Source organism: Juglans regia, chromosome 7 (genome assembly GCF_001411555.2).
Source record: "Juglans regia cultivar Chandler chromosome 7, Walnut 2.0, whole genome shotgun sequence".
Taxonomy (NCBI): Eukaryota; Viridiplantae; Streptophyta; class Magnoliopsida; order Fagales; family Juglandaceae; genus Juglans; species Juglans regia.
The window spans coordinates 5,147,155-5,291,333 of record NC_049907.1 but is presented as its reverse complement, the minus strand read 5'-3'; the positions used below and the strand labels follow the sequence as shown (position 1 = coordinate 5,291,333).

The 144,179-nt window shown below is 35.8% G+C and overlaps 12 protein-coding genes and 3 non-coding genes across 18 annotated transcripts in view; 8 read left to right on the top strand and 7 right to left on the bottom strand.

Annotated features, from left to right (window-relative positions):
* Positions 1-8,073: 8,073 nt before the first annotated feature.
* LOC108991267 (zinc-finger homeodomain protein 1-like) lies at positions 8,074-10,049 on the top strand. 2 transcript variants are annotated; one of them, XM_018965443.2, is made up of 2 exons: positions 8,074-9,397; positions 9,584-10,049. In XM_018965443.2, exons 1-2 carry the CDS (start codon positions 8,708-8,710, stop codon positions 9,617-9,619), a joined length of 726 nt encoding a protein of 241 aa, XP_018820988.1. In that variant the 5' UTR covers positions 8,074-8,707; the 3' UTR covers positions 9,620-10,049. The 2 variants fall into 2 exon arrangements, with proteins under 2 accessions (XP_018820988.1, XP_018820987.1); XM_018965442.2 differs by having other exon boundaries at positions 8,089-9,428.
* Positions 10,050-14,501: 4,452 nt separating this feature from the next.
* On the bottom strand, positions 14,502-15,597 carry LOC108991240. The gene is made up of 3 exons (XM_035692607.1): positions 15,556-15,597; positions 15,365-15,438; positions 14,502-15,277 (listed from the first exon to the last, which is right to left on the bottom strand). Exons 1-3 carry the CDS (start codon positions 15,593-15,595, stop codon positions 14,612-14,614), a joined length of 780 nt encoding a protein of 259 aa, XP_035548500.1. The 5' UTR covers positions 15,596-15,597; the 3' UTR covers positions 14,502-14,611.
* An 11,139-nt stretch (positions 15,598-26,736) lies between these two features.
* On the top strand, positions 26,737-36,246 carry LOC108991233 (ATP-dependent 6-phosphofructokinase 5, chloroplastic-like). Of its 2 annotated transcripts, XM_018965412.2 has the most exons (13): positions 26,737-27,289; positions 27,606-27,696; positions 28,905-28,978; positions 30,602-30,713; positions 31,125-31,220; positions 31,367-31,468; positions 31,585-31,659; positions 32,010-32,150; positions 32,300-32,416; positions 32,492-32,596; positions 32,818-32,898; positions 34,334-34,462; positions 35,696-36,246. In XM_018965412.2, the coding sequence occupies exons 1-13, from the start codon at positions 26,988-26,990 to the stop codon at positions 35,861-35,863; spliced, it is 1,593 nt and encodes a 530-aa protein (XP_018820957.1). In that variant the 5' UTR covers positions 26,737-26,987; the 3' UTR covers positions 35,864-36,246. The 2 variants fall into 2 exon arrangements, with proteins under 2 accessions (XP_018820957.1, XP_018820958.1); XM_018965413.2 differs by lacking the exons at positions 34,334-34,462; positions 35,696-36,246 and adding an exon at positions 33,059-33,386 and having other exon boundaries at positions 26,756-27,289.
* Positions 36,247-40,017: 3,771 nt separating this feature from the next.
* On the bottom strand, positions 40,018-43,108 carry LOC108991232 (cyclin-D4-2-like). 2 transcript variants are annotated; one of them, XM_018965411.2, is made up of 6 exons: positions 42,476-43,108; positions 41,816-41,902; positions 41,599-41,697; positions 41,313-41,502; positions 41,085-41,206; positions 40,018-40,930 (listed from the first exon to the last, which is right to left on the bottom strand). In XM_018965411.2, the coding sequence occupies exons 1-6, from the start codon at positions 42,806-42,808 to the stop codon at positions 40,688-40,690; spliced, it is 1,074 nt and encodes a 357-aa protein (XP_018820956.1). In that variant the 5' UTR covers positions 42,809-43,108; the 3' UTR covers positions 40,018-40,687. The 2 variants fall into 2 exon arrangements, with proteins under 2 accessions (XP_018820956.1, XP_018820955.1); XM_018965410.2 differs by having other exon boundaries at positions 40,020-40,930; positions 41,301-41,502.
* Positions 43,109-52,311: 9,203 nt separating this feature from the next.
* On the bottom strand, positions 52,312-57,625 carry LOC108991257 (14-3-3-like protein GF14 kappa). Its single transcript, XM_018965432.2, has 4 exons — positions 57,055-57,625; positions 55,932-56,054; positions 53,810-53,926; positions 52,312-52,620 (listed from the first exon to the last, which is right to left on the bottom strand). The coding sequence occupies exons 1-4, from the start codon at positions 57,538-57,540 to the stop codon at positions 52,600-52,602; spliced, it is 747 nt and encodes a 248-aa protein (XP_018820977.1). The 5' UTR covers positions 57,541-57,625; the 3' UTR covers positions 52,312-52,599.
* A 13,419-nt stretch (positions 57,626-71,044) lies between these two features.
* LOC118349119 lies at positions 71,045-71,138 on the top strand. The gene has a single exon (XR_004802110.1). It is a non-coding gene; the product is annotated as a small nucleolar RNA snoR128 (small nucleolar RNA).
* Positions 71,139-71,416: 278 nt separating this feature from the next.
* On the top strand, positions 71,417-71,500 carry LOC118349120. Its single transcript, XR_004802111.1, has one exon. It is a non-coding gene; the product is annotated as a small nucleolar RNA snoR128 (small nucleolar RNA).
* A 3,965-nt stretch (positions 71,501-75,465) lies between these two features.
* LOC108991263 (mitochondrial uncoupling protein 5-like) lies at positions 75,466-77,105 on the bottom strand. The gene has a single exon (XM_018965437.2). It carries the CDS (start codon positions 76,705-76,707, stop codon positions 75,721-75,723), a length of 987 nt encoding a protein of 328 aa, XP_018820982.1. The 5' UTR covers positions 76,708-77,105; the 3' UTR covers positions 75,466-75,720.
* A 4,717-nt stretch (positions 77,106-81,822) lies between these two features.
* On the bottom strand, positions 81,823-81,904 carry TRNAS-GCU. Its single transcript has one exon. It is a non-coding gene; the product is annotated as a tRNA-Ser (tRNA).
* Positions 81,905-85,533: 3,629 nt separating this feature from the next.
* On the top strand, positions 85,534-95,043 carry LOC108991259 (ubiquitin carboxyl-terminal hydrolase 17-like). Its single transcript, XM_018965434.2, has 12 exons — positions 85,534-86,073; positions 89,530-89,666; positions 89,754-90,556; positions 90,660-90,748; positions 91,451-91,536; positions 91,644-91,806; positions 91,919-92,033; positions 92,142-92,299; positions 93,316-93,400; positions 93,489-93,701; positions 94,150-94,211; positions 94,304-95,043. Exons 1-12 carry the CDS (start codon positions 85,802-85,804, stop codon positions 94,962-94,964), a joined length of 2,844 nt encoding a protein of 947 aa, XP_018820979.1. The 5' UTR covers positions 85,534-85,801; the 3' UTR covers positions 94,965-95,043.
* Positions 95,044-95,562: 519 nt separating this feature from the next.
* On the top strand, positions 95,563-99,941 carry LOC108991270 (IMPACT family member in pol 5'region). The gene is made up of 6 exons (XM_018965447.2): positions 95,563-95,909; positions 96,384-96,425; positions 97,244-97,359; positions 98,553-98,658; positions 98,798-98,851; positions 99,449-99,941. The coding sequence occupies exons 1-6, from the start codon at positions 95,622-95,624 to the stop codon at positions 99,605-99,607; spliced, it is 765 nt and encodes a 254-aa protein (XP_018820992.1). The 5' UTR covers positions 95,563-95,621; the 3' UTR covers positions 99,608-99,941.
* Positions 99,942-102,779: 2,838 nt separating this feature from the next.
* LOC108991235 (anthocyanidin 3-O-glucosyltransferase 5-like) lies at positions 102,780-104,478 on the bottom strand. Its single transcript, XM_018965414.2, has one exon. It carries the CDS (start codon positions 104,409-104,411, stop codon positions 102,933-102,935), a length of 1,479 nt encoding a protein of 492 aa, XP_018820959.1. The 5' UTR covers positions 104,412-104,478; the 3' UTR covers positions 102,780-102,932.
* Positions 104,479-105,566: 1,088 nt separating this feature from the next.
* Positions 105,567-107,234, top strand: LOC108991242. The gene is made up of 2 exons (XM_035691383.1): positions 105,567-105,842; positions 105,984-107,234. Exons 1-2 carry the CDS (start codon positions 105,567-105,569, stop codon positions 107,232-107,234), a joined length of 1,527 nt encoding a protein of 508 aa, XP_035547276.1.
* Positions 107,235-112,384: 5,150 nt separating this feature from the next.
* On the bottom strand, positions 112,385-114,104 carry LOC108991273 (anthocyanidin 3-O-glucosyltransferase 5-like). Its single transcript, XM_018965450.2, has one exon. It carries the CDS (start codon positions 113,973-113,975, stop codon positions 112,557-112,559), a length of 1,419 nt encoding a protein of 472 aa, XP_018820995.1. The 5' UTR covers positions 113,976-114,104; the 3' UTR covers positions 112,385-112,556.
* Positions 114,105-143,407: 29,303 nt separating this feature from the next.
* Positions 143,408-144,179, top strand: part of LOC108991243 (PE-PGRS family protein PE_PGRS30-like) — a 6,166-nt gene continuing 5,394 nt past the window's right edge. The window contains exon 1 of the mRNA XM_035691382.1: positions 143,408-143,627. Coding sequence (XP_035547275.1) covers positions 143,408-143,627 — 220 coding nt within the window. The remainder of the gene's footprint in view (positions 143,628-144,179) is intronic.

Here is a 144,179-nt window from a genome sequence, read left to right as displayed (position 1 = left end):
GATAAAAGAGAGTCACCTTTATCCTTTCACAGCAAATGTCAACCAAACCAGTGGTTGTGGGGGGTGGAGATGTCAGGCACACACACTATCTCTCTGCCAGTGGATATGTACCATACAACTGTGTGAAAAACACCCATGTAATCTTTTATTATCCCATCCCAGTGGTCCTCATTATAACTGCCGGATATTTTCCTTCAGAACCATAATGATTCTGGGTTTAGCACAGTAGTTTTACATTTATCTAGCTCTTTCACTGCAGGCAGGTTACTTGAAATCCTAACTCAGTCCAAGAAGAGAAGAACAAGAAATCTCATTTCAGAGAAAAGAAAAGTATAACATGAATGGAAGTATAAATTAATCAGTACTACTTTAAACAACGAGAATATATAGTACTGCTTTTCCTTTTTTATTTTGCTGCACTATGTAAAACCCGAAGCATGAATGAATGACAGAAGAGGAATTACGAACATGTAATACTGGGGGATATAACAAGCAAAAGAAAACAAAGGAGATGGGTTTTGTTCATCTGTTGGTGGATGATGGTGTTGCGAGAAGCATGCTGATGGCCAGTACTGTTCTAGCTAGTACCTGTGCATGTATGAGAGAGAGAGAGAGAGAGAGCAAAGAAAGGCTGCCAAGGAATATCGAAATGGAAATCACGGTCGTCCCACTCTTTTTCTCGTCCTGTCACCATCCACTTCCCTTTTCTCCGCAATTCTCTCTCTGTGTTAGATAGTAATACTGCACGGTGCAGCCTGAACGGAGACCTTTTAGTACTGATCATCTTTAGGTCGCCGTTCCGTTCTTGCACTCGATTTATATATCAACCCCGTTCCGTTATGGAGAAGCACTTTTACAGTTTACTGTTGAACAAAAGTGGCATTCAGGTAGTGGTCAAGAGACGCGTGTGAGACAGGAGGAAGATATAACATATATATATATATATATTTATAGATTTTTTTTATATTTATATACATAGCAGAGGGGATGACATGCACAATGGCAGTGTCGTTTCTCGTTCTGTCTTCTTGTAACAGCGGTTTCCCGCCAACTGACAGCCAAGAAATTCAGCATCTCTCTCTCTCTCTCTCTGAATGCATGTCAGCATGTCCCGTCAGACGTCTCAGCTCTACCCGGATGGTTGTCTTCTGCAATCACATGTAACCCTTCATCACGCACGGAACTTGGGTTTAAAAATCTTTTTCTTTTCTTTTCAATTATCTAAACCATTCCAGCAAAATAAATTGTACACTTACTCCATAGTCATGCAATCTATACCGGCAGTACTCGTCATTTGTTGCAGAAAAAGGGCCAGGATAATTACAATCTTTACATCTTTATTGTCCACTTTTCTTCAAGCTTTCTTTTAATGGTTCTAGCTTGTAGTTTATTTTGCAACAAACTGTCAAACACTGTACACCTTGACCACGATAACTCCTATTCTAACCATGTAATCTTTTCCTTTCTATACTATTCTGCGTACAACTTTTTAGAATATTAGTTCATGTTCCTTTCATTTACTTAATAATTTGTAAATAAAAAAAAAAGAATAATTTGGTTTATTAAAATGAATTCATAAACTAACATAATTTATTACGATGCATCTATTACAAATTATCTTTTAATATAAAATAAATTTTTAACGTCTAATTATATCAAGAATAATGTTATATATAATCGTAGAGTACGTGTCATATAATTATTTTAAAAAATAAGTAAAGTCTATTATTAAAAAATTTATTTATTTTTATGTGAATCTCGTATTTATTTATTTATTTTTAAATAATTATACGACACTTACATATTCACGACTATCATTCCTCTTATATAAATTTGTGAATTGAATTATGTGAGTTTTCTGCGAGTCTAGCTTCTAATAAATCGGATTTATAATGAATATACAAACATAACAAAATATTGGCGAGGTGAAAGCGGAAAATTCCAAAGCAATGGGGGCATTGTGGGGAGAGAAATGGAACTCTTGAAAGCAGAGGAGCCAGATTAAGATCTTTAAAATGGATAAGCACAAAGCAACACAACTCATCAGCATATATGTCCAAGTCAATGTCTTCTATTCATGACAAGACGTAAGTGTGTGTATATATATATATGTTAATTAGTAATAAAAACACAACGATTAAGATGTTTAATGCATGTCTAAGTCTTTAGTAGTACCGTTTGCCATTAGAACACATCCATTTTTTTGGAACTATATGAAAGACAATCGACACTTTATTGAAATGACGATGCTCCCCCGTCAAGGCTGTAAACTTCTTGGCCTATTCCTTCCCCAAGATCATGAATCCATTAATTTCTTATTAATTTATGAGTAGTTTGCAACTGATTTCATTAATTGATGATCAATTACTTAGGTAAGAAAAAGCTCAATCCATATATAACAAATTGTGTCTTGTCCTGTGGGAATTAGTTAACACGTGAGAGAACCCCAGAGGTTGTCAGGAGTGGGAGAGGTTGGGTTTAAAGTCTACTGCAATTATTAGGGCATTTCTGATTTTGATTAGACTGCCACAAACAAACCTGTGTACATAGGGGAATGAGTCTAGTGGAGTTTTGTCTAGTACCTTTGTTTACGAGGACTACTTATAAATTGAACTTTTATAATGTTTGTGTTGATTTATAAGAAGGAAAATGATTCTTTATTTTTATTTTTATTTTTATTTTTACAGTACTTGTAGGAGGACAAGATGATGAAGAAATTACACTAGTCCTAGTGCACATTATACTCTTGGTGGTCTTGCATGGAAACCAATTATCTGGGGTACTATGTCTTGGGTCAAGGGCATAGACATGCTGATTCCTTGTCTTTTTTGGCATCCAATAACAAGAATATTGTAAGCAAGTTACAGGAGTCAGGAAAGGAGATAGAAGGGATCGATGTCTCATAGAGAGAATATGATCCTTTCTATTTCACTTAAAATTTAAGTGAAATTGCTTTTTGAACCGATGAATTGGACTGCCCCATTTTTTTTTCTTTATTTTTTTTTTCTTTTTGGTTAAGGAAATATATATTATTGAGTTTATGTATTTTTTTAAAAAAAATGTTTAATAAAAAAAAACTGCAATTGCAGTGATCGGTTGGACGCATTGGTTTGGAAATCAGTAGCAGTATCCAAAAATTAATACTTGAATGGATGGAGAGGATGATTGTTTAGAGATGAGGCTTTAAGAGTAGTACTACTTGTAAGAAAGAAACCATGAGATAGAATGAGAGGTAACAAGTGATGTAACAAAACCGCTTTGGAACGGTCTGTCTGTTACTTAGGCTTTAACAGCCCCCAATAAAAATCCACCTCGTTAGCAATTCTACACAAATATCATAAGACTCATCACACATGTGGTGTGCTCATATTGGAAATGAGATGGGAAGCCTAGCTCTCACTCATTGGAGGGCTGTTATTTAAAAGAAAACAGACTGACCGGCCAGAAGTTTATCTTGAAATGTAATTGTAAGATGAATTAAGGTACCAAAAGTCATATGATAGCGCATGCAACTTGTAATAGCCCTTATGTTGTCTTTTATGTTTAAGAATAGTTGACAATTATGCTTATATATGACTGGAACTTTTAATTAAACAATGTGACAATCTTTATATAAATATTAATTATAATGTTTGATAGATTGAACTACATATGAAAATGCCACTTGGGGTTCCAAAAAGATATCGTACGTGCTCCTAGATCAGTAAGAACTTTGCTCATTAACATGAGCTGATCAATGTACTTCCAATTGGAATTAACTCATGACGAAATGGTTCGATCGTCACAAATATAAGAATTAAGATTGTGTCGACATGATGAATTTGTCGTTGATAAAAAGTTTGAACGGTACTTGATTTTCATGACGATGAAACAATATTCTAATTTGTTGTTGGTAATTGTTCGAACCAAGAACATCATTAGTTTGAACTACATTACTGATCTCGAAAATGATTTACAATGAAACTAATTTCATCCTAGAAAAAACATATATTTAGCGACAATTAACGTTGTTCTTTGCATATATATATTTAAATCAATATTCAAATTTTAAAATGTGTAATTCTTGCAACATGACCTCACATGCATGCATCTATTGGATGGTGGTTATTAGGGGAGGAGATATTATAATTCATAATGATTCCAATTAAGAAAGCTATATATATTAATATAAAAGGGGTTGCAGGTTTTGATTATGATCTAAACGAAAAAAGCCAGCTCGGTCCCTAGGCTGCTCATGATAAATATAAATTTTATCATCATTTTATTATTATTCTTTTAATATCTCTTAATGCGACATCAAATAATTAGTTCACAAGTAAAATATAATAAATAATCTTTAATCATTAAATACCACATCATATTTTTTAAGTTTAGTATAAATTAATGATGATTTTCTTCTCATAAAATAAAAATTCAGTTCCAATGATATATCCAAATCACTTCTAAAATTGAATTGTTTAAGTGAAAGAATAATAATTTGTACAATACGTTGCTTTTAAAAAAAATGACAAATTTGAAAATTACGTGAAAAAATTTACTTCTTAATAATGAATCATACTTTTTTTTAAAGTACGTGCATGAGACTTGCATATCTCTAGCTAAATTATCTAAAATATAAAGAAGTGTATGAAATTTATACATCTTTATTCGTATTAAAGACGTTGGAAATGGAAACTAGCAGAGTCAAGTTGATCCCTGCTTGATTATTGCTTATTAAAGTGGCCGGATATATAGGTCAAAGGTCATTATACAAGGCTTAAGATTTGTATAATAACCATGATTTTTCAAATAACGGCAACTTCTCGAAGCTGAGCCGCCTATTAATTTGAACATCATCTTGGTTTTCAAATATGGACAAAGAAAAAAAGCCTGATTTTAAGTTGATTTGTTCAATCAATTCATGCATGACTATATATCAATTAATGGCTAGCTAGGTCCATCAAGTACTTAATTCAGGCTATTGGGTCTTACTTTAATTAATTATATATATGACTACTTTTTTTTTCTTGAAAGTATTAAAGATTAGCTGAATCTAATTAACATATGTGCAAATCGATCGAGCAGAGTACTTGAATTGAAAAGATCAAAAGATCAGAAGATGATCATGTACGTCGTGATTAAAGGTTAGGGAATGATCTACTCATAATTAACCTAATACCTAACTTGTAGTAATTAATTGCTGAAAGATATATTTATGAGCCTTGTAAACCCAACTCTACTCCCACTCAGACGTAAAGTTCGGTTTCCTTTTTCATTTTCTATGGAAAGATTGAATCCTAATCATTCCCTTTTGTATTATATATATTCTTCCTCTTAACAATCTAAATGGATTAAAATATAATTTTATCACTGTTCATAACTAAAAATAAAAATACATTGTCATACTCTAGCTAATGTTTATTGTCTAATGTGCATATATATAATAACCTATATATTGAGTTATCACCTGACAAATATTTTTCAAGATTTTTTAGACTATATGGCATAAGACATAATCTTCAAATGAGAGAATCAGGTTCGAATCTCTCGTCCTGTAAGTAAATAAATAAATAAATAAAAATCTCTGACATATATTTAATGCATCATTAGATGCCTGTCGTGTAAGATTTTTTGATGCCGAGAAATTTAGATTAACTATATATATAAACGCAGTACGTCTTTTATCTAATATTTGAACTTAATTAAAACATATGTAATGCGCCCACGTCACACAAATAAGATGAATGATCTAACTTTTTCATCAATGGAAAGTAGCTCCTAAACTAAAAATTATTTACATCCCAAGTTAAAAAAAATAAAAAAATAAAAAAATTTGTGTTGAAAACCCGAATCTTAGAATAAGTAAGTAAGTATACCTCCAAGATTAAGTTAAGTTTCGGTAACCGACATACCTCAACACTTTTTAAGTATTCTCGTACTATTGAAAATATTCCACATACCAAACGTAATGATCCATTTTCATATCAAAGTCTTTTCAAAAATCACTATAATATTTATCATTATTAAATATAAATAAAAAATAAAATCAATATAATATTTATCACTATTATATATAAATAAAAAATAAAATCACTATAATATTTATCACTATTATATATAAATAAAAAATAAAATCACTATTATATATAAATTAAAAATAAAATAAAATCACTACAATATTTATTAATATTAAAAAATCACTATAATAAAATCACTATAATATTTATTACTAAAAATAAAATCACTATAATATAATATTTATGGGATCCACACATTTTTTAACTACCTATCCAAAAGTCAACGACTCAACATAGTTCACACATCCAAACAACTCAAAATACTCTCAATGGGACCCACAAAATCATTACAATCTGTATTCATAACTATTCACAAACATTCTCAACACTTCTCAAATATTCTCACTACCCAAACGTAGCAGGTTTTATTTAAATGTTGAATTGAGTTAAGATGAATTGAATTCTTTATGAATAATAGTAAGTTGAGATGATGAAGTGAGTTTTGTGGGGCTCACTTAAAATGAGTTTAAATGTGTTTGGATGTTAAGATGACTAGTTTAAATGTATTTATGGGAAGTTGAAAAAAATTGTAGGTCCCGTATGTAAAGAGATGTTGAGTTGAAAAAAGTTGTAGGTAGGGCTACAAATGGTCCGGTCCGGCGATGGACCGAATATTTTCGGTCCATCATTTTTCTGGACCGGACCGATAGTTATCGGTTCAGTCTGGTCCAGTCGGTTCGGCCTATTTTTTATATTTTTTTAAATAATTAATAAAAAAATTATTTAAAATACTAAATTAAATTAAGTGACTTATTAATTTGGATTATGTAACAAACTCAATAAAAAAATATTTTATATGGTCAATGATAATAAATTAAATGAAAATTATATTATTAATTTATATAAGTACTATATAATTAACTAATTGATATTATATATTTATTAATTCATAGAATATTAACAAGTGTTAATAGCATATTTAAAATTTTATATTATTAATAGTGATAGGTTAGATGAAGATATATATAAAATATTGTTAATTTATAGAATATTAACAAGTATTAATAATATATTTAAAAATTTATATTGTTAATTGTACAATTATTATATATAAAAAATATATTTTTTTGATTTTTCATTCGGTCTGCTCCTGTCCGGTCTGGTCCGAAAAAATCATGGACCGTGGACCGGACCGAATGTTTTCGATCCTCTAAAATGTGGATCAGACCGGACCGGTCTAAATCTCGATCGGACCGTTTATCACCTCTAATTGTAGGTCTCACATGTAAAAAGATGTTTTGAACTGAAATGAATTTAATGATTTGAGAGTTAGGTGTTTAGATGTTAGACTTAACTTAAAATTAAATTAAATTAAATTGATCTCAATTCAATTCAACTTACAGACAGGGCCTAAGATACTTTGTCACTTGGACTAATCTTATAAGTTAGTCGTCTTGTAAAGATCTATTAAAAAAACATTTATAAGATGGTTTTCGAGTACTTTGAAGAATTTGAAGAAAGCCTATGGACATTAAAGCATATTCTAATTATAAATAAATAAAAAAATCACAATAAAAATATAACGTGTAAATTAAAAATTATAGAATTATAATGTTGAATACATTAATTTCGATCTCCCGCGTACAGAACAGAGGAAAAAAGAAGCCAAGTACGACGATGTTTTCCAAGCGCGTTACTTACGCTCTTTATAAAGAAAGACAGAGCAATATTAAATGCATGTTGACGCCAAGAGCGCGTCAGCCATGTCTGAGACGAGCGCACGTATGCAGTCGCAGCCTTAAATGCCGACAATTTATTTTTTCGTAAGTAATTCCGTGTCCGTGTCCCATCGTCCACCTCCATGTCCATGTCCCCCACCGTACCCTGACCCCCACCATCCTCAAAACACACAACAAATATCTCCACGCGCAACCCCACGCGCAACCTCTTTCCCACATTCTCCGCCGGTCCCACCTTGATCAGTTCGTTCCGTCCAGTATAGAAATGCGCGGGAGCACACATATGACCCAGAGATGGTTTCAGCTACCATATACATAAAAACGATTCAGCTAAAAAGCAGAGAGGTGTGGGTTTTTGTTTAGTTTTACTGTCTGGTCCTGGTCCTGATCCTGGTCCATGGGCGCTGAGCAGCGCGTGGGGTTACAGAAAGAAAAAGAAGGAAGAGACGATATATATATTTCGGATTCTCTTTTGCCCTCCAGTCGAGTCCAGTCCCTTATGCTGCAGACTGTACCACAAACCACAATTTTACCGTCCCTGCCACCTCCCCACACCCAATTATCTGATTCTTCACTTTTTTTTACCTTAGTTGAAAATTAAAAGATAGAATGACAGATTTACTTCCATCACCAAGAAGGTGAAACTCACCGGTTTACCGGGAATAGCGGGTGGAAAAGGGAGGTGGGGTGGGAAAGAGACCCCAATTAGCTGGGTTTCAGAAACCGGAAAAGTATATGAGCGACTTTGAAGGGAGACAGCTCTTTCTGCAGAGTGGGAAATTCATGGCCACATTCTCTCGCCTCCTCTTATCTTCTCTCTACAGCTTCGCCTTTCCTCTGGGGGTTTAAGAATATAGTCAAAACCCGGAAAGAAAAAAAAGAAAGTTCTCGTCTTTGGTGGCGGTGGTGGTGATTCTGCTTTCTTCTTGTTTTTACCTGTTATATAAACAACACATCAATTATTTTAGTGGGATGGAGTTCGAGGATCAAGAGGAGCACGAGGAAGAGATGGAGCTGGCCGGCGCGAGCTACGACTCGCTGGGAAACTCGGGTCGCGTAAAAATGCAGAGTTCGGGCGGTGGAGGAGTAGGCGGACCCGAATTAGCCGTTGCACAGCAGCAGAAGGGGAGGCCGAGGTACCGGGAGTGCCTGAAGAATCATGCCGTTGGCATAGGAGGGCACGCGCTCGACGGCTGCGGCGAATTTATGCCCGCCGGAGTGGAAGGAACGCTCGATGCCCTCAAATGCGCCGCCTGCAACTGCCACCGCAACTTCCACCGCAAGGAGACCGATGGACACCCCGGTGCCGCTATCGGTTCTGCTGACCCGTACCTGCAGCTACCACACCACCCTCAATTCTCTCCATTCTATCGGACCCCGTCGGGGTACCTCCACGTAGCTCCGCAGCAGCACAGGCCGCTGGCGCTGCCGTCGACTTCAGGGGGTCATAGCAGGGAAGAACAGGAGGAGGACGTGTCAAATCCAAGTGGGGGATTAGGTGGGTCGTTGTCGAAGAAGAGGTTTAGGACCAAGTTCACACAGGAGCAAAAGGACAAGATGCTGGGGCTGGCGGAGAGTCTGGGGTGGAGGATTCAGAAGCACGACGAGGCCGTGGTGCAGCAGTTCTGTAACGAGACCGGGGTCAAGCGTCACGTTCTCAAGGTGTGGATGCACAATAACAAGCACACACTTGGTAAGAAGCCCTAGCAAGAACCGAAAAAAAAAACCAAAGGAAAAAAAAATCTCTTTTGTAGCTAAGCCTAGCATTGAAGGATTTTTACAAAGAAGGGCCTCGTTTTGTTCTTCTGTCTATTATTAATCTCTTTCTCTCTCTCTCTCTCTCTCTAGCTGTGCACTGAAAGAAAGAATGGTGGTACGGGATGATTTGAAGGAAACGGAAGTGGGAAATTGTGTTGCTGGCTTTGCTGAGAAATTCTGCTACTTTCTCGGGATTTTAGTTGGTTCTTAGGGTTTCGGTTCTCCTTGTCATGTTTCCTCTCTTTTCGTGGTTACTTTTGTGGGGTGATTATCGATTATGGCGGTGCTGGTGTTTGAATGGATGTCGTCAACTTCGATCAGAGTAGACTATTATTGATGGCTAGCTAATTTCTTTTTCATTTCATGAGTGAATGAAAAATCTTTGGTTTATCTACATGATCTGCTACACGCTGTAATGGCGCTAGTGGTATGAGCTACGGATGTTATAGTAAGATACATTTGGTTTCAATTCAAGTTTCTTTTATTTCCATGCATCTGTACATGAGACTGTAAGGTTTTGTTCATCTTGAGGAATGAGGACTTGCATTGGAGCTAATGTCTGTTTCGTTTATCTTTGAAGTTGAACTTTCATTTGTAAGTTTGTGTGATCTCAGACAGTTGGAAGCCAGCTCTCTCTCTGCCACAAACGTGTGCCAACCTGCATTTTCCGTTACACATTCCGTTCTACGTGTACTCGAGTATGTGCGTAGCATTTACTAACCCAACTTTTCGTTTCAGTTCTGGAAGAGGGAGAGAGGGAAAGAGAGAAATAAAGGGTATGGGGATGTTTGTTAGAAGCATTATTGATGGTATTGAATGAGTGTCTGGCCTTTTCCTTTTTCTTATGCTTTTCAACATAGATCCAGCTTCGACTTCCATTCAATGTGGATGCATATGCTTTGGGCTTTTTACATCGATGAGTTTCCAGAACCTTTGCTTCCTTTCATTTCGTCTTCTCTTTCTTCTCCTTTTATGCATCTTTTCTTCTGAAGGTACTTTGGCCAACTTTAAATGATCATGGAAGAAGCAAAGGTTGATCACTGTCTCTCAGAGACCTCCCTACCTGGTCTGTCCCTGTTGCCCAAGTCTCCACTCTTTCTTGCAAATAATGCATTAACTTTTGCAGTCGTCACTGCACACACTGATCATTCATTTTCCTGTTTTCCATTTAAGTCTTTAAACATATTACATGGAATCGTGTAGTTTTTATAAATTTTTAATATTTTACATCTGCTTCATCATATGATCTGCCCTTCCTGCATGTGGTGATGGTCGAACCCAGATGTTTGATCATTGATGGGGTCACCTTGGGAAGGAAGAGCTGATAGGTTTGTTTTATTTTATGTTATTTTATTTTATTTATTTTTTAATGGTTAATATTACTTGTTCTTCTTTTTTCATCTTGGGAAAGAAAATCATGGTATTAGCAACTTTTAATATTATATCATCTAGCTCTCAAGGAGACTCAACTCCAAGTTCATGATCGAGAAATTCGATAGATCTAATCATCCAAAGCTTCTCAAATTTACTCTTCTTTTTCTTTTTCAATATAGTCTGTTTCAAAGGGAACATGTGGGCACTTCAGCAGCAGGAAAAGTTCTTATAAAAAAATACCAGAGGGGCACACATGCAGACACAGCTTTTATGATCTGTAACTCTTCAAACACTACCATACTCGAAGGTTCAGCGTACGTTTGGTGTAGGATCCACTAAAATCCCAAGATTCTCTTACTAATCTAGTTTATCTTCTTCCATAAGGCATGGGTTTATTTCATGCTCATCAGCACCCATTTAATTAATTTGATCATTTTGGTAATTCGGTTTCCCCAACTTTTTCCTTCACTCAGAACTAAGTTTTTCTAATTAAGTTATTTATTCAACAATTGTACTGATTAAGGGGGGGTAACCAAGGTCACTCTCCTCGAGAGTCACGGTTCAACTTGATATTGAAGGATTCACCTGCAGCCTGCTTCCTTATTTGCGGTACAATAGAGAGAGATATTGTGCCTGGCTTGGGTTCTCTTACTAGCTAGTTCTATATGCATGGGTTCTGATATTTCATTCTCATAGCAAGATATACTTTTTTATTGATTGTTTGCTTCCGGAGTCCAAGCTCATCTGCAAGGAACGCTCTTCAGAAGTTGCTTTGCTTCTTTGGGGGCCGGGAATCCCATGCGGTATCATGAGTTAAAGCTGCCAATAAGAGATATATAGGGTACTCCAGATTTTTAAATCTTGGTCAAAGGCGGCAGCTTGCTGCATCAGACAGCTAATTTGTATAAACCCATCCTGTTTCTAGCATCTATATGCTTAACCTGATAGACTGACTTCCATACTTAATTTGGCCATTTGAAAAGAGTTCAGAGTAAGGTTTGAAGTTGAAAAGTAATCCAAAATGACCAATGATCAGTGAAAGGAGAGGATCAAATACCAGGGAGAGAGAGAGAATAAAGAGTTGAATAATTCTAGGGTTTAATACTAATTCGATGCATAATCCTCTAAGCATCATGATCCCATGGCTATACACGGCCGATCGATCTATATGTATATATGGGATAGATATTTTCTTCTTAATTTCCGATCTGATCTATTTATTGATCTTAATAACTAATTCCATTCTTCTCCGCGAAAAGCTCTGTAAAATTAATTCGTTTGGTTTCTGGGAAACCACTGCATATAATATGTCTAGGGACATTTGATTAACATTAATCAACTTGAATCAATGTCTCTGATAGCCCCTCATCATAACAAAAACAAAAACATGAGATCATCATGATTTATGAAATGCGTCAATTTCAGTGACTGGACGCATTTTCCATTGTTGAGCATGAGTGATATTTGAGTGTCTCACTTTCGGTCTACTCATCATGATCATGTATGCATGGATTCCTGATTTGGACACTGAATGCTGGCTGTACGCCAAATCCCAAACACTTGGAGATAGCACTGTTTATTACCATTAATACTATATATATATAATATGCTGAAACTGAAATGAAAACTTAGCTGGTCATGATGTTTCTAGCTCATGATAGACAAGAAAAACGACATGCTTGTACGACCAGTCACCATGGCTGCTTCACAAAACCATGGCTAGATTTTAGTCGACTGGATTCCAATTAATCCTGCAATCAATATTTTCCGCAAAATAGCAAATATTGCTTATTTCGGACATGAAAATGAGCTTTTCTTTTTGCGGCTGATCAATCTTCTCCAAGCTGGTATCCTTCTTAATAACATGATATATACATAAGCATACGGCCTATAGATGTATCAAAATACAGAAGATTTTTCATTTCTCGATCATTAATTATATGCAAATTCTTAATATCTTGCTGTATAATTGTCTCAAATACTAAAAAAGTCTCATAAACTGGCAATATTCCTAGATGAGTCAGGGAGCACACATGTATATGACAATATGTGGGAGAAGCCGAAAGAGGAAGGGTGGGGTGGGGTGGGGGGCCCGATGATGAGATTCGTTTGGATTATCCTCCTTTTTGAAAGCAAAAATTTGAGGATTGGAAGGAAAAAGTTGGAAAAGGAGATGGCTTTGGGCACCATAGAGAGATTATACCCTTTTTGAGAGTTGAAAGACTATGACTCTTCAATGGCACGCCAATATTTTGTGAATCCGGCCGGATGGAGCTGACTATAACAGACATCGTTGTCGTCCCTACTCAATTTAAGGTCTAAAGGGGAGGGGGGAGCGATGCAATTAGCTAGTGAGCTTTTTGTGTGATTCCAATATATATTTGCAATGCATGGCAGGCTGTGTGCATGATGCCACGCACAGGCCCACGTACACATGGCGCCTTCATGCTGCCTCTACTCATCATCAACATCAATTCTTGTCTAACAATTCGACATGTTTTAATTTGTTTGGTGACCAAACTGATCCCCATATGTTTTGAATCCCCCCCTTGGTCGTTCTAAATTCCAGCATACCTAAACGTAGATATCTCGGAAAGTACTACTGTGCGCCTGGTGTGTTTTGTGGCAAAAGTTGGTGGATATCTATATAAATAAAACATTTATATAAGACCACGTACTGCTTCTGCCTTGAGTTTAATTTTTGCATTAATGGACATGATTAATCTTCTAAAATTAATCATTAAATTAATTTTACATAAATATTTTGCGTACTGTTAAAGTTAAACCCAACAATTCTCTTCATGTAGGCCGGGTGATCATCACTGATGATCAGTTGTAGAATACGTTGAACATGCAAAACCTTATAAACCTGATCAGCATCATGAAAACCTCCATTTTCCCATATGAATTTGTCAGTGGTCGAAGTGGCCGGGACGTTTAATTCCCACCCATCATAAGTATGGACCAAAGACCGTATATATAAGGCACGAGATCCTCAAGCTCTTTGGCAGACAAGGTTAGATCCAAAGCAAAAATACCCAGGCGTAGGTCCACTAGTTTCAAATGTTTCCCCGATCGAGCGCCCAGGCAATGGTGAGCCAGCAATGGCCGGCCAATAATAGCTTCTCCAGCTCATCTTTTTGTCTCCCAAACTTTGTATTCACCCCCTCACATGATTATTAGATCATGTTGGTCAGACTCCAACAACTGCAATCTCTCATTCTTGTCTGTTTTTTTGGTTTCCCCTCAAGCAGCCTTTTGTTTTCTTCAAACTTCTAGAAATTCCTTCACGCCAACTTGCAGGTTATAATCAATTAGTGTTGGGAAAACAATACAAAGTTGGGTTATTTATAAATTCCATGGGGATTGCCATGCTTCATGATTGAAATTCTCAGACCCCATGTATTTTCAATGTTCTTTTAATATTTTCTCCCATCTTCAAGGCCGCCGTTACTTTTATATCTTAAGGAGCTAGAGCTCTTCTGCCTAATGTGCTAAGATCACATGAAATTATATATATATATATATATATATATATATATATATATTTATATGGCCCCACTTCTTAACAATGTATCATGATAAATAAAACTCAGCTGGAACGCCCAAAAGAACATTTTTTGTTAATCACCAATATGCTTATTACAATTAATACCAGAATAACAACATCATGCCTTACAATCACACGTAACAATATTTGTATTTTGTTATTATAATTTTCAAATCAGAAAAGCAAAAAATATGTCAATTTTTCCATCCCAATTCAAGTATTTTGTTATCAACACTTCCACGGACCTTGGGCGGCCCCAAGGCAGAAGTAGCGCAAATTCTCCTGCCATTTTTAAGGTCAAGATTCATGAGATCATAGCAGCAACGGTTTTTGCTTGGTGTTTTAGGCTGATGTAAGCTGCCATGTTTTGATGATCTATCAATGGCAACCGGACCTGCATTATTGAATCGGAGACTCCTCACCCAATCGAGCTTCTTCCCATTAGAAACCGGCCGCAGAAATGGTTGCATGTTTTCTGATCTAGAAGTCCGAGGCCGACCCTTCTCCTGATGATGATCATGAGCTTCTTTCTTGGTCTCTTTTATTTCAATTTTGGTCCCTCCTTCCATTCTTATGCTTATGTTCACTTCAAGAAGTGTTTGATTATTCTTTCTTTGTTGACCAGCTTGAAAGGTTTCAAATCCAGGTCCTTCTTTTGCAATTCTTTCATTTTGCTGCTGATACAGTCGGTGCAATCTGAGAGCATGACGGTATATTCCATCTTTGATTTCTTCTTCCAAATCTCTTTCTATCTCCATCTCTAGTTCACTGCGAATCTTTAGCTCCTCTTCTGACATGGCAGCCCTCAGGCCTTTCAGGACATTAATCGTCCTTGAATGGCTATTTCCTTTAACATCAATCTGTATACCTCAGTCAACACTAGGAATGTTAAAGTTATCATATATCAATCAGTAATTTAAGACAAAAAAAACTAATCTTTAATTTACCAATGGTTCATCATGCCATGCATTGCTATGAGAAGTCAAATCTGATTCCTCCCCTAATGACAGAACAGACAAATCTGCAAAACCCATAAAGGAAATTATTGTTGCCAGTAAAAATCTTGAACAGAGCTGAAACTAAAATTAATTAAGAATTTAGAAGGAAAATAAACTGATAAATAGCCATGAAAATAAACTTATAAAACCAAGTATATCTGCTTTGTTGTACTCGGCCATGTTCTTGCATATGCTTTCAGCTGTGAAGGAAATGCAACTCCCTTAAATCCTAGTAGAATGATTTGGACTGCTGGGAATGGCACCTGTGGCAGGGTTGGAACGAAGGGGACATAAGAGGATGTTTTAGGGAAACAATGACCGTTAGAGACGTTATTTCAGTTGGCTTATTCAAATTTAGGAGCTAAATGTCTCTGCCCGACATAGGAGTTAATTAATTTTGATATTATTATTTATAAATAAATAAATAAATAGTGCTTTACGTGGAAGGAAACAGGGGTACGTTTGGGTTGCCCTTAAAGCACAATCAAAATAGGGTACCATACCCACATGTTTGATGTGTGTGTATGGATAGTTACACTTCCATTAATGGGCTAACAAGGTAATTTGTTGAAGGTTTCTATTCTTTTGGGCTTTTCTTGGCCCATGCTCAGCTAATGTTTAGAACTTTAGAACATCAAACTTGTTTTGAGAATGTCATGCTTTAAATAGAATGTCATGTTTAGATATAGTTTTAAAATGATTAAACTTTGAGACCCATCATTTAAATGTGGAGTTTTTCATGGTGGTCCTAGGTATGCCTATTTTTCTTTTTCAAATAGACCGTGCGGAGCTTGCACACATTAAAACTATACAAATCATTTTTCGAAAAAGTCTAACATATAAAATTTAATTTACATTGTTTAGTAACCTTCAATTAAATCAATGAATAAATTGGTTCAACTGATGAACATTCACTTTCATATGATTTACATAACAAAGTGGTTTAAACTTTAAGGTGGATCAAAACCCATTAAAATCTATCGAATTTTAAGGTTTAAAGTAGGAAAGAGATAAATATATCAAATAATTCTTACAATATTTATTGATTATTAATATTGTTCAAGATATTCACAAGGCTATAAATATTATAGTACTGCACACTTCATGTGTTTATATATCTATCCTAATTTTAGATCTTGATCTTAGATCTTGATCCTTTTAAGAAGGTGTATATATAAAATGTAAAGATCGAGAGAAAAACTCACCCTTCAACTGATGGATAGATCAAATTGATTTGATTATTAAATTTTCAATTTGCAATGTGTGATTATAGCAACCATAATTGAAAATACTGAGGAAAAAGTTAGAAACTTTTAATTGTTAATTAGTAGAGCGATATTATATATTATTCTTCATCATGAATTTTTTTTATTATTATCTTTAACCACATCAATTAATATATATGACATATTTTAAATAATTTCTTCTATTTTAATAACATAATGGACTTATTAATTAATGATAATATTGATTAAAACATGATTAATAATGGACTTATTAATTTCTTCTATTTTAAAACAGACGTTATTAATTAATTTCTTTCAAACATGATATATATAAGCTGGATCACTTTGGCGATGTCAATGATAATATTGACAGTGTATTGTTATTTTCATTGGCCTAAAATTATTCGTTTTTTTTTTGTCCTGAGAACCTTTTTTTAGCTAAATAAAAGGAATAAAGTGGATGAGTTGAATGCAGTTCTACTTCACATGTTAAGATGAAATTGAGTTATAAGGAGTTAATTAGCAGTACTACCACTCCGTTTACATCTCATGTGCATATGAGTCAGATATTCTTTGTATATAAATGATAGGTATCAGTCTGTACATTTTAATTCATTCTATCGAGAAATACAAAACTTTCTCCCAATTCTTATTTAGCTTCTTGATTTCTTTTAGTATCTTGGTTGATAGCTTGGAGCTATCATCTTTAAGGTGATTTGTTCAACTGTTCTTTATCTTTTTCATATGGTATCAGAGCAATCTGATCACCATTGATGGTGTTTTCCTCCCTGCGTCTTTTCTTAGTCCCACGATGATTCATTGAGTCCATATCATCTCAACAATGCGGATAATCCTGGAATTGTGTTGGTTATGCAATCAATAACTTGAGATAATTACCACGCTTAGTGCCGATTGATGCGAATTTCTTTAAGATCTAAGAATAAACTCTGTTGCATTGATGGAAGTCTGGCTTTACCATCTGTATTGCTGATCTTGCATATAATGCTTGGTTACAGTGCAACGATATGGTTTTCTCATGGATACTTAACTCAGTATCGAAAGAAATAACGGCCAGTTGCATCTATATAGAGACAACAAGAGAGCTTTGGTGTGATTTGCAGCAACGTTACTTACAAACTAATGCCCCACGAATTTTTCATATTCAGAAGGAAATTGGAGATTTGGTACAAGAAGATCTCACTATAAGTGCCTATTTCATTCGATTAAAGACTCTTAGGGATGAATCGATGAACTATATGACTTAGCCTTGTTGTGGTTGTGCAACAAATTGTACTTGTGAAGTCTTAAAAGCAGTTCTTGAACACCGACAATGAGAGTAGGTGATGCATTTTTTTATGGGACTTAATGACACATTTACACATGTTCGAGATCAGATTATGTTGATAGATCCATTTCCTGATATAAATAAGATATTTTCTTTAATCTTGCAAGAAGAAAGACAATGTGGTATTCATCTTAATGGAAAAATTACGAGTCTTGAATCTACTGCTTTGATTTCTACTGCTCAATAACAAAGTTTTTAGAAAATTATTCCAAAAAATAAAATTTTCTTCAAAACCAAAGCCAATGTGTAGTCACTGTGGTATGACAGGGCATACCAAGGAGAGATGCTATAAGTTTCATGAGCATCCTCCAGGTTACATGCCTACAAGATCTAGACTTAATTTTGTCAATAAAAATTTTTCTGACATTATTTCACATGAGTCACAAACTTGTGAAGGACCCTCATTACCATTTACTCAAAAATAGTGTCAACAACTTCTTTCAATGCTTGAATTACATAAATCTTAGAATAAACATGTTATGGTTCACCAAGTAGGTATCCAGCAAAATCCTTAATCAAATTCCCAATCATTTCTTAACCAATCAGGTATATTCTTCTCTTCTCAGCATAGCATTTTTACTGCTATCAATTTTGATCAATTTTTGTCATCAGTCAATAAAGTTGATACAAAACATTTCAATGTACATTGGATCATTGATACTGGTGCAACTAATCATATGGTCAATCTTGTTTCTTTCTTAAACTCTTTTTCAACTGTTCATTCTACCTTTGTGACACTTTCTAATAGTCACTTAGTAAGCGTTATACACATAGGCATGGTTAAAAATTTTGATTCTTTAATTTTGACTAATGTTCTATATGTTCCATCTTTTCCATTCAATCTATTATCAATTAGTAAACTTGTTCATTCTACTAATTGTGTTATCATTTTTCTAAATAAATCTTGCTTCATTCAGGACCTATGTGTATGGAGACCGATTGGTCTGGGTGAAGAATGAAATAGACTTTATTACTTGCTGACATATAAGACATCAACATCTGATGTAATTGATGCTACTATTTCTAGTGTTTCTTCTACTTCCAAAAGTGTATTTTCTGCTTCCAATATTCTTAATATAGTTGTTTCAAATTCTATAATCTTAGACATATGGCATTATCGCCTAGGACATCCATAACTTGCTAGACAATGTTTGTTGAATAAACAAGACTCTGTTATCAATTCTCATTGTCTAAATGTTTGTGATATATGTCATTATGCAAAGCAAACTTGTTTATCTTTTCCTATAAGTAATTCTCTATTATTGAACCTTTTGAAATCATTCATTATGATATATAGGGTTCCTTCTCTACTTTCACTTTGGGAGATTTTCATTACTTCCTTACAATTGTAGATAATTTTACATGAGCATCTTGGGTCTATATGATGAAGAATAAATATGAAACTCGACCTAAGTTACTCTCATTTTTTGCTCTTGTTAAAACACAATTCAATCATAAAATTAAAACCCTTTGAAGTGATAATGGTCTAGAATTCAATATAACCCAGTTATTATGCTTCTAAAGGAATTATCCATCAAAGGAGTTGTAATGCAACTCCTCAGCAAAATGAAATTGTGGTAGACATTTATTAAAAGTAGCTAGAGCCCTTAGATTTCAAGCAAACATGCCTTTATGTTTTCGGGATGATTGTATCTTAACAACAACTTATATTATCAATAGATAGCCCACTCCTCTTCTTTGTAATAAGTCTCCTTTTGAATTACTTTTCTCTAAAAGGCTTTCCTATTCTCATTTCAAAGTCTTTGGATGTCTTTGCTTCGCTAATACACTTTCTGCTCATAGAAGAAAATTTGATTCCTGAGCACGAAAGTGCTTGTTTCTTGGTTATCCTTTTGGTGTAAAAGGATACAAAATTTATGATTTACAATTTCATACTATTTTTCTTTCTCGAGATGTCATTTTTCATGAACAGGTGTTTCCCTACAAAAGTACTCCTCTCACTTCCTCATCCTCACTTGTTGTTCCTTTGGAATCTTTTGTTCTTCCAATTCCAATTTCAGATCATACAACAGATTTTGCTTCACCATCTTCTACAAATACACAACACGATCATAATTCCCTAGATATTGTTTCTACAAATGATACTGTTCAACCTCTTCGAAGATCCACTAGACACTAACATCCACCAAATTATTTGCAGCAATATCACTGCAACCTCAAAAGTTCTTCATCAGATCATAGTCCTCTTGCTGCAGCTTCTTCCAAGGCAAGTACTTCTTACCCTTTGTCTACTTATCTTTCTTATTCCAAATTATCTCCTTCATATCGAGCCTATACAGTTGCTTTATTCTCAGATTTTGAAACAAAATCTTATCATCAAGCTATCAAATTCCCACACTGGCATGATGCCATGTCAGTTGAGTTCGTTGCTCTTGAAGAAAGTCATACATGGGTTCTCACTCATTTACTTCTTGATATGCATCACATTGGTTGTAAATGGGTGTACAAAATTAAACATAAGTCAAATGATACTATTGAAATATATAAAACTAGGCTTGTAGCTAAAGGGTACACACAACAAGAAGGGTTGGATTTTATTGACACATTTTTTCCAATTGCTAATCTCACTAGTGTACGTTGTTTGCTTGCTATTGTTGCTGCAAAAAGATGGTATCTATATCAATTAGATGTAAATAACACCTTCTTAAATAGAGATTTACATGAAGAATACATATGACATTTTCTCAAGGTTATGGCAGTGAGGGAAAGACATGGGGTATGTAGACTGTCTAAGTCCTTATATGGACTCAAGAAAGTCTCTCATCAATGGTTACAAGACATCAAGAATGTTCTTCACACTGAGTTCAAGATTAAAGATCTTGGAGAATTGAAATACTTCCTTGGATTGGAAGGAGCTCGAACATCTAAAGGCATTTCTATTTGTCAAAGGTATTATGCTCTTGAAGTACTAACAGATTATGGTTTTATTGACTGTAAACCAACTAAAATTCCTATAAATTCCAACTTGCTTCTCACTAAGATAGATTCTGGTGTATTAGATGATCCAATTGCTTATCGAAGATTAATAGGAATGTTACTTTACCTAACTATTACAAGACCAGATCTGGCATTCTTTGTTCATGTTCTAACTCAGTTTATGGATAAACCTGCTCAAGCTCATTTGGATGCTAAACATCAAGTATTAAGATATATAAAGGCACTCCAGGATAGGGTATATTTTTTCCTACCTCTTACTCTTTACAGCGGAAAGCATTTACAAATTCTGATTGGGCAACATGTCTTGAAACAAGAAAATCGGTTACTGACTTTTGTGTCTTCTTGGATGAATCTCTTATATTCTGGAAGTCCAAGAAACAAAACAATGTGTCGAGATCATCAACTAAAACTGAGTACAGAGCTCTTGGTTCTACAACTTATAAATCAACTTGGTTGATTGCATTGCTTAAGGATTTTGGTATTAATCACACTTCACCAGCCTTGATTTTATGTGATAGCAAAGCAACTCTACACACAGCAACTAACCCAATGTTTTGTGAGAAAATAAAACACATTGAAATTGATTGTCATTTAGTTAGGGAGAGAATTCAATCTAACATCCTGCGTACTCTCCATGTTAACTCAAAACATTAGTTTGCAGATTTCTTTACAAAGGCTTTGTCTTCACCACAGTTTACATATCTCCTTTTCAAGATGGGTGTGATTAATATACACACTCCATCTTAGGGGGAGTGTTGACATCTGTACATATGAGTCAACAAGTTAGCTCGCAAGATTAGTTATTATTACAACACGTATATATTAGCAATATTCTTTGTATATAAAGGATAGGTATTAGTCTGTACATTTTAATTCATTCTATCGTGAAATACAAAACTTTCTCCCGATTCTTGTTTCCTGCTTCTTGATTTCTTTTAGTTTCTTGGTTGATAGCTTGAAGGCTATTATTTTTAAGGTGATTTGTTATCCTGTTCTTCATCTTTTCCACACACTCTCTTCACCTACATATGAATACTAAATCTTTGATTCAAATTTGAATATGGATTCACTTAAAAGTAGAACTGAGGTCTAAGTTATGGCTTACACAAGGCTGACCCAAAGTTGAGTCATTGCCTAAAGTTCCACCCTATACCAGACGCCCAAAAATAAAAGTAGGATGCTTTTATTTTAAATTTTAATGTGTGTCATGCCCCTGAACTAAATTTTATATTTAATACAATGAATAATTTATATTTTTAAATAATTTTTTTTAAGATCTTGCTAATTAATTGATGTACAATATTTATAATGAGCTTCATCTTAAATTGTGTATTATATATAAATTCAAAAACTTTTATTTAAGAATTTTAAATAAAACCTAATTTTATTGAGATTTTTGAAAAATATTCAATATAATAACTTATATTTTATTATATTATTATTATGAATGACTTATTTAAATTTTGCCTTATACTCTAATTTGTATTAAGTCGTCCTAGTGAATCAAACCCAACTTGATATGACTTTGCGTCATTTAGGTGCAGTTTGGATAGTGAGTTGAAATAAGATGAGTTGAGATGTTGAGAATTGAATAAAATATTATTATAATCTTATTTTTTAATATTACTATTGTTTTGGAATTTGAAAAAGTTAAATTATTTATTATATTTTGTATGAAAATTTAGGAAAGTTATAATAATGAGATGAGATAAAATGCTTCTTATATCTAAACAGGATGTAATTAGTAGGCCTGCAACCCGACCTAGTACAACTGGGTTTGTACCCGACCCAACCCGAGGTATCTTGTTTGTGGCACCAAACCGACCAGACCCGAATACAATAAAATTGGGTCGAACCCGTACTACCCAACCAAAATAATAATAATAATATGCTTTCTTACATCGATTTACAAAATATCTATGATCTGAATCTCAGATCTACAATCATCCTCAAACTCAAGTACAGACCCAAAAAAATGAATGGAAGAGCAGAAGAAAAACGAATCTCAAATCTACAATCATCCTCAAATTCAAGAAAAGACCCAAAAAATAATTGCAAAATGGAAGAGCAACTTGTAGAAGAAAAACGAAAGAAAAAATAAAAATAAAGAGAGAAAAAGGGAAACAAAAACATCACCATCGCCATCATCAACGTGTTGTGTCTGTAGTTTCTCAAAACTCAACCATAACCTTCACTTCGTAGCTTCAAAAGAACCTCTCCCCACTCTTCTCTGCAATGTCCAGTGATCCACTCCCATCTCCCATTCCTCAAGTGGCCATAACAAACGTCAAACAAACTCAGTAACCTCTATCTCTCTCTCTCTCTCTCTCTCTCTCTCTCTCTCTCTGTGCTAGCTGTTACTGAGTGGAAGCTAGCTGGGAATTGAATCTAAGCACATGCACCTCTACCCATCCTTGTGGAGAACGAAGACGAAGAGCTTCAACTTGGTCAGCAAAATGGCTTTTGATATTTAGAAAATTCATATCTTCTCCAAAACTCGTTGCTTCTCCTTCTTATGCGGTTGTTCATCATGAAAACAGTCACCATTTTTAGAAAGAGTCCACTCCCTCAAAAGAAGAAGAAGAAGAACCACCCGATAGCTCTATGTATTCCTAAGTCTTTGGCTTTTTGTGAAATTTCTTGCAACAATGGACCTAGTGGTACTAGACGACATTATCAACAGGTTGTTGGGGTATAAGTAGGTGCGGGCAGGGAGGCAAGTCCAGCTCATGGAGACCAAAATCCGCCAGCTCTGCACTTTTTCCAAGGAAATATTCCTCCAGCAACCCAATCTTCTATCCAATGAAGGCAGGTGCGTATGAATTGATCAGTGAGTTGGAGATGGGAGGTAGGGTTCTCATTCGGATTTGGGTGGCTAGGATTTGAGAACTTAAGAGTGAAGATAAGCATGCTTTATAGTCGGACGGGTTGACACCCAAAACATAGACTCGCTACATGTCGGGTTGGAGATCCGAAAAGAAGGAACCCGATAAAAGTCGAGTCGGGTTGAGTTATTTTAATCGGACTCAACGGGTTATCGGATTATATGCACAGCCCTAGTAATTAGCTCCTCATATCTGATTTCTAGCGAATAAGTCGATATTGTAACCTAACCACGTCCCAAAACACTTTACATAAGCTAACAAAATGAAATAAGAAAGAGTATTCAGGGCCATTGTTTTCTCTTGACTAATAACCGAACGAATTGTCTTGAAATATATTGTGTATTCAGTAGAGAGAATGGTAGTCATAGGGTTACTACTCTATTATTACCTATCTACTATCCAAGTACATTTCATTTTTTTTTATCATTTTTCAAGTATTGTTTTTAATATCTTTAACCTTTAAGAAAAAATTAAAAAATATATATAATTTTATTAATATACACTTCCTTAATCATTAAATAAAATTAAATACAAAAAAATAATAAATAGATAATAATAGAATAGTAACCTTATCATCATTCGTCCTTATATATTATGTATGCAGGCGGGTAGTGATAGGACCCTATTACTACTCAAGTATATTTTAAGTTTTTTATTTTTTTATCTTTATTTTTTAAATATTTTTTTAATATTCTTAATTATTAAAAAAATTAAAAATATATATAATTTTATTAATAATTACTTTCTTAATTATTAAATTAAAAAATTAAAAAAAATTAATATAAATTAGATAATAGATAAATAATAATCTAATCATTATTTCCATGCAAAAATGATAAGCAGGCGAGGCGATGATTTCAACTTTTGTCGAACTCTTACAAAGGTCAAAGGATTAAAATAAGAGTAATCACTTATATAATTTTAGAATACGTATATTTATTTTAAAAAGAATATCATTTATTATTAAAAAATTAATTTTTTTTATATAAATTTTATATTTATTTATTTATTTTAAATAATTATATAATATTTAGATATTTTACGATTATATATAATATTACTTTTAAAATAAATAATTCTCACTTTCGCTGATTCAAAGCGTGCACCCACGAGCATCGTTTTTATCCCATGTTCATGTCTTGTCTATTGTGTGCCTGATGCCACTTCATTCATTTCTTTTAATATAGTTACCCAATTATTGTTTGACTTTCAATTACTATTTTAATACTCTCTCATGACATCACTTTTGTCCCTTCCTTTTAAACTTGTCTTCTAGTCACACTGTTACTGACTTGTCCCTTCAATTATATAATTATTTGATTTTTTTTCAGAATGAAGGGTAATTGAAATTATTTTTTTTAAGAGAATTGTGACATATATAAAAAATTATATAAAAATAAAATTATAAACTGCATTAATTTCATTAGATTTATTAGATTTATTTTATAATAAAAAATAATTTTACAATTCAACGTATTACCTAAATATTATAATTACATTGATTGATTTAAAATGAATTTTCTGAATGATAAAACATTTTTGCTTCTTTCTCACTTCGTTAAAACAACAAAAATTTAAAATAAAATATTGTGCCCAGTTTTCACCGGAAGTACCTCAACATTACTCAACCATACATTCTTATTTTGAGTGGGGACTCGCTCGACAGTTGTGGACTGTGGAAATTGGACCACACAACCAGACATGTTTTTGTCGCCAGTGCTGTGATTTTAATAGTTTCGGTCGAGTGTGTGTGAGAGAGAGAGACTTTTGGAATGAAACTACTTTCTTTCTCCCAAGGAAAAAAGACTTTGAATTGTAAATGCGAATACGGTGGTTGTGAATCCGTAGTAGGTATAAGCGTCAAATCTTTCCTTCCAAGTTCCAACTTTATTAGTCAGCTGCTGCTGTTACCGCTTGTGTTTGAGAAACAGAAATGCTTGGGTCCCGAGACTGTCTTCTTCTTCTTCCTCCTTCTTCTTCTTCTCTTCCTTTTTTTTTTTTTTAGTAATTAAATAAATCATTTAATGATGTTGTGAAATTTTAAAAAAAATATTTAAGGATGTAAAAAAATTATGAAAAAAAAAATATTTAACCTTTTCAACGAATATGTCAGGCTACCCTCTCGATTTTTGAAAAATGATTAATCAGAATCTCTGGCAATAACTTTTTTTTTTTTTTTTGGGTTATTTTCTGCATGGAAGGTTCACATATTTATGTATAAATCCTTAGCTACATAATTGAATAAAAAATAATAATAAATAGAAATTTAGAACGTGAAAGCCGTTTTAAACAAAATTTAATTTTTAAAATAGATCTTAATTTTATTTTCAAGTTTTTTTAATTGAAGTTATATTATAAAAAGAATTGTTATAATCAAATAAATTTTACAAAAATAAATTCACAAATTGACATAACTTCAAGTCATATATTAGATATATTTTAAAATAAAAATAATTTTACAATCTGTTTAATTATATTAAGACATATTAATTTATAATTTTATTTTTATAAAATTATTTTGTTTCAAAGCATTTATCCGCTATAAATTAGATGTTACACTCGCCCCATATAGGCCAATTGAGATAGGAATATATAATAAATTAGATGTTAAATTCGTATTATCTTCTCAAACCAATTTCAAATATATAATAAAAGAATTTAAATAGTAATAATATTAATAAATTATCATATCAAAAATAGAAGTATTGTAGTTATAAATTAAATTTATAAATTAATATAATTTTATATGGTATATTAAATCTAATCTAAAATAAAAATAATTTTACATACGAATTAATTTTTATAGAATATTTGTGAGGAAACTATTTCTCTAAATGAATAATGTCACAAATATGAAATATCTTCTAAAATTTATTTTAAATTGGAAAAAAGCACGGCACTTTGGTCACAAAAAGTTTGAAAAAAAACAAGTCCCTCGCCATTGCCGTTCACCCGTCTCTCACTGCGTTCCCTCACAGCTCACGCAGACGCAAACTCTCTCTCTCGCGTCTTCCTCGCTCCCTCAAATAGTCAAATTCTATCCCCGAAGCTTTTTCTCACATTCTCTACTGTTCGATCAGCTACCCTGCGAGCCGAAGATACACGTTCTTCGAGGGGCTGATAGTCCCGTTGCCTCGTAATCTCCGAGATTCCGTTTCATGGGCACTATCTCGCATGCGATCACCACCTCCAAAGTGACTCTCCCTCGCATCGATTCTAACCGCTCTTATGGACTTCAGCACTTGAATTCTCGTTTCTGCCAACTGAAGTCGAGCAGGGTGGCCAAGAAGCTGTGCGCGTCTGCAGAGACCAGGAAGCGGAGCCCCGCCGTCGATTTCAATGATCCTGATTGGAAGTCCAAGTTCCAGAAGGACTTCGAGAGGCGCTTCAACATCCCTCACCTTACTGAGATTTTCGACGATGCCGTTCCTATTCCCTCTACTTTTTGCCTCAAAATGAGGTCCGCCTCCGTTTGCCTCCACGTCTCTCTCCGTGCATTTTCGGAAGAAAGTTGTGAATTGCATATTTAATTTTGTTTTTATTTTTTCTCCCATTTCGTACTTTACGATTGTTTTTACTTCATACATTGAAGAATTTTGTGTGATCTCGCTTATCAAAGCAATTGCTCAAGACTATTTTTTCCCGCGAATTTTTGGCGCACTGTGTTATTAACTCAACTAGAAAATTAGAAATACCACATACTCCATATGCATTTTGTATTTTTTAATCTGCTTGAATCTTGTTATTTAATTTTTATTTGTCTTTTATGGGTGCAGGACACCAGTATCAGAAGAATTTGCGGCAGGTTACCCATCCGACGAGGAGTGGCATGGCTACATAAACAATAACGACAGGGTGCTTCTTAAGGTACATTACCTTTCGATGAAATAGTTATGTTGTTTTAGAACTTCTAGTGATTTAAATTTGATTAGCTTTCTCGTAAAACATATACAAACCTGCCAACCACATTAGAAGTGCTACTTTTCATTTTCTTTTTTGTCTTTTGGCTCATTTGGGTGTGTTTCTTTTCATTTCGCCTGTATAAGGTTGTCTCTGTTTAAGTATGTATGACGCCGAAGTTGTAATTGTGTAAGATGGTCTACGACTAGAAAGTCTTTGTTTTTGGTTTTTTGGCTTTTTGTTTTTCCCATTAGCTTCAAGATACCCATAAAAGCTTGAATTGTTTCAAGTAATCATCCATGAGACATTGTTGGTAGAAAGATGCTATGATGTCGTGTGACTTCGTATATTATGCTTATATTTTTATTTTATTTAACTTGGCTGTCCCAAGATTGTCTTATTTCTATTAAAAAATCAGATGACTTGACTCATTCGATATAAGGTGTTAACTTCAAAGAGGCATAGGAACAATGTCGTGGAAGTGAAGATGAGACTAATAGCTGCCATACAAGAAGAAAAGTTCTTAATTTTTCACAATCAAAATGGGTAATTTTTCCTAACTAAAAATTAACTAGCTATCAGCAAACGAAGATTGTGTTCTGGTATAAAAGTTTCAGTTGAATATCGTTATATCCGTTCCTAAATTAATTTATCTCGTGTTCTTATGGAAGAAAGAAGCTTCTTTCAGATGGTTGATTTTATTTTTTATTCTATTTCTCCAGGGAGTGGTAAGAACTTGAATGATTTGTGATAGCCTATAGCTTGCAGTCCGTGGAATCCACAAAATAATTCATTTTTTTGTTTGTTTGTTTGCTGATTAGCTAGTTAATTTTTAGTTAGGAACGCCTACCCATTTTGATTGTGAAAAATTAAGAACTTTTCTTCTGAATATAAACTCATAAACTGGCTTTTTTGGATGAAATTTATAGAAATGGCTTGTTATCTATTCGGATTTGCTTCATGTGAGATGAGAAACTTGTGTGTGTGTGTGTGTGTGTGTTTTATATTGGCTTTGTTGTTGAGATACATGAGGTCTATCTTTTCCTTAGGCATGAGTATTTTAATTGCCTTGAACATGATTTGTATGAAATCCAGTTTGATGCCTTGTAATATATTTTTTTCAGGCTATTAACTGTCATTTCCAATACAATCTTCATTTTTATTCAATATTCCAGGTCATAAACTACTCGTCACCTACATCTGCTGGTGCTGAGTGCATTGATCCTGATTGTACATGGGTAGAACAATGGTAAATATTGATCTTTTACTCTCTTATAAGCAATCCTAGAGTATGCAACTGTCTGAAAGGAGTAAAAAAATTTTAAGCATGTATCACTAAACTAGCATGCATAGGTGATGCTCTTATATATGTCCCGTATATTTGGGCTCTTGCTTATTCTCATGATCAATAAAATTTTGTTTACTGATAAAAAAAATTAAGCACAATTAATGTTGCATTCAGAAAAAGTGGGGGATATTTTTGTTATAATGGTAGAGCCTAAAGTGGATGGAGATCCATAGGGGTTAGAGATAAATGAGATATTATGGTGTGGAAATATGGAAGTAGTGATGGTGGTTGATGCTGGTGGGTTTATGCCTGTACGGTTTAGGTATTTGCAAAATGCAAAGCCATGATGAGAGTGATCTTGCGATAGGGAGGTTTTGGGTGGTATCGGGTTTAGGGTAGAATTTCATGAGGGTTCTTTTTATTTTCCTTGACTCGTGCAGTAGTTACATGTCATTGCCCTCAAGAGGCAATTGTGAAGGACTAACATGTGCTGGAAAGGTGTGCAAAAAGTACAAATTTTCCGAGAATATTCTAGGATTTGGGATGTAGAGTTCCATGAGGATTTTCAAGAAAAGAAAAAAGAGAAGTTTCTTAACTAGTTGATTTTGTTTTACCAACTGGCTCTGGTTATTTGCACAAGGAATTTTACTCTGACACGTGGAGATATGTAGAATCCATAAGTATCTCCTGATGAATGGTTATTACCTTTATAATTTTAGAGTTGGTCTTTGACGGAGCTTCAACATATGGACTTGCCCCAAATTGTTTTATGCTACTAGGCTGGAAATCCTCAATTTCAACTGTCCGTTTTTTTGAAATGATACCCAAGAGGTTTGCTTTGAGGCTTCTCACAAATTTTCCTTTAGCGTGGAAATCCTGAAACACCTTAACATCTCTAGCAACTTCCCAACAAACCTGGAAAAGAGCCAGGGAGAACCGTTAGTCCCCGGGGCCTCGTCACCATTCAATGCTTTTACCACCTCGTAAACCTCACTTTCACCAAAGTCTCTCCAACCAAGATGCCTCGACCTACTGGACTCAAAAGAAAGACCATCCACAGTAGGCCTCCAACTAAATTCCTCAGTATACATATTCTTGAAACAATTGGTTCTGCGATTCAGCTTTATCATGTTTGAAAGAAGTGCAACTTCACATTTTTCCATATCTTAACAGTAAAAAAATTTTCCATTAATCATATACGTATGTATGTCTAGAACAGAGTTTTTCTCCAAACAAGGAAGGAGGAAACCCAGTCTATAAATTTACCACATGTTCCTTGAGCATGTGAGAAGCACATGTTTTTTTTACAATCATTAACAACCCGTTCCTTGATCATTAAAAAAACTCGTACTTCTCATATGCTCAAGGGACATGTGGCAATTTTTAAATTATACTTAAAAAAAAGTGCTTTTCACATGCACAGTGGACACTTGTGAACTTTATAGAGTAGGTTGGAGGCACTTTCTTTAACTCAATTTGGAGGAGAACTGCCCCTATGGATGAATTTTTCCGTGGTTTTTGTAATAATAGATGTCAATTTGACTATTAGCTCATGATATGGTGGTGTGTAATTGGGACTTTCAGGGTTCATCGTGCTGGGCCACGGGAGAAAATATACTTCAGACCAGAAGAAGTGAAAGCAGCAATTGTAACTTGTGGAGGGCTCTGCCCTGGTCTCAATGACGTTATCAGACAGGTCAGTGTCATGACTCAATATGTTGAACAACACAGAACCCAACCTGTGATAATTATGTTAGTAAATAATATTTCTTACATAATTACACTACTACATATTAAGCACAAAATTCCCTTGGTCATAACATTCTACTGAAAGTAAACTCAAGTTGAGATAAGTTCATAATTCTGCATTCTTAGAATCTTCTTAAATATACCTATCTTTTTACCACACATTGTTTGAAGTCTATGTATTTTGTGACCTTCAAGTAATATGTGTGTGACATTTCACTATGGAGTCACAGGACGAGAAAAAATCTCAATTTAAAATTTGATTTGAGTATAGAAATTTTAAAATGTACTTTGTTTAAAGCCCCATATCTAGCAACAATGCCTCTTTTATCATTATAATTATTTCATCCACCTTCTGCAGATTGTCATCACGCTTGAGATATATGGTGTGAAAAAGATTGTGGGTATTCCCTTTGGTTATCGTGGATTTTCTGACGTAGAATTAAGTGAAATGCCGGTACATTCCTATGCCTTTACAATTATTTTAAAATTAATTGATTCATCAAACAATGTTGAATTGTACTCAGTATAAATGCATGTTTCTATCTTTTGTATGGTAAGAGTTGTAGATTAACTTTGTTTAGGTTTCGACTTTGATTTCAGCTGTCTAGAAAAGTGGTTCAGAATGTCCACCTTTCTGGTGGAAGCTTGTTAGGAGTTTCACGTGGGGGACCTGACGTTAGTGAAATTGTGGACAGTATGGAGGTGCCCAGTTCATCTTTCTTGTTGACCGATTAGTCAACTATTCCGAAAATGCAACCTGATTCCAGGCAATAAGAGTTATCTGATTTATTTATTTATTCATTGCGTGTTGATGTCAGGAAAGAGGAATCAACATGCTCTTTGTGTTGGGTGGGAACGGCACACATGCTGGGGCTGAGGCAATACACAATGAGGTTTAAACAGAGATATATTTTAAATAATGAAATTTGTTTCTGAAGTTGTTTATCTGATTGCATTTATAATTTATGCAATGAAAGTAAACTAAATGAATGAATGAATAAACAAACATATAAATAATGGCAGACATGCATTTGAATTCCCAATGCTATAAAGACTAGTGTCGTCCTCATTTTCAAGGTAATGAAACTGAGATAATGATAATAACATCAAGAATCTTACAGCGTCTACACTTGTTGCTCTATTCTAACTTTGTTTTTGCATATTGCTAATGCATGCTCCATTTCTTTCATGGGTCTGCCTTTTTCCGTACTGAGGTCTAGTTTCATAAATTTTCTGCTTTCAGTGCCGTAAAAGACAGATAAGGGTGGCTGTAGTTGGCGTGCCAAAAACTATAGACAACGATATTTTGCTGATGGACAAAACTTTTGGTTTTGATACCGCTGTTGAAGAAGCACAAAGAGCAATAAACTCTGCATACATAGAGGTACATTATGTGCATTTTAGTTTCCCACGCATTGGTTTTATATTTCTAACATAAGGTCTCTGAAGAATTATTACATGCTGTTTGTTCCTTCATGGTGTGCTGACTTTTCATATATTTATTTATTTATTTTTGCCTCAATCTTGTTATAGGCGCACAGTGCTTATCATGGTGTTGGCATTGTGAAATTGATGGGTCGTAGCAGTGGATTTATAGCTATGCATGCATCCCTAGCTAGCGGTCAAATTGACATATGCTTGATCCCTGAGGTACATATTTACTGAAATGAATTAGATAGTTATTTTTGTGAAACCTTACTGATACTCCTGATATACACATCTAAGGTACGCTTTAATTTGCATGGGCCTCATGGCATTCTACAACATCTGAAATACCTGATTGAGACAAAGGGCTCAGCTGTTGTATGTGTTGCAGAGGGAGCTGGGCAGGTCAGTTACACAAGGAATTTACAGTTTATACTTCCGCTTGAAGTTTGAATACTATTAACTGACTAGGTGATTAATGTAGTGCACTCCTTTTTTGGCTTCATCGGATACAATTAATGACTGTTTCTTTTCATTACACTACATTACATAGATCTTATAATTTCTCTCTGGTGTTTTTTCCACCAAGAGACAGAAATGATGTGTGCTGTTGTTCTCTGATGCAGGATTTTCTTCAGAAAACTAATGCTAAAGATGCATCTGGAAACACTGTATTTGGAGATATCGGTGTACACATTCAACAAGAGGTTGGTGGTTGAGTTTTGAGTAATTTCACATGGTCTTGATCTCCATGACACTTGAGACAACCTACATCGGTTTAAGAAATGACGACTTGATTAAAAGATGGATATTTTTTTAAGTTGATATGTTGCATAGATAAAAATGAACTGCTGTTTGGCCTTGTAGCTCTCACTTGTCGGAGTGACAAAAAATTAAGCCGTCAAGATCTAACCGCAGTTGGTGGTTCTTCTGCTAAGACTAGATTTTGTCAGTTGCTGCTGTGATGTAATGTGCAGTGAATACTTATAAAAAAAAAATGTAATGTGCAGTGAACAAAACCAAGTGGTTCTGCTCTTGAACTGGAAATCATGGGCTATGCTTTCTTCTTTTTTCTTTTCTGGTTGGGAGTCAGAATTGGAATTGATTTTAATACTTATTATTTTTCTTTAAAAATTTGGCATGCCTTGAATGTGTAAAGCTTACTGCATCATTATTTCCCATTTTTCTCATATTTACTTCAGGGTTTTTATTACTCGGTGCATCATCAAACATTGGGAAAAATTTCAACAATAACAGAGCTATGATGTATTATGTGTATACTTCCAATAATCTCAATGGCATATTCGTTCATTTTATATTGAGCTTCATGTTAACCAGTTTTGTTTTTTTTTTTTTTATGTCATATTTAACAAAATTTCAACAAGGACAGGTGCTCTTGAATCTTAACGCAATATTTTATTTTGATATTGTGAATTATCTTGATACTAAAGAAAGGCTAGCATTCTATTTAAAGTAACTTATAAGTTATTGATTTTTTATTTTCTATTTTTGGTGAATCCTTCTTTGCCTAATCTTAATGTAATGCCCCAATGGAAGACCTAAACCACATGGTTTATACTCCAAAAGGACTAGTCAATGATACAATTGGAGCCCCATTAGAACCTTATAAAGAGCAAGAACTTCTCCTTCCTAAGCAATGTGAGATCTCATACACCACCTACCCTTATCTATATCATATGGCATATCACAATCTACCCTCCTTAAATTCCCGACGTCCTCGTCGGGCCTGTCCATTGTTGGTGGCACGGCTTAAGTCCCACATTTTTTGTTGTGATAGGCTCTGATACCATTTGTAACGCCCCAATGGAAGACCTAAATTACATGGTCTATACTCCAAAAGGACTAGTCAATGATACAATTGGAGCCCCATTAGAACCTTATAAAGAGCAAGAACTTCTCCTTTCCAAGCAATGTGGGATCTCATACACCACTTACCCTTATTTATATCATATGGGGTATCACACTTAATTTTTTTATTTGTGCCTCATTGCCGAGGGCCTGTGCACCAGTCGGGACTTTGTTTTCGGACGCCTGGTGTCAATAAAAAAAATGTTTTCATTTGTAAATCTCCTGTTTACCTATCCCATATGATACCGAAATCTAATAACCATTGCTTTTCAGACAAAAAAACATTTTAAGGAGATTGGTGTTCCAGTTGATGTGAAGTATATTGATCCCACGTACATGATCCGTGCTTGCCGTGCAAATGCATCAGATGGAATTCTATGCGCTGTACTAGGACAAAACGCTGTGAGACTCTCTCCTCTCTCTCTCTCTCTCTCTCTCTCTCTCTCTCTCTCTCTCGCCCCCACCCCCAAAAAAAAAAAGCACAGCCCCACGTAGAGCAATAGAGTCTATCTGCTACCTCAGTATGCTGCATTTCGTAAGTAGGGATTTCAAAATGATTGCTAATGAGCAAGAAGCAGTATGGATTTTTTCTGACATAATATATCAAGCTTGTATGTCATTAAACCGGATTTCATTTCTCAACATCCTTACTATCAACCGACCCATTGGCTTGGACTGCTATGGCATTGAAACAGGGACAGTAGATCAGCTAAGCAAAAATAAACATCTATGCTCAGGTTATTTACCATGTGATGAGCCAAGGTCAGAGGCTTTGATCACTAAATGGAATAATTTATCAAAAAACAGGATGGGAATGGTTTTGTTGGGTTTGGTTTAATGATAGTTGGAGGCACTAGAAGAGTGATATTTAATATGCTTGTTTAAAGCAAGTTATGGCACATGTTTTTCCTTCTAACTTTGATATGGATTATCACGTAAGGGTTTAGTGACTATATAGTATGTTGAAGAGTGATATGGTCAGAAATGTAATATTATGCTTATATAACTTCTCCATATTTAAAAGGGCTGGTTTCACAAGATTTGTATCGAAGCCTACAGATGGTCCCTTCAGAAAAGAATTGAGACTTCCTAGTTTCCTATTAGGACATTTTGTCCCTTAATGATGTCTACTGACCTAGCTGGATCCACTTGCAAACCTTGACCCGTCCCTGAAATTGCAGTTGGTTTTGGTTCAGCAAATCAGTTGATTCCAGTGTGGATAAAAAAATTGCCTTCAATAGGGTTAGGCTCGTGAATATATTTGGTTAGGCTGATCAACTGACTGAGTTATTTAAGATTGCCTGTGAACCAGCTTGATCATAGGTCTATTTGAGTTGATGTCAAACTTGCCTCATTTTTCAGTAGGCGAGCTAGCAAGCTCAGGCGTGACAATTTCAATTATTGGTCAAACTTGGATAATTTTGAGCTTGGCCTAGGTCCAAGCAAACCTTGTTCAAACTGCTTAGGGTTTGCAAGTTATGGTACTGGCATATATTAGGTTGTTCTCCAAGTACCCCTCACTGAAGCAGGTTTCAACTTGTTTGCAATTGTCCTTTTTCTTTTCTCTTAGTATTTTTTCCCTCAACAGTTCAGTCGTTCTAATATCTGTTCAATATGGATGTGTGGCTTTGGCAGGTTCATGGTGCATTTGCTGGATATAGCGGCATTACAGTAGGCATATGCAACACTCACTATGTCTACCTTCCAATTCCTGAAGTCATTTCTCATCCCAGACTGGTGGACCCCAACAGTAGAATGTGGCATCGTTGCTTGACTTCGACAGGCCAGCCTGACTTTATCTGATAAAATTAAGCTCTTATTAAATAATGCTTATAGGCTAGAAAAATATAAGCTCCCAAAGAGTAGAATAATCAAGGACAGTAGCTGCCTTCAACCACTTGCTTTAGATGCAATAATACCGAAGGATGGGGTTCCCGGCAACGTTGAATATTTGTTGAGCATAGGGCATTACTCTTCTCTGATTGCTTTCATAATAAAGTTTCAAAAAGAACCACCAAGCATTATGTGCTTAGTTTTGATGTTGTGTATAACATTTATTGTAACTGTGAAATATGTCGACCATAATTAACGATGATACAAACTAGACCAATTGTACTATAACCATAATGGTCTAGCAATAAAATTTACTTGCAATTTTTGGATATGCAATTGTATTTACAAGAGTTTACATGATTGTTCATAATACTAATCGTGCAGAGTTCTGAATTTTAAGAACTTCTAAATTGTAAGAATACTTCCTGGAGAAAATCTGGGATTCATATTAGGCCACAGCACGTCTAATCAGAAGTCCAGAAACACATGTACAATGAGGATTCAAAATTCAACAACAGGATCATTTAATCCACCGAGGTATGTCTTGGTCTCTGCCAGCTTTCTATCGTTCTGTAGCGTACAACTTATATTATTTGTTGATCGACCCCATCAAACATCGATCATATTTTGTATAAGCATTGACGCCCACATGCTGTTAATTATAGCTCTGTCTGATTATGCTCGTGCCTCCCTTTTCTTTAACGTTTTTCTTTCTTTTTTCTCCCTGGGTGGGGTTTTGTGTAAAAATTAGCAGTAGGCAATCACTATGTTTGTGACAATAAGATAGCAGTAATCTTGAGCATGACAATGAATACTTTGTTCTGTTCCTTTCTTTACTAGATATGCTCTATGTGTTCGTGCAAAGCGATGACTGCGTTATTCTCAATAAAATAGCTGTGTTTTCTTATGTCCTGAAGCAGCCTAATGCACATGTCAAACATGAGTAACTCGTTAAACTAGGTTCAATGAATAATAACAACTCCAACTGGTCAAATAATTAATAAGTGCGAATTCCTTACAGCCACTACTGTCTTATATGGATGTGATGTGATGTGATGTGATGCCAGTACACATCTGTGTACTCCTTTTTCAATCACTCGAGGTGAGGATTCTTTTCATATACACATTAGATCATTTGAGTGGGTTACTTTTTATGATTCAGATTCATTAGCATTACTTCTAAACCGGTTCTAGAAAGAGTGTTGATGACAAAAAGGGGGAGGTGGGATGATCTGAAGTTGATAATGATAATCATATTTATCACCTTGAACACAAAGTATCTAGACATCTAGGACAGGTCTCTCCTTGTAGAAGGATTCATTCACCCATGTGGGGTTCGAATCATTCGGATTTATTCATCCATACTGGCGAAAGGTATTTCAAGGCTTATTTTGAAAGCATTTGGTTTACATCAAGTAAACAAGTCACTGAATAATGCAAATAAACGGGTTAAATCAATTGAGGTGAATGAATGGGTAGGTTTTCTTTCTTTCTTAACATGTTATATCCGATAATTCTTTTCATTAGATTAGACCTAAAAATGAGTATTCCTAATATTGCTCTTTAGCCAGTGAGAAGATCAGACCCATACACAAACAAGACACGTACATCTCTTTCCTAGTATTTCTCTCCCACTGAGCCCCATGATATATACTAAAATTGGCAACAGGAAATGAGCGACCAAGGCTGTCATGGCTCCAGAAAAACTTGCATACTTGTACTTTTCTTTTTGGCTTCCCCATGAGTCAATTTGTTTTGGTGACTGAATCATTTTCCTACCATTAACATCCCACTGTGGTTGCTATTCAGTAGTTTTCTATTATCCAAAGGTGTAGACAAATGAAAGGGATCTGATTCTGCATTCTGCTAAAGATTCTGACTAACCATAACCACCCCTTTTTCGCCCATTTTCCATTTCTTTCAATGGTGCTCTCTCTTTCACCACCACGCACACTTCTTTTTTAGGATTTCTTATACCCCAACACGCACACTTAGAAAAAAGCTATCTTGTTGAGATTAAAAAAGCACCCTCTTGGGTCTCGTGCTGGCCTGTTGTAATTTAATTTCTAGTCCGTTTGTTTTTGCGACAGAGCATATATATATTTTGGATTCCTAGTCCTTGTCAACATTCAATTTCTTTGCAACAGGCCTCCCCACTTTTCTCTCTGTACTATTTAACAGTGTGGAAGTGAATTATATTGTAATAAGAATATATGATACCCTCATTCTTATCCTTAAAATTAACTCTTTTGTTAGCAATTATAATGCCATTGCATTATCTGATATAATTGGAATAGTAAGTCATTATTACTGTGAGAGTACTTAATAATTTTTCAGAGTTGAAATGGATGGATTCTTATAGGCTAGAAGAAACAACTTATGCCATAGCAAGAACTTCATAATTAGAGACTTCTGATTTTGAGTTACTACAAGTTACAACAATAATCTATACATAAATAAATTGAATTGCTATGATTTTTAGCACGATCCATGTAATAGAATAGCTTCAAAATTTAATTGAATAGGTGTACATAGGGTGAATTCGAGAAGTCATGTATCTACAAAGAGATCTTACAAAAAATTAATTTATAAACTGATTTGACTCGATACGAGACTTTAAATTTAAATTTTGAAAAACTGAAAGGATTTTACAATATAATGTTTGTAGACCAAGTATTTTTCTTTGGTCTATTTCGTTCTATCTAAATTTTCAATCTGAGATAGTTATACTATTTTAAATTTAAATTTTGAAAAACTGAAAAAATATGTTTTTTATATTCTAATTTTACTTTTGAGATGTGATGAAATATTAAGACCTTTTTATGTCAAGTTTGTTTTGCTAATTTGAATTCTTTTAATTTTTGTTCATTAACTTTGTAAATATGATATACATATATATAATTATATGGTAACAATATCTAGGAACCAGATTTAAATAACTTTATTCGTGCCTCCTGGGTTTCTCTACATAAATACACATGGAAAGAGAGACAGAGACTGAATAATAAGCTGACAAAAATGCAAATATAAAATGGGGCACACAAACGAGGCTAATCTGGTGATATTGGTTTTAATATATGGAGTAGCTTTCTTTTACAGTTTCAAGGCAATTGTCTTGTGTTACTTTCTCTGTTGGTTCCTCTCATATGCCTGCCATGCATGTATGTGAATATGCCATTGGGATCCTTAATAGTACTTTAAATCTGTTCTAATTGACTTGTTTTTAGAAACATAATTGCTCATGATTTACTCTAATTAATCAACTAAGTTTTTTTACTGCTGATTTCAATTGCATGCTTGGGCATTACTTGCTCATAGCTGCAACCATGGTAAAAGACCATATTCAGTGGATTGATGCTTAGATCTATGAAAATTAGTGTTTTGTGTGTGTGTGAGAGAGAGAGAGAGAGAGAGAGAACCGAGTGTGCATTTATCGTGCAAGTTTTAGGAGGGGAAAGTTCATTTCTTGTACAAACATTCATGATTCATGATTCATTTTGTTTAAATGAGCAAACGAGCAAGAAAATAATTTAAGATAAACATTTAGGAAAATCTTCTTGATAGGGTTAAAGTATCGAGAAACCGATCCTATTAGCAAGTACAACATAATAAATTGAGTAATTATTAGATAATAATGGAGTACATATTTAATTTTTAATACATGTTATATGTAAGATAAGAATAGTACATCATCTCTATTCGAAAGTAGTTGATTTTCTAATAAATTGAGCCCCTCCATCCATTCTCCATTTAAGTCATTTGTGAAAATTTTTGAAATAACACCTAGCTGTCAAGACTAATTAAGCAAGACACGTGTAAAAAATATATATAATAAGTAATTTTTGTATATTTTTTATACATTTAACTTTGATCAAAATAATAATTTTATATTAAAAAATGATATAAAAATAATTGCATATAAAATCCCATAAATTCATCTTTTAAAAAAAACCAAAAAAAAAAAAAATTGTCATCAGGCCTCATTCGAAAACCCAAATGACGTTTCTGTGCAACAATCAATCTCCGAAGCACAGCACATTCTCAGAACGTCTTTTCACCATTATTTCGGGTTGCAGGGCAGAGCCCAGATGTTGACCGGTCGTAGGGTCGAGAGTCGAGACAAAAGGATTGTGAGCCTGGAGGATCCAGCCCTTTCCAAAACCCCCCTTATAATAAACAAAAGAAAACACTAGATAGCACTTAAGTTACAATAAGCAAACACGACATCGTTTCATTAAGCCAATCACATCATACGAGTCTTCCACCTTCCACCATGGTAAAGGGACAAAACTAGTTTTGTGTTTTCAAAATTTTAGTGGACATTGTCAAGATCTCTTCGGAAGAAAGGAATCGACAATATCTATAGAAATATAATGACATTTCTAACCCCCCCCTCTCTCTCTCTCTCTGTATTTTTTCCTCACTTCCTCTTCTCTCATTTGAAATGGAAGCTACAACAACAACCAAAAAAATAGCTGTGTTTTCTCAAGCAGCAACAGACTAATCCACCTTGACAGCCACCATTTTTAATATATATTTTTTATATGGATAGCTTGAGAATTCCTGATTATAAACAGGCTACCCAAATGTTTCCTCTTTCTCTCTCTCATGCTGCAAGCATGACAACAAAACACCAAAACTTGAGAATTGCTTTCCATCTTAATTTATTTATTCAAAACTATTTCTATCTTCCTTTGTAACTGAGGGGCCCCTCCAAAACCACACACCAAAACTCCCATTCAACCAAACTGATTGGGACTTGGGGTGTGATTGTGAAGGAGAAAAATTCACATCTCATGACTTGAACTCCACTTCGGATGGTTTTGCCTGGTTACTTCCCCTTGCATCTGGACTATTGTGTGAAGAGTTTGCACATGAACCAACTGTTAATTCATCACTTTTATAGCTCAAGCATGCAGCATCTAAAACCCCAATGGGGCTTTGGGGCACAGATGGAGCTGAGGCATTTGCCACATTAGCTGACCCATGAATCAATGAAAGATCTTTGATCAGTTCAAGACACTTCAACACTCGTCCCTGCAAATCCCACAGTCGTAAAAAAAAAAAATACCAAAACTCATCAAATTGAAAACACGGTGAAAAGGCATATCTTTTTTGAAGAGCAAAAGTAGATTTCTCCTGCCCATGGTTTATTTCTGTGGGCACCACCATTTTTTTTTTTTTTTTTTACCTTTTCAACATATATGAAACAAGTCATGGCCCTGTCAATGTCCATTGCTTGCATTTGCCTTGAAACAGAAATAGCCACTGCTGCAGCAACTTCAGAAGGCCTGAATTCCAAGAAGTCAATACCTGCATTCAATTCCCACCAAGCTCTGCATCAACCCCATTAATCCTCAAGAACATCCGAGTACGAAATATAATGCAAACACAGTTAGGGACAGACCTTTGACCGTACTTAATATTATTTGTACAGATCTAGAGAGGGACAATCTTAATTGATGCTTAACAATGTTGGTCTTGCTGAGGAAGTAGTCAATGAAAGAGAAAGGGGTAAAAGCTTGCATTCTCCAACCCAGTGTGCTCAGCACCAGAAGCTCCATTCTTTGTATTGTATTAGCTTCAAACACAACCTTTGGTTCTCCCACCTTCCCACAAACAAACATCACAAAGACAACGGCATCGAATCAATACCAAAGTCAGAATATGTCGGAATTTTAAATCATTGTGCATTGATTTCATACCTGTAAATCTACCGACTGAGGCACTCTAGTCTCCTCCATTTTGGCTGCTAGTGACAAACAAGCTACAGCTAACAATTGCACAGCCCAACTTTTACCTCTCTAACACCCAAGAAAATTGACAAACAAATATGGATGATACAGACAATTAATAAGCAAAGACAATAAGAAAATTAATATAGAAAAAGGAAGTATACTTGGTTTCAAAATCGGAACTTACTGGCAATTCATAAATTGATAGGAAGCGATCCAAGTAGTTCATTGATAGACAAACACTTAGTGGTCCAAAACTGTAGTGGGCATGAGCCTGTTGATCACAATGCACCAAACTCTGTCATCTTGAGAAGTGACCCTCTCGATAATCAAGAAAGAGATCAGAAAGAGACTACACTTGTTCATCAAACTATTAATCAGAAACGAAGAAAACAGAGCAATATCTCATTGAAACGAATAAGAAGATCAAAGGGGCAAATATGGAAGGAAAACTCAAATCCAAGATACGAATCCGATCGAGTTGCCAGAAGAACTTGTTAATGAATAAACATTAATAACAGTAAGCCACCAACATTTTGGAAGAAATGATGAAACCAAGTAAAGCACAGGACATCGATTCCATAAACTAAATGAAATGAAACCCGATTAAAAGATCAACACCAATCAGAACCTTTACACATTATTTACCCAACAAAAAATAAAAATAAAAAGCTTTTGTGCAAGCCACAAAAATGGTGTTGCAGTCAAACACCAGTTAAGAACACATTATAAACCCAAGAAAAAGAAAAATCCACAAGAGTCAGAGCCATTATGAGTTAAACTTATGATCAGGGATCAAACAAACAGAACACAACGCCATGTGAGAGAGAGAACCGATTAGACCAACCTTACAAATCCAATCAAGGGCCTCTCTCCTAATACTCAAGTCTAAATCCCCACTGCGCAATCTCTTGAGGTAATCATCCCTAGGCAAATGCTCTCTCTCCCTCTCAACCATTTCTCTGACCCTCTCTTCGCTTTGCAGTGGAAAACCCACCGAGGATTCGGATCTAATTATATCAAAAATCGGGTCTTGACTGTGTGTGTGATTGTTTTGCTTGTTCCGAGAGGGGGAAATCCCAATCCCATTAGTGGCATTGCAATCAAAGCCATCAAAACAAGTATTACTGTTCTCTGAACATAGAAGGTTTGAGGTGACACAGTCAAAACTTTCCGCCATTGAAAGGACCTCAAAAACCCTCCGAAGACCCGAGAAAAGCTCATGAAATAAGAGTATGGAACAAGGGATAGTCAAACACAATAGCTTGCAAGGATGAACATTTTCTTCTTAAATTTTTACAATAAACCCAAAAGGAGAAATAGTATATATAAAGATACTCGGTGAAAATAAAAGGGAGAGTAGGAGGACTGCTGTTCAGAAGAGTGGTTTGGCAAAGAGAGGAGCTTTATGTAGGAATGAGACAATTTGCTTTTAGGGCTAACCAAGGTGCTGGCGGAGAGAAGGCTGTGAATACATAGCCCAGAACATAAAAAAGGAAAAGAAACTAGAATTCCAAATAAGAAATTTAAACTATATTAGAAAATAATTTTACATAAAATATATGGTATAGTAAAGGAAAAATAAAAAATTTATATAATTTATATATTAAATAATTGTGTCTCTAACTTTTCATTTGGTAGTTAATGAACGATACGAAGGAAGAAAACGATTTTAAGGTAACGGGAGTGCAAAAATAATCCTTTTGAAGGTGTATTGGGAGCATTTAAAACATAAGTAAAAGTGTTTTTTAATAATGTGTTTGGAGGCAGAGAAAATTGGGGGTTGTTTCTCTGAGAACATAAAGATAGAAGTACAGAAGAAATAGGAGTGTGAATAGCAATATTCAAAGTTTTCTAATTGTCCTTGCGTGTAGACAATGAGTTCTCTCACTCAACTATGCCATGTACAAAAACTTGAAATTAATTTCTTTGACAAATCACGACAAATAAGCATCTCCCATCAATCACTCACAAAAAAGGTAGTATGAGAATTGGAAAATTCAATTATATACAATATTTGTATTTAATAGATTTAATGTGATCTCAATTGCTCTAAATAAAACCATCCCATCCTCTCATTTGGCATGTAGATTAAATTTTGGGGTTCCAATTTTTTGCTTAGAAATTACGTGATAAGAAAACTTGGCAGTCCTCTTTTTCTTTCTTTCCTTTTTTTTTTTGCTTTATTATTGTGCCTTCTTATCATTCCAATCCATGCAGATTAGGAATAGATTGAGGTGAAGTTTGAATAGTAAATTGAGATGAAAGTTAAAATTTAAATAAAATATTATTAAGAATATTATTTTTTAATATTATTATTATTTTAAAATTTTAAAAAATTAAATTATTTATTATATTTTATATAAAAATTTAAAAAAAATTGTAATGATTAGATAAGATGAGTTGAAACCATCTTTATATCCAAACCTAGTGTTCTTGCCTTTTCTCATCCAAACAAGATTCCATCTTTACCTCCCTCTACATTGCATAACTCAACTCATCTTTACGTACAATGGTTAATGAGCCGAAAACTGTGCAATATCCCTTCAAAAGTTAAAATGTTGAAAGAATAAGTAATTGAAGTCTAATAAAGAAACTTTTTTCTTTTGTCTATAGAGATTTAAAACCAAAAGGGAAAATGGGGATGTGGGAGGATAAGCATTCATTAATATATTGCACTTAAAATTGGGAGTTCCAAGCTCTTAAACCGGATCTAAAAGATTCAGATCTTTAAAATTGTTCGAATTTGGACTAATGTGATGATGAGGAGATTGTGAGATTGAACTAGTTAATGGTTTGATGGTAAGAATAATTAATGCGTATAAATTCCAACAATTAGTCGGATGTTCCAAATGATAAAAGTTGTGAATTAACTGTCATACATATACATACAGACACGTGTGTATATATATATATATATATGAGAAAACGCATAATCGTTTTAAAAAAAGTAAATAAAACATGAAACTTATATAAAAAAATTAATTTTTTAATAATAAACCCCACTCTTTTTCAAAACGATTACGTGGCGTTACACGCTTCACAGTTATATATAAAATTACTCATATATATCCATCCCCTCTCAATTGCAGAGGCAGATGGTCGTGATCATCCTCATGGGAATCTCCTTCATGCCTGCACAAAGAAATGCCCACAGGAGGAGCCCCAGTTAGCTATGTCTAAAGCTACATCCTATAGTTTGGACAATAGTTTTTTTTTATTTCAAGTTCTGCTACTTATAATTAGTCAGTGCATTAATACATCACTTTATGTTATACTCCTTATTATAAGTATACAAAAAAATCAAAACAACAGTACTTTAATATGTCAGCTGATGTGTTGAGTGTGTAAATAATCAGGCCTGTAAATAGATTTTTTTCCAGAGTACAAAACCCATGGCCACATCATTCAAAACACATGCACTGCTACAAACCCAGCTACCTACATCAGAGGCATTTTCCATCACCACCACCACCCAATGTTGTAACTCATCTTTCTTCATTTGTGAGTTGTATTTGTTCTGAGGAAAAAAAAGAAGACTGTCATTTTCCTCTCAAGTGAGAAGTATGCATGTTACTGCCCTGCTATCTCATTATACGACCAAAACTAAAACCGTTTCCTTTCAGAAATTCTCATCATTATGGTTCTTGACTTTTCTCACTCTCAAGAGTCTCATTGCATGCATAGAATTATATATCATAGATCTGTCCAATATACCATTCAATTCTGAAATTACTTCTTTTTAGTAGTGTGGTCCATTGGCTTCACAGAGCAGAAAGCAATTGGACCACCAAAGAAATATATATATATATATCCCCTTATATCTTAAAAGTACCTATAAGATCTACAGTAATGAACAGTAGTTCAATGGATTCAACGGCATCGTCCTCTTCTATCATTCATTTCCTTTCATTTCAGTCACATTTTTACATCTTAATTGAATGTTAAACGTCTGGTTAGCTTTTCTTCGACAGTCCAAAATATCTAGCCTTCATAAAAGAGATGGAATACAAGATACTTTCTACAATCTACAGACGTTTCGAGTTGAGGAAGAAATATTTTTTCCAGTGCTGTTTGAGAGTTTTCTTCTCACCGTTTGGTATGCAAAAATTCCTAATTTCACTTCTGCATGTTGTTTTTCATCTTTCTCGCATATTTGTTTCATCTGTGTTTGTTTTTGGTTTGACGAGAGGAAGAGAGAGTTGCCGTCTGCGTGTTAATGGTAGTGTGCGACGGAGAGGAAAAGGGAAGTTCGTGGTCGCCGGGTCTGGTAGAGATTGTCGCCGGTGTGAAGTGGTGGAGGTCTGGTGGCCTGGGTGGCCGCTACGGCGGCGCTGGTTGAGAGAAATGGGAGAAACCCATTTCGGATGTGTTTCCACGGGAGAGACCTAGGGCTGCGCGTGGGGGACATCGTTGGTGGCTGGGTTGGTCGCCGGAGTGAGGGGGAGTCGGCTGTGGTGGTCGTGACGGTAGGTGGCCGCGTACGGCGGCGCCGGTTAATAGAAATGGGAAAAACCCATTTCAGATGGGTTTCCGCGGGGGAGACCTACGGCTGCGCGTGGGGGACATCCATGGTGCCTCGGGTGGTCGTCGGCGTGAGAGGGACTCTCCGGTGGTGGCAGTGAGACTGGCCGGCGCACGGCGGCGCCATGCTGGGCTGAAGCAAAACTGACGGTGAGGAAGATTCGGGCCACCGAGAGAGAACCTGAGGAAAAAAAAAAATCATTATAAATTCAATAAAAAAAAATAATATATGTTGAAAAATATTTAATTATTTGTTATTAATAAATAATAGTCAATTCTTTCTTTTTCATAAGAATGTTTAGATAGAAAATAATTTTAGATGAAAAAATCAGTAATGTTCCTAATAACATAGTCAATTCTTTCTTTTTCTTTTTATTTTTTATTTTTTTGCATAAAACTGAATATATATAATATAATGTACGTAGGAATGTTTAGATAGAAAATAACTTTAGAGGTTTAATTCAAGCATGTATAGGACTTTATTATACCTATGATGTTTTATGTAATAAAACTTCTTATTTAACAAATAAATGGAAATGATATCAAAGTCGAGATCTTGAATTTTAACTTGAGAATCCTAAGTTGAATAATTGCAAATGAAATGCTAATTATATATAGGTCAAGACAAAAAAATCTTTCAGTTTAATGTGACACATCAAACAGATGTTGGCCCAAGAGAGTAAATCTTATCATTTAAATTCTGCAGATGATATCCTCTATACACATATTTAATAATAAAATAACTCTTAATATCATGATGCAGAAGAAATATATCACCAACAACACAATTAATCCATAAATATATTTTACATAGAAAATATGGACTCAATTGTTTGAATCTTGAATATATATATATATATATATATATATATATATAACTGCATTTTAATTATATATGAGCCACACCAATTATATCATCGTATTTAAATGAGGAATGAGTCAGGTAATTTGCTTGATGCAATGAACCCATCACCGAGGTTATAGATAAGATCAGTATCATAGTAAAAATCATTATAAATTCAATACAAAAAAATAATACAAGTTAAAAAATATCTAATTATTTGTTATTAATAAATAATAGTCAATTTTTTTTTCTTTCCATAAAACTGAATATATAATATAATGTAAGTAGGAATATTTAGATAAAAAATAGCTCTAGATGAAAAAATCAGTAATGTCTCTAATAACATCAATATTAAAAATCATTATAAATTCACTACAAACAAATAATATATGTTGAAAAACATCTCATTATTTATTATTAATACATAATGTTTAGATAGAAAATAAATCTAGATGGAAAATTCAGTAATGTCCCTAATAACATCAATATCATAGTAGACAAATAAATATAAAAAAATTATCTGCATGTCAACTATTTTGAAACAAATAAAATTTCCAGCATTCTCATCTTAAATGGATTCATTTCCAATAGCTAGGAATCAAACAGAATATAAAAAATAAAAAAATAAAAAAATAAAATAAAATAAAATAAAAAAATTTAATGACTTCAAACCCAATGTATTTAACCATCAGTATATGTGCAATGATTGGTAGAATTACTCCATGGTGTCAAAAATTAATAATTATAAGCTATTGCATATTTAATATAAATAATATAAAAAAAACAATTATGTAATATTTAGTCGTTTAAAAAACAAACTGTAATTTGAATTAGTTTGTCTTCCAAATTTACTTGAACTTATAGTTTGTTTAAACTTATTACTATTTAAATTAGTAGTTTCTAATTAGAATAATCTATATTATTCGCATAGACCTTATCATTAAATTCTCTTCTTCTATACTATATGTTTATATTTTAGAACAATTAAATACAGGACAAACATGCCTCGCACGTGACTTCACCGCTAGTATATATATATATATATATATATATATATATATATATATATATATATATATATTCTGTTATACATTCTGCCATTCTGGGTTCAAACAAGTAAGATCAAGTAGGCCAATCCCAGCTTCTGATGGAGTAAAGTGACAAGAATTGAGAAGAAGTGTGTAGCCAAGAGAACTAATCTACAGTACTTGTGCATTCATAAAAAGAAATCTACATATTGAGATCTAAAAGACGCATGCTTTTACTCTTTATTAAGACTTTAACAACACAAATTCCAAACCCTTTTTTGTTGTCCTAGAGATGCTCTGTCTTTCTCATTGTAGAGACTGTTGACCTTTTCCAGCAGCACATCTGTAATGGGGGGTGGGGGTTTCGTCCAAAAAATTCTGGTTAGACCAAATATGATATGCGTTTTTTTTAATGCACATCCCAAATCACGTGTAATTAGAAATTCTAATGGCAGCCTTACTTACTTTCTACCTTAACAGTGTTAAGAGCTAATTCTAATTACCAATTGGCAAAGTCTCCCAGCTTGGACCTGCATGCAGGCATGGTGGTCCAAAGACCTTTCTTTTTAATCTTTTTTGTGTTTGAGATTCGAGCTCTCGAGAATGGTTCCTCTCTCTCTCTCTCTTTCTCATGGTTTGTGTCCAGCTATCAAAAGCATCCAGCACATCGGCCATTCCTTGCGCGACTCCACGATAACCACTGCGCACATACAAACATGCATGCATAAAATATGTTAGCGTGTGTTTATTTTCTTGGTCCCGTGTTAATGGTTAGGAACGAGTTGCCTCACCTTCCTTCAGGAGACACATTTTAAGTTTTATTAAATTAAAATGAAGTACAAGTAGTGAGGATGAGTAGCCCCAACAAATACACCAAACAAACAAGTTAATATAGTGCGAAAAAAAAAACAAATGAGAAGCCAAAAGATCTCTCACCACTGGGTGATTTTAATTTAATCCAGTGATGGATTGCTACTAGTGTGCTGTCTATATTTCTGATTGAGGCAAATGCTGTTGAACACTTAGCTATGCTTGGAACTTGGACTCATTTTAGTCTAATTTTTAGTTGAGTTTAATATCTAAATACACAATTCTTAAATCACTAAATTCATCTCAACTCAAAATCTCTTTACACGTCGGACCCACAACTTTTTTCAAATTTCAACTCAACACCTCTTTATACGCAAGACTCATAATCTTTTTCAACTTCTTATAAATATATTTAGGCTACGTTTAAATGTTGAATTGAGTTGAAATGATAAAATATTAATAAAATATTATTTTTTAATATTATTATTATTTTAAGATTTGAAAAAATTGAATTGTTTATTATATTTTATATTGAAATTTTAAAAAGTTATAATGGTGGTTGAGATGGGTTTAAAAACCAAACGAAGCCACTCATGTTAACATCTAAATGCATCTAAATTCATCTTAAGTGGATCTCACAAAATTTACTTTATTATCTTAACTCACTACTATTCATAAAGAATTCAATTCATCTGAACTCAACTCAACATCTAAAGAAATTGGATATTATAAAATTAAGAAGAAAAGTAGCAAATTGTGGTCAGAACCGGGTACATGTCAACTCAACCCATGCCCTTTTTATCTAGTTTCCACCGGGGTAAGGTGCTACGATTGAAGGGTTGCATGTTCATCTCAACTTTCGTCTATAGAAATTAGAAGTGCGTTCACAAATGAAGGGGGATCCGGGCTGATACCCATGCTATGATACTCTTGATGGACTCCCAACCTTTGTGATTGGGGACCCCATGAATGAGGTTCAAGGGGTAAAATAAATTTAATAAAATCACAAACTGGTCATTGCATGGAATTGTCAACTATTCAATGTTCGCCCAATATTCTAACTAGAGAATCAAAGCAAACTTATAAAATAAAATAATGAATCAATTTTACAATAAAATTTTACATTTTGACCTACAATATCAAATTATGTTAGTTCTTAAATTTATTTCGTAATATCTTTATGTAGACCAAGCATTTCTCTTCTAGAAGATTTGTGATTGTTGGGAATAAAATAAACTAGACCCAGCTTACTCTGTGACCATCATCAAAAATAAAAGGGAGAGAAGGAAGAGACAAAAGTTGAAAGAGGTGAAAGGTAAGGGAAGTTAAGTCAAACACTCAAAGGGAAAATGTGATATGGACATAAGACTGACAAGAGATTAACCACTCTCAGGAGACCTCAATAAAAGGGGATTTCCCTACAAGACACCACAAACTTCTCGAGGCCTCTTTTATCTTCATCATGGAGGCTCTAGATACATCATCTTTTTCCTCTAGGCAAGAGGATCCCCAACCTCTATTGTACAGAGAGATACGTGAAAGCACAAGAGACCGTACAAATCATCAAGCATAGTGAATTTGCTCTCCAAACACCCTATGAACATAGGCTTTATCCAAACCACAAATTTGTATGTTGCTCTCATTTATATTTTATTTATTATTTACTTTCATAGATGAATGCAAGGACACTGTATCGTCACCCAAGCCACTCTCGTGGGTTTGTCAATCTCAAAGATGTCTCCTTCTTCGTTTCCGGCTTGCACTGAAATGGACATCAAGAGTCATTTCCCTATGGTGTATCATAATCAAGATGTAGAGTGATTGGATGAGTTTAAGGCTCTGCTTGTGGGAATGGAGTTAGTCTAGTCTGCACCAACTCCTGCTGGGTGCCTACGTTAGCGAGTGATGTCTCTTGTACAGCCTGTTGTTTTGTTTCTTGTCAGATGATCCTTCAATATGCATCGTGTCCTGATCCCAGTCTCACTCATGCAGACAACTCCCTACATATAGATCGACCTTGCACCAGCCCCGTCAACACCTCTCCCGAGCCTTCTTGGTTGGTTTTGCTCCTACGGGTTTTTTAGTATGCAAGATATACCTACAACTTTTTTACAACTAATTTTACAATCAAACCAATGAAATCACGTCATTTCATTGAAGATTTTATTTTAATTTTACAAAACTAAGTTCGATTCACATAAAGTTGTGAAAGAGTTTTTTATTGCAGGGGCTGTTAATGTCTATACCACCTTGACATACTGCAGGTTGTAAAGAATGTTCTGGGCCTTCACAGGGAAAATGAATGTAGTAGTTGAGTGTTCGGAAGACTATAGATGACCATTGTAGGAATCTTTTTATATATAACATCAATAATCGAGTGGATTTCAGTAGACCACATATATATAATCTACACATTCTTGATAATTGAACTGCTTCAAGTTCCTAGTGAAAATAATGAACGGTCAGCCTCGCTGTTTGCCTTTCAAAGCGACCCCACTGCCTCGAAAAGGAAGTTTTTCTCACAGAAAGCAGTTGTAAAAATGGGATTAATGCAATTATGAGAATAACAGTTCTAAAGTGTATATCATACATACTACTTGTCAAATGAAGAGAACAAATGCCACCAACACTTCAGGCCATCTGGCCGGTGCCCGGGCAGCAATAACTCAAGGTTGCACCCTAGTGCAGAACCAGTCTTTTTAAGATCTAGCAATTTGGAAGGGGGTGTGACAAAATAAAACAAAAAGGGAACAAGGATACTGAATGGGTTAGAAAAACTAGATTAAAAACTCAAATTAAACCATTTAATCCAAGCATAAATCTTAGCACTAGTCAAAAAGACTCGCTCCTTGGGATTTTAAAGACCTCTTTGTAAGTTACCAATTTGCATAAAACGGGTATTTTGGGTTAATGTGGATGCATTGCTGACACTTTTGGTAGCTTTTGTTAGCACTGTTCCCATATGCACCTATTCTGTAGGGAAATATAACGGCAATGTTTTGCTGGGAAATTTGAATCATATTTGGTTCAAATTTCACAGCAAAACATGTCCCTGTCATAGCAAAACATGTAGGAACAGTGCTAACAAAAGTGTCAGCAATGCCTCTAGCAATAATCCAAAATGTTCTAAAAAAATACAGTAAGATCCAGAAAGAATCTTCAAAAGAATGAAGTTAAACTAGGCCTCTTGCATTTTGACTTCCAAACTTGTGTCAGGTACCTCAATACCTCAATACTACAATACGGCACAGAGACTTCAGGATGATTACCTGAATTTGCAATACTCAGCATGAGGTCTTGGATCCTAGAAATAAACTTTAACCCAGTGACGCCCAGCCCAATAAAACCTCTTAAGCTGTTTTTAGGTAGGATACACCAGCTTTACAGAAAACAAGTATCACCATTTGAGTAAAGAAACATATTTTAGAACTACCCTCTTACAGACAATTTTAGTATGGGAAATGGAAATCCTTTAACTGGGTATCAGAAGTTAACTTCCATAAAGTCAATCACACACCTCAAGTTGATACAACTAGAGACATTTGCTATCATTAAGAAAATGAAAGTAGAACAAGAGTAAAATAACTATCATGAGTCAGTTTAAGCCATAAAATTACAAAAAAAAAAAAAATAAACGGGATAGACAACAACTTATCATTAGTACATGGTGTGCATTTGAAGACGCATTTGATCAGCATTACACAGATTACAGATAATTTATGACATTCAAGCCCACCTCCCTTGAGGAGCACAATATTCCACTGCTTATGCTTCATCGATCTGCTCCTGCATGAACCCCAAAAGTGTAGCAGTTTAGCAAAATTCATATCTTGGAGTCCACCATGAGGAAGATTATTTAGCTTCGTGAGCTAGGATGTTAAAATGAAGTAAATGCTGTTTTGCACTATATTGGTTTAGACACAGTAACCATCCTAACTTGAAAGAACAATCAAGGATCAGAGGGATTCACCAGTCAGACCAATTAAAAGCTTTGGATTCAAAAGCAAGGTAATCCCCCTGCCTTGGCTGAAGACACCATGAAGCCAATAGCGAAACATGGCCAGTACAGTGTGAAATATTAGCTAGACAGGATGAAATTGGGTCACGAGGTAAAGGAGATATATGAAAAATGTAGAACAGGAGTTGAGAAAGAAGGGGAAAAGAGCATGGGCCTATATGAGTACAACCAAGCGAGAAGGTGCACGTCTGACAACTAAAGCCTGAAGCTGCATAACAGCAAGAAGGCCATACTGATGGGAGAATAAAAAAGATCTATACTCGGTGAATTTACTCCTTGACTTCTCCAGTTGGCCTGGCTGCTTAACTTCTTTTTTGATTCAGCACTTCCAGTTTCAGAATTGGCTCACTCAATGTATTTTACTATCAGTTGTTATTTTTTTCCAGCATGTTTAATTCACACATATTTACAATGAAAGCAATGTCATTGAAATTTTCTAGCAGTAGTTTCCATAACAAGGATCTGAATATGGGCAGGTGGAATCCAACGGAGAAGTTTCTTTTCCTCTTCTCCAAACTGCCTGATTGATCATCCTTCACACGCACTAAGGAACCTGGATTAACCCAATTGAATTTGAGCCACCATTGGCTCTGGCACATCAATGCTCTGACTGACTAGCAATTTTGGGCAAACAGCACCACACCAAATTTGAAATTACTGTTACTGCAAACTCAAAAGGATATCCCAAGTACACTGGAGATTGAAGCCATTCAGTTTTGCTGTACAAAGGACCTTTAGTAAGACTATCACGTTTTTCCATTGCATTTAAACAATATTTTGCAAACATGATCAGGATTTTTTTTCTAAATTTCCAGAGCCATATTCTGGTGATGCTCCATAATTATTTATTCTGTATCTCTTCACAGGCCTGATTTGTGCTTCTAAATGCTATAAAAAAAATGTTCAAGGGTTTTGTCAGAATGACCAAAGTCTTGTCTAACTTCAAGTTGTGCTCACCTGCATATCTGAAGTCCAAAGCGTAAGGTTGTCCCTCAGCAATTGCATGATGAGAGTGCTATCCTTGTAGGACTCCTCGCCTAATGTGTCCAGCTCAGCAATAGCTTCCTCAAAGGCCTATGGACAAAGAAGAGGTTCAAAAATCCAATCAGTACAAAAAGGTCAACTAAAACAGATAATCACCACATCAGCCTGTAGTATAACTTTCAACTTAGTAACATATGGAAGTATCTAAGAACGACAGTGCATCCATATCTTCCGTAGACCAACATAATGCAGCTATTTTTTTATACTCTTTTTGGTTTTTTTTTTTTTTTTTTGTGGGGGAGGGGGGGGGGTGTGGGGGGGTTGAATAATCAGATCGTAAATTTACTTGCACCTTCACTTGGTTGCTGTTTCCAGAGCAACTGAGGGACTCATTATAGACTTCAGCTTCCCTTCTAAGGAGTTCTAGATAAAAGTAGGCCAGTTCAAAAACTTATACTAAATGTGCCAGAACCCGACAACACAGAATCAATACATTTACTGTTATGGGTTTTTCCTTTACTGATTTTAATCATCCATGTTAAATAGAACGCAGAGACACCCCAATACAATAATAAATGACATTATAGAAAATCGACTTACATTCCATAAGTTGAACTAGACCACTAAAGGGGCCAGTCAACAAGTGATCTTTCATAAGTTCTATATCAAACCGGAATGATATATTTTTTATCCTTATGTTACCAAAATTATATCTTCAATTAATTTCTTACTGCCAGAAACACCTCAAACAGATAAAACCAGTGATATCATGCGATCTGCCACAAGATGTTAAGTCTCCCAAAATCCTTGTTGATATAACCCACATCCCTAATTAAAAAAGAATGATAGCCCACAACCCTTCTTTACCAGCATAACCCTCATTCCAATTCCTTACTGACCAACCAACCTTAGCACATACATCCACCAGAAAACGAGTGTATCTTGTTCCAGTAATTCGTGACCCACCTCTGCTTGAGATTGAAACTCCACTAGTGTTTCCCTATGCCTTTTAACGTAGCAATTCTAAGCTGATATCCCATTTGATCTGGTTCAATGTCTCCTACGCATGGAACATCTCATGTGCTTGAAGTTATTCCAAGGCTCAATTTGAATAAAACCCAATCCTAATTTGAACCCAAATTCAATAAAATGGAACTGACAAAAACAAAAGATCCTATGGTGGCCATGATGATCCCATTTCCTGAATTCATCTCGATCACACTTTGGAATTGTGGACAGATACCTGAAACTGATCCACAAGTGGGCCATATCGTTAGGACTGAATGAAACATGGATACAGATTTACTTAGGAAAGGTGGTCCAGACCTGAAGTCACATTAATCCCATCAATCCTAAATCTCAATGATTTTTTTTTTTTTTGTTAATAATTTTATCAATAAATCTCATTCAAATAGTCCTCTCTCTCCGAATATTAATTTCGCACTTCTAGTCACACTTTGGTTGCGTTTGGGTATTGAAATAATTTCAGATATTCTGTGAATAGTAGTGAAGAAGTAATGATAGAATATTGAATAGTAATAAATAGTAGTAAAAAGTAGGTGAAAAGTAATAATAAAATAATGAACAGCAGAATTCCACTACCCAAACTAGCCCTTAATTAAACTTTTTTTGTAATACCGTACTCCATTGGCCGTTTGTAATAAATTTTAATGGATTAAATATCCATGATTTTCTTGTATCAATGGATGCTCATGCTTAGATGTCACTCTTGTATATGTCATGTGTACTTGGACTATGTCTATCTATATCATGAATAAAAATCTTGTTTACTGACTAAAAAAACCAATGCACATATTACCATCAGCAAATTACTAAAGTGGAAATGAAGTTGCTAAGGCAGCCAAGCACATGGATGAATTTATTAAGTTGGATAGGAAACAAAAGAGACAACTAGTAAAATGGCTCAAAGGCATAATCATGATTGTGAAGCGGAGCATAAGAAATTCACAAGCTCGAGCTTTCCAATCCTAATCATGTCTACAAAATTCTTATATACATTCTGGTCCATCCATAGCTTATAATTTTCTTCTACTTTTCAAAACATATACATGTAGTACAGAAGAGAGAAGCAAACCTGCTTTGCCATGCCACAAGCTTTCTCTGATGAGTTTAGGATCTCATAGTAAAAGACAGAGAAGTTAAGTGCCAGCCCCAGCCTTATAGGGTGTGTCGGAGCAAGATCTGCAAGTGCTATATCCTTCAAACCAATAAATAACCATATAAGCACATAAATGAGAGAAGTCTTCAATGAAATATTTTCAATCAAAAGATGAAGTACAAAGACAAATCTTTTTTTTTCCAAATATAAAGTAGACTTTCCCTTGTGAGCAAAAACTAACTAGCATAGGCAGCACCCTACAGAACAACCAACCAGAGAGAAATTGAGGAACACTCAACAAAGTGAAAGTAAGGAACTGGCTTATCAATGGAGATACGCAGAGGCCTTGATCTATGCGGAATATCAACTGAATGAAAACGTAGATCCGTCAAGTAATTGATGCAGGAAGTCAGTTGATTAATTTACAACACTAAGCTTGAAATGCTGGTCATTACTTGATGGAAAGTGGATTAACACTTACACTTCTAGTAGATAATGCCATGGACATGATAAGCTGCTGTTTCATAAAACTGGACTACCACCGTGACATATCTAACTACAGAAGTAGGATGAGTTGTCTTATTTCACCTTCAATAAACAAAATCCCTTATATGTTTAGCTGAAAAAGTTTACAATTATAAGGGTTCTGGGTTCAATATTTATTTGGCATTTGTAAAATCTAAAAATTTGGGACTCATTTAGAAATATATAGAAATTTAATAACGGGATCTTCATTATTAATTTTGCAAATGGAGAAACAAATCCTACAAATCTTCTCACATGTCATTAATTGGAAAGAAAAAGGGCCCCATAACCATTTCAAGGACTTGAGACCCCGACGTAACAAAACAGCAAAGCTCATACTGAAATCTCAATGCACAACTACCCGGACATCTTCAGAACAGAACCGGAATTACCTCGACATTTCTTAAAAAAAATGGATACTGTTTTGAAAATTTGTTGAGGAAAAACTCAAAAACCATATGAAATTCTATATGCTAAATAATAAGTTCATCTAATCAACCACTACTATGGCTCTATGCGACACAACGATAAACAATTTAAGCTCAATAAGATATATAAGTTAATTAATTAAAACCTGAGCCGCTTTGTAAGCCAGCATAGTCTCCTCGGCCGCGGTTTTCCTCTCATCCCCGACCTTGAACTCAGCCATATAGCGATGATAATCGCCCTTCATCTTCAGATAAAACACCTTGGACTCCCCTGTGGAAGCCGACGGCACCAGATGCGAGTCGAGCAGCCTCAGAATCCCAGCGCAGACGGTCGAGAGCTCCGACTCGACCTTGGACCGATAGTCCTTGACGAGGACGACGTGCTCCTCGTTCTTGCGGCCCTCTTCCTTCTGCTCGATCGAGGACACGATGCGCCAAGCTGCCCGGAGTGAGCCGATCACGTTCTTGTAGGCGACGGAGAGGAGGTTGCGCTCCTCCACAGTGAGCTCGGAGACCTGGTTGGAGCCAGTCACAAGGTTTTCCATGAACTGGACCATTTCCTCGTAGCGCTCGGCTTGCTCCGCCAGCTTGGCCATGTACACGTACTGCTCCCTAGTCAGTAAAGAAGCCATAGGAGTAACGAGAGAGAGAGAGAGAGAGAGAGAGATTCAGTTTGAACAGCTTTGGACGGAAGGTTATAGAGGTGGCTGTATGGGTTGGCTTCGGAATTTTGTGAGACTATGAGGAGCATTAGCACAATCGTGGGGAGATTAACAAGACCTTACTCGCTCTTGTATGGAAACGCGTGGAAAAGGGATAGGATATATTGTCCTTTCAGGTGTGTGGTACGCTGTCGTTTTCCCTCATCACATTGGATATTACGGAGATCAATTGGCCTGTGGCGGAATGCCGGCGTGGGATTTTGATATAGGCGAGTGTCATGGTGTCAGTGCACCAGCGCGCGTGGAGTAATCATTCAGGCCGTCTTATTGGTCGATGATTATGAGAAACGGATAGAAGCTGAGATGGATGAGCGTCAGATTCCACTTGGACGGTCCAAAGTCGAATTTTTTTAGTACTCCGAATGACCTTTCGGGGGATTTTTATAAAGGCCCAAAATCTCAATATTGATTGGGCTGCTCAATTTCCACGCCCTATGTTTTGCACTAGTATAAGATTGTCAATTCATGACGTTTTATTCGGTCTGATCATGTTAAGTTAGTTTGTGTGATATAGAAGTCAATCCTAATCGAACTCAATTGGGCAAATTTCTCAATCCAAACTTATTAATTTCATGTTGATTTGTAACGAGATCACAAATATAGTGAAAATTATCAATTCTAAATGTCGTGTACAAAGTTCTAGTCCTGTCAAAAATCCTAACTTGACTCCTGTAAATAAATTTTATAATAGGTAAATGTCGAGTTTGGAGTTTGTGTGAGAAATTTTCATTCTACTCCCTAAGTTTGTTTTCTTTATATATAGCAAAATAAAGGTTTATTGCAAAAAATAGCTTACAACTAATTATCAACCCGGATGACCTGTGCAATAATACCAAGGAAAGATTCTCACCAAACACTAATGTTAGTTACATTCCAAGAAAATTTTACAAACCTATGAGCAGCTTCATTTCTCATTCTTCCAACATGTTGAATAGTACAATTAATGAATCTCTGTATCAATTCTCTAACATCTTTAATAAATTATAATGTTGCCCAATAGAGACATAGAATCTGTTGTGAGTTGAAGCTCTTTCACTAACATTAGAGAATTACTTTCTACTATCATATCTTTTATTGCTGAGTGAACACTTAGTTGTAAGCCTCGAAGTATTCCTATTAGTTCAACTTCAATAGGATCATTAATCTCAATCTCCATTTTGCTAGTTGTCATTATTAATGATCATCTATCATATATAATAATAATCCCTCCACAAGCATTGTGTTGCTCAGCAAACATTGCTTCATCCACATTAAGCTCCATAGTCCCTTGAGGTGAAGGCTCCCATCTGGAGTATCTTTTGTTCATCTTGTTAGGCCTTCCTCTTAGATCTTTATAATTCTTTTGTAAAGCAAGAGCGAGGCTAATTACATGATCAGGTGTCAGGGTCTTCTACTCAAAAGAAACATGTTGAGAATTTATTAAGCCATAAAATGTAATTAATATATATTTTATATTTAAAACATATGATAAAATAAATATTCATGTTTAAGATTAAAATTTTATGTTATAAATTATAATATAACATTATTTCATATATAATTATAATTTATAAAAATTATATATAATATTAAAAATTAATTAAAAATATATAAATATGCAAATCAATCTGATCTAGTCCGGTCCAGTCCGGTCCTAGAAAACATAAAAGCAAGACCGAACCGATTATGACTGATTTTTTAAATGGAGGAACCGGTCCCAGATCGAACCAACCGGTTTAGGCTAGTTCGGGCCGATTTTCTAGTTCTCCGGTTTATTTTTATAGCCCTAGCTGAAATTTTGTCTATCACCCTCTCCATATCTATACTAACAGGACCTCTACGCCAAGATTCTGCAATTATTCTTTAACAATCTTCATGGTTCACCCATATAGCTTCCAACCTAAATAACTTCTTGCCTCTACTATAGTATTGGTCACCATGTATGTGTAAAATGATAGGTACATGATCCGAATGAGCTGATGAGTGATGATTCTGTAAGGTCCTCAAAACTACCCTTAAATGTCCCAAGTGATCACTTAGGCCCCGTTTGAACTCTAAACTCACATCAACTCATCACATCTCATCATTACAACTTTCTCAAATTTCTACACAAAATATAATAAACAATTTAATTTTTTCAAATCTCAAAACAATAATAATATTAAAAATAATATTCTAAAAATATTTTATTCAACTAATTGAAAATCATCTCAACTCATTTCTGAATCTAAACGGGGCCTTAATGTTTAGCTATACACAAGAATATCATCAAATAACAAATGTTCTAATAGGAGGTCTAAAAATCTTATTCATCAGCTCTTGAAAAGTTGATGGTTCATTGGTAAGCCCATAAGGCATTACCAAAAACTCAAGGTGACCCTCGTGTGTATAAAATGCAATTTTGAGTACATTTTTAAATTTCATCTTGATTTGATGGTAACCCGAGCGTAAGTCGAGATTAAAGAATATTTTAGCAACATATAATTCATCTAATAGCTAATCTATGTTAGAAATGAGGTACTTATCTTTAATAGTATCCATGTTGAGAACCTAGTAGTCCACACACATGCGCTAGCTACCATCATCCTTCCTTACGATGAAGGCAGGTGAGAAATAAGAGCTTTGACTGGGTTGGATGATTCCTACTTGCAACATTTCTTGGACTAGCTTTACAGTCTCCTCTTTCTAGCAATAAGGGTACCAGTAAGGTCTCACAAAAGTGGGTTTAGCTGCCTCTTGAAGCTCGATATGGTGATCATGGCTCCTTGGTAGGGGTAACCCAGTGGCTTTAGTAAACACTGCCTGGAAGTTATCTTGGGATTGATTGCTTCCATGAGTTGAAACCAAACTCTTTTTCCTTTTATCATGGTTGCCTTACTGACTGATTTTCTAGTCCTTATCAAAGTTGCTCACTAGTGACTTTAATCCTTATAGCAGTAATGTCTGTCCACTAAGAGAGAACTTCATGCTGAGATATGTCAAATTCCACTGAATGGTATCCAAACTCCTCAACCAATCTACTATCAACACAATGTCACAACCTCCCAATATTAATAGATAAAGGTTAACCAAGAAAGCATAGTTATCTAATTTGAGTAAAATTGTCTTATAGTAACCTTGGCAAGGGAGGGTTTCCCCTTTGACTACTATGTGACTCTTTTCCATTGGTAATCGTGCACTTCTAGCTACATTCAAATAAATAAAGTTGTGTGTATTTCCTATATCAATAAGTATAATTATAATTTGCTAGTTCAACTTCCCCTCCAATCTTATGGTTTTGGGAGATGAAGCACCTACAATTGCATGTATTGATATGTACAATAATTTAACTTGTTGAGTTACTGGTCCAAAACCAACTTCTGGTGGTGGTTTGTCTCCTTCCTCCTCTTCCTCTTCCTCAACTTTTAGTTCCATACCTTCCAACAGGTAAAACTTAGGGTTGTTACATCTATGCCCAAGTTGGTATTTCTCATCACCATAAGAGCACAATCTATTCTCCCTCATTTCTTGCATTTGGTTGGTTGTAGTTATTTTGATGAGATAAGTTGGGTTTCAATATTGGTATGATCAATTTATGGGTTGAAGTGATACCGGTGCTGGTAACCTTATAACAGGGTTAGGGCCAGGAAGGAGGGGTATGTGAGGTTTAGTGGGTGCTATGTAAGGTATAAGAAGGGGGGTAGGGGCTTTATGACTTTGATTCCTTCTCCAAATTTCTTCCACTTGTATCCTAGCAAGCCCAAAATCAGCAATAGGGTTGACTTGAACATAGTCACCACTATTCGCAGCAAAGTTTTGAAAATCGTTCCGTTCTGGTCGGAACAACCGGAATTTTTCGTTCCGGAACAGTAATTGAAATTGTGCAATTATATATTCCGTATCGAGTTAAATTTCATTGGTTTTGGCTCGTTTCGGTACATTCCGGCCACATTTTGTAATTCTAGCTAGAATGAGGGTTTCGGTCCAAAATTGTATATAAGATGGTTTTTTTGTAAATATGTTGAATCCCATGGTATATTAGTAATTTAGCTATTTTTCTCATTTTTCACTATTTCTTTTCTGACTATCTCATTTCCCCTTACGAATTCATCAGAGTCTCAGCAAGAAAAAATGGAAAACCCTTCACCGATCACCATTGTCCACACTTCGACGACGCCACCTCCACAGTGTTGCAAGTCACAACTCCATCATGTTGTAGCTCCATCAAGTCGCAGCTCATGTTGCTCCGTCCTCTACGTGAAGATTTCATTCCAAATCCAAAACTCGTATAGGTATATGCTTTATAGTTCTACAACCCCATCAAATACTTTAAGAGAATCCAATCCAACTAACAATCCATAATGGATCAAAGTCAAACAATTATTAAAATATATGGAAAGTGGTTCCCAAATGTGATGTAATGGGTGGGCACGAATGATTGAGTAGTGGGTTGGGGAAATATGTTTGGGAAAATAAAGATCTTGGAAATATGTTGGTGTTGGGATTTGGGAAAGCACTTGCTGGTTTTCATGGTGGTCCTCACAATTGATTGCTCTGAAGTTCTAAACTCCACTAGGAGCTGTCTAAATGCTTTTTAATGTACCCTTGATCGATTTAGAATTTTAGACGCTTGAAATGTTGCCTCGTAGTTAAAATTAATTGTTGTTCGGAAAAATATACTCATATTTTTTATGGTATTTGATTATGATTCACCTGAATACTCAAAATCTAGGAAAATCAATAATATCAAAAGTCAATTTCGAAAACTTAGTATACCTTAAAATTTTAAGCACAGAAAAGATAAAAGATATATTCATTGTTGGTTCTTGACTTTATCCTTTTTTTTTTTATCATTATGTAGGAGTATATAAATGTTTAATTGTCAATCAAATAGTGCTACATCTAAGGCATTTATTCCTGCTAGATTAAAGGATCTAGCATGGGCTCATGCACACGTAGTGCCAGGGGCAAGAATAGTACTCAATGTGTCTATTGTAGCAAAACAATTAGAGGTGGTAGAGTCACAAGGTTGAAGTATCATCTAGGTGGGATTTTAGGTGATGTAGAAGCATATAAAAAGATCATTGATGATATAAAATGGCAAATGAAAGAGTTGGTCAATGAAATGGAAAAAAAAAAAAAAACAAAGAGAATAAAAGAAAAATAAACTTAGATATTGGAAGCCCTGTAGATTTATCATATGATGATGTTGATGTTAATGTTGATGATGATGATGATGATGATGATGAGGTTCACATTCATGGTTCAAAAAGGAAGGGGAAGGAGAAAGTAGGTGAAAAGTCATGGACAACATTTAATAGATTTTTCGCTCCAAGAATAACTCATAGGTCTCAACCTTTTATTAAGAGTGTTATGTGTTCAAAGAAGATGATTGACAAAACAAAGATGACTATAGCAAATTGGTGGTATGATGCTAATTTACATTTCAATGCATCTCAATCCAAATTTTATTAACCAGCTAGAGATGCCATAGTTGCCATTGGGCTAGGATTCAATAGCCATTCTTTACATGAGTTGAGAGGAAATCTGTTGAAAAATTATGTGACTGAGATTCAGAATTATCTCTTAGATATTAAAACATGTTGGAGGGAGAGTGGTTGTTCACTACTGACAGATGGTTGGACAAACCAGAGGCAACAACCAATAATTAACTTTATAGTTTATTGTCAAAAGCTACAATATTTTTTAAGTATATTGATACATCGAGCTTTAGAAAAGATTATGAGACATTATTTAACATTTTTTATGAAGTTGTTCAAGAAGTTGGGGTTGAAAATATTGTGTAGTTCATAACGGACAATGATGTAAGTTATAAGACTGCAGAAAAAAAGTTACAATAGAAGTATGACTCTTTCTTTTGGTCCCCTTGTGCAACTCATTGTCTAGATTTGATGTTAGAGAATTTTTTTGATCCCAGGCATTTTCCTATTATTGATAAAACTATAAAGAATGCAAGAAAGGTACTAAAATTCATTAATAAACATATTTGGGTTTTGGTTTTGATGAGAAAATATTTCATCAAAGGTCATGATTTATGTTGCCCTGCAGTCACAAGGTTTTCTACAAATTTTTTAAGTATCCAATGCTTACTTTTGTTTAAGAAAGAGTTTAGACAAATGTTTACTTGTGATAAGTGGGTTGTATCAAGTTATTATAAAAGCAACATATGGAATGAGATAACCAAGATTGTTTTAGAAGATAGAGCGTTTTGGACTTAATGTCAGTTTATTGTAAAAATCAGCGAACCTTTGGTTTGAGTACTACGACTTGTTGATGGGGAAGAGAAGCCTAAAATGAGATACTTGTATTATGCAATGGACAAAGCCAAAGAGAATATAAAAGCAAGATTGAAGAACAAAGTTACTGCATATATACCATTCATCAAGATCATTGATGCTATGTGGGATAAACAGCTTCATAGTCCATTACATATGGCAAGTTATTTTCTTAACCCTGAAATTCACCTTAACCCTTGCTTTAAAAATAAAAATAATGTTTTAAGAGGGTTTATGAATTGCATTATAAAGTTGGAACTTGATTTTGATAAGCAAAACGAGATCATTCAAGAACTTGAATTGTATAAGACTGCAAATGGTGATTTTGGACAATCTTTAGCAATTCGTCAATGTGAAAAAATTAGTCTAGGTAACCTCAATATCCTTTGTTAAATATTGTGAATATATATTTTTATTTTTTATTTAGTTTAAGTAATAATTTATAATTGTATTTTTGCTATAGTTGCATGGTGGACTAATTTTGAAAATGAGGTTCCAACTCTTCAAAAGTTTGTTGTTCGCATACTAAGTCAATGTTGTAGTGCAACAAGCTGTGAAAGAAATTGGAGCAGATTTGAGTTTATTCATTCGAAGAAGAGGAATAAATTAGAGCATAAACATTTGAATGATTTAGTATTTATTCATATAACTTGAAATTGTAAGAGAAGTAAAATTTTTGAAAAATAATGTTTTTTACTGTTGAAAAATATGTAACATTTTCACTAACATGTGACTTTTATTTTGGTAGAAACGTAAAAAGAGGAAGAGATGCTCTGGATCTAATCAATCTTAAAAATATTGACTTGATAGAGGAATGGGTAGGTGAAGAATTGAGCTTATTGATGGCGTAAAATTGGGAAGCATTGAGGAGCGATTACCCTCACTAAATTTGGAAGATAGTGATAATATTGGTCTTGATGTTGATGATGATGGTGGTGACATTCAATAAAATATTTTGAGTAGCATTTCGAATGTTGATTCTTATTGTCTTATTAATGAAGATGAATGATTATTTCTTTTAACAACTGGATTGAGAACTTATGATATTTTATTGAGTTTTATAAATATGTGTGTTTAAGACTTTAAGACTTGTATTGACTATTGAGAAGTATTATTAAGTTTATCAGGTATGTATGCTTTTAAGATTTGTATTGATTTTATTTTGGAATAGAGTTATTATACTAGCAGTTATATAACGTGCAAATCACGTTTGCCTATTTGTCTAATTAAAAATGATGTGTCCAAAAAAAGAATATGATGTGTAAAAATAATATAATTTTTAAAAAAAATTAATTAGTTAATAATTTAATGTACAGGAGCAGGAAAATAAGTTTCAACAAGCATAATAATGATAACAAAATGTTACAGTAATATGAGTAATATGAAAATTAAAAGATTTTGGATATTTTAATAATAGTTTTCTTAGCAAAATATATAAATTGTGTAGAATTCAACCACAATACTCAATGACCCAAGGAGCACTGAAAATATATATAATCTTTTATTTCTATATTGCTTTCACATTTTTTCATCATTAAAGTAAGTTTTTTCTATTTTGAAAACTCCAAAAATATTATAATAGTAAAAAATCATTTTATCTAAATAATTTTAGTTAATTAAGAATATTATGAGATTTAAATTATATTAAAAACTCTAATTATTTATATGATTTTACTCTCTTAAAAATATTTAACAAAACTCTATCATTTATTTGACTGTTTAGCACAGTTTATTACTGTTTACGAGCACTGTTCATTACTGTAGCACATACTGTAGCACTGTTCAGCACTGTTGATTATTGTAGCATGTTCATATTGTTCACACTATTCATTACTGTAGCATTGTGCACTGTTCATTACTGTTCACGTCGTTTATAGCCACTTTAAAGTTAAAAGAGATATATAATTTATTCATATAACGTCTATTCCGAAACGGTACACCGAAATGTACTGGTACCGAAATATTTCATTCCAGTGCTTTAACTGGAACGGTCACTGGAACGAAATTCAAAACTTTGATTTGCAAATCATCAAATAGCCCACTCAAAAAATTACTAATGCGGAATTCCTTAATAAGACTTGTAATCTTGTTAGATAATATCTCAAAGTTGATATGATAATCCTCCACACTACTGGTTTGCTGTAATTTGGTAAAAGCCTCCACAGGGTCGATGACCCAAAATGAACTCTCAGTGCAATCACAAACTCCTCCCAACTAGCTACTGGGCTTGATTTCATTAACCAACTATGCCAAGACAACACATTTCCCTCTATATGAAAAGATGCAATTTGCAACTTTCTATTGTTTGACAATATGAAAAGAATTGTAGTACCTTCAGAATCCAGTCAGTAGGGTTTATTCCAACAAAATGGGAAAAGCCCAGGTAAAGAGTACAAGCTTGGATTTCACCTTCGCTCTCAACCAATGGATTGACACTCAACTTCAGATTGTCCTCTATTGATAAGCCTTCTCCCAAGAGAGTTTTGAAAGAGAGTTGGCCAAATTCTCATAACTAGCAGCTAAATTGCTAATTTGATGAAGAGCCGTCTACATCAAGGCCCTCTGCTTCCTCTGCTCCTCCTTCAATGAATATGTCTCCCCTCTTAAAATGGCTACTACTTCCACCAACTAAGCATTGCGGGTACCTTCAAGCTTCAGCCATGTCGCAGGAATGCGACTCTGTGACCACCTCATTATGGACTTAATAATAAAAAGACAGAAAATGTACTAACAATTCAAGGAGTCAAAATCCCCCAACACAATTCAAGTTTCTGGGCAAAATGTTATAAATTCATTCCATGCATTAGTACATTAAATAGAGACATAAAATAACTTCTAAGCTAAACAAACAGAAAGCATGAACTAAATGGACTAACAAGTGCCCCTTAACTAGACCCACGTGCCTCAGTGGTCCAAGACCTGTTCAACTGATAACTACAACCCAAAATGATAACGGCTAAATATATAAACTAAAATAAACGATATTACCCTAAACAAACTGATAAATTCCAATAAATACATAGCCCTAGTAAATAACTCTCAAGACCATGCCCTAGGCATATTGCACAAACCACGAGATTTCCAAATCCAACAACCACCATACAAACCCCAACCTTAACACCTCACAAAATCAATGCACCAAATCACTTAAAACCAAAATCAATCCAAAAATAGTTTGCATGGGGCATTGATGCATCTATTTTAGAGCATGCTGAAATTAGCTTAAGACATTTCTTACCTTTGATCAATGATTATCGAGCCTTGCAGTTACGGAGACTGAGAAAAAGCACACAAGAACTAGCCACAAGAGAATGGTGAAAGAGAGAGAGAGAACAAGACACAACTACAAAGAGGGAGAGAGACATACTAGAAGCCTGAAAATTCTTAATGTGAATTGAGAAATCGACGAGAATCAAAACTGAAAGTATGTAATGGGATATGTATGGGGTAAATAAAAATGATGCGGTTTAACATATGGTTTGGATAATTTGGGTAACTAATCAGGTATCGGGTAATAACTCGACCGAATTCAATACATTTCAAAATAAAATCGTTTAGTTTCATTTTCAACCCGTTTTATATCAGGTCGATTATTTCAAGTTCGGTTGGTCACGCGATTTTATTGTGCACTCCTATCATTCATATAAGGTGTAGATAGGGATCTACATGCTATTAGTAAGTTGCTTAATCATGAACATTTGATCGTTTTTAGTATGGAATTAAAGATAATAAAACTATTTTTTTATTTTTAACCAATTATTTGATAGCATCTAAAGGACAATGAAACGATTAGAATTAAAAGGCTTATAAGAATACTCTCAAGTTAGGCCGTCGATATGTAGGGATGATTGGCGTGCATCTCCTACCCTTAATAGTGTACCAATAAAAATTTAAATCCATAATCTTTCATTTGCAAAAATGACGTTGCAATCTTAATTTAAATATATTCACTCTACGAATTAGATTAGTGTTTTTTTATTTAAGTAATGTTAAATAAAATTCTAAAATATATAAATTTAGCTCACTTTCTTTAAAAAATAATATGATCTATTATTAAAAAAATAAATTTTTAAAATTTTTTATTTTTTAAAAATAGTACTCTAGCTTCTAACTACGTAACTTTTTGTTTTCCTTCTTATTTTTAGTTGAGTTTTGTTAGGTACAAATGGTTTAACGCATCAAACAGAGTATCGATATTGACTTGCCTTTTTTTTTGAAAATAAAAATAAAAGAAAAAAATTTTGAAAGAAAAAGAAAACTATTTATCTTATAAAAATTAATTTTATTTTTAATTTATATTATTTTATTAAATAAATATCTTACATGTTAACGTTAATACGTAATTTGGTACACTAACTCGCTTTAAAAAAAAAAATTCCTTTTTAGCCCAACCACCCACGTCTGAATCGTGTTGTCTGGCCCAATACAACGGAATGATCAACGTAAAAAAAAAAAAAAAAAAAAAGTTAAGAAACCCTAGCGTGGTGGACTCTTTAAAAGGGGAGCCGTGCTCTCCAGCAGCACAGTCCAGCCTCCGCGCCCCAGATATGGAGCTCCGTACCGCAGACGCTCCGCTCCAAACCCTACCTACATCCTCCGCTCCAAACCCTCTATCCTTCTGAGACCGACCATTCTCCATCGCACTGGCCGGGGCCTCTACTACCGTACGTTCTCCATCCTTTACATTTCGGATTTCCGAAGAAACCCTAGGTTTTCATTTTTGTTCCGTTTCCTTTATTTATGGAGTGCGTTTGTGTTTGTTTTATTAACTAGCTTCACTGTGCGTTCCTACTTCGTTTCATTGTCTACTAATTTATTCTCGATTATTTATTTTTACCTTTTTGTTTGGCGCCCTTGTATTCTGTTTAAGTCCTTACATTGTGGCGTAGACTATACTATTAAAGCTTTCAATCTATATTGAAGCATTAACGTAGCTTTATCAACTGGCATTATATATTCACCATGCAAAGCTTGCTTTAGATTTTTTTTTCTCCTTTTTGAGAAGTAAAACTCAAGTTTTGTTGAATCATAGGAGTTATAGCCCCAGTACACAGGCATTATAATATGCTTGCTTGTATACATTCGAATCACTCATGATTCATTCGAATCACTCATGATTTCATTTGCTTTCGAAGGCTCAAGAGTTTCTTTTGCTGAGCTTTTAACCTAAAAGATAGATACCATTGTACAAGTTTTGAATTGGAGGTAAGAAACTGTAGAACGTACTTGAGACACGTTTTGGCGTCCTGGATAGAATCAAGACTATAACTTTTGAGGTTTTATGGTATTTGAATACAGAGTGTTTGATTGTATGAACATTTTATGAAGGTTGGTAACGTAGTTGACCTTGTGTGTTTATGTTTCATTCTGATATGTAAAGTGATGCCCACGAGGCTGATGGCATTGCTATTGTTGTAACTCTCTTGGATGCCGAATAGAAACAATTTTTTTAACCAAATTTCTATTACTTAGGGCGTGTTTTTTACTAAACCAATGCAAAGGGCAACAATGTCTGAAGCATCATCAAGTGGAGCAAATCAGTATGTTGATGAAGAGCGTGATGGTGTTAGAACCCTGGAAGATGTTCCGTCAACATAGAATAATACATTCATTGAAAATATGGCAGCAGAAGTGCATATAGACGTCTCTTCCAGAGATGAGCAAACACATTGGTTTGAGTTTTTTGATAATTTTCATAATAAGGTACCTTCAAATCTCAGAATTCCAGCTTTATTAGAGTTTTCTGTCAAACTGCAGATCGATTGTGATAAAACATTCTCTTTCTCGATATCTATTATTCATTTTAAATTAATAAATACATTTAATTCCTACTCGTGGTTTAACAGCTCAATTGCTTGCACATCACAAACTTTCTGCGTCCTGTATTTTATATGGTTCTAGATATTTCATTATATTATTCAAGGACATGCTTCATGGATGCACGATTCTGTGGTACAATTATTTTTTTGGGGCCTGATCAGTTTGTCTTCTAGTATAATGTTTTTAAGTTGGGAGAGTGGGTTGTGATTGAGTCAACCCAAGTGCTCTCAAAATGGATCAACTTGACTAGGCTGCAGAATCGGTCTCAATATAGTTTCATTGTGCATCATTCTTTAAATGAACTATTTTAGTAGACATTGGTGGTCTCATCTAAAAGAAGGGAATGCTTGGTTTCTAAATTGAAAAAATAATCGATTGTGTGCTTAAATGGATATTAATAATAATTCAGCATTTTCTAGTCTTTTCCAGGAAAGTATCTCTCTTATGTAACCAAATAAATATTTGAAGTTAAGTTAATGAGAAACAACCAATCAACCTTGTTCATATTTATGTGATGTTAACAACCCCTAGGGTTGGCTCAAGTGGTAGAGGCATTGGTCTTGGCGGTATGCTCCCTCCAAGGTCCAAGGTTTGAATTTCACTGGCTGCAAACAATCTGTAGGGGCCATTGGACTAGGGGATTTCCCCCTTGAATTATTCAAGATACACTTATGGGAAACTCCTTGCCAAGAGCTATGCACCCCGGAATTAGTCTGGACACTGTTCCCAGATACCCGGTGCCAATAAAAAAAATGTTTCTATGATGTTAACATTTACAATTAAACTCAGATCTTAATAAAGTGTTGTGGTGAGTCGGTGACTCCTTCACAGTGGTCTATGTTACATCTTTTTGTATTAAATGGTTGTAGGCTATGCAGGGTAGATTATCTTTTGACAATCTTTAATTAACAAGTATTTTTTATGTACTAATAATGTTCTTTTATATATATTTATTTATGGGGACATATTTACGTGACTTAGCAACTTTAAAATATATGTTATGTAAATGTATGTATATATTTCTTGAGGTACTTGATAGTATGATATATATATATATATAGAGAGAGAGAGAGAGAGAGAGAGAGAGAGAGAGAGAGAGAGCCAAAGTGGTTGGTGATTGTTCAGGTGTACATAATCTAGTAGCTATTCTCTTTTGTTGGATGATTTTATCATTTTTATGAACAATAATGATTATTATGTTCCTACACATTTACGTATATGTTAATTTTGCATTGGTAACACTGTATTCCTTTTCTTATATTTTATTATTCTTAACAAATACATTCATGAAACTTTATCTTTCAACAATCTTTTTACATGAGTTTTAGAGAAAGAGGGTGGTGCTATGATGATGCTTTCAGTGGTTGACAGTGTTCGTGGAATACTGTATGAAACGTCGACAACAATGTCGATCCTGAGCGGTTACCTGAGCACCTCATCTATTAGTAGTTTAAAAATAAATTGTTACCTCTCAGTTTTTGCTCTTTTCCTTCTCCCTTGTTCTGTATATTTCATCATCCCATCATTTTGTTCCTTGTCCACCTGGCTTTATACTTTTTAATGGTTTTTTATTTACTTATATGTAAAAGTTGAGTATATGTAATTGGGACTTCAATTTGATTATTTACTTCTCTGTCCTGATAGACCAACTTTTGATATTTCTTTAAAAAAAAAATTTTTACTTCACAGCTTATGATTATAACAGGAATTAGTTGCTATGATGATGGACAAAACATTATGAAGCTTTCTATTATAGTTGGTTGATGAATGTCAATCCTGAGCGGTTACCTGAGCAACATGTGATTCTTTGGAAAAAAAAAAAAGCTTCCCCTCCATTAATTTATCTGTTTTTCCCCCTTTATATTTGGACTTCTATGACCTTTTGTTGGCGCTCAAACTTATCTTAATGTTCAATCCCTCTGCATGCTACAAATGTGCATGTGTTTTTTATTATGTATCTTATTCATTATGTATTTATTTAAAAAGTTTTGTAGATCTCCCCAAGATCATGGCCTGCTCATAATGACAGTGACTTATTTTCATACTTCTTTCAATCTCATTTTATGTTTAGACTTTTTCAATCAGTATGTGATTCTAATTTAAACATTATATTTAAAATTTCTTCCTCCCAGCCCCTCCGTTTTCCCTGTGGGTGTAGGGGGTTTGAGTCTCTTTCCTGACATACCGTATGGCTATGTAACTGCTTCTAGTAACTTTTGTTTTTATTTTCTCTCTCTCTCTCTCTCTCTCTCTCTCTCTCTGGTCTGGAAATCTTGCAGGGTAATGTTGTGCCATTTTGATTATGTATGCCTAACCCTCCACTACTCATATCATTAAGGGAGTGTTTGTTTGATTAGGTGAGCATTTGGTCCACAACATGCAATTATTGACTCCCTTCTGTGGGTAAAATGTAAATTTAAGAAATTATTCTTAGTTTGTGACAGAGATTATCAGCTCCCACCACACACAAAAAAAGAAACTAAACAACATTGCTAATCTTTGTGGCTGGTTGCTCTGGTATTTTCCTACTTTGGAGAAAACCAAGTACATTCATATGTTGTAATATACATAAAAATGACCAGAGTTTTTTTGCTTAAATTGCACATATAATGTGCCAAATGTTTCTTCACAAAAAAATAAAGGCATGTAATGGGTCAATGTTAATACTAGCACACAAATTACAGCTCTGCTTAGCTGAGTGGTTTTCTAATTTAATTACCATATATGATAGTCATTTGGTCTTTGTTATATTGATGCATTGGTTAGTAACATGCAGTTTGACTCAGACAATGCATATACTATTCTTTTATATGGTGGCAGTGCCTTGTTGCCCCATGGTTAGCATCAACTGTTGTCAGCTCCATTGATTCAATTCCACTGGTGTATTTTGTATGTTATTTGTGTTAGATCTGTTGTTCCTTGGAATTATAAACAAGGTATTCCTTGTAATCTGATAAATTGATAGTGTCAAATGTAATGAAATCAGTTTCCCCCAAGTTGATGGAAGTTGTGGGTCTCGGCTGCACATTCTGGTTCAGATATCGCTATCTGATCTGTGAGGTATCTACTGATTGAATTAATTGCCTGCTTATGAAGCGGCATGCTAATAAATTCATCTTGCTGAAAAATGGGGAAGAGTTGGTTTGCTAAAATTGAAGAGCTTGAGCGAGAGATTCTTGCTCCAAATGGTGATTGGCATGGAGTCATTGATTGCTTTGTTTAGGTATAAGTAGGGAGTAATCGATAATTATTAGTTAAGGCGATATGTTTGTTACTTTTTTTCTTTTTCCACTGAAGATATGTAGATAACGAGTATAAATTTGTTTAGTTCTTTTTTACCTGCATTGAGTTAGGTGTGTTCACTTGGTTGAACGGGGAGGGACAAGTGTTCGGGTAAAAATTAAAATACACACGATTTCTTGTGTGATCATGGTAAAGGGTTCTGAGGGTAAGCATTCATTGGGCATATACTAGACCGCCCGGAATGTGGAATTGCTGGAGATATCCGGATGTCTTTATTGTTATGCAATCTTTGATCTCAAACCCAGAATTATCTGGACAAGGATTTAAGTGAAGTGGACATATAATTTAATTAGCGTAACCAATGAGTGTTTTGGTCATTTTGTCAGTTATTAAGGAGAGTAAATTTTGATTATATTCATCTTTCCAACTACATACCTTTAAATTAAATTAAGTTAATGTCGCCTCATTTTTCCTTTCCTTACTAAATACCGACCCATCACCTGACTAGGAGACTAGAAATTATTATGAGAACTCAATTACATACTGATGGTGTTGACTATATTACAGAAGTTAATATTTATTTGATTGAGATCTGTTAGAAAATTATTACCTATCTTCTAGTTCAACGATATCCTGAGTATATACTTTCAAATGGAAGAATTGTACTCGTAGTATGAAAACGTCTTTGTGATTAGTGTTCATAGGAATTAGTCTGTTCTCGAATTCTTTGTGATTTGATGTATCTGAGGAACTAAACTAATTAAATTACCACGACTTAAAGTCTCTTCAAGGAAAGAAAAAGGTGGGCAAAACAAATTATTTCTGACTGGACATTCCAGAACAAGATAATGCATGTACCAATAGACTTGTGTCATCAGAGAAGAATATGTTCAGCAACTTTCGTGGAAAGTTCCAATCTAGTTTCACCCATATTCACTGAATGCATATATTCATTGGGTCCCACCCACAGGAGTTGTCCACGTGGATGGTGGAAATTCAGTCTCAGAGCCTCATAATCAAAGGAGAGCCTATCACGGAGCAAGCAATTTGCTCCATCATCTACTGCGGTGGCTGCTCAAGCTCTCAACCATAGGACAATACAAGATAGGAATTATGCTTTTCTTCAGACGAGTAATGCATGGACGAGCTTTTCTGGGGTCCCCCCAAACAGTCTCCAAAATTATAGCATCCGTGAACGATCTGACTCAGCCAAGAGAGCATTTTGGCAAGTGATATTTACATGTTGCATTCCACCAGCAAAATATATATAAATACAACTTGGATTGCACCCCACGCCCAACGCAATGTTCCCAAACGTGCTGGATTTGTGTTTGTCCATATGCCAAGAAATGAAAATTTTCATGCTAACATTGGCTACTTCTCATTAGAAAATAGAAATACCAAGTTTTCTATTAATTTCTCAAATACATGCAATCCTCTTGTCCCACAAATAATTCATGAATTATGTAAGATACTAAGGTGGCACCGATCGAATTTGCAAATAGAGTTTCAAAGTGCTCGATCTTATTCTACAAGTTAATTATTAATACTCAATTTTCAAGAAAAGAGTTATACGTATATCAGTATTATAATAATTCATATCAATTTAAATGGCTGACAATAATTCATGAAATCATCTCATCATTACAACTTTCTCAAATTTTTACATAAAATATAATAAACAATTCAATTTTTTGTTCTCACTATCTAAATGAGCCCTAAAGCATAGACAACCCTTCATTTCTTTCAATAATGTATGGTCCCAGAGTGGACATAATTATGTATAATGTAGAAAGCAACTTTGGACCATATCGACTGTCTCCACTAGAAATATTAATTGAGGTGGTTAGTGGTTACAATCTGTCCCTCAATTCTGTTCAATCATAATCCATAAGGCGCTTTCTACTTCACTTTTTTAGCTCAGGCCACATTACACAACCTTACAGTGGATTCATATTTTCTAATTTTCCTAAGATACTTTAGAGATGGGATTTGTCTTAATACCGATCATTATTAGTTTTGAATTCAATGTCCTAAATATTATTAACATTTAAGACATTGAGTTGAAAATAATTCTTAAGATTTAGATAAATGATCACATTTGATTCGGTCAATTACAAAACCGCGTTCTTCTTGCATATCATTCATTGTTCAACATTTATGACCTCCCCCCTGTTGCTTTGCTACAACTAAAACAAGTTGGACATCACTTTTGCCACATCACATTACTCTTTGTTTATTTTCATATTTTAGTCTTAGTTTAAAATATTATTTTTTAATATTATTATTATTTAAAAATTTTAAAAATTTTGAATTAAAATTTAAATTATTTATTATATTTTATATAAAAATTTAAAAAAATTATAATAATCAGATGAGAAATCTTATCTTATCTTTACCTCCAAACCTGCCATTTACAGATTAACTCAGATCAAACAATTTCCATCAATTAATCTTCCCGGCATAGAGGATCGTCTAGGATGCAAGTTTCTCGGTATTTTCCCTTTCAAAATTAATATCACAAATGAAGCCATCACTTAATTTGTAATCAAATTGAACTTGTCATCACCTTAAGCAAGCAGTTCTACATCTACTCCGACGAGAAACATTCCGTGAAGGAAAATAAAATCGCTTATTAAATTATATAAAAATACCAATTTGTCGATACATAGCTGTTTTTGGGTACTCGAAATCTCAAGGAACAGAAAATTAAAAATCAAGTTTATTCTAAAAATCTTCGTCGTCATCATAAGATATCATATTCATGGGATCATCAGAAATCCTTGAGCAGTTTGCGAACCTGCTCGAGCGTCACGAACAGCACGACAGTGAAAGGTCCCTGTCTCGAAATGGTTGGCACGAACCCCTTGTACAGAGCCATTGGGCCCTCGGCTCGCACCGTCTTCAACGCGCAATCCAGAGGACCCGAGTACGGAGGCTCCGCTCCTGGCTCCACCTTCATGTTCATCACCCTCGTCTTGATCACGTCCACCGGATTAGACGCCACCGCCGCCACGAACCCCGCTGCGAAGCTGGCCGTCACGTGGGTTCCTAGCCCGTCCTTCATCACTCTCTTCTCCAATATCATCTCCTTGATCTGGTCGTACGATGCCAGCTGCGAGGCGGTCACCAGCATCGCGCGGTTTATCGTCAGGGACGAGCCGCGCCACAGGCTGGGGATCCCTTCCTGGCGGGCCATGCGGGTTATGGCGTCGACCACGCTCGTGTAGTTGCGGCGCTGAGCCGGGGGTAGCCGCCCGTCGGCTTGCATGCGGACCATGGCCACGTCGGCCGGGTTGCCCACCGCAGCACCGACCGCGCCGGCTATCAGCCCCGCCCCTATCTTGCTTCCGAGAGGCAGGTTTCCGGATTTGGGGTCGGCCCACTTCTTTTTCAGGATGTCGTAGAGGCCCATTCGAGTCGTCGAGTAGAGACTCTGTCGGAGGACGGTCGCTGAGACGCCCGAGAACAACGCACCGACACCTTCCTGTTGGACGATGCGGGCACCAACTGATATAAGACCCGCACGCGCCGCCGGGGGAGGCGGGAGAGGCACGTTGATCGATCCCGGAGCAGAGAGCGAGGTGGTGTGGAAGGCGAGAGCCGGGCGGAGATTTTTTACCGCAGCATTCGCGGTCGGTTTTGAGGCGTTGGCTTCACCTTGGAGCTGCATTCGGACCTTGAGCAGGTCCAGAGGGTGGGTGCTACAGCCTGCAACAATTGAAGCTATGCCTCCTTCAACAAAACCTTTCAGACCCATGATTTGGAAACTAAAAAAAAATTTCTATTTTTTCCCCGAGAAACAAATACGAAGAATAGAATAAAAGGGGAATTAATTTCAGAGTGTGAAAAACTTGAGAAATGGGAATAAAGAGATTTGAACTAATGAAAATTGCAACACCAGTTGGAGTTGGGGTTCATATCACTGGACACAAGGAGCTGGGAATGGAGGCCGAAGGCTATGGTGGAAGAGTGAGGAACGCTGGGCCTCTGAGACATATGCTATCAGAGAAAAGGGTTTGTTTGGTTGAGAAAACGGAAAGGAATGAATCGATTGTTTGAGGAAGACATGGTGGACAATGACAATTTATAGGAAGGAATTAAAGTGGTGGTTGGTTCGGGGAAAGGTGATGGAAATGAGGTTCTTACGCGAACTCCTCCGTGAGAACACTAGAAACAGGAACAAGTCTCTTGTTATAATTACGCGGTCGTGGGGTCCTTCCTACGACTTTTCTTTTGACCTTTTTTTTCTTTTCTTTTTTTATTAGTTACTTTTTTGCTCTTTATGTGTTCAACGAGCAGTGCTATTTGAAAAGTTTACATTAATTAAAATGTAATTTATAAGATTTTAAAATTTATTTTAAATTAAATTTTGCTTTTCAAATATAATTATTCTTATTTAACATACGGAAAGATTTTATATGTTCTAATGAGAATTGATTTTTACTGCCTCAGTTATTAAATAATCCAAATAGAGAGATTGATAATATGTAAGACTTATTATATTTGAAAGTGCAACGTTAAATGCTATAAGATTTATTATATTTGAATAATCCAATTAAGTCTTATTTACATAAATAGTTTTAACTACGTGACATGCTATAATACTGAAAATAACATATCATTTTGTTAAAATATTTAATAATTTTTCGATAGATCAATACTAGATAAAATTATAAATTATACAAATATCGTGTATTATTTTAAAAAATAATATAATTCAGTATTAAATCTAATTCTAGAGCTTTTTAGGCTTGACTTTGAAGTCGGCAAAGTTGGCCTGGGCTTGCCACGAGCCAATCTAACTATGTTTTGCCTGGTCCAACTAATTTGGAGGCGTTTCACTGTCTCTATGCAATTGGCGTCACTTACATGTGTACAATAAACTATTAAGATCAACTCTTCTTCTGATTGACTGTTCCATTTTTTATTGTTAAAATTATTTTTAATTTCCTATTAATTGGTGATGCCAAGTTTGTAACAAAATAATATTAATTTTAATTTTAATAAATAATGAAATTATAATCTACAATTAGTCCTAGCAATTGGATGGGCCCGGATCAAATTGATTTTAATTCATGTAATTTAGGTGCTTCACAATTTTTTTTTTTTAATTGAAAATATTAATTTTGATTTTTTTTATTATCATTTTTTTTAAATCAAATGACTGACATAAAAGTAAAAAAATAATAATTATTTTTCAATCATTTGATGTTTCATTGTTTCATAAATATATATATATATATAATGGTGATATTTAAAAACATGATGAGTTATATTTTGTTTTAATATTGGTTATAGAAAAATGATACTTGCAGTCGTGAGTGTGTAAGCGTCGTGCAGTTTTTTTAAAAAAAGTGAATAAATATGGGACCCACATGAAAAGAAATTAATTTTTTAATAGTGGATCTCATTTTTTTTAAAAGCGATTGTACGGCGTTTGTACATTTCACGACTGTATGTAGCATTACTCTTAGTTATAACATTTATTGTTTATATTTGTTATTCCTACAAGGATAATGATTGGTTTACTACTTTCCTATTACTCTTTTACTACTCTATAGTATATTTGAATTTTTATTATTTTTAAAATTGTTTTTAACATTCTTAATTATTAAGAAAAAATTTTAAAAAAATAATTTTATTAATAATCACTTCTATAATTATTAAATAAATAAAATAAATAGTAAATGAGTAGTAGGAATTAGAATAGCTATCATTGTTCTTCATCCAAACTAACAAAACAAAGAAATGATAGCAATTGGGGTGTCATTTCAGCGTTTCACGTAGCTTTATATATAGATAGATATTGTGGATAGGTCTTTTCAAAAAGGTCATAAACTTGTTTGTGGATGAATACATAAGAAACAACTCAAAACAGCTGCTCATATATTTCACGTGAGGGCCGAAATATATATGTTCCTCATCAAATTCGATCTTGAGATATTTATGTCACGTACAAAACGTTGGCAAACAAATTTGCTGATAAGGAATATGAATGGATATATGGAACAGAACCAAATTATGGCACTACACTCAGACCACTTGATCACTAACTAAAATTAAGAAATTTACCAACTGTCTAGTACACAAAAAATATCATAATATTATCTAATCTTAGGTCTAAATTGTATAGTTCAACTTTGCTTAGACAAAGTTGTGTTGTCTCTCAGGTGGTCTGAGAGAGGTTTACAGTATGGATTAGATCATATCAGTCACAATTGTGTATGAGGAGCCATTAATGTTGTAGTTGGCTTGTAATGAATGTTTCAGATCAAAATTGTAATATCCGTTATTAATGAAAACAATTTACTTTTATAAAAAACTCATATGATTGCAACATGAGTTGTCGTGAATCGTAAATGATAGCTCAACTCGATAGGGCTTATCTCGTGAGAGACTCGAGCTGACAACATAAGTCTTACATATCACTTCCCTGAAGGATATCGCCGTTGGCATCTCCAATGTCGTGCTCAAGGAGAGCAATTCGTCTATGCTGTGCTCCTCAAACCCTATAAATATACTTACATGTATGTATTGCATCTATTTAGATTCATTCAGAAACTATTTTTTTTTTACTTAACCATATAAGAGATCTTACCACCGGATCACCTGAAGTTGTTTCTTTGTTTCACGTGAAGCTGTCATGGACATTGCAAGCGCTCACGAGAATTGTCTCAACACGACAGATTTTAGTTGATACAATAAACTATTTAAAATATTACAGATCAACGTGTGTGACCAATGATGACAATATTTAGGATTAAGAGTATAATTGCTAAAGAAATAAATAATATATATATATATATAATAGTGTATCTAGAGGTTTTATACGGACACTATTAAATACGATAAAATTTAGGTACCATATATATTCATCCATGTTTAAGATGATTAATTCAAGAAAAGTAATAGAATTAAAAAAGATAATTACAAAGAGATCAATCTCACGGGAATTGATATTCTACGTCATATATATTTTAAAATGATAAAAATAAGTCTGCAAATCTAATATACGGAATAAAATCACATCAATGTTTACAAAATAATTTATTTTATTATATAAATTAATTTATTAGAAAAATGTAATTTATTATTTTTATTTTTTTATTTAAATATACATATATTGACATATAAATATATATTTTTAAATAAAAAAATAAAAATTATAAATCACGTATTAATATATAATATAGAAATAAAAAGTATCATTTCTCATAATGCTAATTAATATCATGACATGATAGCCAAAGCGTTGAATAATTCAAAATGTGGTGGCAGAGTTCATAAAAAGGTCAAATATAAAATTAGTACTCGTGTTTTCTAGTTTTTACAATCGAGATCAATTTAAGAATAAGTTTGAATTAAAAGAAGAAAAAATAGTAATTAAATGGGGGAAAGCGTCCTATCGTGGGTACCAAACGCCATTATTTGACTTGGGACACCAACTTGTGGGAAATCTCTGGATTTTTTTTTTCAAATTATTTTTTTAATTTTTTTAAAAAAATTAAAAAAGTTATAATATTATTAAAAAGTATTTTTTTAATTATTAAATAAAAAAATTAGAAAAAAAATTAAAAAAAAATCATTCGGACAAATCAAACTGGAGTCCCGCTCCCTAGCATTTTTCTAATTCAAAATGTGGTGGCAGAGTTCATAAAAAAGTCAAATACAAAATTAGTACTCGTGTTTTCTAGTTTTTACGATGAGATCATCTTTTTAAATTTTTACAATATTGATATTTAAAATTATAAAATTTCATAATTAAGTAATTCTATTAGTCTCGTGTTATTTATATTAGTCAATTCTTTATTAAAAAATTATCAAGAGAATTGTGGCATAGCATGATATTGTCACGCTTTGATCTTTAATTTTTACTCTTATATATTAAAATAATGTCTATAACATTTATGTGCTTGTTTGAAAATAAATCTCATCTTAAAATTTTAATTCTATCTCTTTTTAAAATATAATTTAAATACAAAAATTTTAAATTAATTATTATAAAATTTTCAAACTAATTATTATAATTTTTTTAAACTTTTAAATAAAAAATAAGTTAAAATTTTCAAATTATAAATAAAAATAATATTATAAAATTATATTCTAATATAATTCTTTTCTTTTATTTTTTAAAATTTTAAAAATAAATTATTTTATTATTAATTTATTATTATTCATAAAATTTTTATTTTATTTCACTTTTCAAACGAGCTCTAAAATAAAAACATTAAAATCGAAATATTGTCTTTAAAATTTATTAGTGGGAAAGATGAGATCAACTTACCTAGTTTGTTTTCAGAAATGAGATGAGATGAGATGAGATTAAAGTTAAAAAGTTAAATAAAATATTGTTAAAATATATTTTTTAATATTAATTTTGTTTTGGGATTTGAAAAAGTTGAATTGTTTATTTTATTTTATATTAAAAATTGAAAAAATTATAATGATTAGATTAGATGAAATGAGATGAGAAGTTTTTTCAAAACAAACGGGGCCTTAAGAAGAAGTTGGAATTATATGAATAGTAATTAAATGGGGGAAAGCGTCCAATCGTGGGTACCAAACGCCATTATTTTTTGACTTGGTGGGATACCAATTTGTGGGAAATCCTTGATATTTGGGATTTTATGGACGGATGCCCTATTAATGCAGTCCACCTGTCCTAAAGCTGATTTTTTTGGAATTCCAAAAGGGTCAGGCCAGTGGCTGACCCTGACCGAATTACAGGTCAGACAGCAAAAGTGGAGGGTGGATTTGGGGAAGGCAATGCAGGCCTTGATCAGTCTCTCTGATACGGGTCCCACTCCCAAGCCTTTAATTTCAATTAATTAATTAAATTAAATAATAATAATAATAATAAAAAAAAGACAGTCGTCGCCTGAGAGATTCGAACTCTCGCGGGGAAACCCCATGTACTTAGCAGGCACACGCCTTAACCACTCGGCCAAAGCGACGGTTCTGTTAGCTGTGAGCAGCATTTTGTTTATTATTTGTCAAATAAATGCTATTCTTCCAAAATTTTGTTATAAACTTTTAGGGTAAATGAAAATTATTATAGTTTTAAAGAAATCTCCCAAAAATAAATTAACACATTATATAGTTTTACATAATATGTTAGCTTTTTTTTTTTATAATGAAATTAACTTTATTACATCAAATCATGTTAGTTTGTGAGTTTATCTTTTGTGAAATCTCTTTATGGTTAAATAATTTTTCTTTTAAAATTCTTAAGATTTCTTATAACTTCATTTTCAAACACAAAATACTTCACGGTTTTGAACATTTCAAAATTTTTATCTGATTATTACCTAGACATTATTCAAACACAAAAATTAATACAACTTTTACTAATTTAAAAAAAAAAGTTATATTAAAAATTTGTATTATAATTTTTTAATATTATATAGTTAAAAATTATTTTTATTTGAATATAATTTTTATTTTAAAATTTGTAAAAGTTGTATTGATTTTTGTATTTAAATAATAATTATATGAAACTATTGTAAATTTGGAATTGAAAAGTATTTTCTACGTTTGCTTTCGCAGTTAAGATAAGTTGAGATTAAAGTTAAAAAGTTAAATAAAATATTGTTAGAATATATTTTTTAATATTATTTTTATTTTGAGATTTGAAAAAATTGAATTATTTATTTTATTTTATATTAGAAGTTGAAAAGTTATAATAATTAGATGAGATGTTTTCGGAAAACAAATGAGTCATTTGAGAATGAAATAATAAGAAGTGTTGAGAATTTTGAAAATTCTCATATTTACCAAACATATAAAGTGATATTTGAAATTCAAGAGATAGTTGTTGATTTTTTAGATTACTTAAAATTAGGTCTCACTATATTTAAATGTGTAAACATACCATATTATGGGACCTAATGCAGTTATAAAATATTAAAATACATAGAATATTTTACGTTAGCTAATATGCCATGTTTTTCTTATACTATACTATTTTCTTATAGCTTACTTTTTTTTTTTTCCCACGAGAACTTGTTGTGTACGACTCAAAGTTATATAATTATTCCTTTCTTGGATCCTCCTTTTGTTGGCACAAAGAAAATAACAAGGACACAATCATTCCACCATCTTCATTTTCTTGCTTACGTTATAAAGAAGAAACTACTTAGCGGTCAAAGCCAAACTACGTCTCTTTATAAAACACGAGTTGATCTCAATTTGAAAACACAAAATAATTGCAGCTTTTGTCCGTCTTTTGTTGTCTTATCTACACGTTTGGTTACACAGATCAGAAGAGATAAAAGTTATAAACTAAATAAAATATTATTATAATATAATTTTTATTTTATAATTTAAAAAAATTGAATTATTTATTATATTTTATGTAAAATTTAAAAATTTTTTTTTAATGATTATATGAAATAAGATGATTTAATTTATGTAACCGAACTAGCCCTTAAAAGAACAATAAAATTTGATCAAAAAGTGCTACTAGTGTTTTATTTCGTGGCATTCAATGTTGAACTTTACAAATTATTCTGATCTGTCGTCATAATGTAGATTGTGTATTCGTGCATGGCCTTTTAATGTTTTGATTTGCCATGATCATTAATTTTTTTTTTTTAATGCTATTAGACAACATACATTATTTTGTGAGAAATATTCCCCTTACGGTAAGTCTGCGTTGCTCTCTTTATAGCAAGACTTTGCCCCTTTGGTTTAGACCATTGGCAAATTATACTCTTAACATTGTTTCTTGATTAAAGTTTAGATTATTCTTAATTTAAATTTGTCATTTCTTTTTTTTTTTTTTAAAGAAAAGGCAATTTTATTAATCATTCTTTTAAAGCAACGAAGAAATACATGAAGGAAATTCCTACGTATCAATAATCACATATGAAACATTTAACAAATTCTTAGTCAATACTTCTTTTATTAAAGGCTTAGATGCAACAATACTTCTCTAAATAAATGAATGTTTATTTTCCAATTTGGCTTGAAAGAAGAAGACCTCCTCAAAGTACTTGGCCTTTAAGACTTGAGCTGCTAAAGAGGAAGGGTTGTGAATTAATCTCCAACCTTGTTTAGCAAGTATATCAAGGTTGAATCTCTCAAAGTGTATTAACCCCATACTTGTTGCTGACTTAGCTTTTCCCATTGTTTTCTATGCAACCTAGTGCATCTTCTTTTCATTATCTTGCTATCCCCACCAAAAGTTTTGCATAACTTTGTTGATATTTCTAAGAAGACTACTTGAGAGCTTGAATACACTTATATTGTAAGTAGGGAAAGCTTACACAACAGCCTTGAGATATATTTCCTCTCCAGCCTAGGAGAGTTTTTACTTTTTTATTGCCGAGACTTAGCTTGACTCTATCTAGTATATTCATGAAAGATTTTGCTTGAAATCTTCCAACCAAAGTAGGCAAACCAAGATATGTTTCATAAGGCAATGTTGATCTGATTCCAGCTATGCTCAATATATTTTCTTGCACTTCTCGAGGAGTATTCTTGTTGAATTGAATTGAAGTCTTTTCCATATTTAATCGTTGCCCAAAAGCCTTTTCATAGATGCTAAAGATACTTATCAATTTGCTCAATTCAATCGAAATAGCTTTGCAAAACAATAGGCTGTCATCAATAAAGAATAGGTGATTAATGAGAATCTTCTCTATAGCAATATAGGCACTCCAGTAGTGAGTCCATCTTTTTTGCCTTCCTGAGTAATGAGCTCAAAGCTTCTTCACATATGATAAAGAGGATCACCTTAACTAATACCCCTAGATGGCTTGAAAGGGCATTGTGGAATACCATTTATCAAGATAGCATAAGAGAAAGATTATACACACTTCATAACTAAATCAATCCATTTTTGTTTAAAGCCTAGCTTCTACATCATAGCTCTGAGAAAACTCCATTCAACTCGATCATAATCCTTGCTCATGTATAGTTTCAAGGCCATATAACAAACTTTTCCTGAAATTTACAATTCATAATATGCATGGCTTCAAATACTACAATAGTGTTATCTAATATAAGTCTGCTTGGTACAAAAGTTGATTGAGTTTGGAAAATAATAATGGGCAACACTTTCTTCAATCTATTTGCTAAAACCTTAAGATTGGTCTAAATTCAAAGACTTTGACGCGATACATCTTCTTTGGAACAAGAGGTATCATAATTAATTAAAATTGGGTTGTTGAGGGGGAGACCTCTTCTTTGTCATTTCAAACGTTGGTTTGTTGATACAGTAAATTTTTTAAATATTCTTATAGAAAATTTACTTAAATAAATAGTTACTTCGAATATAACATATCAATTATCTAATTAAAAATTTAAAATAACTAAAGAATAAATCAAAATATAGTTCGTGTGCCAACCTTGTATACTCATCTTGAAAAAGTGAAACCCGTCATTATAAATTTTTTTATTAATATAAATATTAAGTTTATATTAAATGAATGTATAATAAACGAAAATTATAGTATAAAAGTAGTGAAATACTACTGAATGAGAGGACAAAATTAAAGACCGAAGACGTGTGTACCTGCATGTGTTTCAGACACAACAAAAAAAAAAAAAAAAGGGAAAAAGGAAAAAGTAAATTGCACGACAAAACAGAATTACATTCCCTCTCTTTTCTATACGACTCCGAGTGTCTTGTCCGAAATCTCCCAAAACCAATCCAGAGATGCTTATCGTCACGACCACCACCGTCACCTGAATTTTTGTTTCTGCCCCTCCACGCACCACCCTACGCTACACCGCCCGGCGCATCCGAATCACCGACGCCACTGCCACCACCGCCACATCTATGTATAGCAAAATCACGATCCTAGGGTTTCTCTGTTCTGGACTGATCCTCGGCGCCGGTTAAGCCAATGCTGTTTCCCGGAATCCTAGGGTTTCTGACCTTCCTCTTGCCTTCGATTTTTTTTGTTTCTCTTCTGATTCGCCTCAAGTGGAGGGATGCGGCGGCGAAGAAGGAGGAGATCATGAGGCTGGTCGCCATGGCCTCCGAGGAGGCCGCCTTGGCCGAGGTCGAAGCTACAGTTGAGTACACTTCGATGCCGGTAGTGCGGCGCTACCAGTGTGCCGTCTGTTATAGCCCTACAACTATGCGCTGCTCTCAGTGCAAGACAGTCAGATACTGGTCTGTCCTTCCAAAATCTCTCTCGTTCAAGTTGATTTTCTGATATCTTAAACTGTAGTATTTGTGCATGTGCGTGTATTTGCTTGCAATTGTGTGTTGGTAATTGCAATGGTTTCTTGGGGCCTTAGAATCCATACGTTGAATTAATTAACTTTTACGGGTTGCTTGTAGGCGAGAAATCACTATGCTTCCAAATTGTTGGCTTGAGATTGTGATGTTTATATGTCATATTTGGTTGTCAAAGCGATTAGTTTGACTGTAGGATTTTTTTTTTTTTTATGTCCAATAAACAAAAGGATAAAGCAAATGGAAGCTTAGAATTAGGAAACTTATTAGCAACGTCAGAATCTGACTTGATGTATTATTTGACCTAGTGTTTCTTTATTTGGAATCGTAGAAGATATTACCAGATTGAGTTGGCAGGAGTTGCTCATACTTATTTTTCATCCATTCATCTCTTGCTCTTACTTAGCACAATGTTGACTTTGACTTTCAGATGGTCGTTATTAGTTTCTGCCTGATCAACATATTTCCATGGAGCACCTGTGAAATACGAACAATTTGTAATAGGAAAAACCTGAATATTCATAGAAATGTCTAGAGGTCAGCCGTTACTAGAATAACACGGTTTAAAAATTAATAAAAAGACTATTAAAAGAAATAAAGTGTATTATATGATTTTGAAAAATAGAAATATATGAACTAAAGCTGAGCTAAATAAGAAAAATACTTGGTAATGATTCACAAATCATCTGAAGGGGGCCAAGGAGGTGTAATTTAGCTCGGTTGATGCTTTTCCTTGTTTCCAACACAATTTTCTTTTGTAGTTGTCTTGCCTCATAGTTGCTCACATTCGTATTATATAGATGGAAGCATGTGTGAAGATGTGAGGGGCTCATGGGATTTGAGGAATTTTAGATTTTAGAAAAGAAAGGAATCCATACGGTGTGTGTATTTTTGGGTGAAGTTTGTTCTTGATTGTATTGTTAAGATAGAAGTTGCACGTTGTTTGTGATACCTCATATTGAGGGATGGGGATAAGTGGTGTATGGGATCCCATATTGCTAAGGAGGGAGAAGTTCTTGCTCTTTATAATCGTCCCAATGAGGCTCCAATTTTATTATTGAATACCCTTTTTGGAGTATAATCCACATGTGGCTTTGGCATCATTTGGGGCGTTACCAATGATATTAGAGCCTATCCCAACCAGAAGTGTGGGACTTGACCCATGCTACTTATGATGGAATTGCTCGACGAGGATGTCGGGAATTTAAATAGGGGGAGATTGTGATACTCCATACTGAGTGATGAGGATAGGTGGTGTATGAGATCCTACATTGCTTGGGAGGAGAAGTTCTTGTTTTTGTAATGATTCCAATGGAGCTTCAATTGTACCCTTGACTCGACCTTTTGGAGTATGGCTCAGAGGTGGCTTGGGCCTTCTTTGGGGTGTTACATTGTTTTTTTTTTGATAAGTTACAATTTTTATAAAAAACAATGTAATAGGTGAAGCCCAAGTATACATGAAGTATATAAAAGAAACACCTAGTTACATTCTAATACTAGAAAAGCGAAGACAAAAACTCATTTACAGCCCCTCCCTTGAGTACATTGTTGTTTGGTAAGAAACCTTTCTCTCTTCTATCGGACTTGAATTTTATTTGTTGAAACTTATTTTTTAAATGCTTCAAGTACTTCCAATGACAGAGCAACATTGATATACGGGTAAATCAGCTAAATAAAAAGTCTTTACGGGGCTAATTTACTAAAAGTGTAACACCTGTCTTCAATTCCCCAGTATGACATCTTAAGTGGTGGCATTTACAAGAATTAGGAATGAGTATGACCAGGGAGATTATTCTGTTTTTAGGATATAGCATTGACTTGAAATGAGATTTAGTGAACTCTGCAAGGCCTATCTCATTAAGGAGTGTGAGACTCAAAACGTATGTCAATTTAGGTGGTTTCCTTGCATGAAAGTATATAGGTTTCATTATCAATAAAAAAAGTTCTCGTGTACAACTTGTGTTATTGGGCTCTGCCTATTTTTATTATCGATAAAGCTTACAGTTACTTATCAAAAAAGAAAAATTCTATTCATCATACCCACACACCATATGCCACAATTTTTTTATTTTATTTTATTTTATTTTTACAGAAAGTAGCTAGGTCAAAGAAGCCACTAGGTCTAGTATGGCGTACACTCTTTTGACTATTTGAAGATGCTCAGATTAAAAGTTTATTTGAATGCTATTCTCACTACTTGTACTGTTGGCACCTTTAGCAGTGTTGTTAAATTACTTATAAAAAAAAAAAGCAGTGTTGTTAAATTGTGCCTAGGTACATTTTCTCTCCGTACAGTTCTACCATGGGTGATTCTTTCTGGTGATCCACACTGGAGTCATCATTCTGTTAGCTTTTCCTGGGTCTGTAATCTTTCTGGTGTAGGCTTCTTAAAACATTTATTAATAGAAACCGAGGTTTTTGTATTATCATTAGAGCAGGGAAGCCACTTCGTATCACTGAAAGAAGCAGGAAGGTCACAAAGGAGATGGTACTCAGCCATTCCAGCACTCGTTGGCTGGCAAACATGGTGGAAGAATGCTACCTGTCGGAGGGAAGAAAGGAGTTTTTCAAGACTTATCGTGTTGGGTCTGTGGCAATAGGTGTTCATCGGTGTTCCAATGCCTTTGGACTACTTGGAAATGGGCGTCGAGGCCTGCTTGTGGTCCTGGAAGGGACGGAAGGAAGGGGGTGGAAAAGTCTGTCCATGGAGATGAAGCAAGCTCTATCACGCCTCTCCAAGGTTCCAACGGTGGTCCAGGGTGATGGGAAGGGGAAAGAGGTGGCTAGGCAAGCTAGGACGTATGCTGAGACTGCGATGGGTGGTAGAGTAGGTAGTAGGGTGGCGGTGCATGGTGGTACGGGCAAGGCTTTGGCATCACAAAATGGAGAAAAAGACAAGGAAATGGGTAGCAGGGGAGTGTTCTTTGGCAGGGAGGGTTGGTCGAAACTCTGTACCTGATATAGTTGGAGGTGGTCTGTCCGATGCCTGTACAGGGGAAAGTGAGGGGCAGAAGGTTCTTTCTGGACTGAAGCTGGAGCTTGTTGGCATGAAGGAGGAGCTCTGTTGTTTGAAGAAGGCTGGAGCTTGTTCACCCGTGATCCATTTCTTTATTAAGAATACATTACCTAAATTTTCCTGTGTACATAGGCTATGCCTATTTCATTCGTATCAATAAAATTTACCTATTAATCATAAAAAAAGAAAAATTTACTCATCAAAAAAGTAGTTACCGAAATTTACTTATTTTTAAATATAGCCATATTCATTGATTCCTTATTTAATATCTGCACATATATGATTTTGGATGTACCAACTGGTAGTCATTTCCTTTCTTTTATGGTTCTTTTTTTGTTTGTTTATTGTTTGAAAGTTGTATCTTTTGTTTGTAGTTCTGGAAAGTGCCAAATTATGCACTGGAGACGAGGTCATAGAGATGAATGTTGTCGTCAACTTGGTGCCATGGAATTTCAAGATAAAAGTGACTTTGGTGGGAAAGCAGTATTGGAAAAACAGTCTGAAATTTTTGGTAATAATAAGCATAGGAGAGAATTTGCACTTTTTTCTAAACTTTCACTGATGATGGATGATGCTAATATTGTCTGGCCTTGTGCAGATACGAAAGGACTACATACTGCTTTTGCATCTTCTGGTTCCTCACCGTCTGCTGGTTTCTCTCTGTCTCATGCTGGAAGTAAATCCTCTGTTGATATTTGTTCCAATCAGGGAATCAGGTTTGGCACAATCGACAGATCAGAGAAACCTCTATCTGATGATGATGCCCCTGATATGCTCTGTAGAACTGCTAGCTTTAATGAGATGGAACTAACTACATCTCTGCCCACACAGTCTCCTAATTCAGTAAGTTTTATAGATGGTATTTCTTGTGCAAGCAAGTCAACTAAGATGAAATCTGGTCATATTGATGAAGGGGTGGACAAGTCACATTTTTCTAAACCCAAGCCACTTATAACCAATGATGTGAAGCTAAAAAGTCCTCGCAATTGTAAGCCCACCAGAGGATCTGCTTTACCAGGAAAGTCAGTTGCAGATGCCTCTAATTTTAGGTGTTTGCCATCCCTGAACTGTTCAGTGTCAGATTCTGTAGCTGATGATGGGGAAGATGATTCTGAATTATTTAAGTGTAAAGAAGTTAGGTCTTTGCCTTTTAAAGCTTCTAGTGATCATCCATCTTCAGCCACCGCGGGACATGCCTTCTCCCATCCCAAGTCTGCAAAGACTGATGGTTTTCATACCTTACCTGCAAAAGTTGGTAGCAGCCAAAGCTTGCCACAAGATATTCGTAATGGCTTGAAAACATCAGTGCGGAAAGTTGTACAGCAGTTTAGGGCCTCAAAAGAGTCAAAACACAAATTGTCAGGTCTTGGAAATGATATTGCTGGAAAGCACAATTGCAAGGTTTTTGACAAAATATTATAGTTTATTTTTGGTAACCTCTTTGTTTTCATTGCGATAATCTTTTTATTGATTTTTGCCCCAAAATTTGCTTCTGATTTTACAGATAGTCTTTCCATATGAACTTTTTGTGCAACTTTACTGTTATGATAAGGTGGAACTATGCCCATTTGGCCTTACAAATTGTGGGAACAGGTGATGCCGATTTCTATCAGCTTCTAATTTATTGGCATATAAACTGACATTTAATGAGTTCTATGAATTGTAAGCAGCCATGCTGTTATTTACTGGAACTAGAGTGAAAAAGGGTGTGAGGCAGAGGAGAACAATTATGTCTTTTTATGAGGTTGGGCATAGGGTTTAAGCCTAATGTATAAGTATTGTTTTTTTTTTTTTTATCAGTAATCAATAAGTTATATTCATAGAAACCGGCTAATCCCAGGTACATAGGTAGTATACATGAGAAACACCTAACTAGAGGTTACACCTAATGTATTAAGTATTGTAATTTTGCTCAAAACTGTAGGTTGCAATTATATTCTGTTTACAGTTAAATGACAGCTATGTCAAGGTAAAATTATTTCTTCTTGCTAAAACAAAAGCTATTGTGAAGAAGAGTTGCCATTTAATTTCCATACACGGTTTCTTTTGCTTCTGTTGCTGTTGGTCGGTGTGTTACATCTGATTGCTGGAATTTGATGCTCTCATTTTTTTCTACTTCATGTAATGTGTAGTAAGAACTAGCAACATCCCCTCCCCACAATATCTTTGCTGGTCTAATAGCATGTTTTTCCTTGTCAAAATTAATTCTATATATTTTTTTCAATAAGTTAAAAACAGAAAGAATAGTTCTAGATTTCTGCTAACGTAATGAACTTCTCCTTGGAATTTCTGCAGCTGTTATGCTAATGCTGTTCTCCAGTGCTTGGCATTTACTCGACCTCTTACTTCGTATCTTCTTCATGGGCTTCATTCTAAATCATGCAAGTTTCTCTTTGTGATTCCCCTGTGGGATTATGACTTACTCAATTATTTGGCCTTTGTGCTTGATTTCTTTCTCACATTTTACAATGTTCATCTTTTGTCCCAGGCCGAAGGAAGGGATGGTGTTTTATCTGTGAGTTTGAATGCCTAATTCAGAAGGCAAAGGAAGGCTATTCCCCTTTGTCTCCCATTGGGATTTTATCCAAAATACATAAAATTGGAAGTAATCTTGGTCATGGGAAGGAAGAAGATGCGCATGAATTTTTGAGGTGAGCTATCTGAAAACTTTCCCAGTTGGATCTGTAAATTTTCATATTTCTGTCTACTTTCCTCTTTTGCTGTCTTAAATGTGCATCACGTGATCAGTTAGTAAGATGGCAGGTATGCTGTTGATACAATGCAATCCGTTTGCCTGAAGGAAGCTGGGAGTATGGGTCCAGTGGCTGAAGAAACAACTCTAGTAGGCCTGACTTTCGGGGGTTACCTTCGATCTAAGGTTGTTCCTTATTTGATGATACTTTAATAATTGTTTTCTCCTTAATAAAGTACATCTGGTGGTGGCAATAATTTTGTGCATATGGACTGCCATAACCGGGATTCTCAGATAAAGTGCATGAAGTGTCTTGGCAAATCTGAGCGGTGTGAGCAAATGATGGATCTCACCGTTGAGATAGATGGGGACATTGGAACTCTTGAAGAGGCTCTTGCGCAATTCACAGCTACTGAAATTTTGGACAGAGATAACAAGTACTATTGCAGCAGGTTGGCTTCATTTGCTCATTTGTATCATATATAACAAGTACACCCTTTTTTCTATCGGATGAAGCTTGGGTGAAACTAAGTGGAGGTCCGAAGATGAAAAATTTGGTATTGCCTTCCACTCAATATAGCTCGTTTACTGATCATGCTCAAACAAACACATACTCAGTACTCATTTTTTTTGTCAATGAAATCTTGTATTGCCTTCTTTGCCTTGTTGGTCATCTTATCTACATGCCCAAACCAAGATTGGATTTGCGGTTTTGTACCCTTCCCTGCCCCACTTTTTTCCTCCCTTCTGTTGCTTCTTTGGGTGGGGCTTGAAGGTGTAGGTGCGAGGAAGTTACTTTTGTGCAAAATAGACACATTACTGTGTGGATGTGTTCACTACTTTTGTTTGAGTTTTTGTGAAGGCCTAGTAACTCGGATGGTGCACTGTGTATGTTACTTAGATGTAGATAATGGAGATTTTACCAGAATTGTTTGTGAGGGAGGGAATGTTCATGAGTTCATGAGTTCTTATCTTCTTTCTAGTCTATTAGAATGTAATTAGGTGCCTCTCTTAGTATATTTCCTGTGTACTTGGGCATTGCCTAATTTCATTCACATCAATAAAAATTATTACTTATCAAAAAAATTTTTAATTCTTTTGTTTTTTTTTGTAACATAGAAATTCTTTTAATATATTTTCTATGCATTGTGAGTACATCTTAGAAAGGTTTGAGCTTGAGACCAATAAGCGCTTATAAAAAAAAATAACTTGAGACCAATAACAGCTCAATCAAACGAGAGCCTAACTCACTGGTTATTGTTTCTGTATTCTCCTGCCAAACTTTTAGCTTTGGATAATGAGTTGTGTGCAATGAAGCTTAGAGTTGTCATTTTATTTGAACCATCTCTATTTTATTTTTTTGAATTTTGTTTAGCTTTCATCTATTTTCTGGTTGAAATGCTCTGATCATGTGGGTTATTTTCTCAATAATTCTCATTCTGCACCTCTTCTTACTTGTTTTATCTAGGTGTAAATCTTATGAGAAGGCAAGAAAGAAGTTGACAATATTGGAGGTGCCAAATATTTTGACAATAGTTTTGAAGCGATTTCGGGTAAGTTCGTGACTATTAACTTGCTTTGATGCAATATTTTTACTTTTTCACTTATAAATCTAATGCCAATTGTTTCAATCCCTTGTAGTCTGGTAACTTTGAGAAGTTAAACAAATCAATTCAATTTCCTGAGGTCCTCGACATGGCCCCGTATATGAATGGAGTGTGTGATAAGTCTTCTTTGTACAATCTTTATGCGGTGGTGGTTCACTTGGATATCATGAATGCTGCGTTTTCTGGTCACTACGTGTGTTATGTGAAGAATTTCAATGGGGAGTGGTTCAGGATAGATGATAGCACAGTAAGTTTGTTTTCTTTTTAGTCTATAAATGCACTGCCGAGTTAGGCCATGTTGATTTGAAATTATGATGTGCCAAATCTTCCTCTCGTTTTTGACTCGCAAAACAGGACTTTCCAAGTTCTATTGAAACTTTAACAAGTTATCAGACCTTTGCACATGACTACCAAAGCTTCTTGCGTCTTAGATGTAAAAGGAAAACTTGTACTATGCTGTTAACTAAATCCATTGTTTCTGGTGTTTATTCGATAATATACTTTGTTTGCCATCTTGCATATCATTCTTTGTAATGTGTTTGTAGATGAGTAGTTGAGACAGATGTATTGCCAAATTAGAATATACTATAATACCTGAAATAATAGAAGTTTGCTTTTACTTGTATATCAAGAATATTAGGCTTGAGTTGTATTATCTGATTTTAGAGCTGATTGGTGTCGTTTTTTGTGTGTAGGTAGAACCTGTGGAATTGGAGAGGGTCTTGTTGGAAGGGGCGTACATGCTCCTTTATGCTAGGTATATTATCTTGTAACTCAACCTGGATATTGCGAATTTTAACCTTTCTTTAGGAATATGCTTTTCTTAATGTTACCACCTTTTATTACTAGGAACTCTCCAAGAGCCCCAGCTTTTATAAGGAACAATGTGGTGTCTCATGGGGGACGGTTAAAGAAAAGGAGCTTGGAAGCTGTTCCTTCCAGCCTGACTACATCCAAAACAGAGTCTAATACTATGGCAGCACAGCATAAGCTTGGAAAGCACTATAATCAATTGTTCCATCCGGAGGATTGGAGATTCCATTCAATGCAAAGAATTCCATCAGTGGATTCATCCAGTGAGAGTTCTTCCCTTTTCAGCAGCTCAGATGCAAGTTCTTGCAGCACTGCAAGCATCAAGGACTCGTCGAGCACGGGAGACTTGTCTGATTACATATTTGGAGAAGTAGGACCCAGTTGGTACAGCCATTACGGGCTTTCATCGGACCCGGTTTCATCTTCCTCCTATGGAAACTTAGATGGAGATTCAGAAATGGACAATGACATCTGGAGGGTAGGGTCCGGAGGCAATGGCTGGAGGGAGCATTTGGATGGGAATGGAAACTCAGGGATTTTGTATACTGAGACTAGTAGACAATGTAGAAAGTCTAGTAGCAGTGGTTGTAGGGACTCTGAATTGGAGCAATATGGCTTAGCTAACCCTTTTGTTGTAAATTCTGGTGTAACATTAAGAAGAGTAAGTGGTGATAGATCAGCTCAAACGTTTTCTTGAGGTTTGAGTTGAAAGAAAGCATTGTTATTTATGCTATAAGGAAAAAAAAAAAAAATCAATCATCGATTCTTTTCTCCATCGATCTGTGTTCTGGGTTTTTATCTTTACAAAAATTTTACTCATCATCTCTACACACTATATATAATTTTTTTTTTAATTTTTAATTTTTTTCTCTTATCAAATGTGTAGAAGAATTTAATTAGTTTGGGAAGAATAAAAAAAAAAAAAAGTATGGTGTGGTGTGTAATAGGGTTGGGCTCCGACTCCGACGGAGTCTGAGTGCTCGTTTCCAACCTCCGACTCCAACTCCTACAAGAGTCGGAGCCAAACTAGAGCTCCGACTCTGACTTTGAACTGGAGTTGGAGTCCGACTCCGATCGGAGGTCGGAGCTCTGACCTTCTATTAGAGCTCCGACATAAGATCGTAGCTCGACGTGCGGAGGTCATTATTTACATATTTCTTAATTTGCTAATCGTTGATGAGGAGGAAAACTAATCTTACAATTTGTTAAAAAGAGAGGTCATTATTTACATATTTCTTAATATTATAAATAAATATTATAAAAGCTGTTTTAAAACGACAGCGTCCGGGGTGGGTTTGCCTGCGTGATAACTTGCCAAGAAAACCTGTGAAACTGGTGGGATTCGATTAATATTATGACAGTGGCGTTTACGGAGCAAATGCCAACAGCAATAACGCCGGCGGCACCAAGTTACCTCCGCTACCAGAAGCTACACCACCGCATCTCCACCTCACTCTTCGTTCTCGCCGCCGGAGCCAAGAGAGCCATGTTTACTGGAAACAGCAGCAGCGGCGGCAACGCGGCTGCGTACACGACTGTCAAAGAGAGAGTGACATTCGAGAGAGAAATCAAGAAGAGCAAATTCATCGCCATTGCTGGCTCCATCTCCGACGAGCGATCCGCTCTCTCCTTCCTCTCCCAGGTTCTTCTGTCATTCTGTATTGTCTCTTCCTCTTTCACCTGTATGCAGAATTTCGGATAATTTCCTGGAGCTAAAAATAACGTTGTTAATTCGGCAATTCTTTCATTGAACCTTCGAAATTTCCTGAACTCATACTTTGCTGCCGTTCCATTAGTTCTGGTGATGCTCTGTCATCTTTTTGCATGTTTCCCCTTTTAGGTTATGTGCATTTGATTTTCCACTTTCATGTTACATTCAGTCAGGTCAGGACAGTGGTTTTGAATGATATAATTATTCTCTTTTCGAAAAACAAAGCTTCTATGACTTAGCCTGATTTGGTTAGGGGATGAGATCTAATTATTACAAATTTTTATATAAAATATAATAAATAATTTAACTTTTTTAAATTTTAAAGTAAAAATAATATTTTAAAAATATTTTATTTAACATTCGTCTCATAACCAAACCAGGCCTAATTTCTTTGTTGATTTTTAGGTCCGAGATCCCCGTGCTACTCACAATTGCTGGGCTTATAAGGTACACTAATTTATAATTTCCTATATCAATGACCCTAATTGTTTTAGCTTCTGAAAAGGAAATTCAGTTTACTTTGTCCCCTTAAAGTGATTTTGGAGGAAGGCAATTCATTAGGCGGTCCTTTTATGCTTCGCATCCCTGTGGTTTGGAAACATTTTTTTTTATATTTTTATCACTAATTCAAACTGTATGACTACTTGTGGGACCTGAATGAGGGCTTCAGCTCTGAATGAGTCAACCTTAGAGCTAGCCTTAACGGCCTCAGAATGACTACAAGAGCATTTCGAAGTTAAAGATTGAGGAATAAGTTTAAACTTTGTGTACTAGATGGGACCTGATTGGCTCAAGTGGTGAAGGCCTTAGGCTTGGGGATATGCTCCTTCTAGGTCTAAGGTTCAAGTCCCATTGGGTGCAAACAATCTCTAGGGCATCGGATTGTGGGATTTTCTCTTGAATTACCTGAGGTTCACTTGTGGGAAACTCATTTCTGAGGGCCTGTGCACTACCCGGATTAGTCAGGACGTTGCTTCCGGACACCTGGTGCCAATAAAAAAAAAAAAAAAAAGATTGAGGAATAAGTTAAGACTTTGTTTGATATTTGAATGGCCACTTTACACGGGGGTTGAATCTAACATTTCTCTGTTCAGATCCATATACATCATTCTGCCTCTGATTTTTCTGGATACAAGCCTTCACAGCCATGTAAAAGAGGACTGGACTCCATTAGGGGCTAAATCATGAGAAGCATATATAAGGGGTCCTGTTTGTGGTGACAGTTTCCTCAATTAAGTCCAATGTGGTCATCTTCTGCTTCTCAGGTTGGAGACCAGTATCGGTCTAATGATGATGGTGAACCCTCGGGTACAGCTGGCAAGCCAATACATTCTGCTATTGTTTCTTCAGGAATAGATAGAGTTATGGTAGTAGTGATCAGGTAAAATTTTTTCACAGCCCTCCTATGAGTGACAGATTTTTTCTTTGCTAAGAAAATGAAATTTTATTAAACCAAGGAGTTATAGCCCATAGGGCTGCAAATGGTCCGGTCTGGTGATTGACCGAATATTTTCGGTCTATCATTTTTCTGGACCGAACACCCAAAGGGACCGGACCGGATCGGGTCCAGTCAGTCCGGCCTAATTTTTTTTTTTAAATAATTAATAAAAAAAATTTATTTAAAATACTAAATTAAACTAAGTGACTTATTAATGTGGATTATGTAACAAACTCAATAAAAGAATATTTTATATGGTCAATGATAATAAATTAGATGAAAATTATATTATTAATTTATATAATTACTATATAATTAACTAAATGATATTATATATTAGTTAATTCATAGAATATTAACAAGTGTTAATAACATATTTAAAATTTTATGTTGTTAATAGTGATAGGTTAGATGAAGATTATATAAAATATTGTTAATTTATAGAATATTAACAAGTATTAATAATATATTTAAAAATTTATATTGTTAATTGTATAATTATTATATATAATATATATATATATTTATTTTTCATTCGGTCCGGTCTAGTCCGAAAAAATCCTGGACCGTGGACTGGACCGAAACTTTTCGGTCCTTTAAAATGTGGACCGGACTGAAACGGTCGGTCCGACCGGACCGTTTATCACCCCTGATAGTCCAAGTACACAAGAAGTATACAAGAGAGAACACCACAAGCTAGGAACTAGAAAAAGCAACAAGGAAATCATGAAAACTAGTCCCATCTAGAACAATGGTAGAAGCCCAAATGAATAAAGTTTGAAAGAAAAAGCCTCTAGTCCCTCCCATTGAGCGTTCTCTATCTTCAAAGCAACGACCGTTCCTTTCAATTTCATGCCAAATATACCACATATGACATAGAGAGATTATCCTCCATACAGCAGTGATATGAGTGATGGATATCAATGGTGTCATATGCTTTTGCTTCCATTGGAATTACTAGAAGAAAAGAAAGGAGAAAGAAACCTATTTACTTTTGTCTGACAGTACATCTTGTTAATTGTTTCATTGAGTTCATGTCTTGAACTCTGCTTTCAATTAGCTGTGTTATCTGATGAGCTTTAGTTGGTTAGTATATTGTTGCAGTTCTCCTACTGTTTACATCACTTAAATTCCAGGTATTTTGGAGGAATTAAACTTGGAACTGGTGGACTGGTCAGGGCTTATGGAGGAGTTGCATCAGAATGCTTGAGAAATGCCCCAACTTGTCTTGTGAAATCTAAGGTATTAGGTTTCTTCCTGTTGTTGTTATGTGCATTACTTACGATTGCCTCTGCATGCTAATCCACTTTTATTAAGAATGTTTGTTAGTTATATTTCACTTTTCTTTTGGCATCTTTGATAGGGTTGATTATGATTGCAGGTCCCAATGGGTGTGGAGGTTCCATTTGATCTTTTGGGTATTCTGTACCATCAGGTGATCTGAAGTCGCATTAATTAGTTTTTGTGCATCTTTTGTGGTTGCTATTGGTCCCTGTCAATGCATTGTTATACAGTCAGTAACTGTTAGCAGAACATTCCGATAAATTTCTGTTACTCTTTAACTAAATAAAAAATGAATAAATTTCTATTACTCCGAGTTCTTTCGATTGTTTTCTTTTGTCTGTCTCCTCTCATTTTACTTTATCTCTTAGAATGGGTGTTTTGCTAGATTACCTTCTGTAATATGCCCCAACACTATGATCAAACTTTTCTTTCAAGTTTGTTTTGCAGAGAGTAAGTAATTGTGTTGGATATCTTTCTACACTCTAGTCAGTTCTTTATACTTTAAATTCTGACTTCAGCCTATTTCTGGTATGTTTAAATTGAGTAGTTTATTCCATTAAAATCTCTCTGATCCTCAGATAAGCTGTTCATAAGAACAATGCATCTTAAATCTGCTAAATGTATGTTTCTTTTTCAGGTTAAGTATGTGATGTCTTTGTATGGACATGTATGGAATAAGTGGAGACATCCTATCTTTGACAAGTTAAACTTAATGTTTGGGTACTGATCTCTTGCTTGGTGTTTACAGTTACAACCTTTTCAAGTTGAAGACATCAAGCAAGATTATGATACTGGTAAAGATGGCATCAGTATGGTAACTTTCAAGGTTGATTTTGACCAGGCTGAGAAATTGGAGGAGGCTGTCAAAGCCAACTGTAGCCGAGAACTGGAGTTTTTTAAACATTGAGACAGACTTGGCCGTATTTCAGACATGTGAAGACATTTTGAATGGCTATTGAACGATCATGAAAGTGGCGCTTTCAGGACCGGGAATGTACAATCCTTTTTCTCCTGTTTTGCCCCACAATGTGCTACGTAAGTCATAAGATCTGCAGATAAACCCTTCATTGGTTTATATACTGTTTGAAAAATTACAGGTAGCCGTCCTATACAAAAAAATTACAGGCAGCCGTATAAGATTATTAAAGGATTATGCCTGAAAGGTGCTTGTGATCCGATGTTGAGAGTTGTACATAAAATCTTCAGTTAATAAAGATGTCCTTATAACCCATTTCATATTTCATGGACTCTCTTGTAGATTTTATTTACTCTACAGCTGTTACACGTTGGCATCTCCCTGTACTAGACTTGATAGGCTATTAGCATTTCCCAAACCCCCAGTCTGGAGGTTGGTTCAATATGTAAGAGCACGGATATTGGACTAGCTAAATACCAGCCAAGTCTAAATTTTGACTATATTTTCCTAAAATCAGCTGTATTAGACTAGTTAAATCACTTCAAGTCAAGTTATGAGCTACAACAAATGGAAAACCAAAGACATATTTGGTGAATTACTGTTTACCAACAAAAAGAATATTTTATTAAAATATATTCACACTTTTCTCACTCACTCCCGCATCTCTTCTTTCATTTCCTTCCTTCTCTCTTTCTTTCTTCCTGTCAAAATGGGTAATCAGTATGTTCTCTTAATCAAGTCATAAGAATTCGCATGGTAACAATGGCAGCATGAAAACTGTTTGAAAATAGTAAAAAAAGCCCAATTCTTCCATGGCCCCTCATCAGCAGAACAGAACAAACAAAATTTCATTCTCGAAAGAAAGAAAGCAAGACATGAGAGTGTGAGGTAGTTATCGTGTTAAATAATTTGTTTGGACAGTAAAAATTAAATTATTAATTAATTAATATAAAAAATTATTAAAATACAAAAAATTATATTATTATTTTTTTTGAAATGACTAGTTCAATATGGATTAACCTCGTCAAAGTAAAGCCAAAATCTCAAGTTTTAGTCAAAATTTGGACTTTGACAATGACTAAACCATTGCCAATGCTCAAGTGTGTGGAGCTTATGTAGTAAGGTTAGCAAAGAAGAAAAGAGGGTTGAGAAAGATCACTAAAAATGCAAACCGTAGAGCCATGCATTCTCAGCTTGTTTAATAAAAAACTTCGAGTACTTTTTTGGACAAACTTTGTGTTATTGATCTTTATAAATTATAAATTCTAGTCTAAACTTCGCTGTATATGAGAAGTTCTTGTTTGTTTTTTAAGAGTCAGAGTGCCTTCATTTGCTGATATGACTTGAGAAATATATAATCTGTAAAATAATTTGTGCATGCCTAGCCTAGGACGATCAAGTTTCATGCAACCCCTTCAAAAAAAAAATTGAGACTCACCCGAAAAAGTCTAGTTGTAAAGTGGGCTTGTTGTTCATTTCGATGGGTGGGTGTGGGAGACTAGATTTGTGGTCACTATGTAATGGTCTCATGGTGCCAAATTATCTGTTTAAAAATATTAAAAAAATATGAATAAAAAAAAAAATAAAAAAAAGAATTTTATCTAGAGCACCTCAACAGTTACTGCTGGGCGGCACCCTAGCTGCACTCATTCTAGAATCATTATTGGAATATTTTACATTTTTATTGATTTAGACAAAATTTTTTGATTTTTATAAAATCGATACCTAAACTTGAATAAATTACAAAATTGATAGCACGAATAAGGTGAGCAGGGGGCAGACCCAGAATTTTTAAATAATTACTAGTTGTTAAAATGGTAGAATTTTGAAACAACAATAGTTATAAACAATTCTATGGCCATAACTGTCGTGAAACTTCTTTTGATTTTTTTTTGTTGAGTAGGGAAGGGAGGTTTTGAACTCCAGATTTTTATTTTAGAGGTTAAGATTATGCCAATCATGCTACATATATTTGGCAAAATTATTTTTAATTAAGTGCAATAAAAAATAGTTATAAATTACAACATCAAAATAGAAATTGAGCTTTGTTAGATACAAGTGGTTTAGCATATCAAATTGTATATCAATATTGACATTATTTTTTTATTAAAAATAAAAAAAAGAAACATTAAAAAAAAAAATCATATATCTCATAAAAATTATTTTTATATTTAATTTATATCATTTTATTAAATGAATACCTTACGTGTAAGTAGCCATGTGCGATTTTAATGCGTGAACTCGATTGCAAAGAAAGATTTTGCAACTGCTTTTACTCATATCCTACAACGTGTCCCACGTCTAAACGTTTCATGTTCCTTGTCCGTCCAATCAGAGATGATGAAGCTGAAACGATAAATTCAAAAGAGAAATTGATAGCGTGTCGGTGGGGAACTAGTAGAATTTTTTATTTTTTTAATATATTTAAAAAATAAAAAAATAAAAAAATATACTAATACACTAATAATAACTTATCAGTAAATAAAAGAAAAAAATTAAATAAGATTAAATGCGGTCAAAATGAGACAAATTAATAGCCTTATTGTTCAAATAGCTCGAATATCCTACTTCAAATTTGATTTGACTCGATGCAAACTAAACAAGAGCAACTGACTCGATTTTCATATCATCATTAGAAGTTTTTTTAAAATTTTATATAAAATATAATAAATAATTTAATTTTTTTAAATTTTAAAATAAGAATAATATTAAAAAAAATAATATTTTAAATTTTCATATAAAATAAAAAATTCGAACCTAATAACACCAACCATTGCCCATGTCCCGGCCCACTCCATTGTTTTCTCCCAATTGAGTGCTCACGATTTCTTCCTATCTCCATACTAAATACGGCTTGTGTTAAAAGTTGTGGGATACGTGTGGCATTTCCAGAGAGGTGTGGGTGGACATGACAGATTGCATCTGCCATACCTCTCCACATTAATTGCCAACAATAATATGCATCCGCCATGCTTTTCACAAACTAAAAAACCCGTATGGCAAATAGTCTTCAGTATAATCCTTATCTTGCTCATCATGTCAAAGCCATTTCTACAGAGCTTTCTGGAGTCTATTACTTTGTGTAGTACTCATCCAAATTTAGGTGCCGGCATCTAAAGTATATTCTTAAAACTCAAGTCACTATAAAGACACAAATTAAATCTGGATCAACCACTCAATTAATTAGAGGACTCCTATCATGATTACTGTGATTCGGAAATTATTACAGTTTATGATAAAGAAAGAAAACATTCCATATGGTAAAGAAACACAAGAAATTTAAGTGGTGGGAATAACGGGATCGGCGTACGTACGATCAGTTGGGCTTTAGTGCTAAACTCGCATAACCCTCAGTTTCGGTCGGTCGTTGCATGCTAATCTCATTAATCTGCTGTGCCAGCCGGGAAAGTGCAGTATAGGACGAACCACCCTTAGACACAGCTTTCTCTGCACTGTACTTCAGCTCCTTCACCCTCGCCCTTATCGCATTCTTCCCTTCTTTGTCCTCCATGATCTGTCTCACCGTCTCCTCTATCTCTTCCCTTCCCACCACTTTCTTTGACGGCAACACCTTCGGACGCACGGCTACCCCGAGCTCCTCCGCCAGCAGAGTGGCGTTCATCCTCTGCTCCGAATAGAGTGGCCACACGATCATCGGCACTCCGTTGGCGATGCTCTCGAGCGTCGAGTTCCAACCACAGTGCGATAAGAACCCGCCGACAGATGGGTGGCTCAAGACTTCCACTTGCGGGGCCCAAATGGGGACCAAAAGCCCCTTGTTCTTCGTTCGTGTCAGGAATCCGGCCGGTAAGTAGGTTGATGGGTCGTCGCCACTCGACACGGTCCCGGCCGTGAAAAAAGCGTCATCTGCAGCTGTTCTCGTGGGAGGACGCACAACCCAAATAAATCTATGCTGGCTCATCTCCAATCCCCAAGCCAGCTCAGTCATTTGCTCGTATGAAAGCGTCCCCCCGCTTCCAAACGACACGAAAATCACCGACTCGCTCGGTTGCTTATCGAGCCAGTCGAACACCTCGCTCCTCGAACCGGACAACGGTCTGGTTAATGGACCGATGGGGTAAACCGGAGTCTTACTGAACCGACCCAAGAGAGTCTCATCTCTAAACGCTGCAAGTGTTAGGGACTGCAGCTCCTCCCATGTATTCAACAAAACCCCATCACTCGTAGGGATCTCTTTCCCCACCCGCACGTATTCAATATACTGCTGGTTGGTCCGGTCCAGCATTGGGTCAACCACGTCTTCAGGCCGGACAGCCCTGCAACCCGGGATTCTCAGCGGCTCTGTTTGGTCAACATACTCTCCTTCCACCTCTCTGTCTAGGAATGGCACACGTACAGTCAAAGCAAGGAACCATGCATTCGAAGGGACGAAAACATATTTGAGCAGACCAAGTTCCTCAGCTATGGGAAGTGACTCAGTTCCAAAAAGGTCGACAATCAGCGCCTTCGGGCGGGGATTCATGGAAGATATCGCGGAACGGAGGGCTGGACGGGCTTCCCGCATCATAACGGCGATCTGTGTAACAACCGTGGCGTTGGCATCAACTAGATGAGAGATGTCAACCGGTGGGAGTTGGACAATGTCGAAGAGCTTAGGGCTCATGGAAGACTGGATAGCTTGGGACTCTGCCTGCGACATGTGGCAGCTGACGACGAAGACTGTGACGGTGAAATCGTGGTGGGTCACGAGTCGTTTCCCGAGCTCCAGGACGGGGATGAGGTGGCCCATGCCGGGACTAGAGAGCAGTGCTGCATGTGGCTTTGAGATCTCCATGTATAGGGGATCAAAGAGACGAGAGAGAGAAATAATCAAAACAAGAAGTAGTGCAATGATTTTTGAGTCGGGCTACTCCCACTTTACCGCTAGTTTCAACTTTATTTTTTTATTTTCATTTTTTATTAGGTGTAATTTTTTTTTAAATAAAAAATATACTAATATACTTAAAATCTTCCTTAATCACTAAGGGCAGGTTTGAGACATCAAACAAAACATAAAATTTTCATCTCATCTCATCTCATCATTACACCTTTTTCAAATTTCCATACAAAATATAATAAACAATTCAACTTTTTAAAATTCCAATACACATTTTTCAAATCCCAAAACAATAATAATATTAAAATTTAATATTTTAAATTTCAAAACAAAACACAAAATTCTCATCTCACCCCCCAAATCTACCCCAATAAATTTTTTTTTCACTAAGCGGTACATTTAAGCGGTTAGTTTGGGGCAATATAGTAGCTTTTTTCATATTTTTTAGCTACGAAAAAATGAGAGGAGAAGAGGATAATAGTTGAAATTAAAGTTAAAAGTAGGGGTGTAACCAGTCCGGTCCGGTCCGGTTTTGGATAAAATTTAGGACCGAACCGGTATGTACCGGTTTTGTATTTTTCAAAACTGATTACGCACCAGTTACCCTCCTAAACCGGTACTTCCGGTTTTATCGGTTTCCGGTCCGGTCCTGTTTTGGATAAAATTTAGGACCGAACCAGTATGTACCTGATGCAGCAGATTCTGCATGCAAGACTAACGCAGCATGTGAGCTGCGAGGATTGCATTAGGAAATGCCGTAAACAGAGGAAGTCTTCAACAGCTCGTCACTTTATTGCAGATTTCGTTTTTAATATTTCCATGTTTCCATTTTAATAAGTTTCCCATTTTTAATAAGTTTCCCTTCGTGTTGGTACGTTAGTGATATCTTTCCCATTTAAAAACAAGTTTCCTTAGTTGGTTTTCTGGTATAATGGAACCGAATATGGGAGGGCATGTTATGTTGACATTTGGAGAAAAATATTACAGAGTATTGAATAAACTTGTGACTCTTTGTTGGAGAAGACACGGCTCTTCTTGCACTTTATCTCTTTTCCTTTCTTTGCACGTTTCCGCTACGTCAATTGGTATCGGAGCAAGGTTTCGCCTGGCTCTATGGCAAGAAACGATAACAACCAAAACCGAGATGAGGCTCTTTTGGAATCCATCCAAACACAAAACCAACAAAACCAGCAACGGTTTGAGAGGATTGAACGTGTTTTGCTGGAGATCCAAAGGTCCATAACCAACGTCCGTGTGGAAGACAATAGAGACCATAATGAGGCCCAACGGGATCAAACTCACCCCAGAGGAGAGAGGAGGTTTAGACAACCACCAATAGGCAACGCTGGAGACGTTTCCTCCAGTGACGATGAACTTGAGAATGTAGAGGTAGGAGAAAATTAGAGGGGTCGCAACGGTCATTCTAACTTCAAAATAAAGATTGACCTACCATGTTTCAATGGACATCTCCACGTTGAAAGTTTCCTCGATTGGCTCCTGGAAGTGGATAATTTTTTTGATTATATGCAGATACCCGAGAATCAACAAGTGAAGTTGGTGGCCTATAAATTACGTGGTGGCGCATCCGCTTGGTGGGAACAAACTCAAAATAACCGAAGACGACAAGGCAAGCAACCTGTCCGTGTGTGGCACAAGATGAAGAGGCTAATGAGAGCTCGATTTCTTCCCCCAGATTATGAGCAGCTTCTGTATCAACAATACCAAAACTGCAGACAAGGCATAAGGTCTATTAATGAATACACTGAAGAGTTCTATCGGCTAAACTCTAGGAACAATCTCTCGGAAACAGAAGGGCAACAAGTAGCCAGGTATATTGGAGGATTACGCATCACCATACAAGACAAAGTGACATTACACACCGTTTGGACTCTCTCGGAAGCAGTCAATTTGGCAATGAAGATTGAATTACAACTCTCCCGACCACCCACCAGGACACCAAGCTTCTCCCCAACAAGCAAAGGGACTGAACCACCAACTCGGCCGAGTCTACCTCATGCACCTTCCTCCAGTCATGATCCAAAGACGCAAGGCAATTACCAAGCCCCTAAGCTCAACACCACCACGACAGGGAATAGGGGGAGCACTGGAAATAATCCTTACAGAAGGCCGATCACCGGTAAGTGTTTTCGTTGCAACCAACCGGGACATCGCTCCAAAGAATGCCCCAATCGAAGATCCGTTAACATGGTAGATGGCAAGGAGTCGACTAAAGAGGATGAAGAGGAGTCAGAGGAGGAAAGCGAGTTAGTTGAAGGTGACGAGGGTGACTTAGTGAACTGCATCATACAGCGGCTCCTTCTGACACCGAAACATGAGGATCACTCCCAGAGGCATGTTATTTTCAAGACTCGCTGCACCATTAATCAGAAGGTTTGCAACTTGATTATTGATAGCGGGAGTTGTGAAAACATTGTATCAAGGGCACTGGTTGCTACGTTGAAGCTGCCCACGGAGCAACATTCCAAACCTTATAAGATCAGTTGGATAAAAAAAGGGGCCGAGACTAAGGTAACTGCCACTTGCCGAATCCCGTTTTCAATTGGTAAAATTTACAATGATGTAGTGGACTGCGATGTGGTGGAAATGGACGCCTGTCACGTACTGCTAGGAAGGCCATGGCAGTTTGATGTGGATGCCACATATAGGGGGCGCGACAACACGTATACGTTCTGGCGGCACGAACGAAAGGTGACACTACTGCCCGCAGCAGAACAGAGGAATACACGTCTGAATTGTCACCAGCCGTGCAGACTTTGCTAGAAGAATTTTCGGACATCATTCCGCAAGAGCTACCAGCGGGACTTCCTCCTATGCGTGAAATACAACATTGCATTGACTTGATGCCGGGTGCTAGTCTCCCAAACTTGCCACACTACCGAATGAGCCCAACGAGCACAAAATATTACAAGACCAAGTTGAGGACCTCCTCCGCAAGGGACTGCTTCGAGAAAGCATGAGCCCTTGCGCTGTCCCAGCCTTACTCACCCCCAAGAAGGACGGGAGCTGGCGAATGTGCGTGGACAGCCGCGCCATCAACAAAATCACGGTAAAATATAGATTCCCCATACCTCGACTAAATGATATGCTAGACATGCTTGCAGGCTCAAACGTTTTCTCCAAGCTAGACTTGAGGAGCGGCTATCATCAAATAAGAGTTCGATTCAGCGATGAATGGAAAACAGCTTTCAAAACAAAGGAGGGGCTCTACGAGTGGCTGGTCATGCCTTTCGGCTTGTCAAACGCACCTAGCACTTTTATGAGAGTGATGCACCAAACTCTCAAACAGTTCATTGGCAAGTTCGTCGTTGTATATTTCGACGATATCCTCCTATACAGCCAAGATGAGCAGCAGCACCTTTTACACTTGAAAGAAGTGTTGTCTGTCTTGAGAGATAACAAGCTGTATATCAACTTGAAGAAGTGCAATTTTCTCACCAACAGCTTGCTTTTCCTTGGCTTTGTCGTTGGTTCAGAAGGAGTACGGGTCGATGAAGCAAAGGTTCGAGCAATCCGAGAATGGCCCCGCCCCTCTTCCATTACTCAAGTCCGTAGCTTCCACGGGTTAGCAACTTTTTATCGAAGATTCATCCGCAACTTCAGCACACTTGCAGCACCCATTACCGAATGTATGAAGAAGGGTCGATTCCAATGGGGTGATGACCAAGATATAAGCTTCGCTGTGATTAAAGAAAAACTGTCCACCGCCCCAGTGCTTGCACTGCCCAGTTTTGAGAAATTATTCGAAGTGGAGTGCGATGCATCCATTGTGGGCATTGGTGCCGTTCTCTCACAAGAAGGCAGGCCTGTCGAATTCTTTAGTGAGAAATTAAATGAAGCGAGGCGCAAGTGGACTGTCTATGAGTTGGAATTCTACGCAATAGTCAGGGCCTTAAAGCATTGGGAGCATTACCTGGTTCAACGCGAATTCGTGCTGTATAGTGACCATCATGCGTTGAAGTTCATCAACACTCAATCCCACCTGAACCGAATGCATGCCAGGTGGATTACTTACATTCAAAAATTCACCATGGTCCTCAAACACAAATCGGGTCACCACAACAAAGTGGCGGATGCCCTCAGCCGTCGGGGGGAACTCCTGCTCACCTTACGTGCTGAAATCACTGGATTCGAACAGCTCAAAGAACTATATGTGGATGATGATGATTTTGCAGAAACATGGAAGAAATGTAGACTCAAGCAACCCATGGCAGATTTCCATATCCAAGACGATTATTTGTTTCGTGGCAACCAGTTGTGTATACCCAGAATTTCCCTACGTGAACATTTAATCCGTGAATTGCACGGTGGGGGCCTTGGGGGTCATGTGGGGCGCGACAAAACTATTGCTCTAGTTGCCGAACGTTACTATTGGCCTCAATTGAAGAGGGATGTTGGCAGGTTTGTTCAAAAATGCCCCATCTGCCAAGTAGGGAAGGGACAAGCTCAAAACACAGGCCTCTACACCCCTCTGCCAGTGCCAGAAAACATCTGGGAGGACGTGAGTATGGACTTCGTACTCGGTCTTCCGCGAACCCAACGCGGAGTGGATTCTGTGTTTGTCGTGGTTGATCAGTTCTCTAAAATGGCGCATTTTATACCATGCAAGAAGACAGCTGATGCATCCAATATTGCCCACCTCTTCTTCAGAGAAATCGTGCGGCTTCATGGGATTCCGAAGTCAATTACATCCGACAGAGATGTGAAATTTCTCAGCCATTTTTGGATCACCCTTTGGAAAAAATTTGAAACCAACCTCAAGTATAGTAGCACCTGCCATCCACAAACAGATGGACAAACGGAAGTGACAAACCGCACATTGGGAAATATGGTTCGTTGCATCTGTGGTGATAAGCCAAAACAGTGGGATGTCTGCCTTCCGCAAGTAGAATTTGCTTTTAACAATATGGTCAATCGATCCACTGGGAAAACACCATTTGAGGTTGTCTACACGCGACCCCCGAAGCACACCCTTGATTTAATTCCCCTTCCAAAACTCCCGGGAATTAGTACTGCTGCAGAAAATATGGCGGAGAGGATACAGCAAGTCCATTCAGATGTGCGCATCAACTTAGAAAGGGCCAACTTACGTTACAAACAAGGAGCAGACAAGCACAGGCGAGTTAAGATTTTCCAAGAAGGGGACTTGGTCATGGTGCACCTTCGTAAGCAGCGTTTTCCAGCTGGCACTTACAATAAGTTGCAGATGAAGAAGTTCGGACCATGCCGAATTGTGAAAAAGATAAACGATAATGCATATGTCGTCGACCTCCCTGATCACATGTCAATTTCGTCTACCTTCAACGTAGCAGACATTTATGAGTACCATCCTCCGGATGAAGCACTCTATCCTAACCATAGCTCGAGGTCGAGCTTCTTTCCGAGTGAGGAAGAATCTGATGCAGCAGATTCTGCATGCAAGACTAACGCAGCATGTGAGCTGCGAGGATTGCATTAGGAAATGCCGTAAACAGAGGAAGTCTTCAACAGCTCGTCACTTTATTCCAGATTTCGTTTTTAATATTTCCATGTTTCCATTTTAATAAGTTTCCCATTTTTAATAAGTTTCCCTTCGTGTTGGTACGTTAGTGATATCTTTCCCATTTAAAAACAAGTTTCCTTAGTTGGTTTTCTGGTATAAGGGAATCGAATATGGGAGGGCATGTTATGTTGACATTTGGAGAAAAATATTACAGAGTATTAAATAAACTTGTGACTCTTTGTTGGAGAAGACACAGCTCTTCTTGCACTTTATCTCTTTTCCTTTCTTTGCACGTTTCCGCTACGTCAGTACCGGTTTTGTATTTTTCAAAACCGATTACGCACCAGTTACCCTCCTAAACCGGTACTTCCGGTTTTATCGATTTCCGGTCCGGTCCGGTCCGATTTTCCGGTTTTGTTAAAATATAAATTTCACAATTTGTCATTAAAAATTTATTTATAAAAAAAAAGAATTTGATTTAAAAAATCTGTTTTATACTTTTATTAATATATTAGACTATATAATAGTATTAATATTAGACTATTGGTATAGTTATAAGTTATATATTAGTATTAGTTATAAACTTTTAGTGATTTAGTATTAACTTTTTATGTAATAATTTATAAATTATAATAAGAAATTATTTCATATATGAATATATATGTTATATATAAAATTTCACATAAAAATTTATAATTATACATTATATATAAAACTTATATATATTAATATTTAATATATAAAAAATATTTTGTATAAAACTTATATATAAAAATATTATTTTTTATTTTTTTAATCAACCGGTCCGGTCCGATTCGGCCAGGTTCAAAAAATTCTGGAACCGGAACCGACCGGTTTTTACGTTTTAAAAACCGGTTTCGGATCGGACCGGTTCAAAACCGGTAAAACCGGTTCGGTCCGGTTCGATTTTCTGGTTTGAGTTTACACCTATAGTTAAAAGGGTAAATAAAGTAATATTAGAAAATATTTTTAATATTATTTTTATTTTAAAATTTAAAAAAGATAAATTATTTATTTTATTTTGTATAAGAATTTAAGAAAATTATAATAATTAAATAAAATGAGATGAAATGAGTTAAAAAATTTGTTGAAAATTTTCAAAGGAGGCTATTTGAGCTACTCTCTTGACACGGCTGACAGTACTGCTAAATAGGGCTATACAAGAACTGTCGGAACTGGCCGTGAACAGATTAGACCGACTGCCGGAGCACGGAACCGGTCGGCAGTTGAGAGGAATTGAAGGAAAACTGATATGGCGGTTCGGCGCTGATTTGAACCCCTGGAAAACCGTTGAATTGGCCGATCCGGTTTATTTATATATATTTTTTAATATATGTATATAAAACGGCGTCGTTTTACTTATAATGAGTGAAATAGCGTCATTTTAGAGCTTGAAAATTGAAAAAAATTATAATAAAATAGTACCGTTTGGCTTAAAAGACAAACGACACCGTTTCAAGATGAATTTATAACCCCCCATGCCCCTCTTCTTTTTTCCCGCGTCGTCTTCTTCCTCTCTAACCTTTGCAACTCTCTTCTTCTTCCATGGTAGTGACGGCGAGACACTTCTTCACTCTTCCTCAGTTTCTCCTCCTTCACAGAAGACGCCGACGGTAGATCGAAGACTGCGCTGACGCATGTCGCGACCGAAATGATCAGTTTTCTCTCCCCAAACCCTCGGTTTCGGCCAGTTCAACAGACCCATGACAGACGTCGGTGGTGTCTCAGTTTTGCACCGAAATCGATGCCAAACCCATCGGTGTACAACCCTTCTGCTAAATAGTTTGAGTGATATAGTATTTGTTATAAACTCACGGCTTTTACCTAGACTTTTAACTATCATGTTTTTAGATATTGATCTCATGCTCGTATTTATTATAGTTTTAAGTAATAATTTTAAAAATAAGTTAAATTTTTGTTTAAAATATTCGTTAGAGAGTAATAGTTTAATACATAAAAAAAAATTAAATAGTAAGTAGTTAAGTTTATAAATGAAAGTGAGAAAAAAAAATAAAGAAATAATAGAAAAAAATTATTTTAATGTAATAGAGAAATGATAGAGAATGAGATGTAAGAGATTTTTGAAAGATGAATAAGATTTTGGAAAAAATTTTAAAAAGTGTATATTTTAATCAAATTTTAGAAAAATTTATAGAATTATCTAAAAGTGCCAATTACACAAGTTAATGACAAAACAAAATCTTATTCCATTATCCAAGTTCAAGCGTAACAAGTCAGAGAATTGCCTCGTTGCACCAAAACAAAATCTTTTGCTCTTTCTTCCGAAAGGCCTTGAGTTTATACCAACAAGGACGTCTTCTTTTACTTCAAACTTTGACATTTTTAAAGCTGCACCCCTGGGCTAATGCAACCGAACAGTTCTCCGGAGTTATTCATTACAGTAAAATTCTTTGTTCTCCAGAGTTATTCATTACAGTAAAATAGTGATAAAGAAAGAACACAATATTCCATGTATAAACCAACAAAACTGGCAAAGAAACACAACAAATTGAAGTGGTGGAGTACGATCAGTTGGACTTTATTGCTAAACTCACATAGCCCTCACTTTCTGTCGTTGCATGCTAATCTGTTATCTGCTGTGCCAGCCGAGAGAGTGCATTATCGGACGAACCACCCTTAGACAGAGCTTTCTCTGCACTGTACTTTAGCTCCCTCATCCTAGCCCTTATCGCATTCTTCCCTTCTTTGTCCTCAATGATCTGTCTCACCATCTTCTCTATCTCTTCCCTTCCAACCACTTTCTTCGACGGCAACACCTTCGGACGCACGGCAACCCCAAGCTCCTCTGCCAGCAGCGTGGCGTTCATCCTCTGCTCCGAATAGAGTGGCCACACGATCATCGGCACTCCGTTGGCAACGCTCTCGAGCGTCGAGTTCCAACCACAGTGCGATAAGAACCCACCGACAGATGGGTGGCTCAAGACTTCCACTTGCGGGGCCCAAATGGAGACCAAAAGCCCCTTGTTCTTCGTTCGTGTCAGGAATCCGTCCGGCAAGTAGGTTGATGGGTCGTCGTCACTCGACGCGGTCCCGGCCGTGAAAAAGGAGTCATCTGCAGCTGTTATCGTGGGAGGACGCACCACCCAAATAAATCTATGCTGGCTCAGCTCCAACCCCCAAGCCAGCTCAGTCATTTGCTCGTATGAAAGCCTCCCCCCGCTTCCAAACGACACGAAAATCACCGACTCGCTCGGTTGCTTGTCGAGCCAGTCGAACAACTCGCTCCTCGAACCGGGCAACGGTCTGGTTAATGGACCGATGGGATAAACCGGAGTCTTACTGAGCAGACCCAAGAGATTCTCATCTCTAAACGCTGCAAGTGTTAGGGGCTGCAGCTCCTCCCATGTATTCAACAAAACCCCATCACTCGTTGGTATCTCTTTCCCCATCCGCACGTATTCAATATACTGCTGGCTGGTCCGGTCCAGCATTGGGTCAACCACGTCTTCAGGCCGGATAGCCCTGCAACCCGGGATTCTCAGCGGCTCTGTTTGGTCAACATACTCTCCTTCCACCTCTCTGTCTAGGAATGGCACATGTACAGTCAAAGCGAGGAACCATGCATTCGAAGCGACGTAAACATATTTGAGCAGACCAAGTTCCTCAGCTATGGGAAGTGACTCAGTTCCAAAAAGGTCGACGATCAGCGCTGTCGGGCGGGGATTCATGGAAGATATCGCGGAACGGAGGGCTGGACGGGCTTCCCTCATCATAACGGCGATCTGTGTAACAACCGTGGCGTTGGCATCAACTAGATGAGAGATGTCAACCGGTGGGAGTTGGACAATGTCGAAGAGCTTAGGGCTCATGGAAGACTGGATAACTTGGGACTCTACCTGCGACATGTGGCAACTGACGACGAAGACTGTGACGGTGAAATCATGGCGGGTCACGAGGCGCTTTCCGAGCTCCAGGACGGGGATGAGGTGGCCTATGCCGGGACTAGAGAGCAGTGCTGCATGGGGCTTTGAGATCTCCATGGATGGTGTAGCAGGGGATCCAAGGGAAGAGACCAGAGAGACAGAGAGATCTTTGTGATAATATTATAACAAGTGATAATTATGGTATGCTTGGATCGGATGAAATGATAATTTTGTAAATGATTGCGAGATATTTTATTAATATTTTATGGAGTTTTGAAAAAAGAAAAAAAAAATGAATAAAAAATTAAATAAAATTAAAATATTGATAGAATATTATGGTTTAATATAATTTTTATTTAGAGATTTAAAAAAGTTGAATTATTTTTTATTTTTAAATTAAAAATTTGAAAAAGTTTTAATGATTAGTTTGAAAAAATTGTTGTATTTAATTTAAAAATATTTATATTTAAATGATATTTAAAAAGAAAATGAGATAATATGATATAAGATAAAGATTTTGGTATAAAAACTTTTTTCAAATAAGCCGATCATCGTGACCTACGATATGAGCTCAGAGAGAGAGAGAGAGAGAGAAGCTGTACCCAACTGCCATCCCTAAACAGATTTGAACAGTTTAATTTTGAGTGTAGTAGTTTAGAAAAGTATTATATATACAAACAGATTATATATAATAGTAAATATTGTTTAATATGATTTATTAGATTTATGTTATAATAATATTAATTTTATAATATTTCGCATCAAATTATATTAATTTATAATTTTTTTTTAAGTAAACGCTTATGACTAAAGTATTTTAATATGCAGAAGTAGACAAGTTTGAGTTGGCCTTTTGCTAAGCTTTTCGTCCGAATCTTTTCATATAGGGGAATCTACGCTTACTCCCATAATATATTGGAAATAGTTGTCCGAAGTTTATTTTCATGAATTGTAGATAGGATTATGCTACCATCATCATGGATAATGAAATAACTTGAAATCAAGTGTTTCATGCTATATTATGCAATGAAGTAACTTAAAAAAAAAAAATTGCAAAAATAAACGTGCATGTCATACACTAAAAGCAATGATCATAGTCGAAACGCAAGTAGATAGATAGTTTTAATGTTGCGGCTTGTATAAGAATAAATAATAATTAAATTTTGTGGATTGTTTGCGATTTCCGGGGATTTTTTTTTTTATGTGTAGTACCGACCAATTATATGATAGTCTCTATTTATCCTGAGTTAATTAATTAAGGCAACTTCCGGCATAAAAAAACAAAAGGAGAACTCACCAATTTATATCTCGAGAGTTTAACGTATATATTGTTAGGGTTGTCCTACGTCGTTTGTGGAAGGGGTAGGTGGTCAGTTTATAAGTGTAAGAGAAAGCCTCATCTCTTGAGCTTTTGAGGTGAACTCACCAATTTATATCTCGAGAGTTTAACGTATATATTGTTAGGGTTGTCCTACGTCGTTTGTGGAAGGGGTAGGTGGTCAGTTTATAAGTGTAAGAGAAAGCCTCATCTCTTGAGCTTTTGAGGTTGTAAGGGTCCAAGATTACCCAACACTAGTATCAGAGCGCATGTTTACCAACAGTCTCAGGCCCAACATAGGTTGTCGCTACTCCGACTCAAGGCTTGATGTGTGAGAAGGAGATTGTTAGAGTTGTCTTCCATCGTAGAAGGAATTGCTGGTCAGTTTATAAGTGAAGAAAAACCTCAACTCATGATGGGGATCAGACAACTTTACAAGGAAAGACTTCCCAACTATCATGAAGGTTTCTCTCCAAGAAAGAATGCATCTTCTTAAATCTCTCATCACCCCTATTTCCTTCATTATATAGAGAGATATAAGAGGCCATACGATACTATTCATGTGAGGGGGGTAAAACACCAGGCCACGAAGATCAGGCCCATCCCATCTAATTAGGAGCTAGAGGATAAGAAATGACTAGAAGGGTTAGGAGGCATGAGGCTGTCAGGGGTCAGGAGATCATGTGGGTGCAGGAGGGATGTCAGGGGGGCATGTCAGACACGCAAGACAACTTGGCCTTATCACTGCATGGGCACACACGGGAAAAGCAATCAAATAATTTGGGGGGAGCGGTCCGGATGACACTAGGGGGATCATCTTCTTCTTTTTCTTCAGTTTTCCTCCTTCAACCTTGGAATAGAGAGCCCATTGAAGGCTTTCTCTCCAGTAAATTTATATTCATGATCACCATTGTATAGAGAGATATGAGAGGCTATGAGAGATTGTAAACAAGAATATTATAGTAGATTTATCCTCCCCAAACGCCCGTGGACGTAAGTATTATGTCGAACCACGTAAACCCATGTGTTCATCTCTTTATTTTCTCGACACTTATGTTTTCCATCCACTGTCATAGACCTACGCATCGCCACCGTACAGCCGTATCGGAATACTATCGCGGGCTCAAAACAACACCGCTAGAGGCCAAGTCACCCTAATGGATTGAGAATGAATATTTCTCTTCTTCTAACCTGTTATGTGATTTTTACCGTATCAACAATTCATATTGGAACTACTCGAAGTTGTTTCTATGCTCGAATGCGACCTGAACGTTTGAACAGGATTGAGGGACGAAATAATTTCATCCTGTAATGTAATACCTGTTCGGATGGTTTAAATGGACAAATTTCTTCACAAAAAATATTTTTTAAGACAAAAAAGTATGTTTTGGAACTAACAAATAACAATATATTTTTGGGAATGAAAATTTTCTTTCTAAAACAGTGTTTTTTGTTGTAGTGCATGTAGAAAAAATATTAAGGAAAAAGCTAATCACTAGGGGCTCTGCTGGTAATTTTGTTTCTTTAGTTTTCTTTTATTTGGTTATCAAGTAAATATTTTTTAATAATATCATGATTTTTTTCTCAAAAAATATTTAAAGATGTTATAAAAATCATATAAAAAAAGCAAAAAAAAAAATGCATCAGCGGGTGACCCAACGGGAGCTCTCAGCTGTAGCGTAGACCCATCCAAATAATAATACTGTACAGTTACTTTCGGCGCATGAATTTGCACAGGAAGCTAAGATGGCGTCTTCCTCGGGCTACTTCTTTACCTGTACATAATCTGATTTTGAATTTTTGATACTAGTTTGCGCCCCACCTTCTACACCCATTAAAGGTGCTAGTATTAAGCCTCCTTTCACAGATTATTTTAAGCCTAATTTAATTATTAAAATTAAATATTTTGTTAAAAATTAAATAAAATATTATTAGAATATATTTTTAATATTATTTTTATTTAAAAATTTGAAAAAATTAAATTATTTTTAAAAATTTTAAATTATTTATTATATTTTATATAAAAATTTAAAAAAATTATAATAATAAGATAAGATGAGTTAAAATGAAATGAGATGACTTTGTATATGAAACCGGACCAGTTTTAGTTGTCCGCTAGCATTAAAGAAACAGTACCGCTCGTGGTCTTCTTTCTTCTTCGTGATTTTCCTCATCACCACTACAGGACAAGGATCAGGACGTCTTCCTTATAGAATATATATATATATATATATATATATATATATATTATACACTAGTGGTGGCTAACGTGCAAAGCACGTTTGCCATGTCTGGTTAATTAAAAAAATAAATAAATAATAATTCTTAATATTAAAATAATTTAATATATATGAATAAAATTATTATTTATTTATATTCATAATTTATTATGGAATTTAAATTATATTAAAAATTTAAATTAATTATATAGTTTTTTTCTATTAAAAATATTCAATAAAACTTTCTATTAAAAATATTTTCTATTAAAAATATTCAGTAAAACTTTATCATTTACTTAATGATAAAAAATTAATATTTTATAAATTAAAGTTAATTTTAAGTGTATGGTAGAATATTTATATTTTAGTTATTTGTTTTATGTTAGTTTAAATCAATATTTAAATTTCTATCGTTAGATTAAATCTGAAGATTAAAAATTAAGGGTTGCAATTTAAAACCTAAAAACTAACATTTTCCCCCACGCACGTTTGCCTAATTTAATTAATTAAGAATATTATCATATTTAAATTATGTTAAAATTCTAATTATTTATATAATTTTAATTTCTTAAAAATATTTAGTAAAATTTTATCATTTATTTAATGATAGAAGATTAATATTTAATAAATTAAATTTGATAGTTTATGTATAATATGATATTTATATATTAATTATTTAAATTTTAAATTAGTTTAAATTAATGTTTAAATTTCTATTGTTAGATCAAATCTAAAAATTTAAAATAAAGAATTGAGATTAATTTCTTAAAAATATTTAATAAAATTTTATTATTTATTTAATTTATTTCAATATTTTTAATTAAATTAATATTTATGTATATTTAAATCAGTATTTTAATCTTTTATTGTTAAATTATTTTGAAGATCCCAAAATGAAAGAAGTGAATAAACTCCTATATTTTTTCCTTTCTCCCTCACTTTCCCTCCCCTCTCTCTCTCCTCCCTCGGCTCACGCGTACGCGGTACGCTGCCCCTCCTCCCAGCCGAATCTTCCTCTGCCCAGCCTGACGCCGCCGTGCGTCGGTGAGCCTCACCGCCTCTTCCACCGGCGAGTCCCCCCACACTGGTCTCCCTCTCTCACGCTCTCTCTTCCTCTCTCTCAGCTGTGCACAGCCCGAATGGATTTGATACTGCTGCGCCGCCGTACGCCATCCTCCGACGCCACCACCTCCACGGTAGTCTCCTCTCCCACCGGCCATCCCCCTGCAGCGAGCTCGGCCTCCATCTCCGTGCCGTTTGCTCCCACGAAATCTACCTCTCTCTTGCACGGGTTCTCCACACCCACGGCGGAGCTCCACCTCCTCTGGCCACCGCACCACCACCGGGACCTCCTTTCGCCACCGACCACCTCTCGTAGCCGTCCTCACGCCCAGCCGAGCCACCATGGATGCTCACCTTCCCTCACGGACGCCGATATCTCCTTATGGTATTTTTGTTTTGCCTCTGTGGTTTTCGTTCGAGGATGCAGAGAGGGACGAGATTTGCGGTTTTGTGATTTTGCCTTGTGGTGATTTTGTTAATTTGTGGTATTTTTGTGAAAATTTTATGATGATTTTGTGATTTTACCGTGTATTTTTGTGATGATTTTATGGAGGATTTGCTGTGGTTTTGCTTCGGTTTTGACTCTTTGATTTTGCTTGGATTGGAGGATGCAGAGAAGAGAGGGACGAGATTTGCGGATTTGTGATTTTGCCTTGTGGTGATTTTGTTAATTTGTGGTATTTTTGTGAAAATTTTATGATGATTTTGTGATTTTACCGTGTATTTTTGTGATTATTTTATGGAGGATTTGCTGTGGTTTTGCTTCGGTTTTGCCTCTTTGATTTTGCTTGGATTGGAGGATGCAGAGAAGAGAGGGACGAGATTTGCGGATTTGTGATTTTGCCTTGTGGTGATTTTGTTAATTTGTGGTATTTTTGTGAAAATTTTATGATGATTTTGTGATTTTACCGTGTATTTTTGTGATGATTTTATGGAGGATTTGCTGTGGTTTTGCTTCGGTTTTGCCTCTTTGATTTTGCTTGGATTGGAGGATGCAGAGAAGAGAGGGACGAGATTTGCGGATTTGTGATTTTGCCGTGTGATTACTGTTGATGTCACTGTTCATTACTGTTCATTGGGCGATATGCGCTTTTAAGTATAAGGAGATATATTTATATGTTAACAAAATCCAATTATTTTTTGTTTAGATTCAACATTATTCAATTCGTGGGTCCATTGGAATAGATATATCATGACACGTTTATTAAAAAAAACAAAAAAGGCATGCAAATAATTCTCTGAAGCGATTCCGTGGCAGAAAATAATCACACAATATTGCTTAATATCAAAGTCTTGCATATATAAGCTTCCTAAAGATTTTTTTAAAAGATACCCCATATCGGTAATTCCATTAAATTAATACAGACAGATCAAGTACTTTCCAATTTTTAGGAACACTGTGCTACCATTATATCTCTCTCGCCTTGTCTCTTTAGCCGTGAGTGATCACTGCCTGATTCTGTAGTTCTTTAATTGATTAGCCTAAAGGGTTTGGAATCAGTACTTGCTCTATTGAACACTCATCGGCTTCCAGTCTGTACAAGTGATATCGCCTCACATTTATTAACTCGAAAGATATATGTATATTTACGTAGAAGTTTATTTTTTCAAAACTATGTGCTCAGTACATTTTGCGGACACTTTACGGACGAACTCATCCTAGCATGCCAGCTCAAAAATGAAATGGAACAACGCGTCTAGACGGAAGAGAAAAAGAAAACATGGGCAGGGTGAAAATTAATCAAATGAAACGGTGCGTTTATGGAAGAGCACTTTTGAAGAAGAAAAACGCTATACGCAGTCGCTTGGGGGAAGCGCTGCGCAAGCGGCTGCTGATGTGGCCATTAAATGAAACGCCGCGTTTTGAAGTAGTCATAGATTTATCATTTCGCTCGTTTCTCTTCTTTCAGCCTCGTTTCCCTCATCCAGCCGAAACATGAAACCCATTCTTCTTCCTCCCTCCTTCTCTGCTCCCTCTCTGCTCCTCACGAGGCCTCTTTCTTTGACCCCTCGAAGCCACGTCCCTCCACTCAAAGCCGCTTGTTACGGCCTCCCTTCGATACCTCCTTCCCCTTCATTCCGAAAAACCCTAACTTTTCTATCCCGAAAAACCCTAACTTTCCTTCCCCTTCATCTCGAAAAACCCTAACTTTCGTTTAGTTCGGGAACACAGCTCCACTTCTGGCACATAGCTCCACTTCCGGTACACAGCTTCAAACCCTAACGTCTACTACCACAAATCTAAGGTCCTATTTAAATGGGTATATTTCCTTTTAACATTCCATAATTTTCCTGAAGGATATTTTTATCTATGAAATGTGTGATTTTTTTTATCTACAAACTGTTAGGGTTTTCAGGTTCTTTGTCTTTGTATTACTGATTGCTATTTTCTTTTTTTTGCTTATTTCTTGTTGAAGTTTGTACACCCCTTAAGAAGATTTATTGTTGGGAAACTTCGAATTGATCTTTGAGAATTTTGGCGGTTCACCTTTCGGCCTAATTTTGTGGGTTTGGGTTCTGTCAAGTAGTGTATTGTGCCAGATTTCAGATATTTAATTTGGTATAATACAAGTATCGGTTGCTTGAGATTTGAATAATATTTTTAGGTTCTAATAAGGTTATTGAATCTGTATTTCGTTGGTTGCAAATATCTGATAGAGAATTTATTGTTGGGAAACTTCGAATTGATCTTTGGGGCATTTGGCGGTTCACCTTTCGGCCTAATTTTGTGGGTTTAGGTTCTGTCAAGTAGTATATTGTGCCAGATTTCAGATATTTAATTTGGTATAATACAAGTATCGATTGCTTGAGATTTGAATAATCTTTTTAGGTTCTAATAAGGTTATTGAATCTGTATTTCGTTGGTTGCAAATATCTGGTAGAGAATTTATTGTTGGGAAACTTCGAATTGATCTTTGGGGCATTTGGCGGTTCACCTTTCGGCCTAATTTTGTGGATTTAGTTTCTGTCAAGTAGTATATTGTGCCAGATTTCAGATATTTAATTTGGTATAATACAAGTATCGGTTGCTTGAGATTTGAATAATCTTTTTAGGTTCTAATAAGGTTATTGAATCTGTATTTCGTTGGTTGCAAATATCTGGTAGAAGACCAATACAGAAATAAGACCACCTTTCGACCAATATTTCTCTATTTCATGACTAATAACTAAATAATTCATTGAAATTGTAATCACATCTCTACTGTTTTTCTTTGTATCAAATGTCTTGAGTCATCAACCCGTGAGGCGAAAATGTTTATAATTGACCAATATTGTAATAGTTTGGAAAATCAAGATATAGAAATAAGACTTATTTTATGTGTCTCTTTCATGCATGGACGTAGATTTCAAGCAAAACTTCTGCCAATAAAAAAAAATCTTTCAGGAAGCCTAAAAACTTTTATAAGCTTATTATTATGATTGTTTTCATAAATTGGTAAGCTATAAAAGTAGCTGCTAATTTTGTTCACTAGCTGCTCAGGCTTGTGCTCGTTATGGAAGTGCTTGTTTAGGTGCTTGAAAATCTTAGATTTTCCTGTTATGTTTATCCTTGGAAAGAAAAAGAATACTTGATATGTTTTCAAATACATCAAAACTTGTAGCTGTCAACCTCATTAACTTCTTGTGAGTAGTCAAAGAGAGTTTCTTAGCAGCAGACTGTTTCACATTCTTGATACAAGAATCTAAAAACTGCTGCATGAGAATGTCCTCATCATCACTGTCTTCTTCACCGTCAGCGAAACCATCGTGCTTCTGTAATATTGAAACTACATTGAGATATTCAAATACTAAAAGAAATCCAGGACGACCCTTCTTAGGGTGTCCAAAGTACAACACAAAGGTAAATAGTACTCTTCTAATGTAAGGTTGAAATAATATATTGATTAATATTACGTACCTAACAATTTTTTATATATGTGTTAAATATTAGGGATTACCATATTGCAAATATTTCAAGTGGGTTGATAGTAATCAACACACATACTCGGAGCTACAAGAAAAAGAAATTCAACTCTTAAGAAAGGAGGAAGAGCTCGAGAAGAGACTCATCGATGTCGAAAGGAGGGAGATTAAGCTCCGTAAAATAGTAGATGAGATCGAGAAGAGAGAGATGGTGCTATCCAGTAAAAATGAGGAGGTTCGAAAAAAAGAGTTGGTCCTTCTTGAGAGAGAAGCACTCCTAAGGCGTTCACGCATGCTACCCTGGCTATATTGGAGTTTTGTGATAATTGTTTGTTGTTACTTGTTGAATTGGTAGTGGTTTATGTTATAAATCATAGTCTGAATTTGTAGTGTAAGTGTTATAAAAAGCTTAGAGAACTGAATTTGTAGTTGAAGTTTAAAATAGCTTTTGGAACCTGATTTCCAGTTTCTATGTACAAAATGTATAAATTCACGTTTGCTGTGAATTTAGATACTTGTAAACTGAATTTATAGTTGAAGTGTAAAATACATTTTGGAAATTTGGAGTCTAGTTTTTATGTACATAATGATTAAATTTCAGTTTGCTGTGAATTTAGATTGTAAACTGAGTTTGTAGATGAAGTGTAAAATAAGTTTTGGAACCTAATTTCCATATTGTATGTACAGAATGTATAAATTCCAGTTTGATGTGAATTTAGATGCTTGTAGAATGTCTAGTTTTTGGTCATTATGATGGATATACTCATCTGTTCAGGTTCAGGTTAAAAACAAATAAAATGTAAAAGTCAAAACATGCCAAACGAATACTGGGCAACCCGCTGCCTATAAACAAATTGAAAACCAAGCTTGACTCAGTTTACTCATCTGTTCAAAATTCATTTCCTTCAAAACAAATTGAAATGACGGGCCAAAAGCCAAAACTGGAAGTAACAAGTCACGTACACCAAAACTGGGCCAAATAGACTCACGTACACCAAAAGCCAAAACTGGAAGACTAACTCACGTCAATATCCCACAAAATAATTACAACTATCCTGAAAATGAAGAGCTTACAAACTTACAAAACTTAATTATCACAGTAACTCAAAATGAACCTATAACTAGCAATATGTTTCTTCCCACACAAATAAATTACAATTTTATATGTGTGTCATGCTTTCTTCCCATAAAAGTAATTACAACAATTTAAATAGTCCTTCAGGAAAATTATGGAATGTTAAAAGGAAATATACCCATTTAAATAGGACCTTAGATTTGTGGTAGTAGACGTTAGGGTTTGAAGCTGCGTATCGGAAGTGGAGCTGTGTTCCCGAACTAAACGAAAGTTAGGGTTTTTCGCGATGAAGGGGAAGGAAAGTTAGGGTTTTTCGGGATGAAGGGGAAGGAGGTATCGAAGGGAGGCCGTAATAGGCGGCTTTGAGTAGAGGGACGTGGCTTCGAGGGGTCAAAGAAAGAGGCCTCGTGAGGAGCAGAGAGGGAGCAGAGAAGGAGGGAGGAAGAAGAATGGGTTTTATGTTTCGGTTGGATGAGGGAAACGAGGCTGAAAGAAGAGAAACGAGCGAAACGATAAATCTATGACTACTTCAAAACGCGGCGTTTCATTTAATGGCCACATCAGCAGCCGCTTGCGCGGCGCTTCTCCCAAGCGACTGCGTATAGCGTTTTTCTTCTTTTAATTGGGCAAACATTGCACGTTGAACTCTTACTAGTATATATATATATATATATATATATATATATATATATATATATATAGCTATCACTGTGGAATGTTGATAGTATATCAATGACGTGGCGGACTTATGGGAAAAGATCGACTATATAATACGTTAAAAATAGGACAACATTAATATTCATTTCGAGTTGATCTTTTGTCTTTTACAATCCCTCATCAATTGTGGGGCTTGCTGTTGTACTAAGATATCCTCTTTAAATCCGAGAAGGAAAAGTCTCCAAGTTTTAGTAGCTTGTTTTGACCATTATGCATTCATTTGGAGTACTAATCATTTGTATAAATTATAAATATATAAGTTTTTTACAGTCTTTTTATAAAAAAAAATTACAGGTTTTTTCTTTTATAAAGATCTTAGAAAAAATCTACTTAAAACTTATAAGTAGCATTAGTACTCTCCTACAAATATTTAAATTCAAAGGATATATTAAAAGAAAACTATTTATTTATTATCAATTATTTTTTGTAAAAATAATTATTTGTTATTAAAAAAAATTCTATTTTCATCATAAATTATCATTATTATTATAAATAATTCGTTACAAAAACTCGTTTTTTTTTTTATATAGTGAGAGTATGCATCGGCTCTCTTGTCCTGAAACATACACACAAAAGTCAATTAAAGAGTACTAGTGCTAGGATGAAAGGGCTCAGTAAAAATATTGCTTTGAATTCTCATATCATGAATTACAAAATAATTTGAAATCTCGCTATTTATCTTTAATAGTAAAAAATTATTTGTAAAGTTTTAGGGTGTGAAGATCTATATTCTCTTCAAAAAATAATAAATCTAAAATTCTTATAAAAAAAGAAAAAAAAAACCTTACTTTTTAACGACGAATGCAATTTTTTGTTTAGAAAATTATATGCAAAACTTACTTATTCTTGCATTACTACCCTAATCTGATCTAATATTAAGCAACGCGGGACCATTTTCTGTCACGGACTCACGGCATCATGATCACTTTAGAGAATTCTTTGCCTTTTTTTTTTTTTTTGATAAATACGTGTCAGCCACGATATTGAAGGAAATGGACCCACTAATTGGATAATCATGTAGAATCTAAGCAAAAATGATAATTGGATTTTGTTGATATATATATATATGCTATCACTGTGGAATGTTGATTAGTCTCAGTAGTGACGTGGCGGATCTATGGGAAAAGAATAGGTAAAGTAAAATACGTTAAAAATAGGACTCCGATCCATTATTCATTTCGACCAAACCGCCGTCGAGTGTTGGCTGTACTACTAATTAAGATTATCTCTTTAGATCCGAAAAGAAAAAGTCCACTGAATTTGGGTAACTTGTTTCGCTGTTATGCATTGATTTGGATATCCTGAAAATATTTAAATTGAAAGGAGAGGGTGCTTTGGCTGTCATGAAACATGTATAAACAGTCAATCAAAGAGTGTTGGGATCAAAGGGGCTCTGTAAAAAAATATTGCTCTGAATTCTGATAATTACCCGGGGAGGGAATGTTATGGTCAAGATTGACATGATGAAAACATATGATCGAGTACACTGGAATTTTTTATTCCAAGTGCTCGAGGGTCTTGGTTTTTTTCAAAATTTTTGTTAGCTGGTTCGTTCATGTGTTATCTCTCTTTGGTATTCGGTGATGATGAATGACTCTTATAAATGATTTTTTAAGTCAAACAGAGGGTTTCGACAGGTGATACTCTATCGCCTTATCTATTGATTTGGATGCAGGAGGTTTTATCTCGTCTTATTCGACAGAAATTTGAGAGTGGATGTATTGGAAAATTCTACCATCCAAGAGGGACTCTGATGATTTCACACTTGTTGTACGATTGTGAGGGTGCTCATGGTCGCAATCTTAGATGTTGAGAGTGGTTTTGGTTTTTTTGTGCTTTTTGTTTGGTTTGGTTTTTGTTTTTTGAGAAGTTTTCTTTGTAAGCTTGAGTGACTTTGATTTTCTTGTTACACGGTATTCCTCCATCATAAGTGATGGATTTGTTTAATAAAATTGGATAGGGGTCACTCTTGGACATGTGGCCCTAACTCTTCTTAAAAAAAAAAGTTTCTTAATTTATGAAAAGTATGGTCAGTATTGTTGATGCTGACCATGAGCTAGGCGTTCAAAAGTCCAGCTGTGATCGTATAGGTTTGGGGTACACGACTTCCCAAGGCAAAGAATCTCTAGCCTCATCATCCGTTGCCACTACTTCTAAAGTTATTGTTTTTGTTAAAGGAAGTCAAGATGTGGTTGTCCCAAATGAAGCTGTGTCAAAGTCAACTCACTCAAAAACTCCTATTGGAAAATCAACCTCAAAGAAGCTAAACCGAGGTAAGATTGGAGGTAAGATTGTACCTATTTGCTATCATTATGGTATTTCTTGCCATATAAGGCCACATTACTTTAATTTGAGTAAAATGCATAAAAATAGAGCTTAAAAAAAAAAAAAAACAAAAGGTAAAGAGCCTTGGAAACCAAGTCCAAGAGTTAAGCCAACAAATAACCACCATAAGTGCCAAGGCATGTGAATTGTCTGAATCTTATCTTGGCAACAAGGATAAGACCACAAAAAGTTGTGATAATGTAAAGATGGCCACAAAATTTAAAGCGAAGTGGGTGGTCAAAAAAGATGATGTGTCACAATAATTGATAGGACCACTTGCATGTTATTTCATTCTTTGCATGTCATTAGTTTAGAACATGCATTTCACATTATTTTATTTGTTTGCATATAGAAAAAATCGGTGTTTCTTCATTGCGAAAAAAGATAAACACCCTATACAGATTTGTTCCTTAAGTCCTTATAGAAAAAATCATTGGTCTATTCATTGTGGAAAAAGATGAACAATGAAATGGACATACCAAGGGGTGAGAACCTTATGTTTGGAAGAGATACTCTATCAAAGTATCTAGGCCTGTAACACCCGGGTCTAGCACGAAGATCGCATTGAATTTTTTATTTTTTTATTTTTTTTTCTCCCAACCAATTCTCTTCTCACTCATCCATTCCTGCCCACATACAATAAGTTACCCGCATCAAGCACGACAACTGCATGGTAACCGTTGCCTCCATGCACGTAAACACCCTTTCCCGTGCGCTCCTTCGATGCCAGGAATACACTTCACCTTGTAGATCAATGCTCTCTACATTTTTTTATTTTATCTTCTCCACACCAAGTCGCAAGGCACCTGGAAACCCACCATGAACCAGTTGATGCCGACGTGAACCCGAGATAACCCCCCCACGAACCAGTCACTGCTGAAGCCTTTCTCGATTGATCTCACTGCCATGAAACACAGAAGTGTTTTTCGTCCCATGCAAACCACCATCACCGTTAACCTCTTCTGCTTCACTCCACTAACCTGCACCACCGTGACATAGTCCCACTACTGCTACAGCCCAACCGAGGCCATGCCAAGGAGAAGCACGGTTTCACAACCAGTGCCTCCAGGTCCTGATCCCCAACGAGAGTAGGTGCAGCATCGGGGTCGCCGCTTTCCCTAGCCATAAAGCCATCGTGAAAAGTCTAGAACTGCCACCACGCTGCCCTGCACCTCCATGACCAACCACCGATAAGGTTGGACGTGAAGCACTTTGTTTTTATACACCAAAACAGAGTGATTGTTTTGCCCACCGTGAGCCACCAAGCCACCCTCACTCCTCCTCGCCTCAGCCATGAGCCACCCAGTTGCACCACCTTGCCGGAATCAACAACAAGAAGCGATGCTAGAAGCCCCCACCAACCCATATCCACCGCACTATTCTCTCTCGGTAGGCCCAAGTTTCTCTCTGTCCCTCTCTCCCTCACGGTTGATCTCTCTCTCTCTCTCTCTCTCTCTCTCTCTCTCTCAGTGTTCAGCCGCCACCTTGCTGTCGTAATGTCCGCCACCTCCTAGTCATCGAGTTGCTCCTCCACTCTCGATGAGTACGTCTCCGTTGCATGTGTTTGGTCTCAGTTCTTCTATCCTCTTTGTGTTCGTTTGCCAAATAGCACATAATTATGACTTTATTTCCCAAAATGCCCCCTTATCAGGATAGTTCAGTGGGCATAAGTTTGCTTTTTAAAACTCGCTTGCATAGTTTTATTTGAGGTATAAGAATATATATAGAAAATATTTATGTTTTAAAAACAACTAGTTTAAATATTTTAGAACCAATTTCAGATGAGAATAATAAGATTTTAATTTTATTTAAATACTTTAATACTAATTAAGTCTATTTTAATTAAATGATATTTTTTTTGCTTCATCTACTCTAATAGATTTTGATATAATTATGTTATCCAATTTTATATTGTATAGTTGGATCTCATTAATAAATAAGTTAGATTTTAATGTTTTAGTCGTAGAAGTTAATTGGATATTGATGAAATTTGGGAAGTGATGAGATTTTAGAGTTATGAGAATTTTAGGTTTTTGAGGAATTAAAATAGAAACTTCAAGTGTAATATGAGATTATCTATTCATTGGAGATTCATTTATGTTACATGAATTTTTATAGGTGACGATTGACAATTGTTTAGTACTATTGTGGAGAATTTTTGAAAAGCTAAGAAGTCTAGGTAAGCGGGTTCATATACTAGATTTGCATAAAAGAAATGAAATGAAGTTGACTTTGAAATTAAACATGTTTATTCTTGAAAAGAAATATGAAAACGACATCAGATGTTTATTCTGCATATGTATAATTTTTATATTATTTTCTGTCATGACTGGTGTAGACATGAGCTAATTTTGTGCATTTTATTCTGAACTACGCAAAAGGGCTAATATGAAAATCTAAAAGTTTTTGGTTATGAATAAATGAAAATATTTTGATTCTATTTATTTCGAACATGGGAAATGATCTGAAACTATTCAGTATTTTGTTTTGATATGATGTATCATTTGAAAACCTTGGCATGAAGTTCTAATTCTATATCTGAATGTGATCTGATTCCAGTGATGTTCCGTTCTGTTTTTGTTAAGGTCCAGCCACGGGTATAATGGTGGTTTATAACCCTACTACGGGGGTGAAACATGGAATACGGCCTAGTCACGTGTATAATGGTGGTTTATGACCATACCACGAAGGTGAAACATGGTATACAGCCCAGCCATGGGTATAATGGTGGTTTATAACCTTACCACGGGGGTTAAACATGGTATTTGTCCCGATGTGATACTATGAGATGATATAAATATAATGTTTCAGTTTGGAAATGCCAAATGATTTTCTTTTTGAGAACAAGTTTGTTTTTCTGAAAATTTCGCTCTGATGTTTTGTACCAAGTTTTGTTTATGCATTTCGAAAGTAAATATTTGTTTCTGTATTCTGAAAGTAAATTATTTGTTTTGCATACTGAACTTTATAAATGCTCATGTTTACATGCTAGTATATGCTCTCTGCTTACTGAGTTGTTGATAACTCACCCCTTATCTCCACAATATTTTTCAGATATTTTGATGGTTCAGCTGAGGATCAAGATTATGAGGCATTTGGTGAGATGATTTAAGTATAGTGATTTAAGCATAGGAAGTTTTCTTTTAGTATTGTCGATTTTTATTAAAAAATTTTATTGTGTTATGATGACTTGGCATTTTGAAAAATTAGTTATATTGAGGAAATTAGATTGAATCGAATTTTCTATATGATATTGGGAATTTGGAGTCTATTTTTTATATTGTTGAAATGTGAGTTTAAGTGTTAGGAAGTAACTCTCAAAGCCGTGTGGGACCGGGGTGTTACAAGGCCTAACATAAAGTTTGACTTTTAAGATGAGAGATAAACCTTTTGGAAGTATCTATGGGGAATTGTTTGAATTTTATCTTGGCAACAAGGATAAGACCACAAAAAGTTATGATGATGTAAAGATGGCCTCAAAATTTAAAGTGAAGTGGGTGGTCAAAAAAGATGATGTGTCACATTAATTGATAGGACCACTTGCATGTTAGTTCATTATTTGCATATCATTAATTTAGGACATGCATTTCACATTCTTTTAGTTGTTTTCATATAGAAAAAATCAGTATTTCTTCATTGTGAAAAAAAGATAAATACCCTACACAGATTTGTTCCTTAAGCCCTTATAAAAAAAAATCATTGGTCTATTCATTGTGGAAAAAGTGAACAATGAAATGGACATACCAAGGGGTGAGAACCTTATGTTTGGAAGAGATACTCTATCAAAGTATCTAGGCCTAACATAAAGTTTGGCTTTTAAGACGAGAGATAAACCTTTTGGGAGTATCTATGGGGAAAAAAAAAGGAACAAAATATACATACATGAATGTGGATTTTTTCTATTGAAGTAAGTAGCCTTACTCACACACTCACATGGACTTTGATAATGATGAACTTATGAGGTGTGTACAACCATTGTGGTTTGTTATAGATGAGAGAGTGCATTTTATTGTTTTTGGTTGCGTGAATGACAATATGCTTAGACATGTGGTGCCTTGATTCAATTGATTTTAAAATTTTCAGAATTTGTTTTGGGCAATCAGTTTTAATCCTACCCCAGATTAAATTCCTACTAGACTCATTCCGTCAGCAGAGTCATACATACTGCAGATCAAATTCCTGTTAGATTTTTTATTTAAGAGATCTTGCTGGTTAGGATCTGCAGAGATTCAGTGCTAGATATGTTTTAGAGTACTTTTCAGTGCATATTTTGATGAGAAAGTTCATTGGAGAATTTTCATATTGTTTCTCTAAAAAAGTGTGAACGTGCACCATGTTGGATATTGAGTGATCGTGATTCAACCACTAGAGTTCTAATGAAGGAAGTCAATAGTTTAAAGATCGCTTGAGGTTCTGGTTGCTACTGTGGTAGAAGACAAACGGATCGTTTGCCTGGTCAAGTAAGAAGTCAAGTTACAAAGGTTTTATAATTGAGAATTACTTGTAATTGATTTTCAAATAATAAGATTGACTTTCCTAGGTTTGGCTACCCTGTAGGGTTTTACTTTTGATGAGTTCTTCAAAGGGTTTCTCTTCGTAACCAAAATTGGTGTTACGCAATTTATTTATTCTACGTTATTTCTTAATTATTAAATTAATTGCATGTTTGACAACTAACTAATTTATTGAGTGAATTTATAGATATTTGTGTTGCGATACATGGTACTTGGATAATTTCAGTGTATTTGTTAATTCAAGACTCCTACGACTTCTCGAACAGCAACAAAGATCTTATCGGTCTGATCATCTATATTTATTAATCTTACTACTTTCCTTAAAAACAAAATTTGACATACTCCCTTACCTATATATGCAATCTCTCTCTTGGCACAGTTGCGGACCACTACAAGAAATCAAAAGATAGCAATAACATTCTATAATTAATTACTTGGACCCATAACCCATAACATGTCCGGAAAAATTGTGAAGTCGTTAGCTTTGGTTAGTTCACTGTTCACCCTTCAAGCGAAGACTCATGTTCAACTCAAGCTAGGAAGCCTATAGGAAAGCAGCAAACATATCTGTTTATATATGGACTATGATTCATCACACTTAATTTTTTGGGGTCCGGCTATTAGGCATCAAATGTGTACATGAACCAAAATGGGACCCAAAATCAGTCTTAGAGGGTGACTATCTCATGTTATAGATGTGGCAAGTACTCGATCAGATGGCCATTTTAATCATGTTTTTCTTGGCTTTCTATCCGAGGAATACAAAAAGTTCATCACTCAAGTCGTGGATTGACATATAAATCTAGCATAGCTCAAACTTATTTAGTTCAATTGTTATTATTATACAAATTTTTCCTTGGTTTTTGTGATCTATTTGTTGTGTGGGTTCTCTCCTATATGGAGGATGGCCCATGTGGGTCCATTAAGCCCACATGGAGAAAGGGTTTAGGCCCAGTTTAATTGTTTATTAAAATTTAAGTGATGCTGCTTCTATTAGCATAAAAGAGAGTGTGAAAAAAAAGGAGAAAAACGTGTGAGAGATTGGGGAGAGGAAGAGAGCAAAAAACAGGGAAGTTCATTCTGTTTCAATCAGACGCTTTGATCAGAGATGTTTGTGGTCCGATTGAGCTGAAATTTTGCAGGCACGTTCAAAACTCAAGGCTCTATAATCAAATGGTCGAGATTGGATTTGAAGTAGTATTTATGGTGTTTGAGATCGTGAACAGTAATGAATCTCTTTGGTGAAATCTCTTCTATCACACTATTTGATTGCCAAGAAAGTGTTTTCTTGAGATCATTATTGATTGTATGCCTCTGGTGTTATCTAGAGAGAACATTTGTGTACACATCATTGTTGATAGTGGAAGGTTTAACTGGACTAGGTCCCATGGTTTTTTCCCTTTGCATTGAAGGGTTTTCCACGTAAAATTTTTTTGGCTCTTTATGTGTGTGTGATTTTGTTTTAGATTATTCTCTATTAAATTACTTCCTAATAGATTCACACAAAGTGGGAGAGAATTATTTTTGTTGTTTGGTAATTATTTGGTTATTCCAAGTCGCTGTTAAGATTTCTCCCAACAAAATGGTATTAGGGCGGGGTTATAGCCATTCAATACTTTGTGTTGAATAATGGAAGCTAATTTGAGTAGAATGGTTACTTTGAATGGTTCTAATTATCACACTTGGAAAGGAAAAATGGAAGACCTTTTATTTGTGAAGCAATTTCATCTACTAGTGTTTGCTTCTGAGAAGCCTGAAAATAAATCTGATGAAGAATGGACTTTACAACATTGACAAGTTTGTGGGTACATCAGGCAGTGGGTATATGCTAATGTTTTGAACCATATTAGTGGGGAGACACATGCACATACATTCTGGAATAAACTTGAATAGTTATATGCTCAAAAGACTGGAAACAATAAAATATATTTGATCAAGCATTTGATGTCTTTGAGATACCAAGATGGAACTCCGTTGACAAATCACTTGAACACATTCCAAAGAATAATTAATCAGTTGGCTGGAATGGGTATCAAGTTCGACGATGAGGTACAGGGTTTATATTTGCTTGGTACATTGTCAAACTCTTAGGAGCCATTCATAATGTCATTATCTAACTCAACCCCAGATGGTGTAATCAATATGGATCTAGATAAAAGCAGTGTTTTGAATGAAGAGATGAGAAGAAATCACAAGGTTCTTTGTAATACCCAGCTCCTTCTTCTTACGTACGCTTCTCTCTTTCTAATGTATGTTTCGTCTTGATGACGTAAGCAAATCCTGAAGACAGAGATTATGTGATCATTTGCCTTTCTCACTAGCGACTGTGAGCCGCGTCATGCGTGCCGAACCATGATGGCGTGTCTCGAAAGATATCGCGTGACTTCTAGGGCACGCCCAGTGTTTTAAATATGCTGAAAATATTTATAAGGAGTATTTCTATCATTGTTGAATTAAGATTTGATCTTAAATACGACAATCATAATATTATTGAAGAGCTCCAAAAATATTATAATTGCCGGAAATCATTTTAATATTATTATTAAAATGATTTCAATTATTTAAGATATTATGAGATTTAAATGATGTTGAGAACTTTTATTAAATAAATGGTTTAACCCTTTTAAATATATTAAGTGAGACTTCATCATTCTATTAATGATGAAGAATATTATTTTATAAACTAAAGTTAGTTTAAAATAATATTTACCTTAATTCCTCTAAGTGCTTTTAATTAAGTAATGTTTTACGCATCTTCAAATCAATGTTTTAATTCTTCGTCGTTAGATCGTCGTATAGATCCCCAGACGAAAGGACTGGGTTAAATATCCAAACCCTCTCTTTTCCCTCTCATTTTCCTCATAACTCTCTCTCTCTCCTCCTTCTCTCCTTCGGCGTACGCAGTACGCAGACCACCCACGCCGAAGCCTTCCAACGCACAGCCCGGCGTCGCCGTGCGTCGCCAGGCCACACCGCCGACACCACTAGCTGCTCCTCACGCCGGCGAGCTCAGCCATGCCAACCCCTCCCCCTCACGCTCCATCTTCCTCTCCCTTCGAAGTGTGAAGCCCAAACGGGCTTGGTGCGCGTAGCACCGCCGTGCGCGACCCAATGGATCCACCGCTCCCACGGCGAGCTCCTCTCCCACCGGCCATCATTCTCCACCGAAGCCAGCCCCTATGAAGCAGTCCTCCCCCTCCTTCCACAGCAAATACCCGAAATGGGTATCTAGCCCATTTCCCACCATGCGCCGCCGTACGCGGCCACCCACGACCGCCATGCGACGCCATGGACCTCCTCTCCCTTTCCCCGAGCTCCTCCACATGACCCATGGCCAGAAACCTCCTCCTCTACCTCACGGTTCCCCTCTCATGCACGAACGGGTTGCACGCCGTGCATCGCCACCCACGACTGGTAACCACCACCTCCAGCCTCCTCAGGCCGCCACCAAGCCAAGCCAACCTTCCACGACCCCGATCTGCCACCCACGAGAGCACACTCTCTCTCTCACTCTCGCATGGCTTCTCCTCCACGGTATGGCCAGATCCGCCACCGTGAGCCACCGTGGCGCCGCCTCGACGCCACCATGAGATTCACCGCACCTCCCTTAGCTAAGCCCTAGGCCTAAACCATCACTTTATGTGGTGGGTAACCACTGCACGTGATGGACAGTCACTGCGTGTGATTGACCGCCACTGTACATGGCTAGATCCGCCATGTTATGCCCCTTGCCATCATCACAAGGCCATCACGAGCATTTCCAAGACCACACCTAGCTATCCAAACACCTAAACAGTCACCGTACGTGAGTTAGCCGCCACGTACGACTCTTCCGACATCATCGGCTATGACGGTCAACGAGCAACGCACGAGTTATCCCGTCGATGGTATAACCCTCTATCTTTTGTTAATTATGTTAGATATTGATTAGTTGACTAGGTTGTGGACTGTGCTGTTAGTATTTGTGGAGTTGTGGGATTGTGATGAAGTGTTGGGCATTCTGTGTAGTGAAGTGTTGGGCTTATCTGTGTTGTATGGAGGTGCATTGTGCCGTGTAGTGTACTGTGATGTGTTGGGTGTAGATGGGAAGTGTTGTGGACCGTGCCATGTAGTGTGATCGGGGAATATGTGCTGTAATGGTGGCACGGTGTATGTGGAATGGATACAATGCACACTGAGTGTACTCTGTGTGCATGTGGCGTGTTGTATATGTAGGGAGTACAAATGGAATGTACTCCATGTGATGGTGAGATGCACCATATGGCGGGTACGCCATAATGGTGACATGTCGTGATGTGTATGAAGGGAGTATACGATGGGTGTACTCTGTGTGGGGTATAGTATATGTGAGGAGTACACGTGGAGTGTACTCTATGTGGTGGAGTAATGCACCATGTGGCAGATATGCCATAATGGTGATGTGGTGTGTGGAATGGGAATAGTACACGCTGTGTGTACTTTATGTGTGGCGTAATGTGAGACAAGGAGAGTATATGTGAAATATACCCTCCTGGCGTATTGTGGAACGGGATGAGTACAAGTGGAGTGTACTCAGTGGCGTAGTGCGTGTAAGAGGAGTACATATGGAATGTACTCAATGTGGTGGACGATGCACCATATGGCGTGTATGCCATAGTGGTGATGTGGCGTAACATGCATGGAGTATATGCAGAGTGTATTCTATGTAGTGGAACGACGTACTATATGGCGAGTATGCCATAGTGGTGATGTGTCGTAGTGTGTATGAAGGGAGTATACGAGGAGTGTACTCCATGTGACATAGTGACGCACCATGTGACGAATATGCCATAGTGGTCACGTGGCGTGTTGTATATGTGGGGAGTACAAATGGAATGTACTCCATGAGATGGTGAGATACACCATATGGTGTGTATGCCATAGTGGTGATGTGTCGTAGTGTGTATGAAGGGAGTATACGAGGAGTGTACTCCATGTGAGATAGTGATGTACCATATGGCGTGTATGCCATAGTGGTGATGGAGCGTATGTAAAGGGAGTACGAGTGGAACGTACCTCATGTGATGGAGTGATGTACCATATGGCAGGTATGCCATAGTAGTGATATGGTGTGTATGAAGGGAGTATACGTGGAGTGTACTCCATGTAGCAGCGACACTCCGTGTGGCGTGTCGTAGAGATAAGGATGATTATGTGATTGATGGGCGTGGAACGTGATGGATAGTGTCGGGAACTGTGGAACAGTGTCCCGAAGTAGTTATGGCATAGCCTGTAGTCTGAGGTGACAAGTGTCACTGCGATGCACTTATGGCTAAAAGTATGCGTGAAGTATCAGAGCAAGTATAAGAGTGCGCAGCGGAAGCATGACTGAGGAATGTCACGAAGTGACATTGACTACTGACAGTCGTGCTTGTGATGGGTGAAGTAGTGGAATAAGTGTAAGAGTACGTAGCAGAAGCATGACTAGGCAACGTCACGAAGTGACGTGGTTATTGGAAGTCGTGCTTATGATGGGTGAAGTGTTAAAGTGTAGAAATGGCGTAACGGGAACGTGACGAGATGTCACGATGTGATGGGAGTACGTGAGGAACTGTACTCGTGATGAGTCAGGAGTGATGTAGTAGAATGTTAGGTAACACGACAAGGTCACAGTGTAGCACTGGAGCAATCTCGGGCTATATAACGTGACATGAAACGTAGTTATGAATGGAGTCTTGTCGTGTTAAGTGTTGGGATGAACTGTCAAAAGGGATGGGGAGCGTGAAGAGTCATGCTAGCCGGGTTAAGAGACGATTGGTATCGGAGTATGGCCCTTGTCCCTACGAGCAGGTGATCAACGTGTTATATACGTTGATCTTAGGTGAAAAAGGGGTAAGGTACCTGTGTAACATGGTGAGAGACACGTGCCGGACGGATTCACCATATGTAATGGGTAATCTGTCATGAGCATAGTTGCACGGTGCTTAAGTCTCAGAGTTGGCTTAGAGCCATGTGTCTTGTATGGATGGGATTGGGGATTTAGTGTGGGCCAAGATGCATGAAGGTAGTGACGGGTGCATCGTTAGGATTGAGATGTGTGATTCCATTGGTCGGAATCATGCGTCGAATGTGGTTGTAAGAAGAGTAAGACGAATGTCCTAGTGTCTTAATCCTAAGGTGAATAAGGGGTTCACTTTAGTGGATGAGCACTTGAGACAAGGCTGTGAGTTGGAAGTTGTGGTGACCGTAAGTGGTCCTCGAAGGGTTTAACATAGTGAAGGGCACGTAAATGCACGGGATAGAAGAAGAGTGTTCTAAGTATAGCGTAGTTCTATTTATAGTTTAAGTTACTTATGCATTAGATAGAGAATGATGCTAAGGTTATGTGTATGCATGTAGGTTGTCATCTGACAAGCACGTGAATGGACTGAATGACATGCAAGTAGCATGGAGTCCAAGTAAGTGTTACGTTCATACTCTTCTAGAGTTATCAAAGATACAAGAAACACTTTTCCTTTAATGCTCAAGAAAAGACTAAAGACGTTTTAAGAAAGAAAATGCTAAATATTCAAAAGTATAAATATGTACGGCCCCTCATTGGCAGCCCCTTTTTACGCACCCCAAAGTATTAATTGTACGCATGTGAACGGATGACTATACGCTGTATCTATTGTATGTATTTTCTAAGAAAAACCCATAAACTGATGAAGATGCATGAAAGGCATGAAAGCAGATGCTTTTGTGAATCCTACGAACCGACGCTCTCATGTGCACCACGAGATGATACTCGTGGATGCCATGATTGACGACGTTCAAGGTGACGCTTATAGGATGCCACGGAAGCTGACGCTTAAGCTCATGTATGTTCTTTGTTAAAGAGAGGATAGAGCTGAAATGAAATTGAAAAAGAAAACGGAAAGACCACTTTCGGGCTTACGCCCCAAACGATATTTTCTCACGAAAAGAAATGTTTTCCCATGAAAAGAAAGGACTATTAAATGAAAGAACGAACTGAATGAAAGCTTCAGCTCCTTCAAGCTGACATGAACGAATGAATGAAAAGCAAGAAAGAAAGAAATGAAAGCATGAATGTATGAAGACACGTAACGGCCACATGACATGAATGAAAGGGTACCGATGAATGGGCAGATTGCAATGCCTGGTAAGTAGTGCTGGAAGTGCACCCAGTGCTGCCCTCTATGAAAATGGGTTCCCAACCCGTGGCCACGGGCAGAATCCGGGTCCAAAGGAAGACTGTTAACCCCAAACACACGGGGCGTAATTGTGTGTACTGGCCTATGAAAGCGATAAGAAAGAATGGATGTACGCACGCACGAACGCACATGTATGCACAAGAGCACAAGAGCACAAGCTCTTTAAGAAATGAAGGCACTGACGGGGGAAACGTTTTACGACGAGAAAGCCTTTTTTTAAAGTAAAACCCCGTACAGCGACTCTTGAAGAAATGAAGGCACTGACGGGGGACACGTTTTAAATAAAGGAAAGTCTTTTAAAAGAAAAGCCCCGTCCAGTGACGTTTTCAAACGAACGCACACAAGACACGTAGGCACGCACGTAATAGTTTGTACGAATGATGAATGCATGAATGAAAACCTATGTTGTTATATTTTAACCGTATGAAGTAATGCTTACGAGTCTTCGACTCATTTTTTTTTTATGCATGTCCCTCCCCCACAGGAACTGCACGATCGGGACGGACACGGCCCATGGGGAAGAGCACGGAAGTCTAGGCATGAGTTTTAAACGTACGAGATGCCTTTTTATTATAAGATTTATGTTTTCCGCTGTAACCCTCTTTTATTATCAAAGTACATTTTATTTATAAACGTGGAGTCTCGCACCCTGGGGATGCAAGTGAAAAGTTTTAAACAGGACGGTAATTCCCGTCGTCCTTTTTATAAAAATATTTTAGAAAAAAAATCCCACCACAAGGACGGGCGTTACATTCTTCTTCGTAGTCAGGGGTCTTGGTTACATAAAAGATGGGGAGGAGTAAAAGTAGAGGTCCGAAGAATAGAGATAAAGGCATAAGCAAGTCAAACAAGTTTGTTAATATTGAGTGCTATCAATATGGCATGAAAGGGCATATTAAGAAATATTGCAAAAAATTGAAGAGAGAATATAAGGAGAAAGGGAATGAGAAGAAGAACGATGATTGAAAAGAATGATGATCAAGTTGCCACCACTACTACTGGAGACTTCTTCATTGTTTATGATGATAATGATGTTGTAAACATTGTTTCTCATGAAACTAGCTGGGTGATTGATAGTGGTGGCTCAATTCATGCTACGTCCATAAATGATTTCCTTACAAATATGTACCTAGTGATTCTGGCACAGTAAAGATGGGCAATGGTGGCTTGGCTAAGATTATTGGCATTGGAGATGTGTGCTTGGAAACTAATAACGACACAATGCTTGTTCTTAGAAATGTGAAGCACATTCCTGATATCTATTTGAACTTGATTTCTACAAGTAAACTTGATGAGGAAGGGTATTGCAACACCTTTTGTAATGAGCAATGAAAACTTACAAGGGGTGCTTTGGTTATAGCTCGAGGTAAGAATGTTTCAAATTTGTACATGCTACAAGCAAGACTCTCCAGTAACATTATTAATGTTATGGAGAATGAGTTCACAGCACAATTGTGGCATAAGAGACATGCCCACATGAGTGAGAAAGGCTTAGCAATATTAGCTAAAAAGAACTTTCTGTCTGGAATGAAGAGTGTATCTTTGAAAAAGTGTACTCATTGTTTGGCAGGGAAGCAAAATAGAGTTTCCTTCTTCAAGAAAGTCAGGTATACTTGATCTAGTTCATTAAGATGTTTGTGGTCCTATGAAGATAAGAACACTTGGCGGTTCTTTGTATTTTGTGACCTTCATAGATGATCATTCAAGGAAGTCTTGGATTTATACTTTGAAAAGAAAGGATCTAGTATTGGAAATGTTTAAACAGTTTCATGCCTTAGTTGAGAGGCAGACTGGAAAGAAGCTGAAGTGTATCCGAATTGATAACGGGGGAGAGTATTCAGGCCTATTTGATGATTATTGCAGACAACAAGGTATTCGGCATCAAGAGACACCTCTGAAGACTTCTCAGTTGAATGGTTTAGCTGAGAGGATGAATAGAACGTTGATTGACAGAGTGGGATGTTTGCTTTCATAGACACAATTGCCTAGATCGTTTTGGGGTGAGGCTTTGAGTACAGTTGTACATGTTCTTAATATGACACCATGTGTTCCACTTCAGTTTGATGTACCAGACAGAGTTTTGACTGGTAAGGATGTTACTTATGATCACTTACGTGTCTTTGGTTGAAAAGCATTTGTGCATATTCCAAAGGATTAGAGGTCTAAGCTCGATGTGAAGACCCGATAGTGCATCTTTCTAGGTTATGGTCTAGATGAGTTTGAGTACATATTATATAATCCAGTTGATAAAAAACTAGTGAGAAGCTGAGACGTTGTGTTTATTGAAGATCAAACCATACAAGATATTGAGAAGACAGATAAAGTAGTGATCTGGTGCAATGATAGTTCAATTAATTTGGATCCGGTACCATTGACAGATTTGCTAGCACAGGTTAAACATGCTATTGAAGATGACCAACAGAGTCCAAGTGATGCAAATGCTCCCTTACAGAATGAGACCCTTGGTCAGTCGCTAGAACCAAAGATGCTACCAAATGTTCCACTCAGGAGGTCTATTAGAGATCGACATCATTCCACTTCGCATTTTACAAACGAGTATGTGTTAATGATTGACAGGGGAGAGTCCAAGTGTGATGCAAAAGCCATGGAAGACGAACATAAGGCATAGTGGGTTGATGCCATGCAAGATGAGATGCAGTCATTGCATGGCAATCACACTTTTGAACTAGTTGAGTTGCTCAAAGGCAAAAGAGTTTTGAAGAATAAGTGGATTTATAGATTGAAGCAAGATGAACACACTTCCTGACCACGATACAAAGCTAGACTTGTTGTTAAGGGATTAAGTCAACGAAAAGGTATCGACTTTCATGAGATCTTCTCTCCAGTTGTGAAGATGTCCTCCATCTGTGTGGTTCTTAGTTTAGCAGCTAGACAGACTTAGAAATTGAACAGATGGATGTGAAAACTGCCTTCCTACATGGTGATTTATAGGAAGAGATTTATATGGAGCAACCAGAGGGTTTCAGGGTGAAAGGCAAAGAAGATTGTGTGTGTCGACTAAAGAAAAGTTTATATGATCTAAAACAGGCGCCCAAACAATGGTATAAGAAATTTGAGTCAGTTATGGAAGAACAAGGCTACAAGAAGACCACCTCTGACTATTGAGTATTTGTGCATAAATTTTGTGATGATGACTTCATAATATTATTGCTTTATGTTGATGACATGTTGATTGTTGGTAGGAAATCTTCAAGAATTGAAAATTTGAAGAAGTAGTTAAATTGATCCTTCGCCATGAAGGACTTGGGGCGAACAAGGCAAATTCTTGGTATTCGAATTTACCAAGATAGAAAAAAGAATAAGTTGTGTATGTCACAAGAGTGATATATTGAAAAAGTACTCGATAGATTCAATATGAATAAAGCTAAGACAATTAGTTCTCCTCTTGCTACTCATTTTAAGTTGAGCACGAAGCAAAGTCCTTCCACAAATAGAGAGAAGGAAGATATGGAAAAAGTCCCCAATGCCTTAACAGTGGGTAGTTTAATGTACGCAATGGTATGCACAAGGCCGGATATAGCTCATGCAGTTTGTGTAGTCAGTCGTTTTCTCTCAAATTCAGGAAAAGAGCATTGGAATGCAGTTAGGTGGATTTTAAGCTATCTAGTGGTACTTCTAAGGTATGTTTGTGCTTTGGAAATGGTAAACTATACTTGAAGGGTTTATAGATGCAGATATGGCTGGTGACATTGATTCCAGAAGGTCCACTTCAGGGTATTTGATTACTTATTCAGGGAGAGTTGTGTCATGGCAATCCAAACTATAGAAATATATTGCTTTGTCTACCACAGAAGCTGAGTATATTGCCATAACTGAAGCAAGAAAATAGTTTATATGAAGTTCTTAGAAAAGCTGGGTCAAAAACCAGAGAAGTATACTCTCTATTGTGACAGTCAAAGTGTCATCTATCTTAGTAAGAACTCAACCATTCATTCAAGATCCAAGTATATTGATGTGAGGTATCACTGGATTCGTAATGCATTGGATATGAAGTTATTACAGATTGAAAAAATCCATATTGATGAGAATGAGTTAGATATGATGACAAAATCATTACCTATGCAAAAACTTGAAGTATGCAGAGCAAAAGCATGTATGGTGAGTCCCCCCACATAGTCGGGAAGGGGGAGATTTGTTGTCTGGGTTCCCTCCTATATGGAGGATGGCCCATGTGGGTCCATTAAGCCCACATGGAGAGAGGGTTTCGGCCCAGTTTAATTAGGTTTATTAAAACCTAAGTGTTGTCGCTTTTATTAGCAGAAAATAGTGAAGAAAAAAAAGAAGGAAAAAACATGTGAGAGATTAGGGAGAGGAAGAGATAGCCAAAAAAGGGAAGTTCATCCAGTTTCAATTAGATGATTTGATCAGAGCCGTCTGTGGTCTGATTGAGTTGAACTTTTGCAGGCATGTTCAAAACTCAAGGCTATATAATCTGAACGGTGGAGATTGGATTTGGAATAGTATTTATGGTGTTTGAGATCATGAACAGTAATGCATCTCTTTGGTGATATCTCTTCTATCACACATTTTGGTTGCCAAGAAAGTATTTTCTTGAGATTATTGTTGATTGTATGCCTCTAGTGTTATCTAGAGAGAACATTTGTATACACATCATTGTTGACAGTGGAGGGTTTAACTGGACTAAGTCCCGTGGTTCTTTCCCTTTGCATTGAAGGGTTTTCCATGTAAGAAATTCTTGGCTCTTTGTGTGTGTAAGATTTTGTTTTAGATTATTCTTTATTAAATTACTTCGTAACAGATTCACATAAAGTGGGAGAGAATTATTTTCACTGTTTGGTAATTGATTTGGTTATTCTAAGTCCCTGTTAAGATTTCTCCCAAGACTATCTGCACTGAGTGAATGATTATTTTTCCCAAGCCCATTTACCCCTGAAAGGTAATTTAGGCACTCATATTGTTATAGGAAGGAGAGGAGTTCATAAATTCAACGGGAAGCTAGTGAGAGTGCTTGAGACTAACAAACAATGAAAATATATCATATATTCTATAATCATAAGGATGATTACAACATTATAACACTCACAAGTGTCGCTGACATAACCAAATAATAACTCAGAAACATCAAAATCTCTTATACAGACAAATGCAAATGACCCACTCAAGACTCTAGTATAAATTCCCAATATAAGAAAAAGAAACAGGGTCTACCACAATGGACAACAACACCTAGCGCAAAGAAATTCAAAGTAGAAGAATGAAGAAATGAATGGGGTATCTCAAGGACTAGTGTTTAATTTCAAGGTGGTGGGAAGAGGAAAGGGATTTTCGTTGGGATGGAGGGGATTGTCCTTGGAATGGTGGGCAATGAGATGGCTGGGAACAAAGGTTGTGCATGCCAACTTGGGGAGTACTGTTGGCATTGTTAGCAATGGGTTTGAAGGCAATGGTGGCAATGTGGCTTTAGGCAGCATTGGCACAGATGGTAGGGGAGGCACGGTGTCCTAGAGCAAGTATGGGATTGTAGGCAATGTCAATGCTGGCGGCAGAGCAGCTGGTGTATCGAAGAGGTGACGAGCAGCTAGACCCATCTTGCTACTTGAGAGTAAAAATGCCATGATCATAAACACAAGGAAAAATACTTGGAAAAAGCCATGGTTTAAATTAATACTCGAAGAAGAAAGTTTTTGGAGTTGTTTCATCTCATCTCATATCATCTCCGTTTGTATATAAGTGAAAGTGTTTAATCATATTTGATTATCTCATCTCATCATTACAACTTTCTCTAAAATTCTCACACAAAATATAATAAACAATTTAACTATTTCAAATTTCAAAACAATAATAATATTAAAAAAATAAAATTCTAATAATATTTTATTCAACTTTTAATTTTCATTTAAATTCATCTCATCTCACTATCTAAATCGCACTGATCCGCACACACTTTTCTATTGTGGGGTCTTTTTGCAAAGATGTTTCAAGCATTCCGATCAACGAATTTCTTTAAAAACTATTTTCGTGACAGTTAATTATA

What these genes read in the sequence shown, in the direction of transcription:
- LOC108991257 (XM_018965432.2), bottom strand. Translation starts at nt 57,540, where the DNA reads ATGGCTTCTTTACTGACTAGGGAGCAGTACGTGTACATGGCCAAGCTG. An exon ending in CTTGTGGCATGGCAAAGCAG is followed by an intron (nt 53,927 to 55,931) that starts GTTTGCTTCTCT and finishes CTTTGTCCATAG; the next exon opens with GCCTTTGAGGAAGCTATTGC. An exon ending in TTTGGACTTCAGATATGCAG is followed by an intron (nt 52,621 to 53,809) that starts GTGAGCACAACT and finishes GGGTTCATGCAG; the next exon opens with GAGCAGATCGATGAAGCATA.
- LOC108991267 (XM_018965442.2), top strand. Translation starts at nt 8,708, where the DNA reads ATGGAGTTCGAGGATCAAGAGGAGCACGAGGAAGAGATGGAGCTGGCC.
- LOC108991259 (XM_018965434.2), top strand. Translation starts at nt 85,802, where the DNA reads ATGCTGTTTCCCGGAATCCTAGGGTTTCTGACCTTCCTCTTGCCTTCG. An exon ending in AAAACAGTCTGAAATTTTTG is followed by an intron (nt 89,667 to 89,753) that starts GTAATAATAAGC and finishes GGCCTTGTGCAG; the next exon opens with ATACGAAAGGACTACATACT. An exon ending in GATGCGCATGAATTTTTGAG is followed by an intron (nt 91,807 to 91,918) that starts GTGAGCTATCTG and finishes GTAAGATGGCAG; the next exon opens with GTATGCTGTTGATACAATGC.
- LOC108991242 (XM_035691383.1), top strand. Translation starts at nt 105,567, where the DNA reads ATGGCAAGAAACGATAACAACCAAAACCGAGATGAGGCTCTTTTGGAA. An exon ending in ATGAACTTGAGAATGTAGAG is followed by an intron (nt 105,843 to 105,983) that starts GTAGGAGAAAAT and finishes GATTATATGCAG; the next exon opens with ATACCCGAGAATCAACAAGT.
- LOC108991232 (XM_018965410.2), bottom strand. Translation starts at nt 42,808, where the DNA reads ATGGCGGAAAGTTTTGACTGTGTCACCTCAAACCTTCTATGTTCAGAG. An exon ending in AATATTAAGTACGGTCAAAG is followed by an intron (nt 41,207 to 41,300) that starts GTCTGTCCCTAA and finishes AATTGAATGCAG; the next exon opens with GTATTGACTTCTTGGAATTC. An exon ending in GTTTCATATATGTTGAAAAG is followed by an intron (nt 40,931 to 41,084) that starts GTAAAAAAAAAA and finishes TGGGATTTGCAG; the next exon opens with GGACGAGTGTTGAAGTGTCT.
- LOC108991233 (XM_018965412.2), top strand. Translation starts at nt 26,988, where the DNA reads ATGGGCACTATCTCGCATGCGATCACCACCTCCAAAGTGACTCTCCCT. An exon ending in TAAACTCTGCATACATAGAG is followed by an intron (nt 32,151 to 32,299) that starts GTACATTATGTG and finishes ATCTTGTTATAG; the next exon opens with GCGCACAGTGCTTATCATGG. An exon ending in GTGTACACATTCAACAAGAG is followed by an intron (nt 32,899 to 34,333) that starts GTTGGTGGTTGA and finishes ATTGCTTTTCAG; the next exon opens with ACAAAAAAACATTTTAAGGA.
- LOC108991263 (XM_018965437.2), bottom strand. Translation starts at nt 76,707, where the DNA reads ATGGGTCTGAAAGGTTTTGTTGAAGGAGGCATAGCTTCAATTGTTGCA.
- LOC108991273 (XM_018965450.2), bottom strand. Translation starts at nt 113,975, where the DNA reads ATGGAGATCTCAAAGCCCCATGCAGCACTGCTCTCTAGTCCCGGCATA.
- LOC108991235 (XM_018965414.2), bottom strand. Translation starts at nt 104,411, where the DNA reads ATGGAGATCTCAAAGCCACATGCAGCACTGCTCTCTAGTCCCGGCATG.
- LOC108991240 (XM_035692607.1), bottom strand. Translation starts at nt 15,595, where the DNA reads ATGGCCGAGTACAACAAAGCAGATATACTTGGTTTTATAA. An exon ending in AGATATACTTGGTTTTATAA is followed by an intron (nt 15,439 to 15,555) that starts GTTTATTTTCAT and finishes TGGGTTTTGCAG; the next exon opens with ATTTGTCTGTTCTGTCATTA. An exon ending in CATGGCATGATGAACCATTG is followed by an intron (nt 15,278 to 15,364) that starts GTAAATTAAAGA and finishes TGAGGTATACAG; the next exon opens with ATTGATGTTAAAGGAAATAG.
- LOC108991270 (XM_018965447.2), top strand. Translation starts at nt 95,622, where the DNA reads ATGACAGTGGCGTTTACGGAGCAAATGCCAACAGCAATAACGCCGGCG. An exon ending in ACAATTGCTGGGCTTATAAG is followed by an intron (nt 96,426 to 97,243) that starts GTACACTAATTT and finishes TCTGCTTCTCAG; the next exon opens with GTTGGAGACCAGTATCGGTC. An exon ending in CTTGTCTTGTGAAATCTAAG is followed by an intron (nt 98,659 to 98,797) that starts GTATTAGGTTTC and finishes TTATGATTGCAG; the next exon opens with GTCCCAATGGGTGTGGAGGT.